This window comes from Pseudophryne corroboree, chromosome 6 (assembly GCF_028390025.1).
Source record: "Pseudophryne corroboree isolate aPseCor3 chromosome 6, aPseCor3.hap2, whole genome shotgun sequence".
In the NCBI taxonomy this organism is placed as follows: Eukaryota; Metazoa; Chordata; class Amphibia; order Anura; family Myobatrachidae; genus Pseudophryne; species Pseudophryne corroboree.
This window is the reverse complement of record NC_086449.1, coordinates 48,986,583-49,130,761: the sequence shown is the minus strand read 5'-3', so window position 1 is coordinate 49,130,761 and position 144,179 is coordinate 48,986,583. Positions and strand designations below refer to the sequence as shown.

At 45.0% G+C, this 144,179-nt stretch overlaps 3 protein-coding genes across 3 annotated transcripts; all 3 read right to left on the bottom strand.

The window, feature by feature from the left end:
• Positions 1–43,117: 43,117 nt before the first annotated feature.
• Positions 43,118–44,167, bottom strand: LOC134934233 (paraneoplastic antigen Ma1 homolog). Its single transcript, XM_063929717.1, has one exon. The coding sequence runs from the start codon at positions 44,165–44,167 to the stop codon at positions 43,118–43,120; it is 1,050 nt and encodes a 349-aa protein (XP_063785787.1).
• Positions 44,168–50,892: 6,725 nt separating this feature from the next.
• Positions 50,893–51,942, bottom strand: LOC134934232 (paraneoplastic antigen Ma1 homolog). Its single transcript, XM_063929716.1, has one exon. The coding sequence runs from the start codon at positions 51,940–51,942 to the stop codon at positions 50,893–50,895; it is 1,050 nt and encodes a 349-aa protein (XP_063785786.1).
• A 3,276-nt stretch (positions 51,943–55,218) lies between these two features.
• On the bottom strand, positions 55,219–100,948 carry LOC134936061 (zinc finger protein 182-like). Its single transcript, XM_063930970.1, has 2 exons — positions 100,772–100,948; positions 55,219–57,185 (listed from the first exon to the last, which is right to left on the bottom strand). The coding sequence occupies exon 2, from the start codon at positions 57,011–57,013 to the stop codon at positions 55,895–55,897; it is 1,119 nt and encodes a 372-aa protein (XP_063787040.1). The 5' UTR covers positions 57,014–57,185; positions 100,772–100,948; the 3' UTR covers positions 55,219–55,894.
• Between the last annotated feature and the right edge of the window lie 43,231 nt (positions 100,949–144,179).

The window sequence follows — 144,179 nt, the reverse complement described above, 5'->3', positions numbered from 1 at the left end:
ATACCTGTACCTCCAGCACCTCAGTGCCTCCAGCACCACAGTGCCTCAGCACTCAGCATCTCTGTGCCTCCGGCACCTCCGTGCCTCAATACCTGTGCCTCCAGCACCTCAGTGCCTCAGAACTCAGCATCACTGTGCCTCTGGCACCTCCGTGCCTCAATACCTGTGCCTCCAGCACCTCAGTGCCTCAGCACTCAGCATCTCCGTGCCTCAATACCTGTGTCTCCAGCACCTCAGTACCTCCAGCACCTCTGTGTCTCAGCATTCAGTATCTTTACAAGTCTTGTCTTTCAGGAAACCTTCAAGTATTCTTCCGTGCTTCCTGCCTGCCGTCTTAATCCTGCATGAGCAAGACCTACATCCGGCCATCTCTACTGCGACCCAGTGCGGTTCCTCTTCCCGGTCATCAGAAGAAGCCCCGAGACCACAACACTCCCATATCAGGTCAGTGATAGTATACTCAGGCCCCATGGACCTGCGGAATCGGAACGCGGACTCAAGTGCCATCCAGAACCTGGCTTCCCGAGTACAAAGTCAGGAAGCGGCACAAGGTCAGGTGATGCAGTACCTCCAACAGTTGTCCGGGCGTCTGGATCAGATTCAGGCGTCTCTAGCCTCTGTAATTCCGGCACCTATTCCAGTAGTTGCACCAGTTGCCGTTGCCAGCAATGTCCAACCATCGACCGGTACCACCCCGCACCTTCAGCTGCCTACTCCGTCCCGCTATAATGGGAATCCTAAAAATTGTCGTGGTTTCTTAAACCAATGCGAGGTAAATTTCGAGCTACTTGCACACAACTTTCCTACAGAACGGTCCAAGGTAGCATATATTATTTCTCTGCTGGAAGGGTCTGCCTTGGATTGGGTGTCTCCATTATGGGAAAGATCTGATCCCGTGGTTTCCAACTATACCAACTTCATCACGTCCTGTCGAAGAATCTTCGACGAACCCGGCAGGATGACCACTGCTTCTTCCGACTTGCTCCGTGTTCGTCAGGGCTCCCGTTCCGTGGGTCAGTACGTTGGTCATTTCCAGACCATTGCCTCTGAACGAGAGCCCTTCTGGAACGGTCTCTCCGACCGGCTGAAAGATGAGCTGGTTACAAGGGATCTGCCGGATCCATTAGAAGAGTTGATTTCCCTTTGCGTCAAGGTGGATCTTCGGATGCTGGAGCGTGGAAGAGAACGTAGCCGTTCAGATCGTTCCAGGTTCCGGAATCCTACTCCTAGACCGGTGGCTTTGCCTAGCTCGGACGAGTCCATGCAAATTAACCGATCCCGACCATCTCCAGAAGAACTACAGCGTCGTCGTGAGGGTAAACTTTGCCTTTACTGTGGAGCCGCAGATCACTTTCTTAAGTTTTGTAAATCCCGTCCAGGAAACGGGCAGGCCTAGTTTGTTCCGGAGGAGTCAAGCTGGGGGTTACGACAAAAGCTTCTCCAACTTCAGACTGTTTGCTTCCTGTAAATCTAGTCACTGATTCAGCCTCCAAGTCTTGTGAAGCCCTGTTGGATTCCGGGGCTGCGGGGAACTTCGTTTCTTCCTCCTGTGCCCAAAGCATGGGTTTAAAGTTACGGCCTATCGAGCGGCCAATTTCGTTGATGGCTATCAACGGGACTAGAATTTCCAAGGGTCTCATAATGTGGCGCACCAGGCCAGTTAAGCTGCAGGTCAGGGCTCTACATCAGGAAGGTCTGGAACTCTTGGTGATCTGGTCCTTGGAATGCCTTGGCTAAAAATTCATAATCCCCACATTGACTGGAAGTCTTCACAAATTCTCTCCTGGAGTTCCTTTTGTCACGCTAATTGTCTCACTCCTGTTTGTCCGCTCCGTGTCTCCTCAAAGACGGATGTAGAGCATATTTCGGAGGCCTATCAAGGGTACAAGGATGTATTTTCGGAACAAGCAGCTGATCTGTTACCACCTCATAGGCCTTGGGACTGCCCTATTGACCTTGTCCCAGGGAAGACGCCACCTCGTGGTCGCACATCTCCCCTGTCACTTCCCGAGACTCAAGCTATGTCGGAATATATTAAGTCCAATCTACTCAAGGAATTTATTCGCCCCTCTTCCTCCCCTGCTGGAGCGGGCTTCTTTTTTGTGAAGAAGAAGGACGGGGGGTTGAGACCATGCATCGACTACCGCGGCTTAAACGATATTACTATCAAGAATAAATACCCCTTGCCACTAATCACAGAGTTATTTGATAGGGTTCGTGGTGCCCGCGTTTTCTCCAAACTCGACTTGAGGGGAGCTTATAATCTTATATGCATCCGAGAAGGGGATGAATGGAAGACTGCCTTCAATACCCGAGATGGGCATTACGAATACTTGGTGATGCAGTTCGGTCTCAGTAATGCTCCTGCTGTTTTCCAGGGATTCGTCAACTAAATCTTTCGTGACATGTTATATCAGAGTGTTGTGGTATATTTGGACAACATACTGATCTTTTTCAAGAATCTTGTTGAACATAGGACTCAAGTCAAAGAAGTGCTCCACAGTTTACGAGAGAATCATCTCTATGCTAAGCTTTCCAAATGTACCTTTGAAGTAACATCAATTCCGTTCCTCGGTTATATCATCTCGGGGACGGAGCTTTGCATGGATCCGGAAAAGCTTTCTGCCATTCGTGACTGGACTCAGCCTCTTTCTTTGAAAGCAATACAAAGGTTCTGTCAGGGGCTGGTCTGATTGTGTTCCCGGTAATGACCTGGGTGAGCCAGTGGAGGGCGCAGGGAGGCAGAAGTTAGGTGGCATGAGACATAGGCAAGTCATATGCTGGAGCACTGCGGAAGTTTACACAGTAAGCACAGAGCATTGGCCAGACCTGAAGCAGAGGCGCGGAGTCTAACTCGCCAGGGGTTTTCGCCAGTGACCCCCGCCAGGGGATATGGTCTTCGCTGCGCCTGATGGGCAGGTCGCGGCCCTCTGCTCAGGTTCCTCTATGGAGGCAGTGACACACTCGGGATGCTTAATACCGGATTATACTGAAGTGCTTAACCATCGATGGTAAGTCCGATGGTGACATGAAAAAGTTAGTATATCGGAGATGGTGAACTCTGGAGTGCTTGGGTAGCTGAGGATATCCGGAGCCTGTGAGAGGAATCCTGGGCTGAGCACCGCAGACTGGTAACACACTGAGATGGAGATAGTGGAAGTCTCTGGCAGCAAGTAAGTAACCAGGAAAGGCAGGTACAGCAGGACACAGGTAAACGGATCTCTGGAGCAAGCTTGGAGCCTTGAGAGCGATGCTGGAGAACTTGCAGGAGAATTGACAAGTTGTTCAAGGCAATGAGGACTCTGGGAAGCCTGCTTATATCCCCCCAGAAGGATGCTGATTGGTTGCTGCTGGCAGCAGCAGCAGCATGCACAGAACCAGGAAGTAATTACCTGGATACCTGGATCATGTGACTCTGGATCATGCGACTCTGGATCATGTGACTCTGCCAGAGTCAGTGGAAATCATGCTAGTAACTACTGAAAGCACCAGTGGCTGATCTGCGGCACAGAACACACCAGCGTACCGGTAAGTGGCGTGTGCGAGCAGTGCGTGAACTGTGGTTCCTGACAGTACCCCTCCCTTTTAGGGTGGGCACCGAACACCCACGAGGCTTGGAAGGATTGTCCCTGTGAAAGGCTGAGATCAGACGAGGAGCGTGAACATCAGAGGCATTAACCCAGCTTCTCTCTTCTGGGCCATAGCCCTTCCAATCGATGAGATACTGGATATGCCCATATCTCTGGCGAAAATACACAATTTTATTGACCTCGAACTCAACTCCTTGACGGGTGTAGATTCTGGGGGACTCAGGGGAAGATTTTTGGAAGCGGTTAAGAATGAGAGGCCGCAGCAAAGAGATGTGGAAAGAATTAGGTATTCTCAGGTAGGCTGGTAGTTTTAACTTGTATGCCACAGGATTAATCATTTGTTCCACGGAGTATGGGCCTATGAATCGAGTTGCAAACTTCATGGAAGGAACCATTAAACGTAGATTCCGAGTGGAGAGGCAAACTATGTCTCCAGGTTTCAGCAGAGGAACAGCTCGCCGTTTGCGATCAGCAAAGATTTTATATCGCTTGGAAGCTTTCTTGAGCGAGACATGGACATTTTTCCAAACTAGAGAGAAGTGCTTGAGTGTAGAAGATGCAGCTGGCACTTCTAAAGCTGGTAACCCAGTTATCCTGTGAAGAGGAAATATATAGCCTGAGGAATGCTTCAAGGTCCTGGTTGACCCTCTCCGTTTGCCCATTGGACTGGGGGTGGTACGCTGTGGAGAAATTTAACTTCACTTGTAAGGCAGAACAAAGGGATTTCCAGAAGCGGGCTACGAATTGTACACCACGGTCAGAGACAATTTCTGTAGGAAGTCCATGAATCTTGAAAATATGCTGTATGAATATTTGGGCGAGCTTGGGAGCGAAGGTAGACCGGTGAGTGGTATAAAGTGTGCCATCTTTGAGAATCGAACCACCACTACCCAGATGGTTTTACACTCTTGGGACTTTGGGAGCTCTGAGATGAAGTCCATGGATCAGTGTGTCCATGGATGTGTAGGAATGGGCAATGGGAGTAGAGCACCTGCAGGAGCTTGGCGATGTACTTTATGTTGGGCACATGTGGAACAAGAGGCCACAAAATCTTGGACGTCTTTCCTAATTTTGGGCCACCAGTAAGAGCGACGAACAAGTTCAAGTGTCTTGAGAACCCCAGAATGACCAGAAAATGGTGAGGCATGAGCCCAGGATAATAACTTCGGCTGAAGTTCAGGCGACACATATATTTTCACTGGAGGTGGCACAGGAGACACGTGAGTGGTGGCAAATCCAGTGGGACTGATGATGGGACGCTGGTCATGAGGCCCGTATTCACGGGCAGATCTAGGGAGAGATGTGTGCTGAGCGAACCGCTCAGCACACAGCTCTCCACCCACTCAGCACAGCACGATGTGTGCTGAACGTGCGGGGGGAGGAGGGGGGGCCATTTCACCCAGCGGGTGAAGTGAGTGACCTGCTAGATTGGCCTGCATGCACGGCAGATGTTAGTCACATGGAACCACATTCTCACAGGAGAAGGGACCAGCGGCTAATGCCATACAAACCCAAAAAAGCTAAGTGCATCAGGGTGGGCGCCCTGTGGAACCCAATGTACCTCGCAGAAAGAGATTTAAACATGGTAAATGTCACACATCGCAGGCAGCGGCGGCCGCGCTTGTCCCTGCGTGGGACTTGGACTGCCCGGCGCCTCTCTCCCCCTGGCGGTCTTCGGGTCCCGGCGTCGGGTCGGTGCGTTCCTCCGGCAGCTTCCCGGAGCGAGGGCGCCGCCATCGTGAGTGTGGTCAGGGAGGCGGAGCAGGACTGACGTCACCTGCCTGCTCCGCCAATCAGGCAAGGGCGGGGAATTCAAAGCCAGACGCCGGGCAGAGATCCGGTGCCTGAGTATCATCGATTCTGCCTCAGAAGCTGTGATTTCCAGAGCTCCCACGTTCCTGCGGTCTCCGTGTCTGCATCTCCGTGCCTCCAAGCATCTCCGTGCCTCCAAGCATCTCCGTGCCTCCGAGCATTTCCGTGCCTCCATGGACCTCCGTGCTTCCAAGCACTCCCACGCCCCCACGCACCTCCGTGCCTCAATACCTGTACCTCCAGCACCTCAGTGCCTCCAGCACCACAGTGCCTCAGCACTCAGCATCACTGTGCCTCCGGCACCTCCTTCCCTCAATACCTGTACCTCCAGCACCTCAGTGCCTCCAGCACCACAGTGCCTCAGCACTCAGCATCACTGTGCCTCCGGCGACTCTATGTCTCAATACCTGTACCTCCAGCACCTCAGTGCCTCCAGCACCTCAGTGCCTCCAGCACCACAGTGCCTCAGCACTCAGCATCTCTGTGCCTCCGGCACCTCCGTGCCTCAATACCTGTGCCTCCAGCACCTCAGTGCCTCAGAACTCAGCATCACTGTGCCTCTGGCACCTCCGTGCCTCAATACCTGTGCCTCCAGCACCTCAGTGCCTCAGCACTCAGCATCTCCGTGCCTCAATACCTGTGTCTCCAGCACCTCAGTACCTCCAGCACCTCTGTGTCTCAGCATTCAGTATCTTTACAAGTCTTGTCTTTCAGGAAACCTTCAAGTATTCTTCCGTGCTTCCTGCCTGCCGTCTTAATCCTGCATGAGCAAGACCTACATCCGGCCATCTCTACTGCGACCCAGTGCGGTTCCTCTTCCCGGTCATCAGAAGAAGCCCCGAGACCACAACACTCCCATATCAGGTCAGTGATAGTATACTCAGGCCCCATGGACCTGCGGAATCGGAACGCGGACTCAAGTGCCATCCAGAACCTGGCTTCCCGAGTACAAAGTCAGGAAGCGGCACAAGGTCAGGTGATGCAGTACCTCCAACAGTTGTCCGGGCGTCTGGATCAGATTCAGGCGTCTCTAGCCTCTGTAATTCCGGCACCTATTCCAGTAGTTGCACCAGTTGCCGTTGCCAGCAATGTCCAACCATCGACCGGTACCACCCCGCACCTTCAGCTGCCTACTCCGTCCCGCTATAATGGGAATCCTAAAAATTGTCGTGGTTTCTTAAACCAATGCGAGGTACATTTCGAGCTACTTGCACACAACTTTCCTACAGACCGGTCCAAGGTAGCATATATTATTTCTCTGCTGGAAGGGTCTGCCTTGGATTGGGTGTCTCCATTATGGGAAAGATCTGATCCCGTGGTTTCCAACTATACCAACTTCATCACGTCCTGTCGAAGAATCTTCGACGAACCCGGCAGGATGACCACTGCTTCTTCCGACTTCCTCCGTGTTCGTCAGGGCTCCCGTTCCGTGGGTCAGTACGTGGTTCATTTCCAGACCATTGCCTCTGAACTACGCTGGAATAATGATGCCCTGAGAGCCCTTCTGGAACGGTCTCTCCGACCGGCTGAAAGATGAGCTGGTTACAAGGGATCTGCCGGATCCATTAGAAGAGTTGATTTCCCTTTGCGTCAAGGTGGATCTTCGGATGCTGGAGCGTGGAAGAGAACGTAGCCGTTCAGATCGTTCCAGGTTCCGGAATCCTACTCCTAGACCGGTGGCTTTGCCTAGCTCGGACGAGCCCATGCAAATTAACCGATCCCGACCATCTCCAGAAGAACTACAGCGTCGTCGTGAGGGTAAACTTTGCCTTTACTGTGGAGCCGCAGATCACTTTCTTAAGTTTTGTAAATCCCGTCCAGGAAACGGGCAGGCCTAGTTTGTTCCGGAGGAGTCAAGCTGGGGGTTACGACAAAAGCTTCTCCAACTTCAGACTGTTTGCTTCCTGTAACTCTAGTCACCGATTCAGCCTCCAAGTCTTGTGAAGCCCTGTTGGATTCCGGGGCTGCGGGGAACTTCGTTTCTTCCTCCTGTGCCCAAAGCATGGGTTTAAAGTTACGGCCTATCGAGCGGCCAATTTCGTTGATGGCTATCAACGGGACTAGAATTTCCAAGGGTCTCATAATGTGGCGCACCAGGCCAGTTAAGCTGCAGGTCAGGGCTCTACATCAGGAAGGTCTGGAACTCTTGGTGATCTGGTCCTTGGAATGCCTTGGCTAAAAATTCATAATCCCCACATTGACTGGAAGTCTTCACAAATTCTCTCCTGGAGTTCCTTTTGTCACGCTAATTGTCTCACTCCTGTTTGTCCGCTCCGTGTCTCCTCAAAGACGGATGTAGAGCATATTTCGGAGGCCTATCAAGGGTACAAGGATGTATTTTCGGAACAAGCAGCTGATCTGTTACCACCTCATAGGCCTTGGGACTGCCCTATTGACCTTGTCCCAGGGAAGACGCCACCTCGTGGTCGCACATCTCCCCTGTCACTTCCCGAGACTCAAGCTATGTCGGAATATATTAAGTCCAATCTGCTCAAGGAATTTATTCGCCCCTCTTCCTTCCCTGCTGGAGCGGGCTTCTTTTTTGTGAAGAAGAAGGACGGGGGGTTGAGACCATGCATCGACTACCGCGGCTTAAACGATATTACTATCAAGAATAAATACCCCATGCCACTAATCACAGAGTTATTTGATAGGGTTCGTGGTGCCCGCGTTTTCTCCAAACTCGACTTGAGGGGAGCTTATAATCTTATATGCATCCGAGAAGGGGATGAATGGAAGACTGCCTTCAATACCCGAGATGGGCATTACGAATACTTGGTGATGCAGTTCGGTCTCAGTAATGCTCCTGCTGTTTTCCAGGGATTCGTCAACTAAATCTTTCGTGACATGTTATATCAGAGTGTTGTGGTATATTTGGACAACATACTGATCTTTTTCAAGAATCTTGTTGAACATAGGACTCAAGTCAAAGAAGTGCTCCACAGTTACGAGAGAATCATCTCTATGCTAAGCTTTCCAAATGTACCTTTGAAGTAACATCAATTCCGTTCCTCGGTTATATCATCTCGGGGACGGAGCTTTGCATGGATCCGGAAAAGCTTTCTGCCATTCGTGACTGGACTCAGCCTCTTTCTTTGAAAGCAATACAAAGGTTCTGTCAGGGGCTGGTCTGATTGTGTTCCCGGTAATGACCTGGGTGAGCCAGTGGAGGGCGCAGGGAGGCAGAAGTTAGGTGGCATGAGACATAGGCAAGTCATATGCTGGAGCACTCCGGAAGTTTACACAGTAAGCACAGAGCATTGGCCAGACCTGAAGCAGAGGCGCGGAGTCTAACTCGCCAGGGGTTTTCGCCAGTGACCCCCGCCAGGGGATATGGTCTTCGCTGCGCCTGATGGGCAGGTCGCGGCCCTCTGCTCAGGTTCCTCTATGGAGGCTGTGACACACTCGGGATGCTTAATACCGGATTATACTGAAGTGCTTAACCATCGATGGTAAGTCCGATGGTGACATGAAAAAGTTAGTATATCGGAGATGGTGAACTCTGGAGTGCTTGGGTAGCTGAGGATATCCGGAGCCTGTGAGAGGAATCCTGGGCTGAGCACCGCAGACTGGTAACACACTGAGATGGAGATAGTGGAAGTCTCTGGCAGCAAGTAAGTAACCAGGAAAGGCAGGTACAGCAGGACACAGGTAAACGGATCTCTGGAGCAAGCTTGGAGCCTTGAGAGCGATGCTGGAGAACTTGCAGGAGAATTGACAAGTTGTTCAAGGCAATGAGGACTCTGGGAAGCCTGCTTATATCCCCCCAGAAGGATGCTGATTGGTTGCTGCTGGCAGCAGCAGCAGCATGCACAGAACCAGGAAGTAATTACCTGGATACCTGGATCATGTGACTCTGGATCATGCGACTCTGGATCATGTGACTCTGCCAGAGTCAGTGGAAATCATGCTAGTAACTACTGAAAGCACCAGTGGCTGATCTGCGGCACAGAACACACCAGCGTACCGGTAAGTGGCGTGTGCGAGCAGTGCGTGAACTGTGGTTCCTGACAGTACCCCTCCCTTTTAGGGTGGGCACCGAACACCCACGAGGCTTGGAAGGATTGTCCCTGTGAAAGGCTGAGATCAGACGAGGAGCGTGAACATCAGAGGCATTAACCCAGCTTCTCTCTTCTGGGCCATAGCCCTTCCAATCGATGAGATACTGGATATGCCCATATCTCTAGCGAAAATACACAATTTTATTGACCTCGAACTCAACTCCTTGACGGGTGTAGATTCTGGGGGACTCAAGGGAAGATTTTTGGAAGCAGTTAAGAATGAGAGGCCGCAGCAAAGAGATGTGGAAAGAATTAGGTATTCTCAGGTAGGCTGGTAGTTTTAACTTGTATGCCACAGGATTAATCATTTGTTCCACGGAGTATGGGCCTATGAATCAAGTGGCAAACTTCATGGAAGGAACCATTAAACGTAGATTCCGAGTGGAGAGGCAAACTATGTCTCCAGGTTTCAGCAGAGGAACAGCTCGCCGTTTGCGATCAGCAAAGATTTTATATCGCTTGGAAGCTTTCTTGAGCGAGACATGGACATTTTTCCAAACTAGAGAGAAGTGCTTGAGTGTAGAAGATGCAGCTGGCACTTCTAAAGCTGGTAACCCAGTTATCCTGTGAAGAGGAAATATATAGCCTGAGGAATGCTTCAAGGTCCTGGTTGACCCTCTCCGTTTGCCCATTGGACTGGGGGTGGTACGCTGTGGAGAAATTTAACTTCACTTGTAAGGCAGAACAAAGGGATTTCCAGAAGCGGGCTACGAATTGTACACCACGGTCAGAGACAATTTCTGTAGGAAGTCCATGAATCTTGAAAATATGCTGTATGAATATTTGGGCGAGCTTGGGAGCGAAGGTAGACCGGTGAGTGGTATAAAGTGTGCCATCTTTGAGAATCGAACCACCACTACCCAGATGGTATTACACTCTTGGGACTTTGGGAGCTCTGAGATGAAGTCCATGGATCAGTGTGTCCATGGATGTGTAGGAATGGGCAATGGGAGTAGAGCACCTGCAGGAGCTTGGCGATGTACTTTATGTTGGGCACATGTGGAACAAGAGGCCACAAAATCTTGGACGTCTTTCCTAATTTTGGGCCACCAGTAAGAGCGACGAACAAGTTCAAGTGTCTTGAGAACCCCAGAATGACCAGAAAATGGTGAGGCATGAGCCCAGGATAATAACTTCGGCTGAAGTTCAGGCGACACATATATTTTCACTGGAGGTGGCACAGGAGACACGTGAGTGGTGGCAAATCCAGTGGGACTGATGATGGGACGCTGGTCATGAGGCTGAACATCTTCCTCCAAGGACCGTGATAACGCATCCGCCTTTACATTCTGGGAGCCTGGACGATACAAGATCTTGAAATCAAAACGCAAGAAGAATAATGACCAGCGGGCTTGGCGAGGATTCAGGCATTGGGCCGCTTGGAGGTAGAGCAAGTTCTTGTGGTCTGTAAAAATGGTTACGGTGAATTTGGCACCCTCTAACAAGTACCTCTAACAAGTACCTCCACTCTTCCAATGCCAACTTGATCGCTAACAACTCTTGATCGCCAATGGAGTAGTTTTTCTCTGCAGGAAGGAATTTTCATGAGAAAAACCCGCATGGATGTTGCTTCCCATCTTCCGCGGTCTGGGACAGCACTGCGCCAATACCCACATTAGAGGCATCAACCTCAAGGGAAAAGGGCTTATCAGGGTCTGGTTGCTGGAGAATAGGTGCCGAGATGAAGGCTTGTTTTAGCAGATGGAATGAGGACAAGGCTTCTTCAGACCAGGCGGCGGGATTTGCTCCTTTTTTGGTCAGGGCTGTAATTGGAGAGATGAGCGTGGAGAATCCCCTGATAAATTTTCTGTAATAATTGGCAAAACCAATGAAGCGCTGGACAGCCTTTAGTGTAGTTGGTTGGTACCAACCGTTGATGGCCTCAAGTTTTTCGAGATCCATCTGTAATTTTGAGCCGGAGATAATATACCCCAAGAAAGGTATAGAGGGTACTTCAAAGGTACACTTGGAGAGTTTACCGTACAATTTATTTGCACGTAAACGGGACAGGACTTCTTTCACCTGACTGCGATGGGTTTAGAGATCTTGGGAAAATATCAGGATGTCGTCGAGATATACTACGAGGAACTTGTATAATACATCTCTGAATATATCATTCACAAACTCTTGAAAAACTGCAGGAGCGTTACTTAATCCGAAGGGCATTACAAGGTACTCATAATGCCCATCTCTGGTGTTGAAAGCTGTCTTCTATTCATCGCCCTCACGGATTCTGATTAAGTTATATGCTCCTCTGAGGTCCAGTTTGGTGAAGACCTTTGCTCCCTTGACACGATCAAACAGCTCAGTTATGAGAGGAAGAGGATAACTGTTCTTGACTGTTATGTTGTTTAAGCCTCTGTAATCAACGCAGGGACGCAGGCCTCCATCTTTCTTTTTCACAAAGAAGAAACCCGCTCCAGTGGGAGAGGAGGAAGGGCGGATGAAACCTTTTTGCAGATTTTCCTGAATGTAATCGGACATTGCTTTAGTCTCGGGTACAGAGAGTGGGTATGTGCGCCCCTTAGGAGGGGACTTTCCGGGAAGAAGGTCAATAGGGCAATCCCATTTATAATGAGGAGGTAACACATCAGCAGCCTGTTCACTGAATACATCACAAAATTCTTCATATGCTGTGGGTAGGCCAGGCAAGGGCTTAATCTTAGTAGACCGGATAGGAGTTACTTCACTGGTGCAATGCTTCTGGCAATAATCACTCCATTCCTCTATCTGAAGTGAGGCCCAATTGATGCGAGGATTGTGGAGTCGTACCCACGGCAACCCTAGCACAATGTCGTAAGAAGATTTAGGAATGATGAGAAACTTAATGCGTTCCTGATGAAGAATTCCCACTTGGATGGTAACAGAAGCTGTCTGATGTGTGATATTACTGCCAAGAATTTTATTACCATCGACTGCAGTCAGATAGAGGTGCGGAGACAATGACGAGACTGAAATATTACTTTTTTTGACAAGGTCTGAGGTAATGAAGTTCCCTGCTGCCCCAGAGTCCGCCAGGGCAGAGACGTGATAGGAACCTGCTGGAGTCACAAGGGTAACTGGAAGTACTAAGTCAGGAGAAGGAGGAGACTTTATTAAACGGCCTAACCTGACTCCCCCATTGCAGGTTAGGGCTTGGTGTTTTCCCGGACGATCAGGACAGAACCCGATAAAGTGACCGGAAGCGGCACAATACAAACACAATTTCTCTTTTTGCCTCCTAGATCGTTCTTCCGGTGAGAGCCTAGATCTACCTGCTTGCTTAGGTTCTTCTGTACTAGCAGTCACTGGACGATGCAGAGGCATGGAAGAAACTATGGAGAAAACTTTTTCCTGCCGCTCTAGACCTCTTTCTCTGAGACGTAGGTCTATTTTGACACACAGGGAGATCAAATCTTCTAACTGAACTGGAAGATCACGGGTAGCCAACTCGTCCTTAATGCGCTCCGAAACTCCTAGCCAGAAAGCAGAAGTTAGTGCTTCATTGTTCCACTTTAATTCGGAAGCCAAGGTCTGGAATTGGACTACAAATTGTCCCATGGGACGGGAGCCTTGTTTAATATGGAGCATCTCTGTAGAGGTGGACGCTGCTCAACCTGGCTCGTCGAACATGCGTCTGAATGCGGAAACAAATTTGACGTAATCAGTGAGTAAAGAGTCAGACCTTTGCCACAGCGGTGATACCCATCTTAAAGCTGAACCAGTTAGCAGGGAGACAATGTCAGCTATCTTGGTCCTAGCAGAAGGGAAATTCTGTGGTTGTAGTTCAAATTGGATATCACATTGAATGAGAAATCCTCTACAGAGCTTGGGGTTGCCAGCATATTTATTAGGAGCAGGAAGCTGTAAGTGAGAGACAGACACAGAAGAATGAGCAGCTGGTGGAGTGGACACTACAGGGGCAGATGACCTGAGTGACTGCTGGAGAACATCCAAGTGAGTGGACACTTCCTGTAGGTAGGTAGTGACTTGCTGCTGCGTGGCTTCCTGTGTCTCTATTCGTGAAATAACATCCTGAAGAGCCGCTGGGCCCACACTGTGGTCATGTGCTGAGTCCATCGTCCTTGAACAATCTGTCAGGGGCTGGTCTGATTGTGTTCCTGGTAATGACCTGGGTGAGCCAGTGGAGGGTGCAGGGAGGCAGAATTTAGGTGGCTTGAGACATAGGCAAGTCATATGCTGGAGCACTCCGGAAGTTTACACAGTAAGCACAGAGAATTGGCCAGACCTGAAGCAGAGGCGCGGAGTCTAACTCGCCAGTGACCCCCGCCAGGGGATATGGTCTTTGCTGCGCCTGACGGGCAGGTCGCGGCCCTCTGCTCAGGTTCCTCTGTGGAGGCTGTGAGACACTCGGGTATACAGGGATGCTTAATACCGGATTATACTGAAGTGCTTAACCATCGATGGTGAGTCCGATGGTGACATGAAAAAGTTACTATATCGGAGATGGTGAACTCTGGAGTGCTTGGGTAGCTGAGGATATCCGGAGCCTGTGAGAGGAATCCTGGGCTGAGCACCGCAGACTGGTAACACACTGAGATGGAGATAGTGGAAGTCTCTGGCAGCAAGTAAGTAACCAGGAAAGGCAGGTACAGCAGGACACAGGTAAACGGATCTCTGGAGCAAGCTTGGAGCCTTGAGAGCGATGCTGGAGAACTTGCAGGAGAATTGACAAGTTGTTCAAGGCAATGAGGACTCTGGGAAGCCTGCTTATATCCCCCCAGAAGGATGCTGATTGGTTGCTGCTGGCAGCAGCAGCAGCATGCACAGAACCAGGAAGTAATTACCTGGATACCTGGATCATGTGACTCTGGATCATGTGACTCTGGATCATATGACTCTGCCAGAGTCAGTGGAAATCATGCTAGTAACTACTGAAAGCACCAGTGGCTGATCTGTGGCACAGAACACACCAGCGTACCGGTAAGTGGCGTGTGCGAGCAGTGCGTGAACTTCTTCCATGTTGGCACCTTGGCGGACTCAGGCCCAAATAGCTGGCGCTGATACTTCATCAGCTCGCGCACCACCGCCACATTTTCTGCATAACTAAACATGACATTCCGCCCAGTCTTAGTAGTGGTGCATGGCTGCGGAGCACTCTGACTGTCACTATCGCTGTCACTTGATGCTGATGCAGCAACCTCACCCACCTCCTCCACCTGACCGACCTCCTCCCCCTCACTCACACCCTCCACCTCACCCACCTCTGAGTCACACATAATTGTGTGTCTAAACACTTAACACAGAAAAAAAACAAGCAACACACTCCTCCACTACCACTGCACAACTCACACACACACACACACACACACGGGACTATAAAGAAAAAAAAACTTGGACAAAAAATGAGACAAAACCACAAAAAACAAGACTACAAGAATGACAAGACTACTTTCTAACACAATACTACACTCAGAAATCGCAAACAACACTCCTCACCAAACCAAAAACTCACCTACCTCCACAGCACAACCTCCCTCCTCACCACTAACTAAACCCACGAGGTGTGGACGGTTTGGGGCGTATTTATTTGGTTGTGCACAGACACTCCTACATCTGAAACACAACCAATCACGAACGGGGATGAAAAACAAAACTAAAAGTGAAAATGCGGCCGGGGTTTAAAAAAAACCCTGCCGCGTTTAACTTAGTAAATAAACCTGAAAAAACAACAAAAACACGTACGCAAACGACAATGACGGCCGCAAATGTGCCAAAAAAAAAACGACTAGCATCGACTTCGGAAAACACGAAAACCATAAAGTCGACTGCTTCGTAACTTGGCGTATATAGTTTCAAAAAGTTGCATGAAAATGCACCCGACACTAAACGAGTTTAAACACTACACAAACTCAAACACGAATATTCGTAAATATTGACCTAGGAGTAACAGAATGCTCTGTTACTGGACTTCAGTTTAAATGTACAGTATGATTGCCATCACCTGTGCGAACAACCATACTGTACAGTAGTTACTGTATTTGATAAGATGGTGTTTCATCACAAGTGATAGCAATCATGCAGTACTGCACATTAATATACTGTAGCAGTCAAAGAACCAGAGCATGAAGACCGTCTTTGAGCGTCATTTTGGGAGGCACATTCAGAAGTTTTGCAGGCTGAAGGAGCGTCACAATCCCCTAGCCAAAATACACAGGGACATTACAGTAAGGATATTCATGTAAATATATAAATATTTGTAAACAGTAAATGAAAGAATTGCCGATCAAATACTGTATGAAGAAACTGTGTCAATGAGCTGGAACACGTGAGGCTAGCAGAAGTTTTCAACTGTAGTAACAGAGAGCAGATTATCAGGAGATTTCTCAAAGGTTGGCGACGATCCACACAGCAAGTCTGCTTACGGGGAAACAGCTTTGCAAAGTGGGTAGTTGAAAACTTCTGCTAGCCTCACGTGTTCCAGCTCATTTACACAGTGCCGTCACTAGGTGTGTGCGAAGGGGGCGTTGCACACAGCGCAGTTAGGCTGTGGGCGCACCATTCGCACACACTGATTGCTCCCCACCAGCTGCAGCGCTGCCTTCTGTAGTGTAATGTAGTATTAGCAGCGCTGCTAATATACATTACACTACAGTCACAGCAGGCAGCGGCGCGCTGTCTGTGAATGTAGCCTCTCTCCCCATTCCCCCTCTGCTTAGTCCGCCCTCCTCCTCCTGCTCTTCACTGCACTGTGTGCACACACTTCCGGGTTTGACGGCTGCTGCTGCCTTCACAGGAGTAAAGTAAGTTTCTTTCTCCTCCCTCCCCTCCTGCAGACTCCATAACATGTAGGGTACTGTACACCAGCATTTGTATATTAATGTTCTGGCCAGTAAATTAAACAATATTAAGATAGACTGGCCTTGTGGTTGCTCATCCGGGACTGTATCTCAGCAATTTTAAAAACAAATCACTGTGTAAAATACAGTATAAAGATTTGTAAAAATAAATAAAAAAAACCCCTCCAAAAACTGCACATACATTAATCTGTGTTTGTATGTGTGTGTATATGTGTGTATATATATATATATATATGTATGTGCATATATATGTATTTGTGTGTGTGTATGTTAGTGTGTGTATATATATATATATATATATATATATATATATATAAGTACTACTGTCTGTGACTATCGGACGCTGCCATGCTGTGTAATGTGACTAATGGACACTACCGTGCTGTGTAATGTGACTGCATGACTGATGCTGGCATGCTGTATAATGTGGCCGATGGACGCTACTGTGCTGTATAATGTGGCCGATGGACGCTACTGTGCTGTATAATGTGGACGATGGACGCTACCTGGCTACCGCGCTGTGTAATGTGCCCGACAGACGCTGCCATGCTGTGTAATGTGAATTATGGACGCTACCGCACTGTGTAATGTGATTGACCGAAACTATCGTACTGTGTAATGCGACTAATGGATGCCACCGCTCTGTGTAACGTGACTAATGGACGCTACTGTGTGGTGTAATGTGACTAATGGGTTCCACCGTGTGGTGTAATGTGACTAATGGATGCTACCTTGTGGTGTAATGTGACTAATGGGCGCCACTGTGCAGAGTGATGTGAGTAACAGACGCTACTGTGCGGTGTAGTGTGAGTAAAGGGTGCTACCGTATGTTATGCACACCAGTGCCTGCAGGAAAGTACTGGTGTCAGAACTGTTATGCACTCCAGTGCCTGCAGGAATGTACTGGTGTTTGAACTGTTATGCAAAACAAATGGATGGATTCACAGACAGACTGGGGAATATGACATAACGTACACAGAAGGTGATAGGGTAACAAAATACACACAAAGTGAACAGAGAAGCCCAGAGGCTAAGGAACTGGGTATCTCCCTTGTATTAGAACTGCTCAGATGGGAAAAGCAAGATGTTGTGTTTTAATACGTAGAGAACCCAAAATGCTGTTGCTAAGGGCAACAGCAAAACCCTAAAGGGTTACCAACGGGTGTGGCAGTAAACTCCTTGGTCAGAGATGGAATGATAGACACAAGGAGAGTCTCCACAATCCTAATTCTCACTTGCAGTGCACAGGTTCAGCTTACTGCCACTAAACTGACCCCTGACACCTAGCACAGTGAGAAAGGATTAGACAGGCAAGTCTTAAAATACAGCCGCAAACTTGCTAAGTTCACAGAGTAGTAACAGAACCCCAGCAAGCTAAACGACTGACTCCAGTCTTACTGCTAGGTCTGGATTGGCAGAGTGTAATACCAAATCCCCAGGCCTATTTGCAGTAAGCAACAAACAAATACAAAGCTACACAATACTGGCTAACTTTCATGAACTGACTAACCAACAAAGATTCAGCAGCATCTGCTTACCCTGAGAAGAGGCCTTATAAAGCAGGTGCTGTCCACGCCCCACTCAGACCTCACAGACTGTGAGCACAAAAACCAGCACCGGATCCCCTGCCGTGCACAGAGCCTATAACCACTGCACAGCAAAAGACCCGAACCGGAGTATAAGCTGCGCTCAGGTTACTCCGCTAGCACTTGTCTCCCGGTTGCCATGACGACGTGGCAGCACAGGGCAGGAGACCCTAACAGTACCCCCCCTCTGACGAGGGGTCAAAGAACCCCTACCACCGGGTTTATCGGGGAACTGCGAGAAGAAAGAGCGTATCAGTCTGGGGGCATGAAGATCACAACTGCGCACCCACGACCGCTCCTCCGGGCCATACCCCTTCCAGTGCACCAAAAATGACAGCCGACCCCGAACCACCTTGGAGTCAAGAATCCTTTCAACAACAAACTCCCTCTGGCCACATATCAGAAGAGGGGAAGGTCTTCCACTGGAAGAAGGATTACTAATCGCCCGTTTTAAAAGGGAACAATGAAATGTTTTATTGATACCCAAAGAACGGGGCAGATCTAACTGAAATGCCACCGGATTGATAACCCTGGTGATCTTATAAGGGCCGATGAACCGGGGGCCTAACTTATGAGATGGCTGTCTCAACTTCAAATTCTTGGTAGACAACCAGACGAAGTCTCCTAATTTGAAGCTGCAGGGTCTTTTCCGCTTATCAAAAACCCTTTTGGTCACTAATGACACAGACACAAGGGCTTTCTTCACTTTCCGCCAAATACCTCTAAGGACCGAAACCACAGAGGAACCACCAGGCGTGGAGTCCAGGGGGTCAAAAGAATTGGCCTTAGGATGATGCCTATACACACAAAGGAAGGGAGAGATCCCTGTAGCAGAGTGAGCCGCGTTGTTATAGGCAAACTCCGCCATGGACAGATGAGCAACCCAGTCAGTCTGACACTTGGAGACATAACACCTGAGGAACTGCTCCAAGGACTGGTTCACCCTTTCAGTCTGCCCATTAGACTGCGGATGGTAGCCTGACGACAAGCTGACAGAAATCTGGAGATCGGAACAAAATGCCCTCCAGAATTTGGCCACAAACTGGGATCCGCGGTCAGAGACCACATCAAGTGGCAACCCGTGGAGACGCACAACATGCAGCATAAATAATTCAGACAGGCGTCTGGCCGATGGCAGCCCAACCAGTGGAACGAAGTGCGCCATCTTCGAAAACCTGTCAACGACAACCCAGATGGCTGTCATCCCCGAGGATTTGGGCAAGTCCACCACAAAATCCATTGAAATGTGGGTCCATGGCTTAGATGGGATAGAGAGTGGATGTAATGGGCCAACAGGAACCCCTCTAGGAGTCTTATTTCGGGCACAGATGTCACATGCCCGAACCCACTGATCCACATCCTTAGCCACCGAGGGCCACCACACCGCCCTAGATAGCAACTCCCGAGTTCTGGCAATACCCGGGTGACCTGCCGACTTCTTGGCATGGAATTCCAGGAACACTCGCTGTCTTAACCTAGGAGGCACAAACAAAAGACCTACCGGAAGGTCTGGAGGAGCCTGCTCCTGTGCTCTAAGGACTAATGATAAGAGATCCTGGGTAATGCCCACTTTAATACATGATGGGGAAACAATGGGCAACGGCTCCTTGGTGGTCTCCTGGATTGGAGCAAAACTCTGCGAGAGCGCATCAGCCTTGATGTTTTTTGACCCAGGGCGATATGTTATCAAAAAATTAAAGCGAGCAAAAAACAAAGCCCATCGTGCCTGCCTGGCATTGAGACGCTTCGCTGACTCTAAATATGCCAGATTCTTATGGTCAGTGAGAATTGAGACCACAAACTTAGCCCCCTCAAGCCAGTGTCTCCACTCCTCGAGTGCATCCTTAATAGCCAACAATTCCCGGTTACCCACGTCATAATTCATCTCGGCAGGCGAAAATGTACGGGAAAAGTAAGCACGGGGATGAAGGTGATTATCAGACACTCCCATCTGAGAAAGCACTGCCCCAATACCCATCTCAGAGGCATCCACCTCCACCACAAAAGGACGCTCTGGATCTGGGTGTCGCAGCACCTTGGCCGAAACAAATGCCCTTTTGAGACGGGCAAAAGCCGCTTTAGCCTCACAAGACCAGTGAGCAACATCCGCCCATTTCTTAGTGAGTGCCACCAAGGGCGCCACTATAGACGAAAATCCAGCGATATATCGTCTATAAAAATTCGCAAAGCCCAGGAAACGCTGAAGCGCCTTCAAACTAGTGGGCTGCACCCAATCCAGGACTGCCTGTACCTTGGAACCCTCCATTTGGAAACCTTCTGGGGAGATAATATATCCTAAAAATGCGATTTGCTGAACTTCAAATTCGCACTTCTCCAGCTTCGCCCCAAGTCGATGGTCTCTGAGTTTCTGGAGGACTAAGCGTACATGCTTCCGATGTTCCTCCAGGGAATGGGAGAAGATTAGGATGTCATCTAAGTATACAACTAAGAATCTATCCAAATATTCCCTGAGCACATCATTCATGAAATCTTGGAAGACTGCCGGGGCATTACAGAGCCCAAAAGGCATCACCAAATATTCATAATGCCCTGAGTGGGTATTAAAGGCAGTCTTCCATTCATCCCCCTCTCTTATTCGGATTAGATTGTACGCACCGCGTAGGTCAATCTTAGAAAAAATGGTGGCAGTACGAAGCTGGTCAAACAAGACCGAAATGAGAGGCAGTGGGTATGAGTTTTTAATCGTGATACGGTTCAATTCCCTGAAGTCGATGCAGGGTCGCAACGAACCGTCCTTTTTACCCACGAAGAAGAACCCCGACCCAACTGGAGACTGTGAAGGTCTGATAAATCCCTTAGCCAAGTTCTCCTGAATGTACTCTGCCATAGCCTGAGTCTCAGGACGTGACAGGGAGTACAACCTGCTCTTGGGAAGCTTAGCATTTGGCAACAAATCAATGGCACAGTCATAGGGGCGATGGGGAGGTAGTACCTCTGCAACTTTTTTGGAGAACACGTCCGCAAAATCTGCATAACACCCTGGCAAACTTAGCTGCGAGAGCCTGACTGGAAGGCTCAAGCAACTCCTGAAACAATCAGTACCCCAACTAAGAATCTCCCCAGAGACCCAGTCAAATTGAGGATTGTGAGCCCTTAACCAGGGTAACCCCAACACCAATGGGGCAAAAGTACAGACATTCACATAAAAGGACAATTTTTCAGAGTGTGTGGCTCCAATAAACAAAGAAATCTGGCTAGTGCAAGAGGTAATTTTACCTTGGGATAATGGTTCCCCGTTTAACCCACAAATCTCAATTTCCGATGCCAAGGGTACTAAGGGAACAGAGTGTTTCAGGGCGAATTGGCGGTCCATAAAAACCCAGTCGGCCCCACTGTCCACAAAGGCCTCAGTCTTGACTTCAAGGTCACTGGAATGATAAAAGTCTTCTTGGGAAATTCTGACTTCTGGCCTGACAGGATATTTCCCATCACCCTCAGGCCCTGAAGTTTTCCGGCTTTTCTGGGCATGATACTACCACATGACCTTTATTCCCACAGTACAAACACAACCCCTGCTGTCTCCTCCGCGTCTTCTCACGCGAGGAGAGGCGGGTAGCCCCAATTTGCATAGGCTCCTCAGAAAATTCCTCAGAGTCTGAGGTTCCCTTGGGAAGGAAGGAAATCTCAGTCTCCCTTTCAAGCCTACGCTCTCTGAGCCATCTATCCACCCGGATGGATAACTGCATGAGCTGATCCAAGCTATCAGGCAAGGAATATTGTACCAGTTGGTCCTTTATCTGGTTAGAAAGACCTCTTTGGTACTGGTGTCTCAGGGCTGGGTCATTCCACTGGGTATCATGGGCCAACCTCCGAAACTCCGTACAGTAAACCTCAACTGGCCTTCGCCCTTGCTTAAGGATCGAAATCTGAGCCTCGGCTGAGGCCGTCTTGTCAGGGTCATCATACAACATGCCCAGTGCCGTAAAAAAAGCATCAACACTTTTAAGCGACGGACAGTCAGGCTGCAACCCATATGCCCAGACCTGTGGGTCTCCTTGTAGCAAGGAAGTCACTATGCCCACCCGCTGAATCTCCGACCCAGAAGACTGAGGCCTAAGCCGGAAGTATAGCTTGCAGCTCTCCTTGAAACAAAAGAACTGCGAGCGATCTCCAGAAAAACGATCCGGGAGATTTACTTTCGGCTCCTTAACCCCTGCAGGTGCTGCTGCTGCGCGAGCTCCGCCAGCAGCCTGGGAGGTGTGCATTTTAATGGACAAATCATTAAATTGTCGAGTCAGGACCTGCACCTGATCGACCACCTGTTGCAACGTATTTTGAGGGGTATGCTCCATATTCCCACAAAATTTCAACAGGAGTATTAGGCTGCTGAATATGTTATGCACACCAGTGCCTGCAGGAAAGTACTGGTGTCAGAACTGTTATGCACTCCAGTGCCTGCAGGAATGTACTGGTGTTTGAACTGTTATGCAAAACAAATGGATTCACAGACAGACTGGGGAATATGACATAACGTACACAGAAGGTGATAGGGTAACAAAATACACACAAAGTGAACAGAGAAGCCCAGAGGCTAAGGAACTGGGTATCTCCCTTGTATTAGAACTGCTCAGATGGGAAAAGCAAGATGTTGTGTTTTAATACGTAGAGAACCCGAAATGCTGTTGCTAAGGGCAACAGCAAAACCCTAAAGGGTTACCAACGGGTGTGGCAGTAAACTCCTTGGTCAGAGATGGAATGATAGACACAAGGAGAGTCTCCACAATCCTAATTCTCACTTGCAGTGCACAGGTTCAGCTTACTGCCACTAAACTGACCCCTGACACCTAGCACAGTGAGAAAGGATTAGACAGGCAAGTCTTAGAATACAGCCGCAAACTTGCTAAGTTCACAGAGTAGTAACAGAACCCCAGCAAGCTAAACAACTGACTCCAGTCTTACTGCTAGGTCTGGATTGGCAGAGTGTAGTACCAAATCCCCAGGCCTATTTGCAGTAAGCAACAAACAAATACAAAGCTACACAGTACTGGCTAACTTTCATGAACTGTCTAACCAACAAAGATTCAGCAGCATCTGCTTACCCTGAGAAGAGGCCTTATAAAGCAGGTGCTGTCCACGCCCCACTCAGACCTCACAGACTGTGAGCACAAAAACCAGCACCTGGATCCCCTGCCGTTCACAGAGCCTATAACCACTGCACAGCAAAAGACCCGAACCGGAGTATCAGCTGCGCTCAGGTTACTCCGCTAGCACTTGTCTCCCGATTGCCATGACGACGTGGCAGCACAGGGCAGGAGACCCTAACACCGTACGGTGTTATATAACTAATAGATGCTCCGTGAAGCCACACCCCTATTTTTTGATGCCCGTAACTTGCGGTGTGTGATTGATCGGGGGGTGGGGGGGCGCCGATGCTATTTCTTGCACACAGCGCTAAAATGTCTAGTTACGGCACTGCATTTACACAGTTTCTTCATACAGTATTTGATCGGTAATTCTTTAATTTACTGTTTACAATTATTTATATACTTACATAAATATCCTTACTGTAATGTACCTGTGTATTTTAGCTAGGGGATTGTGATGCTCCTTCAGCATTGCCCAAAAGCCTGCAAAACTTATGCCATCTCTCACTCCAAGGGCCTAATTCTGAGTTGATCGCAGCAGCAAGTTTGTTAGCAGTTAGGCAAAACCATGGAGGTCATTCCGAGTTGTTTGCTCGCAAGGCGATTTTAGCAGAGTTGCTCACGCTAAGCCGCTGCCTACTGGGAGTGAATCTTAGCTTCTTAAAATTGCGAACGACGTATTCGCAATATTGCGATTACAAACTTCTTAGCAATTTCAGAGTAGCTTCAGACTTACTCGGCATCTGCGGTCAGTTCAGTGCTTGTCATTCCTGGTTTGACGTCACAAACACACCCAGCGTTCGCCCAGACACTCCCCCGTTTCTCCAGCCACTCCTGCGTTTTTTCCCGAAACGGTAGCGTTTTTTCCCACACGCCCATAAAACGGCCTGTTTCCGCCCAGAAACACCCATTTCCTGTCAATCACACTACGATCGCCTGAGCGATGAAAAAGCCGTGAGTAAAAATCCTAACTTCATAGCAAATTTACTTGGCGCAGTCGCAGGTGGTGGGGGTTCACGGTCAGAAGCCATTTTTAATGTGCATAGAACTAACTTATCCCCATAGGCCAGTGTGTTTTTTAACTACCGTATTGAGATGCACATTTCTAGGCCTACAGTATTTAATATACAGTAAGCAGCATTGTTGTTAGGCAATAATTGAAGAATTTACATACAGTACTGACATGTACTGTATGTAATGCTTGTACATCATGTCAGTCGTCCCTTATGCTGTACACTACTGTAAGTCTCACAGGGCCCATGCACTTCCAAGGAGGGTTATTTACTGTATCTGTTTTATACAGGAAAGTAATTACAGTCCATAACACTGATGTGGTATTTTCAGTACTGTACAGTATACAGTACTAAAATCTGAACATCAGGTATTATATAGAAAACATGTACAGTATTAACTTTTATCATAAAACTCTTACAAATTTTCAGATGTGTAAAGTGTAGACTACAGTATTCACAAATGTTTTTTCTCCATACAGGAATTACAGTTATTATTATTATTATCCTTTATTTATATGGCGCCACAAGGGTTCCGCAGCGCCCAATTACAGAGTACATAAATAATCAAACAGGAAAACAGCAACTTACAGTTGATGACAGTATAGCACAAGTACAGGGTAAATAAACATAGCTTCATCAGCAGATGACACTGGAATAAGTATCAGGTGGCAGAAGACTGATGGATTTGGTGCAGTTGAAGATTATTAAAGTAAGAAAGGATAAGAACATGAGGGAAGAGGGCCCTGCTCATGAGAGCTTACATTCTAAAGAGGAGGGGTAGACAGACAGGGGTGACACAGATGGGGTACATAGAGAGAGTAGAACAGAGGGTTAGGATGAGATTTGCCTGGGTTTGGTGAAGTGGGTCTTGCGAGCCTGTTTGAAGTTTTGTAGAGAGGTGGAGAGTCTGAGGGGGAGAGGTAGGGAATTCCAGAGAAGTGGTGCAGCACGTGAAAAATCTTGGAGGTAGGAGTGGGAGGAAGTAATCCGTAGGCAGGAGTCGGCATGCATTAGCAGAGCGAAGAGGACGGGTGGGAGTGTAAAGGGAGATAAGGTCAGAGATGTAGATGGGAGAGGAGTGGGAGAGGGCTTTGTAAGTGAGTGTGAGAAGCTTGAAATGAATTCTGAAAGGGAAGGGGAGCCAGTGAAGGTCTAGTAAGAGAGGAGAGGTGGACGTAGTGCGTTTGGTGAGGAAGATGAGCTGGGCAGCAGCATTGAGGATAGATTGGAGTGGAGAGAGGTATTTGTCAGGAATGCCAGTCAGGAGCAGATTACAGTTGTCCAGTCTGGAGATGACCAGTGAGTGGATAAGAATCTTAGTAGCATCCTGGGTCAGAAAGGGTCTGATCCTGGAAATATTTTTTAGATGAAAATGGCAGGTTTGTGAGAGGTGCTGAATGTGTGGTTTGAAGGGGAGGGAGGAGTCAAGGATTACTCCAAGACAGCGCACTTGGGGGCTAGAGGAGGTAGTAGTGCCATCAATAGATAATAAGAATGTAGGAGGTGAGGTTATGCGGGAGGGAGGGAAGATGATCAGCTCCGTCTTAGACATGTTAAGTTTAAGAAAGCACTGGGACATCCAGGAAGAGGTAGCAGAGAGACAGTTGGAGATACGAGTGAGGAGAGCAGGGGAGAGGTCTGGAGAGGAAATATAGATTTGGGTGTCATCAGCATAGAGATGATATTGGAAACCAAAAGAACTAATGAGCTTACCTAGTGAGGACGTATAGAGAGAGAAGAGGACCAAGGACAGAACGTTGGGGTACCCCTACAGTTAGTGGAAGTGAGGGGGAGGTGGAGTCATGAGAGAATACAGAGAAAGAATGGTCAGAAAGGTAGGAGGACAGCCAAGAGAGGGCAGTGTCACGCAGACCAATGGAGTGAAGAATTTGCAGTAGGAGAGGATGGTCCACAGTATCAAAGGCAGCAGAAAGATCAAGTAGAATAAGTATAGAGTAGTGTCCCTTAGATTTTGCAGCATAGAGGTCATTGCATACTTTTGTAAGGGCAGTTTCAGTGGAGTGGAGAAGACGGAAGCCAGACTGGAATGTGTCAAGCAGTGAGTGTGAGGAAAGAAAGGAAGTAAGGCGGTTGTAGACAATACGCTCAAGGAGTTTGGAGGCAAAAGGGAGGAGAGAGGTGGGTCGGTAGTTGGAGAGAGTGTTTGGATCAAGTGTAGGTTTTTTAAGAATAGGAGAGATGAGTGCATGCTTGAAGGCAGAGGGGACAGTGCCTGATGAGAGGGATAGATTGAGAAGGTGGGAAAGATGGGAACAAGCAGAAGGAGAGAGGTAGCGGAGGAGGCGGGAGGGGATAGGGTCAAGTGGGAAGGTGGGGAGGGGACAGGAACGAATGAGGGCCATGACTTCCTCTCCAGATGCATGGGAGAAAGATGTCAGAGTAGGTGCGAGGGATGGGGAGGGTTGGTAAGGGATGGGAGAAAGCTGGTTACTGATGGTATGGTGTGATGTGATGTCCTGACGTATGGAGTCAATTTTGGATGTGAAGTAAGTGGCAAAGTCAAAAGCAGAGAGTGAGGAAGGGAGACGAGGTGGAGGTGGGCAGAGGAGTGAGTTGAGAGTGGCAAAGAGGCACCGGGGGTTGGAAGACTGGGAGGAGATGAGGTTCTTGAAGTATGACTGTTTAGCAAGAGAAAGGGCAGCACTGAAGGATGAGAGCATAAGTTTGAAATGGAAGAAGTCTGCCTTAGAGCGTGATTTCCTCCAGTGTCGCTCAGTCGTACGTGAGCATTTTTGCAGATATCTGGTGCATTTGGTGTGCCAGGGTTGAGGTGTTAATTTGCGAGGGTGGATAGTGGTTGGTGGAGCAACAGAGTTAAGAGCAGAAGTAAGGGATGCATTGTATGTGGAAGTGGCTTGTTCAGGGCATGAAAGAGAGAGAATAGGAAAGAGAAGTGAATCAAACAGGGAGGAAAGGAATGTGGTGTCAATATCTTCAATGTTACGCTTAGTGATGGTAGTCTTAGGAGGTAGAGATGGGGAAGTCGAGAGAGATAGGTTAAAGGAGAACAGGTGGTGGTCAGAGAGGAGAAATGGGGAGTTGGAAAAATCAGAAATATCACAGCGGTGAGTGAAGACCAGATCCAGTGAGCTCCCATTAACATGGGAGGGTGATGAGGTTCACTGGGAGAGACCAAGTGAAGAGGTGAGGTTTAAAGGCAGGGGATTGTGTGGGGATGTCAATAGGGATGTTGAAATCGCCTAGGATAATGGAGGGAATGTCAGAAGAGAGGAAGTGAGGAAGCCAGGAAGCAAAGTTGTCGATGAATTTGGAAGCAGTGCCAGGGGGGCGGTAAATGACAGCTACTCCAAGATGGACTGGTTGGAAGAGGCATATGGCATGGACCTCAAATGTAGAGAATGTAAGGGATGGTTCTGGTGGTATGAGTTGGTTGGAGTAACTAGAAGGTAAAAGGACCCCAACACCACCCCCATGGCGACCCCCAGGTCGGGGTGTGTGTGTGAATGTAAGGCCCCCAGCAGAGAAAGCAGCAGGAGAAGTAGTGTCAGAGGGTGTAATCCAAGTTTCAGTAATGGCTAGTAGGTGTAGGGAGTTGGAAATGAAAAGGTCATGAGTGGGGACCAGTTTGTTACAAACAGATCTGGTATTCCAGAGGGCACAGTGTAGGGGGTATGAGTTTGTGGGAGAGATGTGAATGAGATTTTCAGGGTTGCTGTAGCGATGAGGTGAGATTAAATTGGTGAGAGAGTAGTGATGGTACGGGTGCCTGAGCTAGGAGGGGAAACTGCAGGAGGTGGGCAGGGAGGGAGGTCAGTGTGATGTGGATTGGGGTGTGGGGAGGTGACAGGGAAGGGAGAGAGGGTGCAGGGCTGAGTTGTGGGGTAGCAGGACCATGGGGCAGAGGTAAATGAAAGTGGGGTAACAGGAAAGGAGGGGGAAGGTAACAGAGGGATGGAGGTGAGACAGAGGAGGAGATGTATCAGACTAGGGGGGAAGGATAAAGATACATGATTAGGTAGACACTGAGTGATGTGGGGAGTGTAGGAAAGCCTTGACATAGTGTTAAGTAGGTAAATAGGTTGAGGGAAAGTGGAAGTAAGAGAGGAGACTGTAAGGGAATCAGAGCAGAAGAATTGCAGAAATGCAGGTGAGAAAGCAGTGTAGGCTCAGTGGGTGTAAATTTAGTATGAAATGAGTCAAAAGCGTAGATAAAGTGGGTGCAGAAATGTATTTGAGTGTAAGAAATGAAAGGATTGTGAGAGGGTTAAGAAGCAATGGTAATTCTGTTAGATTTTTCAAGTGTTTGTAGATGAGAAGATGAACTCACAATTGTCCCAAAGAAGATCTTTGTGATCCTGATTATGGATGGAAACTTGATCTTACATATGTTCTTTTCTGCAAGTGGGTTGCATAGTGTTCACAGAGTGAAAGTTGGAGGGTGATAAATTTGCATATGCCGTTGATATTGATAAGTAGTTCATCTGTTGTTTGAGGTTTTCTTTCAGTTTTTCATCCAGTTTAAATACAGGCTAAGTCCAGGCTTTGATATTAAAATTATATATCTGCTCCCTTTGAGCCTCCTCCCTTCGAGTCCTACACCCTGGATCAATCAGCCAGGCTTAATCAGCCTGCTATACTCTAATATGAACTAACATTAACGTGTATGGTATAGGTTCACTGGTTAAAACCCCACCCATTGCCCAATACCCACATCCCAAATTCCCCAAATATCTAACAATTAAACAGGCTAAATTCTGCACAAAACAATAACTCCAGATTACCTAAGCAAACATACACTGCAGAGTATAGTATCCTAGCTCACTGTGCAGCTGCTGAGAGTTGTAGTAATTGTTTTGATTACCTAAGCAAACAGACACTGCAGAGTATAGTATCCTAGCTCACTGTGCAGCTGCTGAGTTGTAGTAATTGTTTTGATTACCTAAGCAAACAGACACTGCAGAGTATAGTATCCTAGCTCACTGTGCTGCTGCTGAGAGTTGTAGTAATTGTTTTGATTACCTAAGCAAACAGACACTGCAGAGTATAGTATCCTAGCTCACTGTGCAGCTGCTGAGAGTTGTAGTAATTGTTTTGATTACCTAAGCAAACAGACACTGCAGAGTATAGTATCCTAGCTCACTGTGCAGCTGCTGAGAGTTATAGTAATTGTTTTGATTACCTAAGCAAACAGACACTGCAGAGTATAGTATCCTAGCTCACTGTGCAGCTGCAGATTGACAACATGCCAGTAACTATCAACAAAACTATGAGCAAGATAATCGCCAACATGAAAAATGAAAATAAAACCATCAAAGAGATCCATGCATGGATCAAGGAAAGTGGCATTATAGTCACTTTAGAAACGGTGCTCTATCATGCTTTCGAAAAAGAACAACGCCCAGATTTGTATTTCCTACAAAATGCACATGGTACGTACTGTACAGTACTTTTAATGTTTAAATGACTTGCTGTATACAATAGACAATTTTATGGAAATAAAAAAATAACACTTCATCTAACTGTGATTGTGCTGTTCATTAATTCATATTTTTCATACTGTATTGTACTGTAGGAGAGTACAACAAATTGTGGAGGAACTAACTCGTGAGGATGATGAGCGTACTGCTTTGCAAATAAAACGAATTCTCCATTCCAAGTATGACCTGGACATATCGGCCACCAGCGTCAGAAGGATGCAACGGAAAATGGGATGGACCTTAGGCGCAACAAGGTAAAATACTGAAAGCAGTATAAACCATACAGTAGATGCACACTTATTCACTGTTAATAATCCCTTGATAAGTGATATAACAATGACATAAATCATTATACAGCGTGTGTACTTTATACTATATACAGTATGTGTGTGTGTTTATATATATATATATATATATATATATATATCTATCCCAAAAGAGATACCTATAGGCACTCAGAGACAGCAATGAAGCCGGCTTATTGTGATGATTACATACTGTATACTGTGTGTGTGTGTGTATATATATATATATATATATATATATATATATATATAGAGTACTGTGTATATACTGTAATGTATATACAGTTTAATGTATACAGTAGGTATATAATACAGTATACTGCACATACAGTCTACTGTATATACAGTAATCTCTCATTACTGTATCTGATTCCTTATTTTTGGCTCTTCACAGGATATCTCCCATGATAAGAGATGTGAATAAAGAAAAGAGAGTGGAACATGCACGGCGATGGATTGAGAGTGGTGAAACATTTCATGATGTCATTTTCACAGATGAATCGTCTGTTGCCCTTGAGCGGTTCTCCAGAATGTCATTCCAGAAACGTAACCATATCTCATTAAAACCACGCCCAAAGCATCCATTGAAAGTCCATGTATGGGGAGGCATATCACGATTAGGAGCTGGTCCTCTATTATTTTTCGAAGGTACTATACTTTATTCTGTGCCTGTGTTCTGTAAAAATACATGCTGTACTGTAGAGTACATGTAACTGCACAATAAAATGAGTTGCTTATTAATGAACAACATTTTTTTATTTCTGTAGGGATCATGGATAAAAATGTTTTCCAAGAAACAATAGTAGAGGGATGTATGGTGCCATTTGTGAATAAATATTACCCAACTCACCATAGGATATTCCAAGACAATGATCCTAAACACTCCGCCTCAGCCAAATTTATGGAAGAGAAAGGTATGAATTGGGAACGCACACCACCAGAGTGAGTATTCTTTCAACAGTGTACAAGTAAAATTTTGGATAGCAATGTATTTTTTGTTTAATAAACAGTACAATACCGTATGTTTAATTTTCTCTATTTAATGTCATTAATTGACTAACATTTTTTTCTATACTTTTTTTTTTTTTATAGATCACCAGACATGAATCCAATTGAATTGAATTAGTGTGGGCTCAGTTGAAGAGGTACATTAGGAGTATTGCAAAGCCAACAACAAAACAGCAGCTGTTGGATGGGATAAATAAATTTTGGCTAGAAGTACTCACACCTGAACATTGTAATAATTATATAAATCACCTGTATAAAGTATTACCTATTGTTATAGTCGAAAGAAATGGTCAAGCCACAAATATGTAGTTCTGTACTGTATTTTCTGTTTAAAATTTAAAATTGGTGCATTATTAAAAATGTTTATAAAATTGCCTTTGTCTGATTATTGCATAAGCTAATGTAGAATATTATACAGTAGTAATGTTATTGATGTGTATGAAGTTATTTTCAGTTTTATAAGTCCTGAATAAGAGTACTGTACATTTTGATCAGTGCAGTACATGGAATCGGATGTTGTAATAAATACTTTTTTTTACATTAATATTGATGCTTTTCCAATAAATATTCCATTATACAGTATGGTATGGTACAGTACATGGGGGTAACGATAGTATGATGTGACGTTATGTGGGAGAAATACTGTATCCACTAAATGTACAGTAAAATATTTTTTACTTATTACAAACACACAAATCCCAGATGGAAATCTGCTTTACACAGCAGACAGCTTATGGTGACAGAACTTACCTACTGTATCCCCACCCATAGTCGTGGTATATTTTAGATTGCCTAATGAGACACTTCTGCAGCATTGCCAAAGATTCATGTAAAACCTGTGTGCAAACAGTATCTCTATTGAATGCAAAGTACAGTAACAGTACAGTATACAGTATTACCAGAGCCGTACCTGACCAACATGATGCCCTAGGCTACATTTTGGCTGATGCTCCCTTGCACAGATGCTAGTTCTGCCTCTAACCCTGCACCCCTTTCCCAGCACCATTACCCATTTTGGCACTCCTACCCCTATATTTTAAATAGGAAAAATGTGCACATTTAGTGCCAGCCCAAAACAGTGCATGTTCTTGCTGGGAAGGGGCATGGGTAACACAATAATTCCCCCAGTTGAAATGACACAACACAGTACTGCAACTTTATTCACATTATATCATGCAATAGTGTCTCTTATTCTCGTTACATCATATGATAGTACCACATTACTCCTAACAGTATTGCCCCTTATTCACATTACACCCCACCACATTGATCTTTATTTACATTAGACCACAGGTTCTCAAACTCGGTCCTCAGGACCCCACACAGTGCATGTTTTGCAGGTCTCCTCACAGAATCACAAATGAAATAATTAGCTCCACCTACTGTATGGACCTTTTAAAATGTGTCAGTGAGTAATTAATACACCTGTGCACTTGCTGGTTTACCTGAAAAACATGCACTGTGTGGGGTCCTGAGGACCGAGTTTGAGAACCACTGCATTAGACCATGCAGTAGTGCCCTTTCTTTATGTTACGCCAGAAAATATTGTAGTACACCTTATACACATAATGCCGCACATTAGTAATGCATTTAATATTTACATTTTCATATTCATTTCATAGAGCCGCAGTCACACACAGAATATAGGCGTGTAGCATCTCATTTTATTCAGCAGAAGCTGATTATTCCCCGTTTGGCTAGTTTGCCAGCTCTGTATATTACAATAGAAAAAAATAATAGTGTCAGTGAAAAAAACACCTCATGACAGGTACTGTACACAAGCTCATGTCTAAATGTACAGTAAGCAGTGGTACCTTGCCATTGGCTTTATATTAAGCCTTAATGGCAAGGGGACTTGGCCGCAGACTTACTGTACTGTACCACATCCCTAACTTTAATAGACCACACTGTTGCTTAAACTCCTTGTTTTGGGTCTGTATACTGTACATTATACAGCATTTATTATTTGATCATTCTACAGGACCTCATTGCCTCTGTGTACTGTTATTTTAGCTAGGGGATTGTGATGCTCCTTCAGCATTGCCCCGTAGCCTGCAAAACTTATGTCATCTCTCACTCCATATCCGAGCGCTGCCTGCCACGTGGTGGGGGTTCAGGGGCGGCGGCCATTTTGCCAGTGTGCTATGAGATAGAGTCCGGTGTACCGTAATATGCATAGACCTCGCTTATCCCTATCGCCCCTGTGTATTTTAGCTAGGGGATTGTGATGCTCCTTCAGCATTGCCCCGTAGCCTGCAAAACTTATGCTATCTATCACTCCATATCCGAGCACTGCCTGCCATGTGGTGGGGGTTCAGGGTTGGTGGCCCAAGGGAAATTGGCATGGGAGAATGGACAGTTAATCAATTACACTGATTTCACAAAAAGTCAGAAAATGTATTTAATACAGAGTAAAACATTTTTCTTGGAATGGGCACCCACAGAGCAGTGTATGCTAATATGGGGGAGCAAATCAGTGCAATCAGTGTGCGTCTTTTACCCTTTCTGGGCGGCTCCTCACATGCCAGTTTTAGCAGTAACAGTTTCGAGAAAATTGTAATTTCAGCCTCTGCCTGGTTTGTTCACTTAATGCAATGCGATCGCAGGATCTGTTCTGCACATGTGCCGGTTCCACATCAGGAAACTGCACAGAGGATCGTGATTACACTCCTAACGGAATACCCACCTAAGCTGGCTAAGCTGTGCGGCAGGGGGATTGTTTTACTCCAAGTTATTCCTCATGAGGACAGGAGACAAGGAAAGACAGCAGCAGAGTGGGGAATACGAAGTATCGTTCCTTCTACAAAGCAATCATTGATTGGCAGTAAGTCCCTGTGTTTATATTTCACCCACAGCTGTAAAATGACATAAATAATCTATTTGCTGAGTAGCAATAATGATAAATGATTCTGTGAGGATTTAATATTGTTTGCGAGATAGTTATCATTACATGATCACCTAAGTATCTCTCCTGGGTCTATCTTCTAAAATGTAGAAGAGGAATGTACAAAAGTATTATTATTGATGAAATCATTTTATTCAATGAGTGTTATGGGGGGAGGCTCTCGATATTCCAGCTGTCAGGATCCCGGCGCTCTGTATACCGGCGGTCAGGATCTTGGCGCCGATATGCTGGGAGCTGGTCTCCCAAGCGCCGGTACATCGTAGTACACCCGTTATGGGGACAACTGCTAGTAACATGAATGGTTATTACAGATATGGGGCCGGATGTAATGGTTTGGAGACGGCCAGAGCTCCGAGACTCCGGCCCCACTCATACATTATTTCACAGCAGCAAATGTTTACAATGCAAAACCAGACTCAGAGCTCCGTCCGTCTCGCAGCCCATTACATCCGGCCCATTATTTGTACATGGTCCTTCAGTCTACGTACAGGACAGATCTGTCTGAGTTACATCACTGAGAACTATGGACCTGATTCAGAGATATATGCAGCCAGATCTGCGTCCATCTCCTCACATGCTGGGGGCCGCCCAACACAGGACAAGACTGCCCGGTATGTGTGATGGTCTGCCTCCTAATACGTTCGCAATTAGACTGCAGATGCATGAAACTAAGATTGACCCCCAGCAGCGCAGCCTGTCTGCGCTGTCAGGTGGTCAGCCACCATTTTTTAAATTGGAGTAGCTGCATGTGACATCATGCACCCGCCCCCCAATGCTGCGTCGCCACCGCGCAGTGGCCGCTGCTGTTAATCATCTTGCGGCCACATCCTTCCTGGATGCAGCCACGAGAAAGGTCACACATGTGCACTGCGGCCAGTGCATGTGCGCAGACCACCCAAATGCAGCCGCTGCGTACAGATGCACGGCTGTGTTCAGGTCTGAATGACCCCCTATGTCAAAGTTATTATCGTGTATATTATTACTGTCATACTAGTTTCATTTATTGTGAAGGAACTTTACTATTAGCCTGGTACACAATGTGCACAACTTGGGACTTGTTTAATTACATGATGTGAAAAACAAGCATGCGCTGTAACCCATAGCAACCAGATATCAGCTATTAGCTGTCTAGTGCCAGCAAACAAGTGTTCTAATTTGGTTGCTATGGGATACAGATGACCAGTGTTTTACTTGCACCATTTTAGTATATAGTAATATAAAAGGTATTAGAGAGAGAACACGGAGGTATAAGAGACCAGAGGAAAGACCTGTAGCGGGTATACTGTAGTTACTACACAGTTATTTTGAAAGCCAGAGATTTTCACTCCATGTGTGTGCTGGATTAAAGGGCAATAGAAATACCAGCAAAACAAGCCTGAATTTACATGTATTATTACTGCCCTTTATCATCCAGCGATCATAGACAGCGAGAATGGGTGGTAGTCATGTGACCGACGGTCGGTCAGCCGACCGTCACATGACCTCCTCCGTGAGCCCAACGGCTCACTATCCCGATGGTCGGCATGCCGACCAACAGGGACTATTTCCACTCGTGGGTGTCCACGACACCCATAGAGTGGGAATAGAACCAGTGGCGACCGCAGGTCGCCACCGAGCCCGCAGCGCGGCGAGCCCGCAAGGGGCTTGCTGCACTCACCCCTCCCCGCCGGGATCCCGGCGTCGGTATGCTGCCGGGATCCCGGCGTCGGTAAGGTGACCGGCGGTCAGGAGACCGCCGGTCACCCGTACTACACTCGTGAGAATCAGTGGCTTTGAAAAACTGATACTTAGTAAATATAACTGTTATCTGTTGAAAATCTCAAGCGACCAGGTTCTGGAATACAATGTGTTAGATATGGAGACTCACAGGACATAGTGTAACCCCTCCTATCTATCAGATAGTAAGTACTCGGGCTACTAGATTACCTCCTAAGGCGTGCCTCCAACCAAGCTATAATTATAATCGTGGCTTGCTTGGGAAAGGCAGTAATGGTATAATAAATATAATTCAATTGTTAAAATATTCTCAATATATAAATGTTTAATACCGTTTGTTCTTCTTGTATTTCAGCTCTTCCTTTGACGTTAGTCTACTGGTGTTATGCACACCAGTGCCTGCAGGAATGTACTGGTGTCTGAACTGTTATGCACACCAGTGCCTGCAGGAATGTACTGGTGTCTGAACGGATAGGGATGCAAAACAAATGAACTCACAGACAGACTGGGGAATATGACATTACGTACACAGAAGGTGATAGGGTAACAAAATAAACACAAAGTGAACAGAGAAGCCCAGAGGCTAAGAAACTGGGTGTCTCCCTAGTATTAGTAATGCTCAGATGGAAAAAGCAAGATGTTGTGTTTTAATATGTAGAGAACCCGAAATGCTGTTGCTAAGGGCAACAGCAAAACCCTAAAGGGTTACCAACGGGTGTGGCAGTAAACTCCTTGGTCAGAGATAGAATGATAGACACAAGGAGAGTCTCCACAATCCTAATCCTCACTTGCAGTGCACAGGTTCTGCTTACTGCCACTAAACTGACACCTGAACACCTTGCACAGTGAGAAAGGATTTAGGCAGGCAAGTCTGAGAATACAGCCGCAAACTTGATAAGTTCACAGAGTAGCAAAAGAACCCCAGCAAGTTAAACGACTGACTCCAGTCTTACTGCTAGGTCTGGATTGGCAGAGTGTAGTACCAAATCCCCAGGCCTATTTGCAGTAAGCAACAACAAATACAAAGCTACACAGTACTGGCTAACTTTCAGGAACTAACTAACCAACAAAGATTCAGCAGCATCTGCTTAACCTGAGAAGAGGGTTTATAAAGCAGGTGCTGTCCACGCCCCACTCAGACCTCACAGACTGTGAGCACAAAAACCAGCACCGGATCCCCTGCCGTGTACAGAGCCTGTAACCACTGCACAGCAAAAGACCCGAACCGGAGTATCAGCTGCGCTCAGGTTACTCCGCTAGCACTTGTCTGCCGGTTGCCATGACGACGTGGCAGCACAGGGCAGGAGACCCTAACAACTGGATCCACATATCACGTCCTGGTAAGTAGTTATACACAATAAAATAACACCTTCTCATAAATTGATAATTAAATGATTATATTATGAAAACACATTGCTCGAATAAAACACAAACTTTGGAACTATACAGTATTAGGTGCATGCGTTACAAAAAAAATATAATTATACCTTGGTACCAATAAAAAGGTTGAGCTCAGAGTTCCCAATTCCCGGGTAAGCTTTGAATATGACTATCATGGACTGCACACTAGACTTTGTTAAGCCAGTATATATATATAATAGATATCCTCAAAGTCGTATATGGTTCTCCTCTTGTCCTCAAAATTGTACAAGATCTGTCCCTCTTCAACCTTTATCCGGTAGTACCTTCTTTCCTTTCTATATTCATAAAGGTATGATATAGGCTTTGTATGGGGGTAATAACGTGTAGGAAATAGATTCTCGTTATAATATTGCTATCCTGGATAGACGGTGCTAGGTGCAATGCATTCCATACTTGTGAATGTTCATGGAGTACAGTTACAGTATTCGCCCTCCGTTTATTACTCAGTATGTGACTATCTGTGCATATTGGATACCAACGAGGATCTCGGAAATAGCTCGGGTACAGTTCGCTTAACTTTCCAGAGTCTCAGAATAAAGTGTTATTACCTTTGTCTCTCTTAAAGATAAATTCTTTTCTTTCTGTATCATCCACTGAAATGGATAGTAACTTTGCAGAAAATAAGGGACAATACTAACTTAATAGTCCAACGGGAGAATAAAATAATATCAATATATATAACAGATTCCTTGGATATCGCTGGGGTAGCGAAATATAACTATATTCAATACCTATATAGTCCCGTGTAGCTTAATTATATATTAGAGCTACTGTATAGTATTGCATTTCCTCCTCAACCGATACAGCTATTAACACATAGAGTCGCTATATAAGCAGCAAGATATGATGCCAATTTGGGTGGCAATATTATACAGCCAGTCCCCTGTGGTAAAACAGTGAAGTCCTTACTGTAATATTATAGGTAATACCGCCTATTAACAGCAGTTCATAGTTATTGGTCCCTAGAGTCTCTTTATAATTTAGTCACACACCGGTAACAATAATTTAAATACTAAAAAAAAGGCTGATATTCCTTCTTAAACTCTCAAAATACTCTTTTCCCCAAATTATACTTCTGTATCTATGGTCTGGTACCAGCTATATGCTCCACTTCTTTAGGCTGGTATATAGATGACAGTCAATTAGCTTTTTCACGATTGGTGACACGTTGTATCAATTTGATGCCAGCTGGGCTATCCCTTTGTGTAAATGCGTGTTCGGCTAGCAAGAAATACTACGCTTTGCTATCATGCAGCTGATATAAGGGAGTGCCCTGAATGTAGCCGAGACAATATTGCTGAGATGAGTGCTAATTATCCTTAGCGGTTATCCGGACTTAAATTCATAGAAGTGCCTAAGACACTAAAATATTCAGTAATTTACCGGCGTAGGTAGTAGTGATAATGAAAGGGCTGGCGTGTTAATAAAAGTCCCTCCTGTTGGGAGGCACCAATCCTCCCGTTATCTAATGATGCTACTGCACTAGGTGATTGGAGTGAGCGTCTCCTCTCCTCCCCTCCAGCGTCACTGTAGCCTATGTATATACTCAGCTGCTTCTGGCCGCCGGGTCTGACCGCTCCCCCGGTTCCTCTGACGGCGGGGATTCGCTGCCTCCAGACGCCAGTCTTCCCTCGTCCTCGAATATCCTCCCCCACTTCTCCGGCGTATCAGGTATGATTTGCGGCGGTTCTCGGCTGTCAAGTCAGCAGCCTCTCTCCAGTTCACCCAGCGCATCTCTCTATTATTCCGCTCCGTCCTTCACTCTCTCCTCCGTCAGCCCTCTCTCTCTCGTTCTTTTTTTTCAGTTGACAGTTTATGCCTCGAGGCTTCCCCTCTCTTGGGGTCCTCGCGGGCATTGTGCAGGGGTCTCTGGAACTTTCTAGTGTCATCTACACTGCACTTTATTTCTATAATTTATTACTTAATTTCACACACAGGGTTACATTCTCCCCCTGGGGATTCCGAAATGCACTGCATCGGTATCACCATCAACTATATTGTGATGATGATCCTCTCTATACTTGTTCTTTATTGATTCAGATCCCACATCCAAAATAAGGCCACGGTATTATCACACTAGGATGGATTATCAAGGGAACTTCTGTGGGTGAGCCTAATTGTTCATATGCAAGTATTCTAGGTGGTTTCCGTATCCTCTGTGGCCTTGGAGACTGATGTCCATCATCTAAGTTAACCATGTGGTTACTGTCTTCATCGATAGTACTGGACTCACTAGTACAACCGTTATTGTCCTTTACCGGGCGGTTATATTCCTCCCATTCTTCTTCCAGTCTATGACCCATATCCTCTATCCCCCATTCTTGAGTGGTTCCTTTCACTTCTAACGGCTCTGGTTCCAGTTTACTTTCTTGACTATTTTTTCGATAATCATCCTCCTTATAATACATCCCATTTCCAACATGTTCCGATTCCGATTCCTCTTCACCATCATCCAGATAGGGAGTTTCAGTCATAGTTAATGAAAGCGGGATACTAGATTTAGATTTCTTCCCATTATCCTCAAGGGGTTCTGACTCATTCCACCTAATATCTTGCGCAATAGGTAAAAGGTGCTGTCGATGATAAGTCACTACCGACCCTTCTCTGTTTTCCGGTATTAACTGATACACCGGAATATTCGGTAGTTGCTTCACTACTATGTAGGGTTCCTCTTTCCACCTATTCCTAAGTTTCTGCCTTCGGGGTGCCCCTAGCATTTTTATCAAAACTCTGTCTCCAGGCATTAAGCAATGCTCTATCACTTTCCTGTCATGCCGGGTTTTATTCCTCTCCCCTATTTTGTCAGCAGTTTCTCGAGCCAATTTGTATGCTTCCTGTAACTGCTGTCGGAGTTTCCTTATGTACTGAGAATGAGAACCCCAGGGAGAGGGGTTAATTAAAGTTGGTAGACACACATCGATGGGTAACCGAGCCTCTCGGCCAAACATGAGTAGATAAGGGGAATACCCCGTAGCTTCATTCCTGGTGCAATTATACACATGGACCAGATAGGTGATATGCTGTTTCCAGTTTGACTTCTGTTGTTTGTTCAAAGTTCCCAGCATGTTTAATAAAGTGCGATTGAACCGCTCAGGTTGGGGATCGCCTTGAGGATGGTATGGGGTGGTCCGTGATTTCTTAATGCCACAACAGAGACACAGTTCTTTGATAAGATGACTTTCAAAGTCTCTTCCCTGATCAGAGTGGATTCGAGCTGGTAACCCGTAATGAACGAAGAATTTCTCCCACAGAGTCCGAGCCACCGTTACTGCTCTTTGATTTGTTGTTACATAGGCATGTGCATAACGTGTAAAATGATCTGTGACTACCAATATTTGACTGTCCTGTCCATCGGGTCCTTCCAGTGATAAGAAATCAATACATACTAACTCAAATGGCCCTGCGCTCTTGATGTTAACTAGAGAGGCAGCAGGCCGGGGTATCGTTTTTCTCAACAAACAATTGCCACATGACTTGCAGAATAGCTCCACGTCTCTGTTCATGCCTGGCCAAAAGAATCTTTCTGAGACTAAACCTAGGGTTTTCTCTGGTCCTAAATGACCATGATTATCATGTAATGCCTTTAGTACCATTGTTTTATACTTAGAAGGCAATATTAACTGCCATCTGGTGGGGCCTTCAATCCTTTTAATAACTCGGTATAACAAACCCCTTTTTATCCGTAGTTTACTACTGTTGGAGTAGTACTTTAGTTTCGTAATAGAGGCTTGAACGGGAGACCGGGGAAGAGGGGTTCTCAACGTGTTTTACAATAGGGCCAATATGTATATCCTCCCGTTGCTCTGGAGATAATTCATCCCGTCATACCATCTCTAACCCATTCAATGCAGAAGGGTCCAACCAGCGAAAGGAGGCAGGTATGGCTTTTATAGAGGCCCCGGTAGTTATTATAGCGGCCACCGGTACCAGATGGTTTACTCTAATCTGATGACATAGTCCCCTTACCATAGCAGCCGGGACCTCAATCCATTCTTCAGTTACGGAAGAGACTTCATTATCGGCCCTCCTGGATAGTGCATCGGCGTCCTGATTGTTTATACCAGGGCGATATTAGTAGCCAACCACAGATGGCCCGTGGCATCCAGTTTAGCAGTGGATTGAATATAAGTCAAAGGATTATTATCTGTATGTACAGTAAAAGAAGCCCCATATAGATAGTCATGGAATTTCTCACTGACTACCCACTTAAGAGCCAGAAATTCTAGTTTATGTACTGGGTAATTTTTTTCACTTCCCGATAAACCTCGACTTACATATGCAATGGGTCTGAGTTGTTCTTCCCTCCATTGGTACAATACTCCTCCAAGACCGTCCAGGGAAGCGTCGATGTGAACCTCATAAGGTAGTTCGGGGTCTGCATACGCTAGTACAGGCGATTGAGATAGTCTCTCCTTTAAGTGAATAAATGCCTCTTCACACTCCACGTCCCATCTTTCTCCAAAAGCCTCTCGAGGACAAAAGTATTTCTTTGAATCTTTGGAGTGTTGTTTTGCTCTCTGACCCATCGGTGGATATCCTCGAGTCAAATTGTTTAATGGTCTCGCCAATTTGGAGTACTGCGGTACAAATTTTCTGTAATAGCCACAAAATCCCAAAAAGGACCGGAGTTCCTTAAGATTTCTGGGTCGTGGCCAATTTCTCACTGTGGCTACTTTGTCCGGATCAGTAGATATCCCATCCCTGCTAACAATATGGCCGAGGTACTTTACTGTAGATCGACACAATCGATATTTCTTGATAGAGAGCTTTAACCCGCGACCTTGAAGTCTGTCTAACACCTTTAAGAGTCTTTCATTGTGTTCTTCCAGTGTTTTTCCGAATACTATGATGTCGTCTAAATAGACCAAGACTTCTCTGTAGCACATATCGCATACTGTCTTCTCCATGGTCCTCTGGAAGGTGGCTGGTGCTCCAGTGATACCCTGCGGCATTTTCAGGAATTCGAAAAATCCTATTGGACAGATGAAAGCGGTCTTAGATCTATCCTCGATGTTCATAAGAATCTGGTAATAACCGCACCTCAAGTCCAAAACGGAAAACCATTGGCTGCCTTGCAGACAATCCAAAGCCTCTTCAATTTTCGGTACAGTATATTGATCAGGCACGGTACGTCTATTTAAGGTCCTGTAATCAATACACAGCCGGATCTCGCCACTTTTCTTTCGTGCAACCACAATGGGGGATGCATATTGGCTCTCCGAGTCCGCAATCACCTGATTCTCCAGCAGATTTCTTAGATGCGCCCGCACATCCTCGAAATCTGCAGGAGCCAATCTCCTAGACCTTTCCCTAAAAGGGGTATCATTGGTTAATTTAATACGATGCTCTACATCCTTTGCAGTGCCTAGGTCCCACTCACTTTGGGAGAATACCGATTCCCGCAGCTGTAATTGTTCCAATAGGATACTTTTGTTCCTGGGGTCTATGTCGCTACCTTGGAAACAGACCTCCAGCTTATTGACCCCTGACTCGGGGGTGGAGGTACTGGTCTCGGAACCACCTTCTCCTTGTCGACACTGTGCCATATGACTGTCTATCTTGAGTGGTAAGTCATTCAGGTTTTGTTTCTCACACCATTTAATGAGACTCTTATACATATTGGTATTCGTTCCAACAATCACTGGCAGTTCCCCATTATCTCCGGGGGAATCCGGACAAACCAATGCCACAAACGGTGCCATTTCATTGGGGGAAATCAGCCCAGGGTCAAATGTAATCTGAGTGATAATATATCCTAAATAGGGGTATTTTTGCTCACTTAACCCCCAGATGGTGAGGCCACTCAGAGGATGTATGGGCACACCTTTTAAATGGGTCTGATACCAGGATTCTAATACGATTGATATTTGTGATCCACTGTCCACTAAGACTGTACATGCGTGTCCGTTGATCATAGCCTTTATTCTTGGTGCATGGCCCATCAGGCTCTCAGGAATTTCATTGGACCACTGAGCACTCCCAATGGCGTGTACTGTAATTATTGGGGAGTCTGTGAGGGGTCCACAGAGTTCCCGTTGGAGTTTTCCGGTGGGGATGGTCTTCTCCTGTAATGGTTGCTATTACTATTTCCTCCTCGAAATTGTCCATAAATGGGGCATTCAAATGACTTATGACCCGACTGTCAACAATTATAACAAATTATTGGGAATCGACTTTCCCTCCGTGAACTTATTCCTCTCCCCGAGTCAGGATTCATCCCCTGACTATAATGAGAATTAGTCTGAAGGCTATTAGCTGTTCAATTTTTTTATTCTGCTCTTCTATTAACTTCACCAGTCGCTCATCTATAGAGGGTGGAGAAGGGGTAGGTAACACTACTTTGACCTTCTTGATGGTTCTCTCACGGTTTCTATTTGTACCTCTTCCAATTTCACTTCTCGCACCAGCTCGTTCAGGGTTGGAGGCTGGTTAGCATTCATAGTGCATCGGAGCCTTTGCGCCACCGGACTGTTGGTTAATGCCCCCTTTAGTACCTGGGTGAGTCTTCTTCTATCTACAGCCTCTTTCTCGATCCCTCCTTTATCTACAATTTTGTAAATTAATCTATTGACTCTATACACGTAACGTGTCAAGGTTTCTCCTGGCTCCTGGTATGTACTGTTGAGGCTAGCTAGTAAATCTCCTACGTCTTCCAAAGTACCAAATGAAAAATCTAGTGCCTCTACATAGTCCTTCAGGGTAGCTGTAGGGTTGCTTCTCCTAGTAGCTTGAATAACTCCCATAGCCGGCCCTCTGAGACTTTCATCCACTCGCTGACGTTTAACATGTTCGGGGCATTGCCATTCTTCAGAATGTTGTGTGGCTGCCTCTCTCCACAGCTCATATGTCTCTTCCCCAGCTGGCACAGGGATGATTCCCGAGAAGATTCTAAGTCGACTATATCCACCCTCGAAGTGCCACCTTTCCAAATAACTAACCATCTTGCCCACCATGGTATCCACCTGATTATCTATAACTTCCTCGTTATTCGTAGGCGTATCAGTGTCATGGCTGGTGGTAGGGAAACCGCCTCTGGACTGTGGTTCTCCAGTTCCCTGTTCCTCACTAGCGGGACAATCAACTTCTTCTGTATCTTTCCTTTCAGGACATAGTAGGTGGACTTTCCACCCCGGAACCCCCTCAACTACCACCATTCTAGGGAGTAACGTCTGGTCTAGCGGGTTCTGGTTAGTTATTAACACAGCCGTAATAATACCTTTTGAACCTTTCCATTTATCCACTATACTCGGCTCCCTGACTCCATAAAGAAATTTTACAGCGGTAATGATACTGTCTTCACCAGCGTTTGTTAAATTTCCACTTAACCCAAAGCTACATTCAACATCTATCTCTTTCTCCACACACCAACGAAAAATATCTCCCATGCTAATGCCCTCCATCCTACCTGCCTGGCAAACAGGAGACCCCGAGTCCAGATCTCAGCAGTGCCTCCAAATTTAACCCCTCCTATCTATCAGACAGTAAGTACTCGGGCTACTAGATTACCTCCTAAGGCGTGCCTCCACCCAAGCTATAATTATAATCGTAGCTTGCTTGGGAAAGCCAGTAATGGTATAATAAATATAATTCAATTGTTAAAATATTCTCAATATTGTAAATGTTTAATACCATTTGTTCTTGTATTTCAGCTCTTCCTTTGACGTTAGTCTACTGGATCCACATATCACATCCTGGTAAGTAGTTATACACCATAAAATAACACCTTCTCATAAATTGATAATTAAATGATTATATTATGAAAACACATTGCTCGAATAAAACACAAACTTTGGAACTATACAGTATTAGGTGCATGCATTAAAAAAAATATATAGTTATACCTTGGTACCAATAAAAAGTTGAGCTCAGAGTTCCCAATTCCCGGGTAAGCTTTGAATATGACTATCATGGACTGCACACTAGACTTTGTTAAGCCAGTATATATATAATAGATATCCTCAAAGTCGTATATGGTTCTCCTCCTGTCCTCAAAATTGTACAAGATCTGTCCATCTTCAACCTTTATCCGGTAGTACCTTCTTTCCTTTCTATATTCATAAAGGTATGATATAGGCTTTGTATGGGGGTAATAACGTGTAGGAAATAGATTCTCGTTATAATATTGCTATCCTGGATAGACGGTGCTAGGTGCAATGCATTCCATACTTGTGAATGTTCATGGAGTACAGTTACAGTATTCGCCCTCCGTTTATTACTCAGTATGTGACTATCTGTGCATATTGGATACCAACGAGGATCTCGGAAATAGCTCGGTTACAGTTCGCTTAACTTTCCAGAGTCTCAGAATAAAGTGTTATTACCTTTGTCTCTCTTAAAGATAAATTCTTTCCTTCCTGTATCATCCACCGAAATGGATAGTAACTTTGCAGAAAATAAGGGACAATACTAACTTAATAGTCCAACGGGAGAATAAAATAATATCAATATATATAACAGATTCCTTGGATATCGCTGGGGTAGCGAAATATAACTATATTCAATACCTATATACTCCCATGTAGCTTAATTATATATTAGAGCTACTGTATAGTATTGCATTTCCTCCTCAACCGATACAGCTATTAACACATAGAGTCGCTATATAAGCAGCAAGATATGATGCCAATTTGGGTGGCAATATTATACAGCCAGTCCCCTGTGGTAAAACAGTGAAGTCCTTACTGTAATATTATAGGTAATACCGCCTATTAACAGCAGTTCATAGTTATTGGTCCCTAGAGTCTCTTTATAATTTAGTCACACACCGGTAACAATAATTTAAATACTAAAAAAAAGGCTGATATTCCTTCTTAAACTCTCAAAATACTCTTTTCCCCAAATTATACTTCTGTATCTATGGTCTGGTACCAGCTATATGCTCCACTTCTTTAGGCTGGTATATAGATGACAGTCAATTAGCTTTTTCACGATTGGTGACACGTTGTATCAATTTGATGCCAGCTGGGCTATCCCTTTGTGTAAATGCGTGTTCGGCTAGCAAGAAATACTACGCTTTGCTATCATGCAGCTGATATAAGGGAGTGCCCTGAATGTAGCCGAGACAATATTGCTGAGATGAGTGCTAATTATCCTTAGCGGTTATCCGGACTTAAATTCATAGAAGTGCCTAAGACACTAAAATATTCAGTAATTTACCGGCGTAGGTAGTAGTGATAATGAAAGGGCTGGCGTGTTAATAAAAGTCCCTCCTGTTGGGAGGCACCAATCCTCCCGTTATCTAATGATGCTACTGCACTAGGTGATTGGAGTGAGCGTCTCCTCTCCTCCCCTCCAGCGTCACTGTAGCCTATGTATATACTCAGCTGCTTCTGGCCGCCGGGTCTGACCGCTCCCCCGGTTCCTCTGACGGCGGGGATTCGCTGCCTCCAGACGCCAGTCTTCCCTCGTCCTCGAATATCCTCCCCCACTTCTCCGGCGTATCAGGTATGATTTGCGGCGGTTCTCGGCTGTCAAGTCAGCAGCCTCTCTCCAGTTCACCCAGCGCATCTCTCTATTATTCCGCTCCGTCCTTCACTCTCTCCTCCGTCAGCCCTCTCTCTCTCGTTCTTTTTTTTCAGTTGACAGTTTATGCCTCGAGGCTTCCCCTCTCTTGGGGTCCTCGCGGGCATTGTGCAGGGGTCTCTGGAACTTTCTAGTGTCATCTACACTGCACTTTATTTCTATAATTTATTACTTAATTTCACACACAGGGTTACATTCTCCCCCTGGGGATTCCGAAATGCACTGCATCGGTATCACCATCAACTATATTGTGATGATGATCCTCTCTATACTTGTTCTTTATTGATTCAGATCCCACATCCAAAATAAGGCCACGGTATTATCACACTAGGATGGATTATCAAGGGAACTTCTGTGGGTGAGCCTAATTGTTCATATGCAAGTATTCTAGGTGGTTTCCGTATCCTCTGTGGCCTTGGAGACTGATGTCCATCATCTAAGTTAACCATGTGGTTACTGTCTTCATCGATAGTACTGGACTCACTAGTACAACCGTTATTGTCCTTTACCGGGCGGTTATATTCCTCCCATTCTTCTTCCAGTCTATGACCCATATCCTCTATCCCCCATTCTTGAGTGGTTCCTTTCACTTCTAACGGCTCTGGTTCCAGTTTACTTTCTTGACTATTTTTTCGATAATCATCCTCCTTATAATACATCCCATTTCCAACATGTTCCGATTCCGATTCCTCTTCACCATCATCCAGATAGGGAGTTTCAGTCATAGTTAATGAAAGCGGGATACTAGATTTAGATTTCTTCCCATTATCCTCAAGGGGTTCTGACTCATTCCACCTAATATCTTGCGCAATAGGTAAAAGGTGCTGTCGATGATAAGTCACTACCGACCCTTCTCTGTTTTCCGGTATTAACTGATACACCGGAATATTCGGTAGTTGCTTCACTACTATGTAGGGTTCCTCTTTCCACCTATTCCTAAGTTTCTGCCTTCGGGGTGCCCCTAGCATTTTTATCAAAACTCTGTCTCCAGGCATTAAGCAATGCTCTATCACTTTCCTGTCATGCCGGGTTTTATTCCTCTCCCCTATTTTGTCAGCAGTTTCTCGAGCCAATTTGTATGCTTCCTGTAACTGCTGTCGGAGTTTCCTTATGTACTGAGAATGAGAACCCCAGGGAGAGGGGTTAATTAAAGTTGGTAGACACACATCGATGGGTAACCGAGCCTCTCGGCCAAACATGAGTAGATAAGGGGAATACCCCGTAGCTTCATTCCTGGTGCAATTATACACATGGACCAGATAGGTGATATGCTGTTTCCAGTTTGACTTCTGTTGTTTGTTCAAAGTTCCCAGCATGTTTAATAAAGTGCGATTGAACCGCTCAGGTTGGGGATCGCCTTGAGGATGGTATGGGGTGGTCCGTGATTTCTTAATGCCACAACAGAGACACAGTTCTTTGATAAGATGACTTTCAAAGTCTCTTCCCTGATCAGAGTGGATTCGAGCTGGTAACCCGTAATGAACGAAGAATTTCTCCCACAGAGTCCGAGCCACCGTTACTGCTCTTTGATTTGTTGTTACATAGGCATGTGCATAACGTGTAAAATGATCTGTGACTACCAATATTTGACTGTCCTGTCCATCGGGTCCTTCCAGTGATAAGAAATCAATACATACTAACTCAAATGGCCCTGCGCTCTTGATGTTAACTAGAGAGGCAGCAGGCCGGGGTATCGTTTTTCTCAACAAACAATTGCCACATGACTTGCAGAATAGCTCCACGTCTCTGTTCATGCCTGGCCAAAAGAATCTTTCTGAGACTAAACCTAGGGTTTTCTCTGGTCCTAAATGACCATGATTATCATGTAATGCCTTTAGTACCATTGTTTTATACTTAGAAGGCAATATTAACTGCCATCTGGTGGGGCCTTCAATCCTTTTAATAACTCGGTATAACAAACCCCTTTTTATCCGTAGTTTATTAATCTGTTGGAGTAGTACTTTAGTTTCGTAATAGAGGCTTGAACGGGAGACCGGGGAAGAGGGGTTCTCAACGTGTTTTACAATAGGGCCAATATGTATATCCTCCCGTTGCTCTGGAGATAATTCATCCCGTCATACCATCTCTAACCCATTCAATGCAGAAGGGTCCAACCAGCGAAAGGAGGCAGGTATGGCTTTTATAGAGGCCCCGGTAGTTATTATAGCGGCCACCGGTACCAGATGGTTTACTCTAATCTGATGACATAGTCCCCTTACCATAGCAGCCGGGACCTCAATCCATTCTTCAGTTACGGAAGAGACTTCATTATCGGCCCTCCTGGATAGTGCATCGGCGTCCTGATTGTTTATACCAGGGCGATATTAGTAGCCAACCACAGATGGCCCGTGGCATCCAGTTTAGCAGTGGATTGAATATAAGTCAAAGGATTATTATCTGTATGTACAGTAAAAGAAGCCCCATATAGATAGTCATGGAATTTCTCACTGACTACCCACTTAAGAGCCAGAAATTCTAGTTTATGTACTGGGTAATTTTTTTCACTTCCCGATAAACCTCGACTTACATATGCAATGGGTCTGAGTTGTTCTTCCCTCCATTGGTACAATACTCCTCCAAGACCGTCCAGGGAAGCGTCGATGTGAACCTCATAAGGTAGTTCGGGGTCTGCATACGCTAGTACAGGCGATTGAGATAGTCTCTCCTTTAAGTGAATAAATGCCTCTTCACACTCCACGTCCCATCTTTCTCCAAAAGCCTCTCGAGGACAAAAGTATTTCTTTGAATCTTTGGAGTGTTGTTTTGCTCTCTGACCCATCGGTGGATATCCTCGAGTCAAATTGTTTAATGGTCTCGCCAATTTGGAGTACTGCGGTACAAATTTTCTGTAATAGCCACAAAATCCCAAAAAGGACCGGAGTTCCTTAAGATTTCTGGGTCGTGGCCAATTTCTCACTGTGGCTACTTTGTCCGGATCAGTAGATATCCCATCCCTGCTAACAATATGGCCGAGGTACTTTACTGTAGATCGACACAATCGATATTTCTTGATAGAGAGCTTTAACCCGCGACCTTGAAGTCTGTCTAACACCTTTAAGAGTCTTTCATTGTGTTCTTCCAGTGTTTTTCCGAATACTATGATGTCGTCTAAATAGACCAAGACTTCTCTGTAGCACATATCGCATACTGTCTTCTCCATGGTCCTCTGGAAGGTGGCTGGTGCTCCAGTGATACCCTGCGGCATTTTCAGGAATTCGAAAAATCCTATTGGACAGATGAAAGCGGTCTTAGATCTATCCTCGATGTTCATAAGAATCTGGTAATAACCGCACCTCAAGTCCAAAACGGAAAACCATTGGCTGCCTTGCAGACAATCCAAAGCCTCTTCAATTTTCGGTACAGTATATTGATCAGGCACGGTACGTCTATTTAAGGTCCTGTAATCAATACACAGCCGGATCTCGCCACTTTTCTTTCGTGCAACCACAATGGGGGATGCATATTGGCTCTCCGAGTCCGCAATCACCTGATTCTCCAGCAGATTTCTTAGATGCGCCCGCACATCCTCGAAATCTGCAGGAGCCAATCTCCTAGACCTTTCCCTAAAAGGGGTATCATTGGTTAATTTAATACGATGCTCTACATCCTTTGCAGTGCCTAGGTCCCACTCACTTTGGGAGAATACCGATTCCCGCAGCTGTAATTGTTCCAATAGGATACTTTTGTTCCTGGGGTCTATGTCGCTACCTTGGAAACAGACCTCCAGCTTATTGACCCCTGACTCGGGGGTGGAGGTACTGGTCTCGGAACCACCTTCTCCTTGTCGACACTGTGCCATATGACTGTCTATCTTGAGTGGTAAGTCATTCAGGTTTTGTTTCTCACACCATTTAATGAGACTCTTATACATATTGGTATTCGTTCCAACAATCACTGGCAGTTCCCCATTATCTCCGGGGGAATCCGGACAAACCAATGCCACAAACGGTGCCATTTCATTGGGGGAAATCAGCCCAGGGTCAAATGTAATCTGAGTGATAATATATCCTAAATAGGGGTATTTTTGCTCACTTAACCCCCAGATGGTGAGGCCACTCAGAGGATGTATGGGCACACCTTTTAAATGGGTCTGATACCAGGATTCTAATACGATTGATATTTGTGATCCACTGTCCACTAAGACTATACATGCGTGTCCGTTGATCATAGCCTTTATTCTTGGTGCATGGCCCATCAGGCTCTCAGGAATTTCATTGGACCACTGAGCACTCCCAATGGCGTGTACTGTAATTATTGGGGAGTCTGTGAGGGGTCCACAGAGTTCCCGTTGGAGTTTTCCGGTGGGGATGGTCTTCTCCTGTAATGGTTGCTATTACTATTTCCTCCTCGGAATTGTCCATAAATGGGGCATTCAAATGACTTATGACCCGACTGTCAACAATTATAACAAATTATTGGGAATCGACTTTCCCTCCGTGAACTTATTCCTCTCCCCGAGTCAGGATTCATCCCCTGACTATAATGAGAATTAGTCTGAAGGCTATTAGCTGTTCAATTTTTTTATTCTGCTCTTCTATTAACTTCACCAGTCGCTCATCTATAGAGGGTGGAGAAGGGGTAGGTAACACTACTTTGACCTTCTTGATGGTTCTCTCACGGTTTCTATTTGTACCTCTTCCAATTTCACTTCTCGCACCAGCTCGTTCAGGGTTGGAGGCTGGTTAGCATTCATAGTGCATCGGAGCCTTTGCGCCACCGGACTGTTGGTTAATGCCCCCTTTAGTACCTGGGTGAGTCTTCTTCTATCTACAGCCTCTTTCTCGATCCCTCCTTTATCTACAATTTTGTAAATTAATCTATTGACTCTATACACGTAACGTGTCAAGGTTTCTCCTGGCTCCTGGTATGTACTGTTGAGGCTAGCTAGTAAATCTCCTACGTCTTCCAAAGTACCAAATGAAAAATCTAGTGCCTCTACATAGTCCTTCAGGGTAGCTGTAGGGTTGCTTCTCCTAGTAGCTTGAATAACTCCCATAGCCGGCCCTCTGAGACTTTCATCCACTCGCTGACGTTTAACATGTTCGGGGCATTGCCATTCTTCAGAATGTTGTGTGGCTGCCTCTCTCCACAGCTCATATGTCTCTTCCCCAGCTGGCACAGGGATGATTCCCGAGAAGATTCTAAGTCGACTATATCCACCCTCGAAGTGCCACCTTTCCAAATAACTAACCATCTTGCCCACCATGGTATCCACCTGATTATCTATAACTTCCTCGTTATTCGTAGGCGTATCAGTGTCATGGCTGGTGGTAGGGAAACCGCCTCTGGACTGTGGTTCTCCAGTTCCCTGTTCCTCACTAGCGGGACAATCAACTTCTTCTGTATCTTTCCTTTCAGGACATAGTAGGTGGACTTTCCACCCCGGAACCCCCTCAACTACCACCATTCTAGGGAGTAACGTCTGGTCTAGCGGGTTCTGGTTAGTTATTAACACAGCCGTAATAATACCTTTTGAACCTTTCCATTTATCCACTATACTCGGCTCCCTGACTCCATAAAGAAATTTTACAGCGGTAATGATACTGTCTTCACCAGCGTTTGTTAAATTTCCACTTAACCCAAAGCTACATTCAACATCTATCTCTTTCTCCACACACCAACGAAAAATATCTCCCATGCTAATGCCCTCCATCCTACCTGCCTGGCAAACAGGAGACCCCGAGTCCAGATCTCAGCAGTGCCTCCAAATTTAACCCCTCCTATCTATCAGACAGTAAGTACTCGGGCTACTAGATTACCTCCTAAGGCGTGCCTCCACCCAAGCTATAATTATAATCGTAGCTTGCTTGGGAAAGCCAGTAATGGTATAATAAATATAATTCAATTGTTAAAATATTCTCAATATTGTAAATGTTTAATACCATTTGTTCTTGTATTTCAGCTCTTCCTTTGACGTTAGTCTACTGGATCCACATATCACATCCTGGTAAGTAGTTATACACCATAAAATAACACCTTCTCATAAATTGATAATTAAATGATTATATTATGAAAACACATTGCTCGAATAAAACACAAACTTTGGAACTATACAGTATTAGGTGCATGCATTAAAAAAAATATATAGTTATACCTTGGTACCAATAAAAAGTTGAGCTCAGAGTTCCCAATTCCCGGGTAAGCTTTGAATATGACTATCATGGACTGCACACTAGACTTTGTTAAGCCAGTATATATATAATAGATATCCTCAAAGTCGTATATGGTTCTCCTCCTGTCCTCAAAATTGTACAAGATCTGTCCATCTTCAACCTTTATCCGGTAGTACCTTCTTTCCTTTCTATATTCATAAAGGTATGATATAGGCTTTGTATGGGGGTAATAACGTGTAGGAAATAGATTCTCGTTATAATATTGCTATCCTGGATAGACGGTGCTAGGTGCAATGCATTCCATACTTGTGAATGTTCATGGAGTACAGTTACAGTATTCGCCCTCCGTTTATTACTCAGTATGTGACTATCTGTGCATATTGGATACCAACGAGGATCTCGGAAATAGCTCGGTTACAGTTCGCTTAACTTTCCAGAGTCTCAGAATAAAGTGTTATTACCTTTGTCTCTCTTAAAGATAAATTCTTTCCTTCCTGTATCATCCACCGAAATGGATAGTAACTTTGCAGAAAATAAGGGACAATACTAACTTAATAGTCCAACGGGAGAATAAAATAATATCAATATATATAACAGATTCCTTGGATATCGCTGGGGTAGCGAAATATAACTATATTCAATACCTATATACTCCCATGTAGCTTAATTATATATTAGAGCTACTGTATAGTATTGTATTTTCTCCTCAACCGATACAGCTATAAACACATAGAGTCGCTATATAAGCAGCAAGATATGATGCCAATTTGGGTGGCAATATTATACAGCCAGTCCCCTGTGGTAAAACAGTGAAGTCCTTACTGTAATATTATAGGTAATACCACCTATTAACAGCAGTTCATAGTTATTGGTCCCTAGAGTCTCTTTATAATTTGGTCACACACCGGTAACAATAATTTAAATACTAAAAAAAAAGGCTGATATTCCTTCTTAAACTCTCAAAATACTCTTTTCCCCAAATTATACTTCTGTATCTATGGTCTGGTACCAGCTATATGCTCCACTTCTTTAGGCTGGTATATAGATGACAGTCAATTAGCTTTTTCACGATTGGTGACACGTTGTATCAATTTGATGCCAGCTGGGCTATCCCTTTGTGTAAATGCGTGTTCGGCTAGCAAGAAATACTACGCTTTGCTATCATGCAGCTGATATAAGGGAGTGCCCTGAATGTAGCCGAGACAATATTGCTGAGATGAGTGCTAATTATCCTTAGCGGTTATCCGGACTTAAATTCATAGAAGTGGCTAGGACACTAAAATATTCAGTAATTTACCGGCATAGGTAGTAGTGATAATGAAAGGGCTGGCGTGTTAATAAAAGTCCCTCCTGTTCGGAGGCACCAATCCTCCAGTTATCTAATGATGCTACTGCACTAGGTGATTGGAGTGAGTGTCTCCTCTCCTCCCCTCCAGCGTCACTGTAGCCTATGTATATACTCAGCTGCTTCTGGCCGCCGGGTCTGACCGCTCCCCCGGTTCCTCTGACGGCGGGGATTCGCTGCCTCCAGACGCCAGATTTCCCTCGTCCTCGGATATCCTCCCCCACTTCTCCGGCGTATCAGGTATGATTTGCGGCGGTTCTCGGCTGTCAAGTCAGCAGCCTCTCTCCAGTTCACCCAGCGCGTCTCTCTATTATTCCGCTCAGTCCTTCACTCTCTCCTCCGTCAGCCCTCTCTCTCGTTCTTTTTTTTCAGTTGACAGTTTATGCCTCGAGGCTTCCCCTCTCTTGGGGTCCTCGCGGGCATTGCGCAGGGGTCTCTGGAACTTTCTAGTATCATCTACACTGCATTTTATTTCTATAATTCATTACTTAATTTCACACACAGGGTTACAATAGTAAAAAGGATAATAATTAATCAAAGTTACAATAATGAAAACATGCAAGTAACAAGTTCTAGTCAGTTACAATAATAACAAGAACAAATTAGAACACTCAGCTCTTATCCCAGATATTATAAGATCTGTCCCAGATGATGGTCATCGATTAAGTAGTTTAAATAATGTAGTTCAGTCATTCTCTAGGGTCCCGCCTAATAACTTTGTCGCAAGTTACAAGCTGGAGGGGGTTTGTAGAAGTCTAGGTCCGCTGCAGCCAGACCTAGCTTCCATCAGAACTACTTGCTATGTGTAAGTCTCTAGGCTTTATAACCCTGCAAGGATACGCTAACATTGTCTTACCAGATATTACATTCAGGGTCTGTGACGCTGGGTGCAGTAGTCATTCAGGATAACATAATATGTTATTCTAGACAACTGTACCCTTTCCCCTACTTATGTACACAATACCCCAAACATCTTACTAGACAGTTTCCATCTGAGATACTGATAACAGGAACATATATTTATTATAATCAGCCACCCTAAAAGCTGTATACACTTCCCACTCACTATGTCTTTCACACTATGTCAAAGGTGAAAGAAAACTTGTAACTTAACGTGAGACTATATTTCTAACTGCTGCCTATATGTCTGCAAAGCACTAATCCTAATAAAAAGTATGTACAGTATATAAAGCAATGAGGTCATACATATACAAAATGGAGTTAAACATGGACAAAATGGCATCTAAACAGTGGTTAAAAATAACACCCCATACAATAACCCATACGGTGAAACAGAACAGCATACATTGTTCCTATAGAAATACCCAGTACTCATAGCCCTGCTGGTCAGAGAAGGAATCCCAGTACTGAGAGGAGCTGCTGGAACTCTCTACTAGTCCCAGCACCTGCATGAGCAGAACAGCTGTATATTACAGAGCTCAGTAATGGCAGTCCCACGGTCATTGGCTATTGTTATACTGCAGCTCTAGTTCCTAACACAGAGACCTTCCCAAGGGGAAAAGTACCTCCAGGTCCACTTGTCTGACCTCTCCTGTCTTTATCTAGAGCACAGGTTCTCAAACTCGGTCCTCAGGACCCCACACGGTGCATGTTTTGCAGGTCTTCTCACAGAATCACAAGTGGCATAATTAGCTCCACCTGTGGACCTTTTAAAATGTGTCAGTGAGTAATGAGTACACCTGTGCACTTGCTGGGTTACCTGCAAAACATGCACTGTGTGGGGTCCTGAGGACCGAGTTTGAGAACCACTGATCTAGAGTCATTTATATAAAACACTTGTCACATTCAGAAAATGAATATTGGTTCCATTGAATTCATACAGTTGTGATAAGTTACATTACTTATGATACACAAGCTGCATTCAGGCCCTCAGAGTGACTCCGCATGTGATTACTGAGTGTTTTCTTTCTAGTAAAACACTTGCTACATTTAGAACATGTAAATGGTTTCTCTCCTGTGTGACTCCTCTGATGTATAACAAGATATGACTTCTGGGGAAAACACTTGCTGCATTCAGAACATTCAAATGGTTTCTCTCCTGTGTGAATCCTCTGATGTATAACAAGATATGACTTCCTGGCAAAACATTTGCTGCATTCAGAACATATAAATTATTTTTCTCCTGTGTGACTCCTCTGATGTCTAATAAGAAATGACTTATGGGAAAAACACTTGCTACATTCAGAACATTTAAATGGTTTCTCTCCTGTGTGAATCATCTGATGTATAACAAGATATGACTTCCTGGCAAAACATTTGCTGCATTCAGAACATATAATTGGGTTTTCTCCTGTGTGACTCCTCTGATGTATAACAAGCTCTGACTTCAGGGAAAAACACTTGCTGCATTCAGAACATTCAAATGGTTTCTCTCCTGTGTGAACTCTCTGATGTATAACAAGCGGTGCCTTCTGGGAAAAACACTTGCTGCATTCAGAACATTCAAATGGTTTCTCTCCTGTGTGACTCATCTGATGTCTGATAAGATGTGATTTACGTGTGAAGCTTCTGTCACACTCAGAGCACAGATGTGGTTTCTCTCCTGTGTGACTCCTCTGATGTTTGGTAAGATGTGATTTACAGGTAAAGCTTCTGTCACACTCAGAGCACAGATGTGGTTTCTCTCCTGTGTGACTCCTCTGATGTATAACAAGATGTGACTTCTGGGAGAAACACTTGCTGCATTCAGAACAAATAAATGGTTTCTCTTCTGTGTGACTCCTCTGATGTATAAGAAGAAGTGACTTCTGGGAAAAACACTTGCTGCATTCAGAACATTCAAATGGTTTCTCTCCTGTGTGACTCCTCTGATGTATGATAAGTTTTGATTTATGTGTAAAGCTTCTGTCACACTCAGAGCACAGATGTGGTTTCTCTCCTGTGTGACTCCTCTGATGTATGAGAAGATATGACTTCTGGGAAAAACACTTGCTACATTCAGAACATTCAAATGGTTTCTCTCCTGTGTGACTCCTCTGATGTATGATAAGTTTTGATTTATGTGTAAAGCTTCTGTCACACTCAGAGCACAGATGTGGTTTCTCTCCTGTGTGACTCCTCTGATGTATGAGAAGATATGATTTACTTGTAAAGCTTCTGTCACACACAGAGCACAGATGTGGTTTCTCTCCTGTGTGACTCCTCTGATGTATGAGAAGCTGTGATTTATATGTAAAGCTACTGTCACACTCAGAACACAGATGTGGTCGCTCTCCTGTGAGACTCATCATGTAATGGATAAAAACTTCTATCCATAAAATGAAAATCGTTTCTTTGAACCATTCAGAAGCTTAAGAAGAAATTATATCTTTAGTTTTCTAGATCAGGGAACAAGGAGCCTTTCCAGGCTCTTTCCACAGCCTTGTCTTCTATTCTTAGTGGGACTCCAGTTCCTTAAGTTACCTGTAAAAAAATAGATAAATAAAAACTTTTATTTAATACTCTGAAGATCACCATTGTAATCAGCTGTAGTGTTATATAGTATAAGGAACATGAGGTATCTTTATGAATGTTGCCTAATTGCTGGACTCCCATTTCCAGTCAGATGTGCAGTACAGAGACCACATTCCTCCTGCCACAGATACAACATATAACAAATAAAATTATAATAATATGATGTTATCAAATTGGAATGAAATGACAGTTAGGCAGTATCCAATTAGCTGCAGTATATTGATAACTTATAGCAAATACAATCATTTGGTATCGTGTTAGTGGCGATAAGTTATTAATAAGTCTCCATAGGGTTTATCGTGTATTTCTCTTCACCATCTTTGAGCTGGTGGTAAGTAATGAAAAATCCCTAGTAAAAATGTTGCCATTTGGTTCTGAATCCCTGGTACATCCCTCTGAATGACTAATGAGGCACTTAGAAGTTTTTAATTATTTTTATTAGGTTTCCTCTTTTTTTAAAGTTCCCTAAAATCACCCAAATATATACTTATACCCATTTTTATGTACCCCAAATTTAATGAGAGCACTCATTTTGCTGAAAAAATAGCTTTATATAATTTTCTGAATTTTTAAAAAAAAAATGCATATAACAGAAATTTGACCTAATTTAATGACAGTAAATACTTTTATTATGGCCACTAATAGACGTCTACAATGTTTTCCTAAGTTAGTTTGATTTTTTTGGGGTACAGGCAGAATTCCTCACTTTCTCCAATGCCAGCTAGAATTATCACGCGTTTCCTATTATTGCCATTTTGGAATAGTATAGGTGTGATAAATGGGAGCGCGCAGGCTGCGAGAACACGATTTAGGAGGTGGGTGTGTGACACTCCATCAGAGCTGCCACGGACATTTAACTTATTTCTGCGCCCTTTTTCCCCCTCTACAAAATACAGCCTGGCTAAATGCTTTGAGACTTCAGCAAGGAAAGGGTTAAGAACATTTTCTATGTTATAGCTGTCATGCGCTTGGACAGTTAACAGCCGTGTGCCGAGTCTGTTGGCAGTTGGGCGGTGGCCATCTTAGGAGGAGGGGCAGAGTGAAACAGGACCTAGGAGCAGAAGGTGCTGAGCTGATTTGGTGGTGTACATGGTGACCAAAGGAGACTCCTTACCTGATCTTCAATAAATCACAGCCAGAACTTTGTAGCGCAGTAAGGAGCAATACTGTCTTAGTTACACAGACAGCTTAAAGGATTCAGGGGCAGATTTATTAAGCTCGGTGAAGTGATAAATTGGAAGGTGATAAAGGATCAGCCAGTCAGCTCCTAACTGTAATTTTTCAAACCTGGCTGTGACATGGTAGTTGGGAGCTGATTGGCTGGTACTTTATCACCTTCCACTTTATCACTTCACCAAGCTTAATAAATCTGCCCCTCAGTACTCAATATCACAGGGGCCTGCAGCTGATGTACTGCTCCCAGTCAGACAGTGTAAATGTAACAAATGAGTACAGTAACCTTTTTGGAGTACAGGTCAGTAACCCTGTTTCACCACCTATTCATTGCAAGCCCTTCCAGAGATAGAGAGACTGCTCATAACAGGGACAGAGACACCTTAGCTGCCTATATTGCATTTAAGGATGAGTCAGGATTAAGTGGCACAGTTGTAAACCTACTTATTGCCTGACACAGCCATGTGGATACCGCAGAGAGCCTCCTTTAAGAAAATAGCACCTACAGTACAATCAATTAATATTACATCCAGACTAGCAAAATAGACTCACAGTTGCCTAAAAATAGTGTGCTGCATCATATTAGAAGTTGCAAAGCTGCCTGGTTGGACAGAACCAGCTACACTTCATTTATTGTAATCCATCCATTGCTACCTTCATCCAAGACTTGTATTAACTATTCTCAGGATATAACTTTCCTAGAAAGGTGCACTATACTCAATGTAGCTAGCTACAAAACTAAAGGTTTTTACGGGGCCCCAATTATAAGAGTATTTTCAGGTGATTGCTTAAAACTGTATATTAGTGTGTAAGGATTGTCAAATGTGGATATTGTTTCTTGTGCTTTATTGTTCTTTGCATGAAAATGGTATGTGACTAGCATAGACATTGAGGTTAATCTAAATTGCCATTATATGAGATAATCTCATATTTCTACAGCTGAGAAAAACTTATAGCAGTGTTTCAGTAGAATAAAAATTCATATAGAGAAATTGTGTAATCAATGCCTGTGTGCAATATATCCTGAACTATACTGTAAGTTGCTGATGAAACTTATGCCTGTTAGAAGCTACAGACACTAGGTCCAGGTGAGGAACACCAGAAAAGATAAAGTAACACATTAAACCAGAGGGTTAGACTTCCTAATACTTACCTGTAAATTGTTGACTTCAGTGATACCTACGTTAGGGTGTCACTGGTGTGATAACATTAGCTGTGATCTCAGATTGTGTTTTCAAGGCTAATTGGATACCCCCCTTGGTAAGAACTCTGATCCCTCCCCCCAGTGTCAGAGATGCACAGGAGTGAGCGGACAGTGGGGAAGGGAGGAGAGGTGTGGAGAAAGGGTTTCATACAAAATCTATGTAATGATATTCTGACCTCCTGTAAAAAGCATAGATAGGTGATATATGCTACAAATCTGGCCATACCTCCCGTCAGCTGATGCACCAGAATGCTGCCACTTTCTCTGCACAAGTCATGGAAATGGGGATAATGTGACACACTACAATCATTCTGAGCAGCGTGTGTAGAGGAAACAGCAGAATTCCAGGATCTGTAACCTGAGCAACCAGGTTTGGTGCTTGTATTCACGACAAAGAAAATCAGAATTTTCTTATGTACTTTCCAGAAAATCTGTTTCTCATTGTCAAACTGGGGGACATGGCTTACACTGGGCATAGAGTTGGGCACTTGGAGAAATCAATTACTTAAACCCAATTGATGCTCTCCCCTATATACCCCTCCTACATCAAGTAGGACACCAGTTGTTTCACTAACAAAGCCCTAATGGAGACATCACATTCAAACTAAAAAAACAGAAACCAGAAACAAGACAACAACATATATTATAAGGGAGGGAAGGCAGTTTACCCAGATGGACTATGAGAAACAGTTGTAACAGTCATTACACAAAAACCCTACATCCAATCAGAGGGGCAACTGCTTACACAAATATACTGATTTCTCTACCTCCATTCAGGGGGCAACTGCATACACTAGGATTTCCCGCAGCGAGCCTATAAAGGGTGTGAATGCTTTTGGAATTACTGTGAGCAACACTCAACACCCAAAACGGGCATCCCAAGACACAAAAGGTATTGAGAATCTGTAAAATGTCATAAACGTGTGCAGGGAAGACCAGCTGGCTGCCTTGCTAAGCAGTCTGATCAATATAGATTGCTAAGGGGTGTATCCCATGCAGGAGATGAAATGGGCTCGCAGAACTAGAAGAACTGGAATGCTGAGAAGCCAGCAGGATAAGTTCCTGATTGAAATGAAACATAGAAACTAAGGGGGGAATTCAAAGTTGAATGTAGATGTAGTAAATTTAGCAATTCTACGATCATGTACTCTGACATGCGGGGGAAATGCCCAGCACAGGGCAAGTCTGCCGTGCATGTCAGGGTCAACCCACCCCACACAGGTATAAAAGCATCGCACAGCGGTGATGCTTATGTACCTGACTAGTAGCTCCCTGCCAGCATAGCTCCTGTGCAGTGACAGGGAGCTACCCACCACACTTTGGGTCGCAGCAGCTGCGTGGGACATCATGCAGCCACCACGGCCCGCCCCCCCAAATGGTCCGGACACGCCTACATTGTCCAGACCACACCCCACCAACTCAAGGAAAATAAGTGGTTTACAGAGTGCGCAACAAGATCCAGAAGTCTGCCCAGCAAAGATATAAAGAAGTTTCACCTACTGCAAAACATTTTCACAGTTCTAGGGTATAATATTCTCCACTAAGGCGCCTTCCAAATGTAACAAGTCATATTACTAATGCTTGTTCTCTTCAATCTTATACTTGTATTTCACAACCTATAAACCGTGTGTTTGTGTTCACCATCAGGTAAAAATATCAAATACCCAGAGGCAGAACTCTGGGAGACAATGGAGACATCTGCCGCCGGGCTCCTGCTCTGAAGGGGGGCACCTCTCCTCCCATTGTGTGACACCATTGAATCAAGTTAATTGATATCTGTCACCGTCTTTTCAGTGGTTGACTTCCTCACTGGTCCCTGCACTTTACAAATCACACCCTCTTTATTATACTGAATATACACATTTTACAAGTGTCATACCCCGGATTAGAAACCACACCCTATTCCACTGGAAGCAGACACCTTACTGATGAAGCTGTTTTCTCCTGTATAGGAAATATGAGAATTTTAACTATATGAAGATACTTCTCTGAAAATTACACGTAACTTCATATAGTTAGAATTCTCATGTTTCCTCTATAGGAGCAAATAGCTCCATCAGTAAAGTGTCTGCTGTCAGTGTAACACACACACATACACACATCTTTGTCTTAATATAGGAAATAGGGGGGCACCAATATTTATCTTGCCTCTGGGCAACTGGGACGAACTTACGCCACTGCAAATACCACATATGTAAAGAGAGAAAAAAACACAATAGTGTAGAAATCCTTTTCATAGAATATCCAATATATTTAACACATCTCACTCACAAAGTTCCCAGAAATATCAGGCATATCAAGGTATCTTTATGTTCAAGATTTCCTCAAATAGACTCCACAAGAAATCCAAAATGGACCCAGCTTTCTTTCTGCTTTCAACCTGTAGGATATGTGTCAGAGTTGCCTCTAATACACACACAGCAGAAAGAGAGACCGATCGTGCAATATTCCCTTATACAAATAGGTTTTTTATTTTTACATAAATGCACTCACATGGTAAAGTAGAATAACAAGCATACCATATGTCTTTATCCTGCAATTCCCAAGAGGACACCACACTGGATTGCTGGGATGGTAGTTTACAGGAAGGTAAGTACGAGTCCCAGTTACCCACAGCTCACCCGTCCAGGCAGTGTACAAACGGTGTGCAGGAATCCATCAGGATACAGAGGACATGATCCCGCTTAACGCATCTCGGATTTAACCTCTTTCAAAAGCGGATAGTGCCCATGTAGCAATAGACCTGTCAGGTTCCTGGTGCTCAGAACAAGGGAGATGTTATGAAGCGAGTCCAGAGCACCAGGACGGAATGCTGGATTTGGTGAAATGGAACGGGAATAGCCCCTGGCACCCTAACTCCGTTGTTTTACCCGTGTTGTCAATTAACGCCTGCATGACTATGGTTTCTTGGGCCCATGGCAGTCGCGTTTGAAGGGCGGATTAGGTCTGCCCAACTCCGATGCCCCCTCAGGTCTTACAGAGAGACAAAGCGTGAACTGAGACAGGGTAATAACAAGGGGACCTCTAACTGAAACAACCAAAGCCAGGGGCTACTGACTAGCCTAAAACTAAATGTATGTGCGGCTTGCCGCCAAAGGAAAAGAACAAAGGAAATGCTGTTCACACGCCGACACAATACTTTTGTGTACCGGCGGTGACAGCATAAGCAGAACCCTCTGCAAAACACCAGTGACAGATATAACCAAGGAATACAGCGGCCTAGGCCAACGGACATGGCAGAGCCGCTACTCATGGAACCGGTACAAATACTGGTAAACGGACAGGAACCCCCAATGCTGCCGACACAGACTCTCAGAACTGGAGGACAGGCAGAATCCCAAACGACAGACCGGTGGACACCGAGAAGCTAGAAACTCGACCAGGCACAGGCAAAGCCACAGGACTTCTGGACAGGAACGCTTCACGGCAGGACACGGGATCAGACACAGGAGCTGACACAGGAATCGACACAGGAACTGACACAGGAAGCAGCTAGACTGACACTGCTAGACAGGAGCTCAGGAACTGGCAGGAACAAGCTCAGAACTCAAGCACTCTGGAAGACTGGAAACCTAGAAATATCACCAGCGTCTGTGAATTGCACGGAGCCAGCATATAACAGAGAGGCCTAATTAATTATGTTGTGCAGCTGCCCTGTTGCATGACTCCAAACTGACAAGATGCAATTAGCAGACAGGTGAGGTCAACCACATGGAAACAGGCTGCAATTAGACAGACTCACCACTGACAGCAAACAATAATCTTCTAAACCACAGCAAAGGAAAATCCTGGCCTGCAAGAGAACTATAAACATAAAATAGGAATGAACCACTACCTGTGGTTCATAACAGTATCCTCTCCTTAAGGGTGAGCTCCGAGCACCCCATGACACCCACGGGGAACATAAGCAGAAGTATAACATAAAATACCTAACCGAAATGCAAAACAGGAATGAGCCACAACCGTGGCTCATAACAAGACCTCCCTTATATACCCCCACAATTCGTAAAAAAGAAAGTCAGCTGTGGAACAGTTTGTTAGAACATTCAAATCGTCGCTTTTCCGTTAACGTCACTTCTGGTCACATGGTCCGCGTCTTCCCAGGAACTCTCATCCAGCTCTCACACACTGCACTTCCTGCTCAAATGCTAATCGTAACTTCCGGTCATGTGGGTCGCTATATCAATGAATTTCCACCAAGTCGCTGTGTGTTGTAATACTTCTTTGCGGGTCAAGTGCGTTCCATATGGTCAGTCTCCATGACTTATATACATTTATCGACCACTTTCTGGAAGTCATCATAATTTATATTGTATAGCAGCAATTGAATATCTTAAGAGGCATATAAGAAAGATAAAAGATATAAAAAATAAATAACAATAAAAATATATAAAAATATATTCACCCCCTCCCACGAATGCCTCTGCCTGTCAATCAGGCAGATGCGATAGCATCTCACTGGGCTCCCGGGGTGTGCACGCGCAGTACGGCCATTGTGCATGCACACTCCACAAAGTAATTCAGACTGCGATTGCTGCCGCTGTAGCGATACAGTCTTAATTACCCCCAAATTCTACTGGAGAGTCCAAATTTAAGTCTTAAAGGGTAATATAACATGGTTGCATAGGAAAAAAAATCCTGGATAAAGGTCTGAAACTCCAAAATGGAGGCCAGTTTCCAGTGTAAGGGGATAAAATGGGCTGTGAATTGACACATAATGGATGACTAAGCCCCTCATCAAAGCCATCCTGATCTGGGGCTTAGAGACTCCGCTGTAGTCACACCAGATAGTGTACGTCTTCCACACTGAGTGATAGATCCCAGCCTATGTAGGCTTTCAAGCTCTAAGCATAGTCTAAATGATTGAACAAAAAAGACCACTTAATGATCATGGCTTCAAGTGTCATCCTATCAAAGCAGTGTGACTCAAACCAGGGTAAGGAAATTTTCCTAGGAGGGTGTATTCATAGAGGAAGATGCACAGGTGGTTCTGTTAGCAAAGACCTAAGAACCACCTAAATATAAATCATAGAATTTAAATATTTGACTCCTTAAAATAGCTGTTTGTGGGGGAATGGCCTAGCATGCTAAGCAAACGGACATGGACTCCAGGAGCTCCTGCTAGACCCAGACATACTACGGGTTTTATTCATTATTGGGGGCTCCCTCTACCACCACTGTCTCCTGATATCACCCCCCAGCTTGTGTGATAGAAGGGGATGAAGCTATGGAGCCGGAGGACTCTTATTAGGGTCCTTGCGGTATGTGGCCTTCCCTTCACAGTGCAGCTGGGGACTGCATTTAGCCCTATGTCCCAGATTCGGTGCTTGGCAGAGCGGAACACCCTCACCACGGAGATCGGGAGCAGTGGCGTCCACACTTGCAACGGGAGCTGCGGCAGTGCCTGTGACATCTCTCCCCGAGTCCCGGCAGCAGAAGTTGGTGCCCTCCGCGCTGGGCGGTGGCCACTCTGGATGGCTGGCGAGTTCTCCCTCCCGCCTGTCTGACACTTGGGGCTCAGAGAGCCTGCAACAAGCACAGCACTTCTACTCCTCCTGGGACCTACCCACAGCTGTGGCAGTATACTGAGCGGCACCAGCGGGTCAGGCAGCTCCCTCCATCACCCGGCGAATGCGACCTCCATCCATCCAGTGCTGATACCGGGGGCTAGAGTTTAGAGGAGACCCGGCCGTGAGCTCCAGGAGCAGAGCGCGGCCACAGTGGAACCCGTGGAATAGTCTGCAGACACCTGCCTCACCCATTTTGTAGTGGTCTCTCGCCCCGGGTCCCCCTGACATCACAGGACTATGATACAACCCTCTCTCTACACCCAGGACTGTCAGGTGAATTCTGTAGCAGCCATTTTACATTTACACCAGCATCATACAGTTGTCCTATCCTGCATAGTGCCAGTGCATTTATAGGGCAGCCTGCCGTTTATGCCATCTTCACACTCCTGCCTGGGCCTCCTATACATCTGTCCTCTGTGCCATAGCTCACTCCGCAATGAACTTCCTCCTATATAGCTTTGAAGTTGGAATCCCCTGCCCTCGCTGCTGTTTCTTCACCTTACCCATTGGGTCCTCTCTGTTGAGAAGTGGATGCCATTCACTCCTTGAAGTCATCTCCGCTGTTGCTCTGACAGGATGTAATCACCTTTAAAAATGTGCCCTCACCGTGTCTCCCTGCAATAATTTTAGCCAACACATCTACACACGTGGCATAGAAGCTATCTGCCGTTCTGAGGCCCCCACTGAACTCACCTTTCTACTAGTGTTATTTTTTCTTTTGACGGTACTACATTATGCCTCCAAAAAAGCATAAAGCCTCCAAATCAATTTCTCCAGTCGCCTTTTTTAAGCCTTCTCCTTATCGTAACACGTCTCAGGGGACTGGAGTCCCTGCCACAGAATCGGGCCCTTTGCCTAAGCCTTCCTCACCCATGACAGCCTTATCCTTGTTAGGATCTCCTGCTCTGTGCTGCCACGTCGCCATGGCAACCGGGAGGCAAGTGTTAGCGAAGTAACCTGAGCGCAGCTGATACTCCGGTCCGGGTTTTTACTGTGCAGTGGTTACAGGCTCTGTGCACGGCAGGGAATCCGGCGCTGGTTTTGTGCTCACAGTCTGTGAGGTCTGAGTGGGGCGTTGACAGCACCTGCTATATAAACCATCCTCTCAGGCTAGGCAAATGCTGCTGAATCTTTGTTTGTTAGTCAGTTCCAGAGAGTTAGCTAGTACGGTGTGACCCTGAATTTACTTGTTGCTTACTGCAGATAGGCCTTGGGATTCGGTACTTCATTCTGCCAATCCGGACCTAGCAGTAAGACTGGAGTCAGTTGTTTAACCTGCTCGGGTTCTTTTGCTATTCTGTGAACTCAGCAGGTTTGCGGCTGTACTCTCAGACCTGCTTGCTTAATCCTGCCTCACTGTGCAGGGCGTCCAGGTGTCAGTTTAGTGGCAGTAAACTGAACCTGTGCCCTGCAAATGGGGGTTAGGATTGTGGATACTCTCCTTGTGTCTATATTTCTATCTCTGACCAAGGAGTTTATTCCTACACCCGTTGGTAACCCTTTGGGGTTTTTCCTGTTGCTCTTAGCAACATCATTTCGGGTGCTCCACATGTTAAATCACTACATCTCGCTTCATTGTCCGCTCTATTCCATCTGAGCATTCCTGACACTAGGGAGACACCCAGTTCCTGAGCTTTTGGGCTTCTCCGTTCACTTTGTGTTTATTAGTTATTCCATCACCTTCTGTGTATGTTATGTTATACTGTCTGTGAGTTTGTTTGCTTCGCATCCCTCTCTGTTCATACACCAGTATACTCCTGTTAGCACTGGTGTGCGTAACCATCCTCACCTCATAACCCCCCCTCCTCGCCAAGTCTGGAGGACAGAGAAGCCTTAACGGTGGGCAACATGAAGCTTTTGTTACACCAGTTTAAAGACAAAGTGGCATGTGAATTTTGTACTTTTTTGCAGTCTTGCCAAAGCTCTATTGAGGATTTAGGCGAGAGGACCGGACACCTGGAAACAAAGATGGGTAAGGTAGTGGGATCTCATAATACCCTTATCGACTCTCATGATACCCTTGAGGGAGAAGTGGCAGCTTTGCGGGATAAAGTGGCAGATTTAGAAGACCGCTCATGCAGAAACAACCTCAAGCTCAGAGGGTTCCTGAATCCATCTCTGATAGCAGCCTACATGACTATAATATCGAGATCTTTAAGAAGCTGCTACCTTCCGCTACCTCATCGGATCTGATATTGGACCATATTCATAGGGTTCCGAAGGCCCACAGTGCTCCCGAAGGGTCGTTGAGGGATGTCTTAATGAGAGTCCATTTTTTCCACATTAAAGAATCCTTGCTCAAGGCAGCTAGACCTTCTTCTGACATGGTGGAAGCTTTTGGCCCGCTTCAACTTTTTGGAGACCTATCACAGTACACCCTCATCAAGAGACACTCTTTTCAGCCCGTCACCATGGACTTTGGAAAGCTAGTATCGTATATAGTTGGGGCTTTCCCACGCATTTACTAATTTCTTGAGAGAGCTCTACTATTGTCGTGTCTTCTTTGGAGGTCGTTATGAGACTTCTTCACAAATGGAATTTACATGGAGATCACAAGACCGGCTCTCCTGAGCCCCGACTTCAGCAGGACTGGTCTACGGTTGGGAAGTAGGGCCTAGCCTCTGATGTATCTTCCTTGCCAAGAACGGCCCTCACTGGGCTAGTGCTGTTTTTCATAAAGTCTTGCTACAAGAGTTTGTTACGAACAATGACTTAACTAATTACCATCATTGAGTTATTATCTGGCTATAATCATTTATTCACTGTTTAATGTTGCTTTTCAGATGCTGGATTTACGTACTATGTTTCATTTTTGTCTCCCTATTGCAATCACTGAGCTATTTTGTTAGTCCTAGGACTCAGTGACCTTTTCAAAACAGCATGTCTATGCAGACTTGACTTTATCTGTTCTTTAAGCAATGTGACCAAGTGGTTACCATTTTCTTATTTTCTGGTTATTTGCTTGTGAAGAGGTTGGCCACTAAACTCTCTACTTTGTAGTGTGAGGTGCTGGATGTTTTGGCGCCTTACTATGACTCTGTATCTTTACGGAATCCACTCTTTCTAGATTTTTCTATTTTTATCTTTTCTCCCCTTGTATGTTTCCCTCTTTTGTCTGGTCTCCCCTGTGTACATTGCTCTGATATGTCAGCGTGTTCAGGATACGGTAGTTTCTTTAACTGCACCTCTTGGTTCAAGCGGTCAGCCCGCTTCCCAGTAATTCAGTTATGGTTAAATTGGTGTCACTGAATGTTAAGGGATTGAATTCCCCGCAGAAACGTAAATTGGCTCTATCCTGCTTCTATAAAATGAAGGCAAATATTGTCGCTAATCAAGAAACTCACTTTAGGAAAAAAGACCCCCTAGATTTCATGATAATTGCTTCCCTACCTGTTACATGGCTAACGGCCCCACAAAAAAGGCAGACGTTGCGATACTAATTTCCCTAAGCTGTTCTTTCAACCTAGAATCCCAAATAGTAGACCCCGAAGGTCGGTACCTCATATTATTAGGACAACTCAAAAACACTATGGTCACCTTGGTCTCTCGCTATGCACCAAATTCGGATCAACTTTAGTTTTGCACGAAATTATTCTCCTTAATACAGAACCATGGTAAAGGGGCCATTATAATATTGGGAGATTTCAACTTGGTTGTTGACCCCTATATGGGTAGATCTCACCCCACTAGAAATACTTTAACTAGGACTAGGATCACCTCAGAAAAGAACTCTGGATTTCGCCATTTACTTGGAGAGTATGATCTCTATGATGCGTGGAGGACTAAACATCCTACGGTTAGGGACTATTCTTTTTACTCACATGTCCACTCCTCATACTCTAGAATTGACCTCGTCTTGACTGGTAAGGAGTCGTTATCGACGATTAGGAAAATAACCATATTGCAGACGACCTGGTCCGACCACTCCCCACTATTCGTAGTATGGGACCCAGGAGCTTGTAAAGTATCTCCAGGTCCCTGGAGGCTAGGGAATTTCTTACTAAGTCATCCAGAAGCCTTTCTTGCCATACAACATTCTATACAGATATATCTAGATACTAACAAGCCGGAGGATACCTCGATCTTTAATAACTGGTCCTCCTTTAAAGCGGTAGTACGGGGGTCAGCCATTCAGGCAGCTTCACAGCTTAAACATTCTCAAAATGCTGAACGATTGTTGGCTGAAAGTGAAGCTGCCAAACTTGAAATGACGCAAAAGGCTAATCCACAAAATAGAAATGTTTTTAAGCTTTTGCTTGCCGCTAGGGAGAAGGTGAATGTTTTCTCTCTTCGGGACGTGCAACGCAATTTTGCATGACTGTACCAAAGATTTTATGTATTTGGAAATAAGGCGGGTTGACTTTTGGCCCAGAAATTACGAGGTAGGTGAGCTAAGGCCAGAATTCATTAAATTTGTTCCTCTACGGCAGTGTTTCCCAACCTCGGTCCTCAAGGCACACTAACAGTCCTGGTTTTTGTGAAGGCCAGGCTTGAACACAGGTGACTTTATTAGTACCTCAGTTATTTTGATTTAATAATCTGTGCTGAAGTCTGGATATCACTAAAACGTGCACTGTTGGTGTGTCTTGAGGACCGCGGTTGGGAATGCTTGCACTACAGGCTCCAGAGTATGTGACCCTTAGGATATAGCAAACACCTTTGCAGAGTATTACTCCCAACTTTACAATTTATAGTTGGATCCGGCTACTCCTCAGGCCATGGAGGCTTAAATCCAGTCCTTTTTGAATAAACTTTCCCTCCCGATGCTGGACTCCGTGGCCTGCCTGTCACTCAGCTCCCCTTGGACTATAACTGAACTAGATGCAGCTATTGGTGATCTCCTGCGAGATAAAGCACCTGGCCTGATGGATTTCCATCCAATTTCTATAAAACTTATAAAGCGGATTTGGCACCAGAGCTGTTGACCATCTTTAATGAGGCATCCGATGTTGGGACGTTCCCGAGGGAGATGCTTGAAGCACAAATAGTTGCTATCCATAAACCAGGTAAACCTCCCACATCTGTCCAAAATTACCATCCTATAGCTCTGTTAAACACAGACAAAGCTTTTTGCAAAGCTTATCGCTAATCGCCTCTGTCCCTTATTACCTTCCCACATAGCTGATCAGGTTGGTTTTGTCCCAGGCAGGCAGGCCCCAGACAATACTCTGAAAATTTACAACGTCATGGAGTATTGTAATGCTCATAAAACGCCCCTATTGATCCTTTCATTGGATGCCGAAAAGGCATTCGACAGACTCCATTGGGGTTATCGGAGATCTGTTCTACGTAAATTTGGAATCTTTGGGAGGTTTTTGGACTCTATTTTTGCCTTGTACTCCACTCCTTCTGCAAGGGTGTTTGTTAATGGGTGTCTGTCGGGTAGGTTTGATATAATGAATGGCACTAGACAGGATTGTCCCTAGTCACCCCTCATTTTCGCTCTAGCTATCGAGCCCCTGGCCGAGACCATTAGAACTGATGCGGCAGTTACAGGTCCCGAGATAGGAGGATTGAGTCACAAGATCAACCTTTTCGCAGATGACATCTTGCTCTGTTTGACCCTCCCTGACTCCTCCCTTCCCCGCCCTCCATACTGTACTGGATATATATTCCAGAATATCTTACTATAAATTAAATACTTCCACAATGGAAGCTCTACCGCTCCATACCCCGCCACATGCACTGGCGTTACTCAAGGACAGATACAGATATGCTTGGCAAGTGAGATCTTTTAAGTATTTGGGTATTCTTCTTTCACTAGACACGGATTTGTATGATTGCAATTATGCACCTTTGAAAAATTAATTAAAGAATGGTCCCTCCATGAAATCTCTTGGCTAGGGCATATTTCTGCAACTAAGATGGTATTGCTACCTAAACTCCTCTACTTGTTTCGGCCTATCCCCCAAAGCTTCCCCAAACCTCGCAGTGTCAGATCTAATAAAATCATGTCTTGCTTTATTTGGAAGGGGTCTAAACCCCGCATAGCTAGGCAGGTTTTGACTTTACCCAAGAATTTTGGTGGTGTAGCCTACCCTGGCTTGGAGGCATACCACTCCACCTGTCCTCTAGACCAGGCTAGGGACTGGTTTGCTATGCACCTCCCCCTAAACCTTGGGTACTTATTGAATTATTTTTTTTGAGATTGATTAACATAATAGATCTCTTCCTGCTGCCTATCCACGGCGTTCTAAAATGGCAAGGCCCTGGAGAAGCAGTTAGATGTACTTTAAAGCTCTGGCATTTAGTGGTAACGTCTGACCCCACTATTTCGCTGCCAGCAGCTGATCTTTCTGTTAGAACTATTGCCTGTACTATTCCCAATCTCACGCTGGACGCTTGGATAGATGCTGGAATTGTGAATTTGAAGGATCTCTGCTCTGAAGCAGGTTTAGTACCTTTCTCTCGCCTACAATCCCATTTTGATATACCGAAACAGGATTTCTTTAAGTACTTACAAATACGGCACTGGCTCCATTCTTGTATTAGTAAGTTTGGAAGTCCCTCTCCCCTCCCTGCTCCTTTATATTCTAGGTTGTCTTCCCCTGGACATAGGGGTGGGATGTCTAGATGGTATCAGTACATTGTCCTTCTGACTAAAACCAGTAAGATACCTTCGCAGATTAAATGGGAAAGAGACCTCTCTATAGTTCTCCGAGAGGAGGAGTGGGACACCATTTCCTTAATGTGTTTCAAAATTTCTACCAACATTCCGAAATGTTTTATAAATTATGCCACAGGGCGTTCTTCCCTCCACAGCAGCTTCATAGTACTTAGCCCTCGATATCCCAACTCTGCTGGAGAAATTGTGGACATGTGGGCACTATCTTACACATTTTGGGGGAAACTTGATCCTGGGGCCACTGTGGATAGAAGTGTTCTCTCTTTTGCGGGAAGTGCTGGGTGTGGAGGTGCCATTGGACCCAGTGTTTGCCTTATTTCACTATTCAACATATACCCTACTGAGCTGCGATAGGAATGTTGCTGGTCACATCTTACTATCCACTAAGGCAACAATAGGTCAATTGTGGAAATCGCAGTCAATACCCACCATCCAGACTATCATTAATAATACCCACAAGCATTTCTTATTCGAAACAGCAGGGGGGGGTGTACTATGAACACCATGAATATCAGGGTTCTAGCACCCGGGAACATAAAATTGCCCTTTATGCCAATGAGGTTTTAATTTCCATCTCTAATCCCCTGACATATCTCCTGAAATATATTTAATGAACTTCATCTATTTGGCTCCTACTCTAAATTCAAATCAACCCTGATAAAACCAATGTTTCACATTTATTTTTCTCTCTCTGTTTACAAAGAAATTTCTTGCCCTTAGTTTCCAATTTACCTGGCAGTCCTCCCAATTTCACTATTTAGGCATTTTTGTTATTAAACACGGTTCTGCTCTTTCTAAAGCTAATTACATCCCATTCCATCCTGGAATAAACCATTTATTTCCTGGACTTTTCACATAGTGGCCATTAAAATAAACCTTCTCCCCTTTCTGCTTTACTTATTTCAGATGAACCTTTGCCTCCCTGCAGTACCTGGATAGCTCTTTTATATGGGCTGGTAAGTGACTATGGCTTAGGATGTCTGTACTTCAGCATCCCACCCTTGGTGGGGCCTAGGAGCCCACTATCATCCTATTAGCCTCTCTCTGATGATTTGGCAGAGATGTACAGATGTAGCCATGCTCATCGTTGCTGCTGCTGCCCCATACATGAGTCCTAGTCACGCCATACAAATAGCGTAGGTTGGCAAAGTAAGGCATGATAAGGAACAAGAGGATCCACTGCATGCAATACACAGTTTCACCACTGGGTGGCCATTGTTCCACTAATGAAAACTACAGTACAGTGCTGAATAGCAGCAGATGGACATGGCACTACAGAATACTGAACACTGTAGCAAGCCCTGACAAGCGGGCCAGTGCACATTAAATGTAGTAGTTCTGTTTGAATACATAAGTACTGCAGGTTGGAGTATGAAATCACCAGAACAGCAGGCACCCAGTGACAACATGCCATACAACTGAAAGTTCCCCTGGTGTGCTGTATAAAATATGAACACAGAAAAATTATAATGAGCAACATCACTGTCACTGCAGGTGTCAATCACCTATCTCCAAGGCTCTCTTGGCATAGTGGTGTTGCTGGTGGTTTCCATGCCCGTGAGCTATGGTCCAATTCCCACAAAGGACACACTTGTATTGTATATCTGTGTAAAAATTAGCATCCACAGGTTTTTAAAAATTTTTAAAAAAAAGTTCTGTCATACTTTGTATGCAGAGTCAGACATGTGCACAGTCAAAATTAGGAAAAAACTGGAGGCGCTACTTTTTTTCACAAATATACAAGTGTGACTTTGCAAATTACAAGAGTCTTATATTTATGAGACTGAGTTTACTGTACTTCATCCCATGCCTCCCCATTGCTCTAATAGGCAGCCTCCTACACCCCCAATCCCACCCCGTGAGTCTTGTGAGTCATGGACTTGTTGCACATGCCTCCTCTCCTTCAGATGTGCGGGGGCTTCCGGTAGCTGTGAATGGGGGAGGTGCGGGTAATGCTTCTTCTCCTGGAAGTAGCTAAGCTTCTTACATTTGTTGGTGCTCCCTGCAGCAGGCAGTGAAGGCTCCTGTGCCCGGACCAGGCACAACTCCCCCCGTCGGCGAGTCTCTCTGCTGCCCAGAGCCAGATAAAGAGGGGTGCCTAGGGGGTACGTACTCCGGGACCCACAGTTTTAGGGGGCTCCCCGGCTGGAGCAGCTTTGTAGCTCTCCACGTCCTGCCATAAACTGCAGCAGCATTGTGCTACAGTCAGCAGACGCTGCTGTGTGCTGGCTGCTCTGTGGTGTTGCAGGGAGACTTCTTCTGCTTGTGCGGGTGTGTAGTGGGAAGCGATCACACTAATCACTCCACCCTCTGGATTTACCCATAGCTGAGGGGCCAAAATCTCATAAAAAAATACAGATCCCCGTAATTTGCATAACGGTGCGTGGCCACGCATCCCACGATTAGGCCATGCCCCCGAACCCACAGCTGCCACAGCAATGAGTTAGGGATCCCCTGTTTCAAGTGCCCTGGGCCCCCCAAAATCATAATCCGGCCCTGCTGCAGCCGAGTGAGGTCCAGGTAACACACAGCAGCCAAAGGGCAGAGCCTCCCATTGGATGTAACCTGTGTGGGAGGGCATTTCTTGCCCAATCAACTGTGGCCTGGGTGTGTTAGACCTGCTGCTAACCCAATGAGAGCTCCTAGCTATGCCCAGCATTAGGAAATGAGTCACAGATCTGGGCAAATATATAGGAGACACACACACACACACACACATATATATATATATATATATATATATATATAATTATTTTTTTTAAATGAAGTACAATAGAGCGCCTAATGGTGTTTAAATATTCTGAAACTATAAGATTTCAATGTAACCAATTCACCATGTGAAAAGTGCAAAGTACAAATTGAAAAAGGATCAACTTAGCTTCCTTGGGAAACAGCTTCAGTCTGATGACACTTTTAGAACATGTAAAACAGAAATAGAAACCAACATAGTGTGTACTGTTTAAATAGTAGACAATGCTCCACACTTTAGGGACCTTGCTGGTAGCATACGTACAAGATAAATAAATCCCCTTGATAAAGTTCTATGCTACAGGACGAAACACGTCGGGACTGGGACTTATGACTCGCCCATGACTTCTTTGAATGGACAGATAAGCCGTTGTAATTTATTTATCTTGTACGTATGCTACCAGCATTTGCTTCAGGACATTTTAACATATCAACAGGATTGGGCTGCTGCTCACCTTGTGATTCCAATTGTCATCGGCATTGTGGCCATGTCGGGATTTCGGCACTGGGAATCCGACTGTTGGCATCCTGACCACATCCCAGTATATATACTCACAGTATAGAGAGAGAGAGAAAGCCTCTATTTGTTTCCACCAAACTTGTGATGTATGCATATTTATTATATATTTGTGTATATGGATGGTCGGTGACCAAATGCCTGTCCCGTCTCCAGACATAATCCTGCGCTTTACACTGTTCTCAATAACCAGCATTACAGAACCACCACAGCCTTGGGAAACACTGAGGACTGGTTGCTGCTGGTATAGATAAATAAGAAGTATATGGAATGGATGCAGACACACAGGGGATTGGGTGGTGGACACATTGCTGCTGGTGATGGAGCTGTATAGTTACTGGAAGCCCACACACAGCTGAAGGAGAGGACGTATGTGCACAAGTCTCACCGGGAACACGTATCCCCAGGGTGCTGCATCTCAGAACAATGGATGATGAGCCCAGCAGGGTGGAGAGCAGAAGGAGCTTGGATAAGTGGCCACGTGAGAGGTGCAGGTGGCTCATGGTGGGTGCAGAGACGGAGACAAGATTGTCTCTGAAAAACAGAGCTAAATGAGCAGAGACAGCTAGATGCTGTACTCCGGTCCTTATTTAGTAGTAGTGGCTGTGTGTGGGGGCTCTCTATTACCCCTTTCACACCGCACATAAAACTCTGTATCGACCTGACATCTTGCCGGGTTGGTGTGCGGTGTGCAAGGGCCATGGTCGAATTCCCAGGTTACCTGAACCGGAAATTCAACCCAGGAATAAAGCAGTGTTTTCCTGGGTTGAATGCTTTATTCCTGGGTTGAATACAGGGTCAGTGGCAGCGTGAACGGGTTCCCGGGTTGATGCGACCCAGGACTTGTTCACTATAATGGGGAGAGTTGGTGCGGAGATGAGCTCATCTCTCGTGGCTACCTCCGCCACTATGGCAACCGACCTGGCAATTTGCAGGGTCAGTAACCCTGCTCTTAGGGTTCAATGCTGTATCCCACACGGGAAGGACCCATTTCCAATTCCCGGGCGGAATCCGGCATTGTCAGTATGAAAGGGGTATATGTGTGGGGGGGGCCCAGGATGACCGCCCCTGTCGCCCCACCCTTAATCCAGCCCTTTGGTCATGGGTGCACTGATGTGCAAGGAGAGCAAAGACTAGACCATCTGGTCCTGTGGCATAAATTGTTGAATAAGGTAATACTGGCTATGATAGAAAAGTGTAAGTACACACAGGGCATCACAGCTTGATGTGTATGGGGCTGTGGGGCTGCATAGCCGCACACCGGTCAGAGTGCCCATGCTGATCTCTGGCCACCATCGACCAGCAATGGAAGATGTCCTGGTCTGATGAATCACATTTTCTTTTAAATGATGTGGATGGCTGTGTGCATGTGCTTCATTACCCTGGGGAAGGGTTGGCACCAGAATGCACTATGGGAAGAAGAAGAAAAGCTGGCAGAGGCAGTGTGATGCTCTGGGCAATGTTCTGCGGACAAACCTTGTGTCCTGCCATTCATGCAGATGTTACTTTGACTCGTACCAACTACCTAGACATTGTTGCAGACCAAGTACACCCATTCATGGTAATGGTATTCTCTGATGGCAGTGGCATCTTCACGGAGGATAATGCACCCTGCCGCACTGCAAAAATGTTCAGGAATGGTTTGAGGAACGTGACAGAGGAGTTCAAGGTGTCAACTTGGCCTCAGATTTCCCCAGCTCTCAATCCAATTGAGGTCTGTGGAATGGGCATTTAAAAAAAGAAAAAAAAGTCTGACCCATGGAGGTCTGACCTCTATATACTGTGTATGTATAATGTGTACAGTGTTATTATACAGCAGGGACACTGCCCTAGGTTATACACATGATACGCAGAGCCGGTCACATGCACATGCGGGGTACGCGGCTGAGTAAGATGCCACACTGAGGTGAGCACCAGGTAGCGGGAACCCTTCTCCGATGCCAAAGACGGAACCCTTTCAGCTGCGGTGGAGCCCGGTGGGTGGTGGTGAGCCTGGGTAAGTAGCACTGCTGGGGGAAAATGTGTTTCTGGTGCTTGGGGCATATCTGTATCTGGCACTGGGGGCATACGAGTATTTGGCACTGGGGACATATGTGTATCTGGCACTGTGGGGGCATATGCGTATCTGGCACTGTGGGGGCATATGTATATATAGCACTGCTGGGGGCATATGTATATCCGTCACTGGCAACGCTCATGTATATCTTGCACTGTAGACTGGAGTAAAATTGTCTGGCCTGTCCCTTTTTTGTGAGACCACACGCCTTTTTGTAGCCCTTTGAGAATTTTACTCTTCAAAGGGCCCCAAAAATTGTGTTTGCTCACTAAAAAAAAATAATAGGGTTGGGCCGACTCTGATAATACATTATGGACTATACCAATAACATCTATCTTTATATATACACTGTATATGTATAATGTGAACAGTGTTATTATACAGCAAGGACTCTGCCCTAGGTTATACACCAGAAATGCTAGGGACGATATACCAATAACATCTCTCTCTCTATATACTGTATATGTATAATGTGAAGTGTTATTATACAGGAGGTATGATGTCCTAGGTCAGCGGTTGCAACCCATCGCTCGCGAGTGACAGGTAGCTGACAGCTGCAATCTGGGTAACTTGAACCCTGCTGGTTGCTGCCCCTACCTTACTACGAGGAGAAGTGTGCAAAACCCTCATCCCCACTGCCTCGGAGGAGACAGACGCTACAGGTCATACTTGACCTCTAGTGTCTGACAAGCAGCACAGCGCTATAGCTACCCAGAAGTGCCGGGAGCACTCAGCACTGGCATCAACATGAGAGGATGCAGCTTTCTACAAAGCTGCATCTTCCATGGCACCCAGAGCATTACACCCCTGGCAACAAGCATTACACCCCTGCAATGACCATTACACCCAGAGCATTCACCCCCCTGGCAATGAACACAACACCCAGAGCATGAAACCCCTGGCAACATCCTTTACACCAATGGCAACAAGCATGGAACCCAGAGCATGAAACTCCTGCCGACAAGCATGGAACCCAGAGCATGAAACCCCTGGCAATGAATATGGAGCCCCTGGAAATGAGCAGGAGACCCCAGACAATGAGCAATTTAAAAGTCATTTGTAGCCTTACTGTGAGGCATAATGTGTAATGGGGAGTACAGTGTGTGACATGATGTACCACGGGCATTGCAGTGTGGTGTAATGTGTAATGGGCATTACCGTGTGTAGTATAATGTATTACGGGCATTACAGTGTGTGGCGTAATGCGTCATGGGTATTGTGGTGAGTGGCATAATGTGTGAGGGGCATTGTGGTGTGTGGCATATTGTGTGAGGGGCATTGCGGTGTGTGGCATATTGTGTGAGGGGCATTGCGGTGTGTGGCATATTGTGTGAGGGGCATTACTATGAGGAGGAGAAATAATAAATAATATAAAAGGACTTTTTTTTTCTTGTGGTGGCCAATGTCTGGGGGTGCAGGTTGCAGAACTGGGGTATAAAGTAGTCTTTTCCTACAATGGCACGCCCCTTACAGTGAGGCCACAAAACCTTTTTAGAGTGCACGTGCCTATGGCATGCGCTAATTCTTTACTTTTCATATGGCAATGGGAGGTGTCATCAGAAATGTTTTTGGCAGGGGGTAATAAAATGTATAGCTACACCACTGCACACAAGTCGGATCTCAACACTGAGAGAATCCCAGCAACCATTCAAGAATAGCATTTATTTCAAAAACATTACTAGCTTTTCAGGAGGTTTTATTTTTCGTAAGTAGCTCGCACCCCAATTAAGGTTGGTGACCACTGCCCTAGGTTATACACATGATACACTAGGGACTATATACTAAAAATATCTATCTTTATATATATTGTATATGTATAATGCCAAAAATACACAAATATGTGGGCGCTCCAAAAAGATATATTTGCAACAGCTGCTGGTTTTGTAAATACAAATTTTATTTATATTATTCCCTGGTAATTACTATAAAACCTAGATCCTATATATATCACAGTATAAAAACAATCATCAAATTAATAAAACATTTAAAAAGACTATTGTCCAAGCGCTCAGAACTTGCTGACAATCCTGAAGATAAACTGATGGTTAATGTGGTTAATATGCATATGCCGGCTATTAGTGATCGTTAGTACTTATAACACTTTTGAGCTCAATAACGAATTAGTAGAAGTAGTTCATTGCTTTATATAGCCTGTTATACTTCACCAAGTCCGGACTGGTCATATATGGATCCAGTGATATGTAGCATATATTGCAAACACTTGCTGTCCACGTCTGTATTGTATCCGTGAATGGATCTCGCTCACTCTTACTGGCTAACGGACGGGTCACTCAGCGGCGGTTCCCCAAGAGCTGGGGGCTTCTGCTTAGTTGGTAGTGGCCTGCACCATCCTGTGCCACTTATTTGCCGGGGAGAGCGGTAGGGGCAGCAAGCCCTGAGCTGCAGGAGACGCTGTATTTGGCCGCGATCAGCGGCTTCCGGGTTCGGAGCTTCCGGCTTCAGGTTGCGTTCCACCTGCGTTCCAGTCAAAATTCAGTCACCTGACGCGTTTCTCCGCCTCTCAAAGGGGCGGTTTCATCAGAGGTATGACTGACAGTGTTTCTAGGGCTCTATTTATACCAGCTTCTATTTCCTCATTAGTTACCACTCATGAAAGTTTAACCCTTTCTTTGCATTTGCCATCAGATTATAATAAAAAAAGACCAGCAGTTGGATAATATTAGTCATATTTACATTGTACTCTAAGGATATACAATCCGCTAGGTACTATTCCTCTTATTTAAAGAATATATATAACATATATTAATAAATTAAATGAATACATAATCTTTATCACAAAATATAAATATATATAAATATGACTATAAGGCCACATTGAGGTGCTCGACAAGGATAATTCTTCATAAATAAATAAATAAATAAATAAATAGTTACTTATATGACCCTACGCTTTCTCAGATCTTACTTATTATAGCGACTTTAGTAGAATATAAATTTAAATAGGCACATAACATTTATAAATACAAATTATCTCCGTTTTCCTAGCGGTGTATTTAATCCACACTTAGCCATTTTATATTCATGTATTGTTGACTTTCGTACCAGAATAAACAGAAAAGTAAACAGATGCATGGACGAATGTCTAACCGATACATAGATTAATAAACGATACATTTCTCAGAAATTAAATAATTCTACTAGATAGACTGATCCGAAAAAACAACCATTATTTATTACATCTAAAATCTTAATCTAAGGTCCCCAGCAGACCTTATATATGCGGGGACTATGTTAAATATATTCCAAGATATAGAGGTGAGAGGAGAAATATATTTCTTAACAATCATTATCCCCTTTTACGACCTAATCGTAGCAAAGGGTAATAAAACTAATAGAGGAAGTAGAAAGGGAAGATATATAATAAGAGGATATATTAAGGGATATATTAAGGGAAGGACCATTATTGGAAGGTAGATAGAGAAAAAACAGGGGGCATATTTCTACTAGTATGCACATTAGATGTTATTGAGTTCTATGTTTTCGTTGAGGCCATGTGGTTCAAGTGTCCTCAGACGAAGATTCAAAAGGCCTCCCTTCTACAAAGTAAAGTGAACCGCCCCCCCCCCCTTTCTGTTAGTTTAGCTTGTTCCAAGGCTATTACACAAATGTTAGTTATAGCGCCTTGTTCACAAGAACTAGTGTGTCTAGATAGACTATGCAGTGGGCATTTCTTTAATATGTTTCTTCTATGTTCCAGAAACCGCACCTTCAGTTTCCTGATGGTGCGGCCCACGTACTGCATGCCACAGCCGCATTCCACTACATAAACTACATAAGTGGAATTGCAGTTCAAAAACTGTGATATTACAAACTCCTCACCTGTGGTTTTCGATCTGCACAGCTTGTTATTGGTATTTATGTTATTACATGTTAAACATCTAGATAGAGCACACCTAAAATATCCATGGGGTTTTTGCCTAAGCCAATCAGAGGAGTTCACCCCTGTGGTTATACCACCAGTGGTTCCTTCTCTACCAGATTCTCTTTGTCCTATATTCTTTCTAATTATCTCAGTGTTTCTATTTAGATTAAACATACTAGGTGCTAGTTTGAGTTGGAGGGATTCTGATTTTTTATACACTACCTTCACTTTAGTGCCAATATCTGGCTCCAGTAGGGGATCAATTCTAAGTAGAGGAGTATTTTTATGGATTATGTGTCTTATTTCTGCAGTGTGTGTGTTATATTGTGTAACAAACACACAATTATCTCTAGAAGTACCTGATTCTTCAGGTTGGCTCACACATTTTCTAGGTTCCCCATCTCCCAGCAAGGCAGTTCTATCTCTAAGTTCTACCTCCTTGAGGGCTTTCATCAGAACATGCTCAGGATAGCCTTGTTCTTGAAAGACCAGGTAGATCTTACGTGCCTGTTCCCTATAATCGGTGTCCTTGGAGCAATTTCTTTTGAGCCTAAGAAACTGGCTCTTTGGAATATTATTTCGCCAGGCTAAATGATGACTGCTGTTATATCTCAGAAAGTTGTTAGTGTCAACTGTTTTGAAAAATGTTTCAGTATGGATACAGTCATCTATGGACTGGAGCGCAATATCCAGGAAAGTGATAGAGTGAGGGTGAGTAGTGTACGTGAATTTGAGGCCATAATTGTTACTATTAAGGTGAGTGACAAACTTCTGAATTGATTCAATGTCCCCATCCCAAATGGAAAATAAATCATCTATATAACGTTCGTAGAGGACCAGGTTCGCCCCAAGGTCCGCCTCCCAGATGAGCTCTTGTTCGAGCGCACCCATATAGAGGTTTGCGTAACTCGGGGCGAACCTGGTCCCCTAGCGGTCCCGCGTGACTGTAAATAATACTTCTGCGCAAAAGTGAAATAGTTGCGCTCTAAAATTAACTTTATGGATGCCACCAAAAAGGTTCTAAGATGTTCAGAGACCATATTGTCCCTGTCTAAGATATTTGAGATTACTTGGAATACCCTTATCATGTGGGATGTTCGAGTATAAAGACTCTACATCACACGTTAAAAATTGATAAGAACTTTTCCATTTTATGTCCTTAAGCATGTTCAAGAACTTAGTTGTATCCTTAATATAGGATTTCAGTTGTATCACATAGCCCTGTAGGTGGACATCCACAAAGTGTGACAAATTAGATGTTATAGACCCAATACCCAAAATTATAGGACGACCAGGAGGTGAGGTAAGTGTTTTGTGAATCTTGGGCAAATGATAATAAACAGGAGTGATGGGATGGGGAGGAAAAAGAAAGTGATATGTATCCTTGGATATTGCGCCCCTGTCCAGTGCCTCATCCAACAACGTTCCAAGTTCACTTTGAAAACGCGCTGTGGGATTATTGGGTAATGTCGCATAAAAACACGTATTTGTTAATTGTCTATTTGCCTCTTTAATATAGTCCGATGTATCTTGCAGCACCACACCTCCCCCTTTATCTGCCTTCTTTATAGTTATATTTGTGTCTGACATCAGGACCTTAAGTGCCCTTCTCTTATCTTTAAGTGGATTTTTCTCAGCAGATGTACATAATCGTCTAAAGTCTTCCATAGTGGTATTATAAAAACCCACTATAGATGGACCTTTAAATTGTAGAGGATAAAAATCAGACTTTTTCTTGAAAAGTTTTTTATCTTTAGTTGTTTCATTTATTGAAAAGATCTTTATAGGTGCAATTGCCCCATGTGAATTCTCTGATAGAAGGTCCTCCAGGGTTTCGATCGCTGCTCTGTCTGGCTCATCCAATAACATTGGCAATACATTATCATTTTCTTTCTTAAATTTAAGTTTCTTATATGCGAAGTAGCGTTTTCTACTCAGATTCCTCGTGAATCTATTAAGATCCACGAACAAGCTGAAGAGATTAGGCCTCTTTGCAGGTGCATATTTCAAGCCTTTACTCAATAGAGTTTTCTCAGAATCGGTCAATTCCCTGGAAGACAAATTAAATATACCCTTTGTATTTAGTATTGTCTTTGATTTTTTCCCCTTCTGTCGTTTTCCTCCCCTACATCCTCTGTATCCCTTTCTCTCCCTCTTTTTGTGTCATTTATGTTGGATCTATTGAATAGATTTAGTTTTTGGGGGCTCGGCTCTAAAAAATGAGCCGGATCATTTTTTCGAGTGTTCTCCTAGTTCTGTGGAGGTCTTTTCGTTTTAGCTCCCCCTCTTGCCACAGAAGCCGGAGAATACTCGTCCCTTGTTAGGCATTCATACCTATTTTGCAAGACAACTCCCCGCGGGTCCCTACTAGGGCTTCCTCTATAAGATACATTTCTCGTCCTCATCATCTTCCATTTCCCTGTAGTGCTCCTCGATCTCTTCCTTTCATTTGTATATTTGGGACCCCTGCCAGAGGGCTCTCTAGCATGGTTCCTATTTATTGATCTGGAGTACTCGTGTTGCCTATTATATGTTCTGACGGTGTCGGTTTCATAATCCCCTCTATCACGTTCTAATTTCTTAGTTTTATTGGAGATTACCATTTGTTCGTAATCTTCAATCTTTTTGTTGTCTCTATGGTCCCTCTCTGAGAATTCTGCATCATTTTCAAAGGGCTTTAATAAATTCTTGTATACGTTCAATCTGTCTGTATAGTTTTGACCTTTGAACTCCTATACTGGACGAGATGCTCCATAAGCTTAAACGAGCAGTCGTCCAACGGGCCAAAAATTCTGCATCATCTTTAAATGATGCCGATTTGAACAATCGAAGCCCTCTCGGGATACATTTATTATCAATGTATCTTTGTAAAGTTGATTGGTCCCACCAGTGACGTGTTTCGGACATGCATAATGTTTCCAATTTATTAAATAATTTATGCATATCATTATTTGTACTAGGGTCTATATACCAATAACATCTATCTCTATATATACTGTATATGTATAATGTGCAGTGTTATTATACAGCAGGGACTCTGTCCTAGGTTATACACATGATACACTAGGGACTATATACCAATAACATCTCTCTCTATATATACTGTATATGTATAATGTGCAGTGTTATTATACAGCAGGGACTCTGTCCTAGGTTATACACATGATACACTAGGGACTATATACCAATAACATCTATCTCTATATATACTGTATATGTATACTATGCAGTGTTATTATACAGCAGGGACTCTGCCCTAGGTTATACACATGATACACTAGGGACTATATACTAATAATATCTATCTATATATACTGTATATGTATAATGTGCAGTGTTATTATACAGCAGGGACTATGTCCTAGGTCAGGCTTTTTCAACCAGTGTGCCGTGGCACACTAGTGTGCCGCGACCAGTTGCAAGGTGTGCCACGGAGCCAGAGCAGCTTCCTGCACCTTTAGAGTGAACTGTTGGCCCGGGCTCTTCTTAGAAGATCAGTTGTGCTCCGGCCGTGACCTATGCCTTGAAAACACGGCGGTGTGATATCATAGGTCACGGCCACCGCATCTCACCGCCCAGCCAGCCCACCCGCCTGCATACACATCTTACCGGTAGGGGCTAATATTTATTTATTTCTCCTGTGGGGAACAACAGGATTTCAATAGGATTTATGTGGGGAGAATAAGAATTTATGGATTTATGGGGTGAACAATGTAAATAATTCATGTGGGGAGCAATAGGATTTATGTGGGGAGAAATGTGATTGATTTATGTGTGAGCAACATGATTTATGTGGGGAGCAATGTGAATGTTTTTTCTGTGTAGGCCAATGCATGTGTGGATTTTTTTTGACTGTGAGGGCCAATGTGTGTGTTTTGTTTTTTTTCTGTGGGGAAGTGATGGTGTACCTTGTCAATTTATAATTATTGTTCAGTGTGCCGCGAGTAAAAAAAGATTGAAAATCACTGTCCTAGGTTATATACATGATACACTAGGGACTATATACCAATAACATCTATCTCTATATATATACTGTATATGTATAATGTGCAGTGTTATTATACAGCAGGGACTCTGTCCTAGGTTATACACATGATACACTAGGGACTATATACCAATAACATCTCTATCTATATATACTGTATATGTATAATGTGCAGTGTTATTATACAGCAGGGACTCTGTCCTAGGTTATATACACGATACGCTGGGGACTATATACCAATAACATCTCTCTCTATATATACTGTATATGTATAATGTGCAGTGTTATTATACAGCAGGGACTCTGTCCTAGGTTATATACATGATACACTAGGGACTATATACCAATAACATCTATCTCTATATATACTGTATATGTATAATGTGCAGTGTTATTATACAGCAGGGACTATGTCCTACGTTATACACATGATACACTGGGGACTATATACCAATAACATCTATCTCTATATATACTGTATATGTATAATGTGCAGTGTTATTATACAGCAGGGACTCTGCCCTAGGTTATACACATGATACACTGGGGGCTATTTACTAATAACATCTATCGCTATTAATACTGTATATGTATATTGTGCAGTGTTATTATACAGCAGGGACTATGTCCTAGGTTATACACATGATACACTAGGGACTATATACCAATAACATCTATCTCTATATATACTGTATATGTATAATGTGCAGTGTTATTATACAGCAGGGATACTGTCCTAGGTTATACACATGATACGCTAGGGACTATATACCAATAACATATATCTCTAGATATACTGTATATGTATAATGTGCAGTGTTATTATACAGCAGGGACTCTGTCCTAGGTTATACACATGATACACTAGGGACTATTTACCAATAACATCTATCGCTATTAATACTGTATATGTATATTGTGCAGTGTTATTATACAGCAGGGACTATGTCCTAGGTTATGCACATGATACACTAGGGACTATATACCAATAACATCTCGCTCTATATATACTGTATATGTATAATGTGCAGTGTTATTATACAGCAGGGACGCTGTCCTAGGTTATACACATGATACACTGGGGGCTATATACCAATAACATCTCTCTCTATATATACTCTATATGTATAATGTGCAGTGTTATTATACAGCAGGGACTATGTCCTAGGTTATACACATGATACACTAGGGACTATATACCAATAACATCTATCTCTATATATACTGTATATGTATAATGTGCAGTGTTATTATACAGCAGGGACGCTGTCCTAGGTTATACACATGATACGCTAGGGACTATATACCAATAACATCTCTCTCTATATATACTGTATATGAATAATGTGCAGTGTTATTATACAGCAGGGATGCTGCCCTAGGTTATACACATGATACACTAGGGACTATATACCAATAACATCTATCTCTATATATACTGTATATGTATATTGCGCAGTATTATTATACAGCAGGGACTCTGTCCTAGGTTATACACATGATACTATATACCAATAACATCTATCTCTATTAGAGATGAGCGGGTTCGGTTCGTTGAGATCTGAACGCCCCCCAAACTTCACCTATTTTACACGGGTCCGAGGCAGCCTCGGATCTTCCCACCTTGCTCGGTTAACCCGAATGTCATCATCCCGCTGTCGGATTCTCGCGAGATTTGTATTCTATATAAAGAGACGCGCATAACCGCCATTTTCACTCGTGCATTGGAGATTGAACGGAGAGGACGTGGCTGCGTTCTCTCACTGAAAAGCTCTGTATCTGTGCTCAGTGTGCTGCAAATATCTGTGCACAGTGTGCTGCAAATATCTACATTCTCTGCCTCAAAACGCTCCATATCTGTGCTCAGTGTGCTGCATTGTGGGGACTGGGGACCACCAGTATATAATTATAGTTGTACAGTACAGTAGGCCATTGCTGTATCTTGCAGCTCTTTGTCAAGTATACTATCCATATCTGTGCTGCACTATTGTGAGCAGTATATAGTAGGATAGTGCAGCATTTTGGTGACCAGCAGTATACATATACAGTAGTACAGTACAGTAGACCATTGCTGTATCTTGCAGCTGTGTCAAGTATACTATCCATATCTGTGCTGCATTGTTGTGAGCAGTATATAGTAGGATAGTGCAGCATTTTGGTGACCAGCAGTATACATATACAGTAGTACAGTACAGTAGACCATTGCTGTATCTTGCAGCTGTGTCAAGTATACTATCCATATCTGTGCTGCATTGTTGTGAGCAGTATATAGTAGGATAGTGCAGCATTTTGGTGACCAGCAGTATACATATAGTATAGTACAGTACAGTACAGTACAGTACAGTAGGCCATTGCTGTATCTTGAAGCTCTGTGTCACTTATAGTATCCTGATCAGTGCTCAATATCAGCTGCATTGTTGTGACCAGTATGTATACTGTACTGTGCGACGTGTGTTATATACCTGGTGATTTTATACATCCTGTATACTGTACTGAGCGATGTGTGAGATACACCTGGGGATTATACACCCTGTATACTGTACTGTGTGATGTGCGAGATACACCAGGGTATTATACACCCTATATACTGTACTGTGCGATGTGTGTGATACACCTGGTGATTATACGGGATTGGTACGTAATCCTGCTGGACGGGATCCCGGCGGTCAAAATACCGATGCCGGAATCCCGACCACACAATCCCGATCGGGGTGGCGAGCGGAACGCAGCCCCTTGCGGGCAGCGTGGCGTACAGTAATGCATCGCTAGACCCTGTGTGAAACTACATTGTTCGTTGTACTCGTACGTTGCGCATGCGCAGAAGTGCCGTTTTCCAGCCTCATCACAGCGCTGTGAATAAATGCAGCTAGCAATCAACTCAGAATGACCCCCAATGGCTCAATCATCAGCTGCACCCCCTTTGCAAGGGATGCATCCCCTCCCTGCATATCCCCATCACTGTCCCCTGTATCAGAGTCAGTATCAGTGTCAACTTGCATTATTTGGGCAAGTGTACGTTTTTTTAGGGTAGCTCACTGCACATCCCTGGTATGTAGGTGGGGTGTATGAGGGAGTGGGAGCTGAATGCTGCAATACCCTCTACAGATTTTCTCAAAAAACTGCATTTCCTTCTCATTATGTGACATCCTGGATAAAATCTGGGATATCATTCCCCTTACAGAATCCACCCATGGGGGTTCGAATTCAGAAGGTTGGGAAAGCATATTGCAGTTCTAAGTACATGGAATAGACTCCTCAGGAGAAGATAACTGTGCAGCACAGGACACAGAGCCCTTAGGGTGTGTACACACGGTGAGATTATTTCTTAAGCTTTTGACTATATAGTCAAAATCGTAAGAAAAGTTAGTGCAGATCGCAAGGTAAAAGTCACCTTGCAATCCCGATGCGCGGTCCCGCCAGGTCGGCATCGCAAGAAAAGATAGACTGTGCAGGCAAGTCAATCCTTGCTAGATCGGTGTCCTATCTAGTTCATCTCACATGTCAATGACATCTCACATAAGCCAAAATCTCACATAAGCCAAAATCGTAAGCACACATAGTCCATATCGCAAGAAAAGTTAGTCAAAATCTGTCCTATCTGGCCTCCGGGGAGTTCAAGGGAAATCGCAAGTAAAAATCGGGCATAGCAAGGATCTCACCGTGTGTACACACCCTTAGACATGGTGATAAATACACATATACACACACAGGAAAATGTCAGACACAGTTCCCCCATAGTACCTTCATAGAGTCACAGAGTATAAGGAGCCAGCCACACAGCGCCCCAGTAGGCAGTTATTATGACAAACAGCCGGCGCTGACTGAGTAACTTTAATAGGAGAAACAGTTCATATAATCACACTACCCCCCCCTTTTCTATAACACCCTGGTACCACAGAGGACAGCTGGCATTATGTGGAGGGCAGCGCTCCCTGTCAGCGTTTTGATGCTGTGATCTGTAGGGAGAAAATGGTGCTGGTGAGTGCGGGGTCCGCTCTGAAGAGAAATCCCACCCCATGTAATGGCGCATCTTTCCGCACTTAGTTGATTATACTGGCCTGAGGTAATTAGCTGCTAACCGTGGGATTAGCCCCTGTTAGCGTTAGTTGACCAGTGTAGGGTGATTGCGCTGGCCCAGGACGCCCCTCACAGCGCCGTACACAGTATGCCACTGAGCCTTCCGGAGCGCAGCCTGTCAGAGCTGCGCTCCCACCCTGGTGCCGCCATACCCACCGGCGACCCACTTCCCAGGCCACCGGCGTTGTACTCACCACTCTTCTTTCTTCTGGCTTTTATAAGGGGTGGCGGCCGTGCTGCGGGAGTGGTCGCCTCGTGGGTTTGTGATCAGCATCCTCAGGAGGTCAGTGTCCTGTCAGCGGAGATAGAGAACCATTAACTTCAAGAGTTGGTTCCTACTGAGTGCTGTGGGACAGATTGCGACTGACCAAGTAAGAGGGGAGTACCCAGGATTGCCATAGCTAGAAGGAGCGGTGGCTGGATCCCGGGAGGTATCTGTTTACTACCTCACAAATGCTATAGGGTAACCATCACTGGGGACCCCACACATTACGGTACGCATATTTGCCCCACCTTCAGTTGGTGGAATTGTGTATTATTCTATTTTATGCTGTTTTACCAATAATAAAAACTGTACTTCACTATATTCCCCCTTCTTTGTTTCTTTGAGGGAATGAAGAGGAGTTTTTCTTTGATCCAAAAGGAAGGATCTGGATATTTGGATATCTAATGGTTCCCATATAAAAATAACATGTAACTATCTATCCCGTAGTACCCCGGGGTGCGCACATCTGCATGGTGTGAACTTTTCAAACTTTGCCAGGGGTGCTCGGACCCCTAGATACACCCCTGCCAGTACATATCAGTTTAGGTGTGTTGTTCATCTTATTATCACTCCCAGAAACATATACTGGTCAGATAGGGTGTGTGTGTGTGTGTGTGTGTGTGTGTGTGTGTGTGTGTGTGTGTGTGTGTGTGTGTGTGTGTGTGTGTGTGTGTGTGTGTGTGTGTGTGTGTGTGTGTGTGTGTGTGTGTGTGTGTGTGTGTGTGTGTGTGTTTATCTTCTAGGGTATAAGTTGTGTTTTCACATCCAGTTATGTTTCAGTGTTGAAACGGTTACTGTTGCCATACTGCTTGGTTTAGAGTGCACGCCAATATACTTCAGAACACATAGATATTATTACATCCACAAGGGGAAAGCAACATGTGTCAGTTCAGATATTATGTTTCCATTTGTATTTGTTCCCCTTCTAGTGTAGCAGATGTCAGGCAAGATTATGCCAGCCTCACTATTGCAATGTTCTAGCTTTTCCAAGGCTGCGGAGATTTAGTACTAGTGTTCACTCTAGGATTTTTTTAGGGCAGGGTGCTGACCTTGGGGAGGGCACATTTTTGATTCGGGGAGGGCACATTTTTGATTCGGGGAGGGCACATTTTTGATTCGGGAGGGCACATTTTTGATTCGGGAGGGCACATTTTAATTTAGAAGGGCAAAATGGTGTACATACTGTAATATGTATGCAGGTGTCTTAAACTTGCAGCACATTGTAGCTTATAAACCATCCTGGGACACCTTCGCTTCAATCTGACAGCACATTTTAAGTTTAAATGTGCCGTCAGATTGAAGTGAAGGTGTCCCAGAATGGTTTATATATCATTAATGTGCTGCCAGTTTATTTCTGAAGTGTCTCAATAGGGTTTATATAGTTTATTAAACTATATAAATCCTATTGAGACACTTCAGAGTTAAACTGGCAGCACATGCTTCTATATAAACCCTATTGAGACACTTCAGAAAAAAAACTGCCAGCACGTGTTGCTATATAAACCCTATTGATACACTTCAGAGTGAAATTGGCAGCACGTGTTGCTATATAAACCTGATTGAGACACTTCAGAAATAAACTAGCGCACATCGTATTTTAAATGTGCTGTCAGATTGAAGCGAAGGTGCCCCAGGTTGGTTTATATAACATTCATGTGCTGCCAGTTTATTTCTGAAGTGTCACAATAGGGTTTATATAGTTCATTAAACTATAAGATTAGTTGAATGCTGCCAGATTAAAACTAAAGGGGCACCAGGCGACCCATATACAGTAGGATAAATAGCTTAGTGTGGCAGCACTAGTCTTAGATGATGTTTGTGTGTCAATTCAACTTACTGGGGGCTGATGCTGCAGGAGTGATCGCGCTGGTCCCCCGTCACACACCGCGGAGCTGGAAGAAAATGCCCGCCACACTGATCCTACCCGGTATCCTCTTTTATTGGGTCATGTGCACAGAGGAGGGCTGGGTTTGCCTCGGCAGGAGAGGCAAACCCAGCCCTCCTCATCTCACCAGCAGCCTACAGTATTGCCGAGACCCGAGTGCTGTGAGCGCATTAGCGCGACAAGCCTGAGGCAGCGGCAGGGAGGCGTGGCAGCACGGCGGGAGCAGTGGCAGCGTAGCGGGAGGAGTGACGGCGCTGACAGCGATGCGAGAGGAGTGGCAGTGCGGAGAGAGGAGTTTCAGTGCGGCCCGGCGCGGCAGTCCTTTAGTAATCAGCAGGGCGGCAGGGCGGGCACAAACGGGCAGGGCGCATTCTGACACTCGGAAAAGGGGCAGGGCGCAGCGCCCCGCGAAAGAAGGCTAGAGTGAACACTAAGTACAGTGCCAGATACACATATGACCCCACAGTGCCAGATACACATATGACCCCACAGTGCCAGATATGACCCCACAGTGCCAGATTACAGATATGCCCCCACAGTGCCAGATACAGATATGACCCCACAGTGCCAGATACAGATATGACCCCACAGTGCCAGATACAGATATGACCCCACAGTGCCAGATACAGATATGACCCCACAGTGCCAGATACAGATATGACCCCACAGTGCCAGATACAGATATGTCCCCACAGTGCCAGATACAGATATGACCCCACAGTGCCAGATACAGATATGACCCCACAGTGTCAGATACAGATATGACCCCACAGTGCCAGATACAGATATGTCCCCACAGTGCCAGATACAGATATGACCCCACAGTGCCAGATATGACCCCACAGTGCCAGATTACAGATATGCCCCCACATGCCCACAGTGCCAGATATGCCCCCACAGTGCCAGATATGCCCCCACAGTGCAAGATAACAGATATGCCCCCACGTGCCCACAGTGCCAGATATGCCCCTACAGTGCCAGATATGCCCCCACAGTGCCAGATATGACCCCACAGTGCCAGATACAGATATGCCCGCACGTGCCCACGGTGCCAGATATGCCCCCCAAGTGCCAGATATGCCCCCCAAGTGCCAGATTACAGATATGCCCCCACAGTGCCAGATTAGATATGTCCCCACAGTGCCATGTGCCCACAGTACCAGATATGCCCCCAGTGCCAGATTACAGATATGTCCCCACAGTGCCATGTGCCCACAGTGCCAGATACAGATATGACCCCACAGTTCCATGTGCCCACAGTGCTAGATATGCCCCCACAGTGCCAGATACAGACCCCACAGTCCCATGTGCCCACAGTGCTAGATATGCCCCCACAGTGCCAGATACAGACCCCACAGTGCCATGTGCCCACAGTGCTAGATATGCCCCCTCAGTAAGAAAAAAAGGCATTTGTTTCCCCCAGCACCCTGAATGATAACCGTAACCAGATATAAATTCCACATAATAATAGAATTCAGAGATTTTCGTTACACATATTTGCGCAAATGTGTGAATAAGCCCCAAAGCCGCATCAAGGCGTCTCTGTATATTTGGGGTCCCTATATCTAGGTGCAGGGTGTGGCACCCCAAAACACAAGCATAAGCCAGAAAGCACAGCGTAGCATACCAGTAAAAAAACGATAGTGTTAATAAATTAGTATTTAGGAAGCCGAAGCTATAGATAAAGTGATACAAAAATGAAATGCCATTAAAATAGAAAAATAGTGTTAAGAAATTAATAAGTTAAAAGTGTTAATAGAATGTAAAGGTATGCCACACTAAGGCCAAGATGAACAACACACCTAAACTGATAAGTACTGGATAAGGTGAATATGTTCAACATAAAGTGGTAATTGGTTACCCTGTCTTCAAACGATCTATTACTACAGATATGTGTAACGAAGATCTCTGAATTCTGTTATCACGTGGAATTTATATCTGGTTACGGTTATCATTCAGGGTGCTTGGGGAAACAAATGCCTTTTTTTCTTGCTTAGAAATACCCCTCCCTTTCGAGCACCTGAATGATATCACTAAGCTAATTGAGCATCTACCAATATATATGTTTGTTATGACCCCACAGTGCCAGATACAGACATGACCCCACAGTGCCAGATATGCCCCCACAGTGCCATGTGCCCGCAGAGCCAGATATGCCCCCACAGTGCCACATACGACCCACATTGCCAGATATGCCCCCACTGAGCCATGTGCCCACAATGCCAGATATGCCCCCATAGTAGAGCTCATCATTGCTGTGTGGTGAGCGCAGAGCGCGCTTCTCCTGCCTGCCGCCCTGCTTTTCAGTCTGATCTCCGGCGGTGACGGCAGCGTGTATGGCTCAAATTAGGCACCGGTCCGCGAGCTCTCATTGGCTAACGAACCGGCGCCTGATTTGAGCCATACACTCCGCCGTCACTGCCGGACAGAGCCGGCCATAGGCATAAGCAAACTAGGCAATTGCCTAGGGCATTTGATATGCCTAGGGGCATCAGCAGCTTCTGCTGATTAAAATGATATGCAGCATGCCTATATTTTGTGTGTAGCACTTCATATGCAGATACAGCCACAGTCTCACACAGTATATAGACATGCTACATACCATTTTAATCAGCAGAAGCTGCTTGTGCCTACTAGCTACATAGCAATGCAAATAAGCTGTATTTTCATTAAAAAAAGGTGCCAGATGTTGTCATTGAGGCAAGATTTATGAGGACACATCTGTATCCAATCAGAGGCAGAGGTTACAGTGTTATCGGCCATGTGAGTGCTGTGTGCATGGGAGTGAGTTGGTTGTGCAGTAGTGTTCGGAATATGTGTAAGGAGCATTAAGTGTGTCATGTAAAAATGCATTAATAATGTGCAACATATGTGTAAGGGGCACTATGCGTGTCATTATGTGTATAAGGGCATTAATAATGTGTGGAATATGTGTAACAGGGTACTACTGTGTGTGTGTCATGTGTATAGGGGCACTAATAATGTGCAGCAAATGTGTAGGGGGCACTATGTGTGTCATTATGTGTATAAGGGCATTAATAATGTGCAGCATATGTGTAAGGGACATTATGTGTAAAAGGGCATAAATAAAGGTTATCATAATGTGTAAGGCGCATTATGTTTATAAGGACATTAATAATGTCTCATATGTGTAAGGGGCATTACTCTGTGGCATTATGTGTATAAGGTGCTCTACTATGTGGCATTGCGTAGAACACTACTGTGTCGTCTAATCTGAATAAAGAGCAATAGAGTGTGGTGTAATTTAAATAAGGAGCAATTCAGTGTGATGTAATGTGAATAAGGGGCTCTACTGTGAGAAGTAACGTTTATAAGTTAAAGTGATACTACTGTGGGATGTAATATGAATTATGGACACTATCGCATCATCAAATGTGAATAAAGTTGCAGTACTGTGTGGCGTAATTGGAACTGGGGTTACTATTGTGCGGCCATGCCCCTTGCCAGCAAAAACACACCCCTTTCTGGGCTGAGCACCAAATGTGCAAACTGTTCAAGGTCAGAGGTGGAACCAGCGGTGGTGCTAGGGAGCACCAGCCAAAATCTTGCCTAGGGCATCATGTTGGTTAGGGCTGGCTCTGGCATTACTAATGTGGGGCATATGTGTAAAGTGCATTACTGTGTGGAATTATGTGTATTATGGGCATTACTGTGGAGCATTATGCAGGGTTGAACTGGCCCACAGGGGCACAGGGTAGCCTCCCAGTGGGACCCACTGCTTGAGCGTTACTGAGTCAGATGCAGAACTAGCGGCGGCGCTAGGGGACTCCAGCCAAAATTTGGCATAGGGCATCAAATTGGCTAGGGCAGGCTCTGCTGCCGGAGACATGACAGAGGGGCAGGGCGGCAGGCAGGAGAGGCGCGGCTTCGGGTGGCTGGGCGTAGTATCGCGATCTACTAGTCGCATGTCCGCGATCGACCAGTTGATTGTGATCGACTGTTTGGCCACCCCTGCCCTAGAAGAGTAACACTCACACACACACCTATCTGACCAGTATATGTTTCTGGGAGTGATAATAAGATGAACAACACACCTAAACGGATATGTACTGGATAAGGTGAATATGTTCAACATAAAGTGGCAATTGGTTACCCTGTCTTCAAACGATCTATTACTACAGATATTTGAAGTCCTGGGAAGGACAATAAATTTAATATGTCTGAGATCGTTAGGACTTTAAGGGGTTCTCTCAACAGATAAAATGATATCGGTGTGATTCATGAGATATAGATAACGAGTGATCATATATGACCATATAGGACATTAATATACTCACTACATATGAGCAAATAGGACACACTTTATTTACTTTGATCTCTAAGATATATTTATAAGAAGTTAATCCAGTAACATCCAATGCGCAGAACATTTACTTTTAATCACAATTTCTTTCTTATTTACACTTATTCTATCTTCCTTTAAATATTCGCTGGTTTTATTATATATTGCAATAAAAGTTATATTTTATCTTATATCCATAACTGTGCACCACCATAGGGCAATCTTTTTATCCTTTTTTCTACTGTATATTTGCATTGCCTGTGGTAGCACCCCCCAAAAAATATTTATTGCTGAACATGATTGTTATTAGATATTAAAAACGGGGGTCACCCATGTGATATAGACACACCTGTGCGGCCAGTTTCCATATAGCAAAAAAGAGTAAGCCTAAGCAAACAAGCCTCTGACAGGGGACTAGCTTGTAATAGGGGCAGGTTCTCTCATGTCTACTCCAGTGTCGAACGCAGGATTTTTCTTGGGGTTTGGGGTTCCATGTGATTACATATATACAGTACATCATGCATACACACACCTATATAGCATACAGACACACACACCTCCCACTCACCAAGCAGAAGAAGGATCAGCTGCAGTCAGGACAAGGCCCCATTCTATTAGGCTCCACCCCCAAAAATGCAGGTCTTCCTTGAATCGGATAATGGGACCGCTGTGGCAATGCTAGCAGCTCTGAGTAGATGCCGGAACCTGGAGGAGCTCGCGCAGACTCCTCCAAACTGCAGGCTTCTGATAGGTGTGACATGACAAGCTATTCTGTAAGCATGGTGAGTGACATGCTGCTGGGGGCAGGGGTGTATGCAGCTTTAGGTCCCACAGTCCAACTACCGGCTCCCCGTTCAGGCCCCGCCCCCATTCATTCCGAGTTCGCTCATGCGCAGTCCATTTTCTGAGGGGGAGGGAAGGTTGCAGTGGGAATCTGGGAGCTGCCATTCAATATGTGGGGCAGCGGGGGACTCAAGCAAAACACGAGAGCAGAGCCGGATTAAGACCATGGGGGGCCCGGGGAATTTAAGAGAGTGGGGCCCCTAATAGAGAAGGCAGAATATATATATATATATATATATATATATATTTGCCTCCCCAAGCAGCACACGGCGGACCTCCTGCCCTGCACTTCCGTCCCCACTGCAGCAGCGGCCAGCCTGCCGCTCAGTCATTGGCTGGCCAAGTAATTAGTACACCCACCCCAACCCCCCCCAACCCTCTCAGCTCCACTGGTCTTATCCCCCACTGTGAGAAGGTGATTGGGATATATAATACGCACAATACTCCTATATCATTGGACACATAATTGTTCCATTGACTAAAAATATACAATATTTTTAATAGCAATAAATTCCCTTTCTTTATACAGCTACTGTATATCCATTACATATGTTCCATTAACACTCCGCACAGTATTCAGTCACAGTTTCAGAGACTGAAGCAATCCTTTACCAGCTGGAGAGTGAACAAGAGTGGAGAAGTGGCCAGTAGAGAAGTTCTCTTCCGCGCGCCCCCACCATCACCTGTCAGCGGTCTTCATGTTAAAGTTATGTAATCTTGAAGGGAACAAGTACCTCCTGCCCTGCACTCCCGTCCCCTCTGCAGCAGCGGGCGCACAGACAGGACAGCTGACCTGAGCGACGGCTCAGCTGTCCAATAAAGTATGAATGAAGCAGCCTGCCGCTCAGTCATTGGCTGGGCACGCAGGCTGTTTCATTCATACATTATTGGACAGCTGAGTCGTCGCTCAGCTCAACTGTCCTGTCCTGTCTGTTTGCATCTGCTGCAGTGAGGAAGGGAGCCGGGGAGCACAGCACCGCAGATTGGATCGGAAGAGAGATCCGATCTGCGGTGTGGCAGTGGGCACTTTTGGAAAGGTGGGCCCGGGGTACGTATCCCCCAGCCCCCCCCTCCCCCCCCTTATTCCGGCTCTGCACGGGAGGGTAGGCAAGTCTGCTGTATATGTATAATGTGCAGTGTTATTATACAGCAGGGATACTGTCCTAGGCTATACACATGATACACTAGGGACTATATACCAATAACATCTATCTCTATATATACTGTATATGTATAATGTGCAGTGTTATTATACAGCAGGGATACTGTCCTAGGTTATACACATGATACACTAGGGACTATATACCAATAACATCTCTCTCTATATATACTGTATATGTATAATGTGCGGTGTTATTATACAGCAGGGACTTTGCCCTAGGTTATATACATGATATGCTATGGACTATATACCAATAACATCTATCTCTATATATACTGTATATGTATAATGTGCAGTGTTATTATACAGCAGGGATGCTCTCCTAGGTTATACACATGATATGCTATGGACTATATACCAATAACATCTATCTCTATATATACTGTATATGTATAATGTGCAGTGTTATTATACAGCAGAGATACTGTCCTAGGTTATACACATGATGCACTAGGGACTATATACCAATAACATCTCTCTCTATATATACTGTATATGTATAATGTGCAGTGTTATTATACAGCAGGGATACTGTCCTAGGCTATACACATGATACACTAGGGACTATATACCAATAACATCTATCTCTATATATACTGTATATGTATAATGTGCAGTGTTATTATACAGCAGGGATACTGTCCTAGGTTATACACATGATACACTAGGGACTATATACCAATAACATCTCTCTCTATATATACTGTATATGTATAATGTGCGGTGTTATTATACAGCAGGGACTTTGCCCTAGGTTATATACATGATATGCTATGGACTATATACCAATAACATCTATCTCTATATATACTGTATATGTATAATGTGCAGTGTTATTATACAGCAGGGATGCTCTCCTAGGTTATACACATGATATGCTATGGACTATATACCAATAACATCTATCTCTATATATACTGTATATGTATAATGTGCAGTGTTATTATACAGCAGAGATACTGTCCTAGGTTATACACATGATGCACTAGGGACTATATACCAATAACATCTCTCTCTATATATACTGTATATGTATAATGTGCAGTGTTATTATACAGCAGGGACTCTGCCCTAGGTTATACACATGATACGCAGGGGACTATATACCAATAACATCTATCTATCTATATATACTGTATATGTATAATGTGCAGCGTTATTATACAGGAGGGACTCTGTCCTAGGTTACACAAATGATACGTTAGGGACTATATACCAATAACATCTCTCTCTATATATATACTGTATATGTATAATGTGCAGTGTTATTATACAGCAGGGACTCTGCCCTAGGTTATACACATGATACACTAGGGACTATATACCAATAACATCTATCTATATATATATATATATATATATATATATATATATATATATATACACACTGTATATGTATAATGTGCAGCATACATACCGACATTTTCTTTCTCCTCTCAGGGAAAAGCCCGGAGAGGAGACGCTGCAATGACTTCGGGGGGCGGGGCCGGATGGTGACATCACTAAGCCCCGCCCCCACATCGGCAAATGCCGCGGTTCGACGTGATTTGCGTCATTTTAACCCCTTCTCCACCCGACGGACCCGCGAATCGGGAGGTTCTCTCTCCATCCTGCTCGCATCACCAGGGTGTGCGAGCAGGATGCGGGAGACCTGCCCACTCTTCCGGGGGTGCGGGGGGCTACCCCAAAAAATGGGATCCTCCCGCAGCTTCCGGGATAGTTGGTAAGTATGATGTACAGTGTTATTATACAGCAGGGACTCTGTCCTAGGTTATACACATGATACACTAGGGACTATATACCAATAACATCTCTCTCTATATATACTGTATATGTATAATGTGCAGTGTTATTATACAGCAGGGATACTGTACTAGGTTATACACATGATACACTAGGGACTATATACCAATAACATCTCTCTCTATATATACTGTATATGTATAATGTGCAGTGTTATTATACAGCAGGGATACTGTACTAGGTTATACACATCATAGGATACAGATATAGCTTTCTCTCCCTATATACACCTATACTACAGATGTAGCCACGCTCATCTATACCGTGATGCATTCACACATGCGCACGCATTGCTGCATAGTGTGACCGCGCCGCTGTGATACTGATTGCAGCGGGTGTTAGCTCCATAGGGTAACATGGTGTGTACATGCGTACGCAGTGGGCACACTTGTCACAACATCACTGCCACGATACACAATGATGATCATGGCTACATCTGTATATATAATATACACAATATATATGCTAGTATATGATGCTACATGTATAAATATAATGAGCGCTGTGTATTACACAGCAGGGTCATCCCCATCCCCCATCCGCCGCTCGCCCACCTTCCATCCAAGGACCTTATTCAGTAAGGATTGCAAAATTATCAAATCACAATCCGGCTTATTCTGGAACGGCTGCGCATGAGCAGTGTTTGCATTGCGCACGTGCGAGTAATAATAGCGACAGTAAATGCGTATACACCGTGATCGCATGCAGACGCTATTTGACTGACAGGAAGCCGGCATTTCTGGGTGGAAACCTGCCATTTTCTGGGTGTGTGTGATAAAACGCAGGCGTTCCAGGAGTTTTTAAGGAGGGCCTCTGACATCAGCGATGACCACTTCCAGCCTCTTGTGTCACAAGAATTGTAGCCGACCTTACCTGGCGCAGATAGGAAAAATCTTCCATGTTCCGGTAATTGCGCATGGTTCTGCGATCAGCTGCATATTGCGATGCAGTCACAGTTTCTGCAATGGGCGTTTTTTCTCAATTTCTGGGCGGCAACTATTTGATCGCAGAAAATGCTTTTTATCAGTAATTGCAATCCTTACTGCATAAGGGGCCTAATTGAGACCTGATTGCAACAGCAAAATATTTCTGTAATGGGCAAAACCATGTGCAGTGCAGGTGGGGCATTTGTAACATGTGCAGAGAGAGTTAGATTTGGGTGGGTTGTGTTCAAACTGAAATCTAAATTGCAGTGTAAAAATAAAGCAGCCAGTATTTACCCTGCACAGAAACAGTATAACCCATCCAAATCTAACTCTCTCTGCACATGTTACATCTGCCCCACATGCAGTGCACATGGTTTTGCCCATCAGAGATAGATTTTGCTTTTGAGATCAGGTCTGAATTAGGGCCTAGGTCCCACGTGTGGGGAGCTGGTCACACATACCACATATGGTGCCCACAGACGTCTCTCATACACCAGGCACATCGCTCACCTCACTGCCGGTCACCGTCACCTCCTCTCCCGCCTCCTCCACTGAAATGTGTTGTGTCCAATGTTGCCAACTCTAAATAAAAAACAAGCAGCCGATGTGTGAAAAACAAGCCCAGCACCAGCGTCCTCACTCCTGCTCCTCTCTCCACACACACAGGAAACTTCTCCTCCCCCCTCCTTCCCCTAATCCATGTCCTCCACTCTGAGCTCACACAGAGCCTCTCTCTCACTTCCTGATTGTATTAACTCCTTCAGCTCCTGAAGTGGTGACAGCCCCATAGTACAGCAGGATAATGCAAGGGTCTGGATCATAGGATCCACAGTGTCTAGGTCGACAATGTTTGGGTTGACAGTCACTATGTCTGACAAGGTTACTAATTCTAATAATGTGCCTCCACCCAAGCTATTGCTCTAATAAAAGGCTGCCTGACTTCTGTCTGTACTTTGTATGTGGGTTTTGTTATATATATATATATATATATATATATTACCCATATACCCGTTCTTCTTTCCAGCTCTTCCAATCCAGCAACAACAGTTGGTAAGTATTATATTTGTAATATTATTTTACACACATTATTCATATACTAATAAGGGGTTCACTACGGCTGGCCGGCGGTCGGGCTCCCTGCGCCCAGCATACCGGCGCCGGGAGCCCGACCGCCGGCTGACCGACAGTGTGGCGAGCGCAAATGAGCCCCTTGCGGGCTCGCTGCGCTCGCCGCGCTACGGGCACGGTGGCGCGCTACGCGCGCCACACTATTTTATTCTCCCTCTATGGGGGTCGTGGACCCCCACGAGGGAAAATAAGTGTCGGTATGCCGGCGGTCGGGCTCCCGGCGCCGGTATACTGAGCGCCGGGAGCCCGACCGCCGGCATATAGAATGCCACCCACTAATAAGTAATAACTAGGTTTATGCATACACCCATGTCCTAACTACCCCACTCTCCTATACAAAACAATTGCATGCAATACACAATACAATATTTGGTGATAACCGCGCTGAATAAGTGACCCGGGGACTCTGAAAAAACCTGAGTTGCGCAAGTTGTGGCCCATAAAGATGATAAACAACAATGTTCTGTTATATTCCAAATATATGAGAGTGTGAAAGTTCCTTTACTGAGTCTGAGGCCACTTTAGAAAATCCTACTTAGATGTGTAACTATGTAATTCTTTATCCTGGTTACCAGTGTAGCCCAAAATAAATGACATTTCTCTGTTCTGAATGTAAAGTTACATGACTCTGTATCCAGTAAGCTGAATGTAGAGAACTGATCTATGTCATGAAGTATAAAGACCCAGTATATCTCATCCGCTGGCTTAGTACAAAGAACTCTAGATCTCATAACACCCAGATGGGTAACGTGACAGTTTTTCTTCATACGGACTCATTTCTGTCTTGATTATTTTCTACATTAAATTATAGCATCAGTGTCTCTTTCTCTCTGAACAGATCTACTTGCAGTCTCTGAATAGCTTGTGTAGCTAGTGATTTATACTCTAATATTCTTAGTCTTATTCGACTGCATAGACAATTTCATCTCCCTTGTGTATATATACGTATACAAATATAATCTCCATTTCTGTGACAAAGCATCTAATAAAATGATATACAAGTCCTTCCATTTCTCTATTAGATGCGTATGCAAGGACAGTGTGAAGTCTCAGATATAGTGTGAAGTCTCAGAATGCTGGCTTAGTTATGACCATTTCACAAAGTATCTGGATATCGTATTACACAGTCACTAACTTTCCCCTTTACTGGATAGAGTCTCTGCAAAAATTGCAAAAATGTGCAAAAATTGTTCAATGCTCGTTGCAGACAGGCATTTTTCCTGGCCCACTAAAGGAAGCAATTGTCAGACCGCTTCTTAAAAAACCTAATTTAGATCCCGACTGCATGACCAACTACAGACCAGTATCAAACCTTCCTTTCCTAGGAAAGGTTATTGAGAAAGTGGTTGCAAATCTACTGGAAACCCGCCTGACAACACATGATATTTATGATCCATTTCAATCAGGATTCAGGAGAAGACATAGCACTGAAACAGACCTGGTGTGTGTGTTAAATGATCTTCTGATGGCAAGAGACAGAGGTGACTGTTCAATATTAATCCTTCTGGATCTCTCGGCAGCATTTGATACCGTGGACCATGGGCTTCTGATTGAGCGACTGATACATTTCTGTGGTCTGGGTGGCACAGTCCTAAGCTGGTTCAAATCATTTCTCACAGGCAGGTCACAGAGAGTATCGTCTGGGTTATACTCATCACCACCAGTGCCATTGCCATGTGGTGTCCCACAAGGTTCTATACTATCCCCCATGCTTTTTGCAGTATACATGCTCTCATTGGGCAAAATAATCAGGCACCGTGGCCTGGTCTACCACTGCTATGCAGATGATACACAACTGTACTTGTCCTTTGCTCCGGGCACTGATAACCCAATAACAACTCTAAATGGCTGTCTAGCTGAGCTACAGGAGTGGATGAGTGCCAGTTGGCTGCGACTGAACCCAGATAAAACAGAGGTCCTTATGATACGACCGCAACATCAAAGGACAAGACTGCAGCATAGCCAACCAACTGGAATTACACTTAGGGATTCAGAATTACAGACCACTGATCGGGTGCGGAATCTTGGCGTTGTTCTGGATGGTTGCTTGACACTTAAACATCAGATATCAGCCACAATCAAATCCTGAGGAACAAGTCAAGCCTACAATGCAAGTGGTACCCTATTTTTATATTCCTGCCGGAGTGTGGATGGGGAAAAGTAGAGCCAGTGAGTAGGGATCTACATGTCGTACACTTCCCGCATGAAAAACAACCAGGTTTACAACTCATACTCTGGAGAAAATTAAGTTTAGTTTCTGGTACCATTGTAGGCCTCATCAGCATTTGTCTAAGATTGGATCCCCGTTTATAAGCCATCATTGGAGGATCCATATGTGTAAAGGGTAACCCTTGATCAGATTTTAGAATCGGCCAATGTTTGTGCAATGTTTTGCGCGTAAAATGCGCATTATTATCGAACTTCGTGGTAAAGACCATACGGTTATCATTAGCAGCAACCCTTGATGAGGTACCGCTAAATATATTCCTAGCTTTAAGGAGACTGTTATTGATCACTTTAGTTGAATTCCCTCTTTCACTAAACCGTTGCTTCATTTCTTCCAACTGTTTCTCCCTAATTATTCCATCATTGTTGATATGCATTACCCACAAAAACTGCGAGATGGGTAAATTATCCTTTAGCGAAGGGGGATGGAAGCTGCTGGTCAATAAAGTAGTGTTTCTATCAGTGGGCTTTCTGTATACAGATGTAACAAATACTCCATCTACAATGGATACCTGAACATCTAGAAAGTGAACCGAATGGTGGGAGCTTTCACAAGTGAATTTAACAGGCTATTAAGCATGTTAATATTGTTGACCATCTCTACAAAAGATTCCTGCGAGTCCTCCCAGATTAGGAAGACATCGTCAATGAATCGTTTGTAGAAAGAAATTTTGGAACCGTATATGGGTAAGATATGTGTCTCCTCAAACTTGGACATATACAGATTTGCGTACGAGGGCGCCAAGTTAGAACCAATGGCTGTACCCAATAACTGGAGAAAGTACGAATCCTTATGCTTGAAATGGTTATGACTCAACACGAGATTGGTCAGTTCCAAAACAAATTCAGTAGGTACATTACCCTCTGGATTTCTAGTAAGTACCTCCTTGATTGCTTCCAATCCATCACTGTGTGGTATAATTGTGTACAGTGATTGTACATCCATAGTGGCTAAAAGACACTTGCCCCTGGGGACCCCATTTAGTCCAAGTTGATTAAGAAAATCACTTGTGTCGCGTATATAACTGCGACATTTACTCACATATGGCTGAAATATAGAATCAACCCACCTAGCGATAGGTTGTAACAGTGAGCCCTCGGCTGCAATTATAGGTCGCCCGGGTGGTTTGGTCGTTGTTTTGTGTATTTTTGGAAGAGTATAGATGATAGGACATTTAGGCTCATCTATACTTAAGAATTCAAAAAGGTCCTGATCAATACAATTACTCTCCAATCCCCTCTTAAAACTCAGATCAATGGTCTTTTTTATCACAGGTATAGGGTTAGTCATGACCCTACGGTATACATTAGTGTCGGCCAATTGGCGACATATTTCGAAATCGTAATCTGTCCAGTCCTGGACTACCACGGCTCCACCCTTGTCAGCGGGTCTTATTACAATAGAGGTATCATCTCTCAAATTTTTGAGCGCCTTTCTTTCACCAGGAGTAAGATTATCGATGAGGCGCGTTGGCTTAAAATGCTGCACATCATTATGGACCAGTCTGAGGAATGTCTTCATGCTGGGGCTGTGAGATAGTTTACACACATATATAGTTTTTTATGGGATCAGAAAATACACAAATAAGTTATTTCTTCAGTTTACTCACCACATTTTGCTGGAATAATCAGCTACACAAAGTTACAAAGTTGTTTTTTTGTAGGAACAGATGTTGTGGCATTTGTATGGTAAACAGATGCACAATCCAAACATACAAAAACAAAAGAAAAAAGGCTGTTATTGTTGTTTAATAACACAATTACACAAAAAAATAAACATAAAATAAGAATGGAACAGTAATACCATTGTATAAAACATTATTACACAATAAACATGATAAGGAGAACATTAAAGATACATTCTGTACTCAGACACTATAAAATACTCACAAAACACTAGCAACACACTCAGAACTTTACCAAGCCAGCTAAATGCCATCAGTCCAGAAAGTAAAACACATACAGACAGATTGGGGGGGGACAACATAACATAAACATACCTGATATAATCCCACACAATTTGAGCCCTTGCGGCATGACCCCGCTAGTTAGCACTCCCGCACATAAGGCCCGTCCAACTCCTGGCTCCTCATCCGGCAATTTCTCCATGTGGGGAAGCTCTACGCGACTCCTTACAGTGATGTTATGGAGAATAGCGCACAGGACCACAATTTTACTCACCATCTCCGGCAAATGCATGAGGTCACCACCAGTGCGATGGAGCACATGAAAATGCTCTTTAAGAACCCCAATCGTGCTCTCCACCAGCTGTCTAGTGGCAGTAAGCACGGAGTTAAATGCCGACTGTGGTCCTGGCCTGGGATTGCTGTAAGGAGTCATGAGCCAGGGGTGCAAGGATATCCACAATCTCCTGTTTTTGAATATGAGAAGAGAAAAAGGAGATAAGCACAATTAAAACCGAAAAAAAATGCATGATCAAAAACACCTACAACAACACTCACCCAATAGCCGCATGTCTTGGCCTTCCATCATTCTTAATCTTTGCCATATCCCTGATTGTCGAATGACATGTGCATCATGGGAGTTCCCGGGGAGCTTAGCATTCAGGGACAGGATCTGGAGGGATGGGCCACAAACAACAATCACATTCAGAGAGTGGAACAGTTTCCTGTTCCTATAGATTTCTTCAATATGTCTTGGTGCAACTATGGCAACATGTGTCCCATCTACAACCCCAATAACGTGTGGGAAGCGACTACCCCCTTCGTGAAATTGTCGCTTCACCACAGCCAGGGCACCAGCATCCAAAGGCATTGATATAAATTACTTTACTCATCTGATAAATGCTTGGCTGACACGCCGCAGGACCTTACTGAACTGGCCCTGCGACATGCCAACCAGGTCACCAACTACATGCTGGTATGGTCCTGTGGCCAAAAAATATAACACAGCAAGGAATTGTGTCAATGCTGGTATTGCTGTAAGATACCTAATGGATCGTTCTAGATCACTCTCTATTATGGAGAGAGTGTCTAGGAGTAGATGAGGTGGCAGCCTGTATCTGCGCAATACTACATCATCAGGCATCCCAAAAAGGGTGACACAGGATCTGAAAATTGGTGGCATTGCACGCCTCCGTTGCCTTGAAGGATGAGGAGCCGGTTGGGGTGGGAGGGCTTCTGCCGGTTGGGGTGGAAGTGCTTCCACCTGTTGGGGTGGGATTGCTTCCGCACCAACATATACAGACATCACCAACTTCAAATGAAGGTAGGAAACATTAAAACACACCATCCATTAACAACACACATTGGTTAATAAACAATTATGTGTATGGCAGGTCAAACCCTTACTGCAGGAGCGTACTCAATATCTTCATGATGAAAATCCGGAACAAACAAAAAAAAAACATTAAACCACATTTACCTACGTACCTACAACATTGCTTTCCATCAATCCCCAAAAAATTAAAGAAAGACAACCAACAAACCCAGAATATTTATAAAAAAAAACAAACAAATGGAAACGACATGTAACTTACAAACAAAACCAAAATTCCCGCAAAGGAATAACACAACAAACTGCATACTTTGGCACACCAACTTTTGACATTAAGAAAACAAAGAAAAAAAAACAACGCTAATAGGAGCAAACACACTGTCACCCCTAGAACACCATCCCACCCACGGACAAACCACTTACCTGCTCTGAAAAGGAAAAAAAACTTCAAAAAGGAAATAACAATGGCTACTTTGCCTCAGAAATCCAAAATAAAAACCAAAAACAAAAATTTGCAACCTACAAGAGAGAGGAGAGGACACTGAGAATAGCAGCAAACACACTGTCACCCCTAGAACGGTAACACTGCAAATGACATATTACACAACTATTAGATACTACATGTATACACAGAGAATAATGTAAAAAAAAAAAAAAACAGTACCACCTCCTAGATACCTTTTGCTGCTATATACTAACTTACAAAAATTCTTAAAGTTGCTTATAACACGCCGTCCGCAAAGCAACAAATTAAAATTTGCAAGCCAGAAAACGCACATTAGTATGCAATATACTGTTAAATAACTTACTCGTAAATATTCTTCCCAACACGTCCGCCTTGTCTGTATTGTCTCATATCATACACCCGCGCACACAGGCTGCATGCAAGGCCTTTAAATAGCCAGTACTGCAATTATTGGAAAAATTTGCATGATTGGCGCACCTGTGCGAATTACCGCACTGGAAAACACCCGCAGCTATAAATCGCCAGACAGCTGTGCCAACACACATGCCATACACAAAGTGGAAAGCTGCTCAATCAGATTGTAATGTCACTCAGGTGCTAAAAGGGGAGGGGTAATTCTGTTTAGGAAAAAAAACGGTGTTCCCTAATGCACACCGAGTGAATAATATTACTATATAATAATAGTCAGATAATACGGAGATCTTAGTTGCGTATATCTGCAGATATAGGGTTAAGCCCCAGGCCGATCGACAAGGCTTCTCCGTCACTGGGGGTCCCTAATACTAGGTATGGGCCTGGGGTGCAGGACCCACAATGTCGGCACAGGTCGGCCACCCCAGGTAAGCACACAGGTGAAAATTGATAGAGGTTAATAAGAAGCACAGAAGTGCTATGTAAGTGGTGTGATTAAAATAATATATACAAAGTGATAGGAAAAATAATAAGTGTTAATAAAGTGTTAGGGTGTGCCGACCTGCAGCAGCCCACCCATACCGACACAGGGGCCACTGCACCCCACACCCACCCCATAAATAATTACATATATATATCTGGGTTAAATTCCCAGTGTAAGGCCACATGGTAATGGCACCTACAGCATCTGAGAGCCAGCTTACCTGGGGATAACCCTGGCTTCCCCTTTGGCACTACTAGAGTCAGCAATCCCTCCTAATGTTGACCCATTTGTGCCTCTCTATATACAATACACAAGGTGGAAAGCTGCTCAATCAGATTGTAATGTCACTCAGGTGCTAAAAGGGGAGGGGGTAATTCTGTGTAGGAAAAAAAAACTGTGTTCCCTAATGCACACCGAAGTGAATAATATTACTATATAATAATAGTCAGATAATACGGAGATCTTAGTTGCGTATATCTGCAGATATAGGGTTAAGCCCCCAGGCCGATCGACAAGGCTTCTCCGTCACTGGGGGTCCCTAATACTAGGTATGGGCCTGGGGTGCAGGACCCCACAATGTCGGCACAGGTCGGCCACCCCAGGTCAGCACACAGGTGAAAATTGATAGGGGTTAATAAGAAGCACAGAAGTGCTATGTAAGTGGTGTGATTAAAATAATATATACAAAGTGATAGGAAAAATAATAAGTGTTAATAAAGTGTTAGGGTGTGCCGACCTGCAGCAGCCCACCCATACCGACACACGGGCCACTGCACCCCACACCCACCCCATAAATAATTACATATATATATCTGGGTTAAATTCCCAGTGTAAGGCCACATGGTAATGGCACCTACAGCATCTGAGAGCCAGCTTACCTGGGGATACCCCTGGCTTCCCCTTTGGCACTACTAGAGTCAGCAATCCCTCCTAATGCTGACCCATTTCTGCCTCTCTATATACAATACACAAGGTGGAAAGCTGCTCAATCAGATTGTAATGTCACTCAGGTGCTAAAAGGGGAGGGGTAATTCTGTGTAGGAAAAAAAACTGTGTTCCCTAATGCACACCGAGTGAATAATATTACTATATAATAATAGTCAGATAATACGGAGATCTTAGTTGCGTATATCTGCAGATATGCAGATCTGTATATATTATTTTAATCACGCCACTTACATAGCACTTCTGTGCTTCTTATTAACCCCTATCAATTTTCACCTGTGTGCTGACCTGGGGTGGCCGACCTGTGCCGACATTGTGGGGTCCTGCACCCCAGGCCCATACCTAGTATTAGGGACCCCCAGTGACAGAGAAGCCTTGTCGATCGGCCTGGGGGAATTACCCCTCCCCTTTTAGCACCTGAGTGACATTACAATCTGATTGAGCAGCTTTCCACCTTGTGTATTGTATATAGAGAGGCACAAATGGGTCAGCATTAGGAGGGATTGCTGACTCTAGTAGTGCCAATGGGGAAGCCAGGGGTATCCCAGGTAAGCTGGCTCTCAGATGCTGTAGGTGCCATTACCATGTGGCCTTACACTGGGAATTTAACCCAGATATATATATGTAATTATTTATGGGGTGGGTGTGGGGTGCAGTGGCCCCTGTGTCGGTATGGGTGGGCTGCTGCAGGTCGGCACACCCTAACACTTTATTAACACTTATTATTTTTCCTATCACTTTGTATATATTATTTTAATCACACCACTTACATAGCACTTCTGTGCTTCTTATTAACCTCTATCAATTTTCACCTGTGTGCTGACCTGGGGTGGCCGACCTGTGCCGACATTGTGGGGTCCTGCTCCCCAGGCCCATACCTAGTATTAGGGACCCCCAGTGACGGAGAAGCCTTGTCGATCGGACCTGGGGGCTTAACCCTATATCTGCAGATATACGCAACTAAGATCTCCGTATTATCTGACTATTATTATATAGTAATATTATTCACTCGGTGTGCATTAGGGAACACAGTTTTTTTTCCAAAACAGAATTACCCCTCCCCTTTTAGCACCTGAGTGACATTACAATCTGATTGAGCAGCTTTCCACCTTGTGTATTGTATATAGAGAGGCACAAATGGGTCAGCATTAGGAGGGATTGCTGACTCTAGTAGTGCCAAAGGGGAAGCCAGGGGTATCCCCAGGTAAGCTGGCTCTCAGATGCTGTAGGTGCCATTACCATGTGGCCTTACACTGGGAATTTAACCCAGATATATATATGTAATTATTTATGGGGTGGGTGTGGGGTGCAGTGGCCCCTGTGTCGGTATGGGTGGGCTGCTGCAGGTCGGCACACCCTAACACTTTATTAACACTTTTATTTTTCCTATCACTTTGTATATATTATTTAATCACACCACTTACATATATTGAAGTGTGGAATCTTATATAATAGACAGTTCTGTATAATCACAGTGATGAGATGTGCTGTACACTGTTGTGGGAATGTACATGTAGTTTGAAAGACAAGTAATGATTACTTGTGATGAAAAGGTTAATGAAAACATTCCCCTTTCTTGTGAAACTGGAAAACTCCTTGAGGATTTGTCCATATATCAGTCTTTAGGGATGCTATGTAGATTTTGCTGGATAGCAGCGATGAAAGGGTTAATGAAGACCTTTTGCCTTGTAAATTGGAGTCTTTTGGAGTCTTGCACCATTCTGTATACAGGTTGCCAGGATTACTATGAATCAAACAAAAATACATACAATGAATATCACAGATATTTATACAGTGATTTAACATAGCTTGCTATGCATTCTGTCCTATCTGCTGCATGTTATCAGGTACAGAATTTACAAATGTGTCTTTAAAGATTGAAGACCAAACAAACAAACAATTGTTTCTGGCCTGTGCCAATCTTTCCTGTCACATTGTGTGTCAATGACAGCACAATTGTTGCTGCAGATATGATGCTGGTTTAATTTGGAAACTGTGGCTGTTTGAACATCAAAGCAAACAATGGCTACATTGGATCTAACAAGTAAAGGAATGATACTACCGTATTCACTTGTGACCATACTCCCTTGTGACGTAGCCTGGGCCCAGACTGTCTTCAACCATAGCGTTTGCTGCTTGGCATGGCTCCTTAGTCTGGAAGAATCTTGGAGCTTCTGAAAAAACCTACTTTTGTGGGGAGAGAAACTTGTTAGACTTTGCCAAATATGTATTGCAGGTCCCAGGGCTTTCTGTCTTTCCACACCTGTAATAAATGGTTATGGCACCAGGGCATAAAAACATTTTCATCCTGGTGATCCTTTTTGTCATTGTTAATTGGTGTGTGGTTTGCAGAATGACACTCTGCATGTGGTCTCTCTGAGAGCATGCAAACATTTGCACCATCACTAGATGTCTCTGAGTGTTGTGTGGGGGTTACAAAAGTTTGGGAACCTTGTTTGTAAACATGCATTCCTGAATTAATTTCATGGATTTCCCCTTTAAACATGTTTCCAGGTAAATACATTTCAAGGTTTGCAACTCTGGTTGCCATGGGAGTTTTCACCATGGGGAACTTCTCCACCCCTGTGTGCACTGTACTGCTGCTATCAGTGTTTAAATCTGCTGACAATTCACCTTTGCCTAAGGGCATAACAAATTCTTCATTTACATTGGGAACTCTGAGAGTGTATTCAGCAGAATACTCATAATCTGAGTTACAATAATCTTCCCCTTAGTAGAAACAGTATAGGGGACATCTCCTATTGCTGCTACCTCCCTTTACATTAATGTGCTGTCTGATGATAGACACATCCGGCACATTGCTACTTTCTTCCTTTACCACAGAGGCTGTTCTGCTGGTGGTCTGTGTGACCATAGCAGACTCTGTGTGCTGCACATGGACAATGCTGTCCTGAGTCTCACCTACATCTACAATGTTCTCCCTTGTACTTTCTTTTATCTCCTCCTGAGAGGTCATGACAGTTTGCTTACAATCTGCCAGGCTTTTTGCTTCTGCCCAAACTTTTTCTGTTATTTTTCTGTTTAAGGGACTTAAATAATGAATGCATTTTTGCATTAATGGTCAGGCACGCCTTACGAAGACGTGAACCTGATCCTTCTTTACATTTCTGTTTGGCTTCTAAATCCGCAGTTCTGCGCATTTTTCCTAATGCTGCTGCAACTTTTTGCATATTTAACATTACAATGCTAAATTTATATATTCTTTGTTTTTAGTACTGAAGGTATCCTCTCCTTAAGATTGACCGGTGTCTTAAGGTTAAACTCTAATACCTGGTACAGTTTATACATTTATTTGGAAATACTAATTTCCACTGTGCACATTTTCTATTCTAGGCCTTTAAATTCTTTATTCTCATTTGTAACCTATTCCACTGTGATCTTGTACTTTGCCAGCAGGCTTATAGCCATTGGTGCTGCTTCCTAATAGATATTATGTTAGTTTAAAATAGATACCAAATTATTCCATGGTCCCATCTGGGTGCCAATTATTGAAGTGTGGAATCTTATATAATATATATTTATTATATCATATATTGATTTATGCTTTATGTATCTTACATCTGCAAATATATTATAATAGGCTTACAAATTTGGTTGGCTCATAGCTAAAGGGGCAGAGATTAGCACTAGTCCAATCACACAGCAATGTACATTATATGAACATTCCTATACATATGCATGTGATTGGCTCATTTGGGTTTAGGAATTATATATCTACTTGTCCAAGAGATATGTCAAGGTAAAGTGTAATTATACTTTACAGAGATATATAATCCTGGCTCATTGACTATGTGGGTATGAATATAGCTACTGAAAACAATTACTGTCCAAGCAATACATCTGTGCACATTGTAAATATACTTTATGCAGGGATGTATCCTTCTGGCTCATTTGATATATCAATGCTCTATACCTTAGGGGTATAAATATATTGTCCAACTTTGCAGAGCCTTATATAATATATGCAGATTTGTATGATTTAGAGATTCCAAAAAAATGAGTTTGAACCATGGAATAATAGCTCTATTTCAATAACACTTTATTCTAGGTATACAAAATACAAGATATGAAAAACACAATGATAATAAATCCTATAATTATTATTAACTGCAGTACATATTAAACAAACACAAACAATATTACAAACTTAAACAATTAACACACATACTGTACACTTGCAAGAATTATTGAGGGTTAAATGCATAGCTACCTTCTTCTGATGTCTTAGGATTCTTTCCTTGTCTCTTTCCCTCTGCACTAACTAAAGACTGCTCCAAACCCTGTCTTATATCCCAACTTTAACAATCCCAATTTACATATTCAAAGGTGTTGTAAAACATATCAGATAATTTGTTCAACAGTGACGAGCAGGGGTGAATTCTGGAGTCATAGCGTCTGATATTTGTTTGTCTATCAAGGTTTTCCTTTGGTTATTTTGGAGTGTAAATACTGCTAGTGTTCATCAACATTTGAGACTTCGTTAATTCAATTGATCCTAGGAGTCATTGTCTCAAAGCAGAAGGCCGAATAACATACATTGCTCAGGATATGCAGATTCCTGATTGTAGTCTTAGGCACTTCCTTGCGCATGCCATTACCTGTGTGCCTTTGAAGTGACCTAAACCAAGTGGCTTGCTGATTTTATCTATCAGAATCAAATTATTCATTTGCTACAGACATATATCTGTATGCAGACATTGCATTACATTATTCCCTACTATGCCTATACACACAAAAGCATACACATATATACCATCTAACTAGATCGATACTTCCTATGCATGTTCACTATGGTTACATCGCCTATTTATAATGAATTATATTTTGATTCAGACAACATCCATTGCCCTAATATTATATTGAGTGCGGACAATTACCTATATGTCAACACATAGCACTTCTGTGCTTCTTATTAACCCCTATCAATTTTCACCTGTGTGCTGACCTGGGGTGGCCGACCTGTGCCGACATTGTGGGGTCCTGCACCCCAGGCCCATACCTAGTATTAGGGACCCCCAGTGACGGAGAAGCCTTGTCGATCGGCCTGGGGGCTTAACCCTATATCTGCAGATATACGCAACTAAGATCTCCGTATTATCTGACTATTATTATATAGTAATATTATTCACTCGGTGTGCATTAGGGAACACAGTTTTTTTCCTACACAGAATTACCCCTCCCCTTTTAGCACCTGAGTGACATTACAATCTGATTGAGCAGCTTTCCACCTTGTGTATTGTATATAGAGAGGCACAAATGGGTCAGCATTAGGAGGGATTGCTGACTCTAGTAGTGCCAAAGGGGAAGCCAGGGGTATCCCCAGGTAAGCTGGCTCTCAGATGCTGTAGGTGCCATTACCATGTGGCCTTACACTGGGAATTTAACCCATATATATATATGTAATTATTTATGGGGTGGGTGTGGGGTGCAGTGGCCCCTGTGTCGGTATGGGTGGGCTGCTGCAGGTCGGCACACCCTAACACTTTATTAACACTTATTATTTTTCCTATCACTTTGTATATATTATTTTAATCACACCACTTACATAGCACTTCTGTGCTTCTTATTAACCCCTATCAATTTTCACCTGTGTGCTGACCTGGGGTGGCCGACCTGTGCCGACATTGTGGGGTCCTGCACCCCAGGCCCATACCTAGTATTAGGGACCCCCAGTGACGGAGAAGCCTTGTCGATCGGCCTGGGGCTTAACCCTATATCTGCAGATATACGCAACTAAGATCTCCGTATTATCTGACTATTATTATATAGTAATATTATTCACTCGGTGTGCATTAGGGAACACAGTTTTTTTTCCTACACAGAATTACCCCTCCCCTTTTAGCACCTGAGTGACATTACAATCTGATTGAGCAGCTTTCCACCTTGTGTATTGTATATAGAGAGGCACAAATGGGTCAGCATTAGGAGGGATTGCTGACTCTAGTAGTGCCAAAGGGGAAGCCAGGGGTATCCCCAGGTAAGCTGGCTCTCAGATGCTGTAGGTGCCATTACCATGTGGCCTTACACTGGGAACTGGGAATTTAACCCAGATATATATATGTAATTATTTATGGGGTGGGTGTGGGGTGCAGTGGCCCCTGTGTCGGTATGGGTGGGCTGCTGCAGGTCGGCACTCCCTAACACTTTATTAACACTTATTATTTTTCCTATCACTTTGTATATATTATTTTAATCACACCACTTACATAGCACTTCTGTGCTTCTTATTAACCCCTATCAATTTTCACCTGTGTGCTGACCTGGGGTGGCCGACCTGTGCCGACATTGTGGGGTCCTGCACCCCAGGCCCATACCTAGTATTAGGGACCCCCAGTGACGGAGAAGCCTTGTCGATCGGCCTGGGGGCTTAACCCTATATCTGCAGATATACGCAACTAAGATCTCCGTATTATCTGACTATTATTATATAGTAATATTATTCACTCGGTGTGCATTAGGGAACACAGTTTTTTTTCCTACACAGAATTACCCCTCCCCTTTTAGCACCTGAGTGACATTACAATCTGATTGAGCAGCTTTCCACCTTGTGTATTGTATATAGAGAGGCACAAATGGGTCAGCATTAGGAGGGATTGCTGACTCTAGTAGTGCCAAAGGGGAAGCCAGGGGTATCCCCAGGTAAGCTGGCTCTCAGATGCTGTAGGTGCCATTACCATGTGGCCTTACACTGGGAATTTAACCCAGATATATATATGTCATTATTTATGGGGTGGGTGTGGGGTGCAGTGGCCCCTGTGTCGGTATGGGTGGGCTGCTGCAGGTCGGCACACCCTAACACTTTATTAACACTTATTATTTTTCCTATCACTTTGTATATATTATTTTAATCACACCACTTACATAGCACTTCTGTGCTTCTTATTAACCCCTATCAATTTTCACCTGTGTGCTGACCTGGGGTGGCCGACCTGTGCCGACATTGTGGGGTCCTGCACCCCAGGCCCATACCTAGTATTAGGGACCCCCAGTGACGGAGAAGCCTTGTCGATCGGCCTGGGGGCTTAACCCTATATCTGCAGATATACGCAACTAAGATCTCCGTATTATCTGACTATTATTATATAGTAATATTATTCACTCGGTGTGCATTAGGGAACACAGTTTTTATTCCTACACAGAATTACCCCTCCCCTTTTAGCACCTGAGTGACATTACAATCTGATTGAGCAGGTTTCCACCTTGTGTATTGTATATAGAGAGGCACAAATGGGTCAGCATTAGGAGGGATTGCTGACTCTAGTAGTGCCAAAGGGGAAGCCAGGGGTATCCCCAGGTAAGCTGGCTCTCAGATGCTGTAGGTGCCATTACCATGTGGCCTTACACTGGGAATTTAACCCAGATATATATATGTAATTATTTATGGGGTGGGTGTGGGGTGCAGTGGCCCCTGTGTCGGTATGGGTGGGCTGCTGCAGGTCGGCACACCCTAACACTTTATTAACACTTATTATTTTTCCTATCACTTTGTATATATTATTTTAATCACACCACTTACATAGCACTTCTGTGCTTCTTATTAACCCCTATCAATTTTCACCTGTGTGCTGACCTGGGGTGGCCGACCTGTGCCGACATTGTGGGGTCCTGCACCCCAGGCCCATACCTAGTATTAGGGACCCCCAGTGACGGAGAAGCCTTGTCGATCGGCCTGGGGGCTTAACCCTATATCTGCAGATATACGCAACTAAGATCTCCGTATTATCTGACTATTATTATATAGTAATATTATTCACTCGGTGTGCATTAGGGAACACAGGTTTTTTTCCTACACAGAATTAACCCTCCCCTTTTAGCACCTGAGTGACATTACAATCTGATTGAGCAGCTTTCCACCTTGTGTATTGTATATAGAGAGGCACAAATGGGTCAGCATTAGGAGGGATTGCTGACTCTAGTAGTGCCAAAGGGGAAGCCAGGGGTATCCCCAGGTAAGCTGGCTCTCAGATGCTGTAGGTGCCATTACCATGTGGCCTTACACTGGGAATTTAACCCAGATATATATATGTAATTATTTATGGGGTGGGTGTGGGGTGCAGTGGCCCCTGTGTCGGTATGGGTGGGCTGCTGCAGGTCGGCACACCCTAACACTTTATTAACACTTATTATTTTTCCTATCACTTTGTATATATTATTTTAATCACACCACTTACATAGCACTTCTGTGCTTCTTATTAACCCCTATCAATTTTCACCTGTGTGCTGACCTGGGGTGGCAGACCTGAGCCGACATTGTGGGGTCCTGCACCCCAGGCCCATACCTAGTATTAGGGACCCCCAGTGACGGAGAAGCCTTGTCGATCGGCCTGGGGGCTTAACCCTATATCTGCAGATATACGCAACTAAGATCTCCGTATTATCTGACTATTATTATATAGTAATATTATTCACTCGGTGTGCATTAGGGAACACAGTTTTTTTTCCTACACAGAATTACCCCTCCCCTTTTAGCACCTGAGTGACATTACAATCTGATTGAGCAGCTTTCCACCTTGTGTATTGTATATAGAGAGGCAGAAATGGGTCAGCATTAGGAGGGATTGCTGACTCTAGTAGTGCCAAAGGGGAAGCCAGGGGTATCCCCAGGTAAGCTGGCTCTCAGATGCTGTAGGTGCCATTACCATGTGGCCTTACACTGGGAATTTAACCCAGATATATATATGTAATTATTTATGGGGTGGGTGTGGGGTGCAGTGGCCCCTGTGTCGGTATGGGTGGGCTGCTGCAGGTCGGCACACCCTAACAATTTATTAACACTTATTATTTTTCCTATCACTTTGTATATATTATTTTAATCACACCACTTACATAGCACTTCTGTGCTTCTTATTAACCCCTATCAATTTTCACCTGTGTGCTGACCTGGGGTGGCCGACCTGTGCCGACATTGTGGGGTCCTGCACCCCAGGCCCATACCTAGTATTAGGGACCCCCAGTGACGGAGAAGCCTTGTCGATCGGCCTGGGAGCTTAACCCTATATCTGCAGATATACGCAACTAAGATCTCCGTATTATCTGACTATTATTATATAGTAATATTATTCACTCGGTGTGCATTAGGGAACACAGTTTTTTTTCCTACACAGAATTATCCCTCCCCTTTTAGCACCTGAGTGACATTACAATCTGATTGAGCAGCTTTCCACCTTGTGTATTGTATATAGAGAGGCACAAATGGGTCAGCATTAGGAGGGATTGCTGACTTTAGTAGTACCAAAGGGGAAGCCAGGGGTATCCCCAGGTAAGCTGGCTCTCAGATGCTGTAGGTGCCATTACCATGTGGCCTTACACTGGGAATTTAACCCAGATATATATATGTAATTATTTATGGGGTGGGTGTGGGGTGCAGTGGCCCCTGTGTCGGTATGGGTGGGCTGCTGCAGGTCGGCACACCCTAACACTTTATTAACACTTATTATTTTTCCTATCACTTTGTATATATTATTTTAATCACACCACTTACATAGCACTTCTGTGCTTCTTATTAACCCCTATCAATTTTCACCTGTGTGCTGACCTGGGGTGGCCGACCTGTGCCGACATTGTGGGGTCCTGCACCCCAGGCCCATACCTAGTATTAGGGACCCCCAGTGACGGAGAAGCCTTGTCCATCGGCCTGGGGGCTTAACCCTATATCTGCAGATATACGCAACTAAGATCTCCGTATTATCTGACTATTATTATATAGTAATATTATTCACTCGGTGTGCATTAGGGAACACAGTTTTTTTTCCTACACAGAATTACCCCTCCCCTTTTAGCACCTGAGTGACATTACAATCTGATTGAGCAGCTTTCCACCTTGTGTATTGTATATAGAGATGCAGCATTAGGAGGGATTGCTGACTCTAGTAGTGCCAAAGGGGAAGCCAGGGGTATCCCCAGGTAAGCTGGCTCTCAGATGCTGTAGGTGCCATTACCATGTGGCCTTACACTGGGAATTTAACCCAGATATATATATGTAATTATTTATGGGGTGGGTGTGGGGTGCAGTGGCCCCTGTGTCGGTATGGGTGGGCTGCTGCAGGTCGGCACACCCTAACACTTTATTAACACTTATTATTTTTCCTATCACTTTGTATATATTATTTTAATCACACCACTTACATAGCACTTCTGTGCTTCTTATTAACCCCTATCAATTTTCACCTGTGTGCTGACCTGGGGTGGCCGACCTGTGCCGACATTGTGGGGTCCTGCACCCCAGGCCCATACCTAGTATTAGGGACCCCCAGTGACGGAGAAGCCTTGTCCATCGGCCTGGGGGCTTAACCCTATATCTGCAGATATACGCAACTAAGATCTCCGTATTATCTGACTATTATTATACTAGGTGCTTCATCGCGCCCTACGGGCGCTCTTCACACCGTCGCAAGGGGCTACGCCCCCTTAACCCTTGCATGCCTTTCTGGGGTTCAATATTTGTATTGTATAGAGTATTACCTGCATTCCTTTGTTAGTGGTTAAATATAGCACAATGAAAGGGCGTGTAATGGTGAAGGAGGCGCAGACCCTTGTGACGGCATGAACAGCACCTGCAGGGCACAATATACAGAATGTAGCAGGTGTGGGGGGGGGGGCTGTGGATGGGGGAGGGTGTCTGTAGATGCTGCGGGTAGAGGGGGGGTGGAAGCGGGGGGGCCCGGATGGGGAAGGGTCGGGAGATGCTGCGGGTGGGGGAGGGGCAGAGGAGTGGGGGCTGCAGATGGGGGATGGGGTCCGGAGGCACTGCCGGTGGGGGAAGGGCAGGGGTGCCAAGGGTGGGAGAGGGGCAGGTGCGGGGATGTTGCGGATGGGTGAAGGGTTCCGGAGGTGCTGTGGGATGGGAAGGGGCGGGGGTGGGGTAGGGGGTCCGGAGGTGCCGTGAGTAAGGGAGGGGCAGGTACAGGTGGTGCGGCGGATGGGGAAGGGGGTCCGGAGGTGCTGCAGGTGGTGGAGGGGCATGTGGGGCAGGGGTGGATGAGGGGGGCACCGTGGATGGAGGAGGGTGTCTGCAGATGCTGCGGGTGGAGGGGGGGCAGGTGTGGGGGGAGACATATATGGGGGTGGATGGTGGAGGGGGTCTGGAGGTGCTGTGGGTGGTGGAGGGGCGGAGGAGTGGAAGCCGCGGGTGGTGTAGGGGGTCTGGAGGCACAGCGTGTGGGGGAGGGGTGGGGTGCCGCATGTGGTAGAGGAAGGTGCGGAGGTGTGGTGCATTGGGGAGGGGTCTGGAGGCGCTACGGGTACTGTACCTGCCAAAAAGGTAGTTGGAGGGTATGCAGTAACAGGGCCAGGACAGGGGTGACAGGGTCAGGACAGGGGTGACGGGGCCAGGACAGGGGTGACAGGGTCAGAATATGGGTGACAGGGTCAGAACAGGTGTGACAGGGCCAGGACAGGGGTGATGGGGCCAGAACAGGGGCAACGGGGCCAGGATAGAAATTACAGGGACAGGATAGGGGTGACATGGCCATGGTAGGGGCGGCAGGACCAGGACAGGGGTGACCGGGCCAGTATAGGGTTGACAGGGCAAGCACAGTGGTGACAGGGCCAGGATAGGGGTGACAGGGCCAGGATAAGGGTGACAGGGCCAGGATAACGGTGACAGGGACATGACCGAACACAGGGCACGGGAGAGATTGGTATTAGGGACAGAACAGTGGTGACAGACAGATGTGTCTTACCGGAGTCACTGCTGCTGGCTGCTGCTGTTCCACTCCAACCTGTTGGGATCTGCTGCTGGTGGAGACTTGGCATTGCTGACTCTCTCAGGCTGGAGTCCTGCTTCCTCTGCCCGTCCGCATCCCTCCCCCCCCCTCCTCAGTCACACACCGCAGACCTTGAGCAGCGGCCGGGCACTGTGGTAAGGGGAGACTGGGAGTGACTGGTTAGCCCCCAGGAGACGCTGTGGCTGGAGGGAGGAGGGGGTCGGAGCCTGCAAGCAGTGCGGACTTCTGCAGCGCTGCCCGCCAGCTAAAGTGTGTGAAGGAGCTGGGCGCACCTCACTGCGGGCGGCAGCACTGCAGCTAGCGGTGGGGTTGCCGGGTCTGGAGATAACAGAGGCAGTACGGAACCTGCACAGCGGCAGGTGCCCCACAAAACTGCAGCTAAGAAGCGTGGAGTGTGCCAGAAAGTGACGCTCCTCGGCGCCAGAGAGACCCTGCTGAGTATGCTGATGTGGGGGTCAAGCACACAGTGAGCTGGTGCCCGTCTGTCTGTACGGCATACCCCCTCACACACCCCCATATCTCCCAACCGTCCCGATTTTCGCGGGACAGTCCCATTTTTTAGGGTCTGTCCCGCTGTCCCACCCGTGGGCCACAGTGTCCCGCGGTGGTGGTGGTGTTGGGGGGGGCAGTTGGGAAGCTCCTGTACTCTCTGTTTTGCTTAGAGCAGCGGTGAATTTAGTGGAGACAGAGGGAGAGGGGGCATCAGGGGGTACGGATTAAGGGGGGGTTCCAGCAGCAGAGCCGGATTAAAGGGGGCAGGGGGTACGTACCATGGGCCCCACAGTTTTATGGGGCCCCCCGGCTGGAGTAGCTCTGTCCCAGCTCAGAAGCTCCCCCGTCCTGCCAGTAACAGCGGCAGCATTGTGTTACAGTCAGCACACGCTGCTGCGTGTTGGCAGGTCTGTGGTGTTGCAGGGAGGTAGCAGTCTCCCTGCTTTCTTCTGCCTGTGCGGGTGTGTAGGGGGAAGCGACCACCCCCTCTGGATTTACCTCTAGCTGAGGGGCCAAAATTCCATTTAAAAAAAAAACGACTGGAATTTGCATAAGGGGGCGTGGCTTCATGGGCGCGATTAAGCCACGCCCCCAATCCCACAGCAGGCACAGCAATGAGATAGGGCCCCTTGTCTTAAGCGCCCTGGGCCCCCCAGACTCATAATCTGCCCCTGGGGGCATGCCAGCAGCTCACAGAGCGCTGAGCATGCCCCCTCACTGACGAAAACGGGTGCCCTCCCGTGAAGCCACGCCCCTTTAGTTGACCACGCCCCCTTTTCGCTGTGTGTGTGTGTGTGTGTGTGTGTGTGTGTGTGTGTGTGTCTCTCCTTCTGTCTGAAGAAAGCTGGGAGGTATGCACCCCTGCCTGTGACATGGCCATACTATCTGCTTCTGCTGCTGGCTCCTATAGATTTGCCCAGTTCTGTGACTCATTTGAATAACTCCACCCACCACTGTAACTCCGCCCAGCGTTACAGCACAGAGTCACAGATTAAGGCAAATATATAGGAGATAGTAATATTATTCACTCGGTGTGCATTAGGGAACACAGTTTTTTTTCCTACACAGAATTACCCCTCCCCTTTTAGCACCTGAGTGACATTACAATCTGATTGAGCAGCTTTCCACCTTGTGTATTGTATATAGAGAGGCACAAATGGGTCAGCATTAGGAGGGATTACTGACTCTAGTAGTGCCAAAGGGGAAGCCAGGGGTATCCCCAGGTAAGCTGGCTCTCAGATGCTGTAGGTGCCATTACCATGTGGCCTTACACTGGGAATTTAACCCAGATATATATATGTCATTATTTATGGGGTGGGTGTGGGGTGCAGTGGCCCCTGTGTCGGTATGGGTGGGCTGCTGCAGGTCGGCACACCCTAACACTTTATTAACACTTATTATTTTTTTTATCACTTTGTATAAATTATTTTAATCACACCACTTACATAGCACTTCTGTGCTTCTTATTAACCCCTATCAATTTTCACCTGTGTGCTGACCTGGGGTGGCCGACCTGTGCCGACATTGTGGGGTCCTGCACCCCAGGCCCATACCTAGTATTAGGGACCCCCAGTGACGGAGAAGCCTTGTCGATCGGCCTGGGGGCTTAACCCTATATCTGCAGATATACGCAACTAAGATCTCCGTATTATCTGACTATTATTATATAGTAATATTATTCACTCGGTGTGCATTAGGGAACACAGTTTTTTTTTCCTACACAGAATTACCCCTCCCCTTTTAGCACCTGAGTGACATTACAATCTGATTGAGCAGCTTTCCACCTTGTGTATTGTATATAGAGAGGCACAAATGGGTCAGCATTAGGAGGGATTGCTGACTCTAGTAGTGCCAAAGGGGAAGCCAGGGGTATCCCCAGGTAAGCTGGCTCTCAGATGCTGTAGGTGCCATTACCATGTGGCCTTACACTGGGAATTTAACCCAGATATATATATGTCATTATTTATGGGGTGGGTGTGGGGTGCAGTGGCCCCTGTGTCGGTATAGGTGGGCTGCTGCAGGTCGGCACACCCTAACACTTTATTAACACTTATTATTTTTCCTATCACTTTGTATAAATTATTTTAATCACACCACTTACATAGCACTTCTGTGCTTCTTATTAACCCCTATCAATTTTCACCTGTGTGCTGACCTGGGGTGGCCGACCTGTGCCGACATTGTGGGGTCCTGCACCCCAGGCCCATACCTAGTATTAGGGACCCCCAGTGACGGAGAAGCCTTGTCGATCGGCCTGGGGGCTTAACCCTATATCTGCAGATATACGCAACTAAGATCTCCGTATTATCTGACTATTATTATATAGTAATATTATTCACTCGGTGTGCATTAGGGAACACAGTTTTTTTTCCTACACAGAATTACCCCTCCCCTTTTAGCACCTGAGTGACATTACAATCTGATTGAGCAGCTTTCCACCTTGTGTATTGTATATAGAGAGGCACAAATGGGTCAGCATTAGGAGGGATTGCTGACTCTAGTAGTGCCAAAGGGGAAGCCAGGGGTATCCCCAGGTAATCTGGCTCTCAGATGCTGTAGGTGCCATTACCATGTGGCCTTACACTGGGAATTTAACCCAGATATATATATGTAATTATTTATGGGGTGGGTGTGGGGTGCAGTGGCCCCTGTGTCGGTATGGGTGGGCTGCTGCAGGTCGGCACACCCTAACACTTTATTAACACTTATTATTTTTCCTATCACTTTGTATATATTATTTTAATCACACCACTTACATAGCACTTCTGTGCTTCTTATTAACCCCTATCAATTTTCACCTGTGTGCTGACCTGGGGTGGCCGACCTGTGCCGACATTGTGGGGTCCTGCACCCCAGGCCCATACCTAGTATTAGGGACCCCCAGTGACGGAGAAGCCTTGTCGATCGGCCTGGGGGCTTAACCCTATATCTGCAGATATACGCAACTAAGATCTCCGTATTATCTGACTATTATTATATAGTAATATTATTCACTCGGTGTGCATTAGGGAACACAGTTTTTTTTTCCTACACAGAATTACCCCTCCCCTTTTAGCACCTGAGTGACATTACAATCTGATTGAGCAGCTTTCCACCTTGTGTATTGTATATAGAGAGGCACAAATGGGTCAGCATTAGGAGGGATTGCTGACTCTAGTAGTGCCAAAGGGGAAGCCAGGGGTATCCCCAGGTAAGCTGGCTCTCAGATGCTGTAGGTGCCATTACCATGTGGCCTTACACTAGGAATTTAACCCAGATATATATATATATGTAATTATTTATGGGGTGGGTGTGGGGTGCAGTGGCCCCTGTGTCGGTATGGGTGGGCTGCTGCAGGTCGGCACACCCTAACACTTTATTAACACTTATTATTTTTCCTATCACTTTGTATAAATTATTTTAATCACACCACTTACATAGCACTTCTGTGCTTCTTATTAACCCCTATCAATTTTCACCTGTGTGCTGACCTGGGGTGGCCGACCTGTGCCGACATTGTGGGGTCCTGCACCCCAGGCCCATACCTAGTATTAGGGACCCCCAGTGACGGAGAAGCCTTGTCGATCGGCCTGGGGGCTTAACCCTATATCTGCAGATATACGCAACTAAGATCTCCGTATTATCTGACTATTATTATATAGTAATATTATTCACTCGGTGTGCATTAGGGAACACAGTTTTTTTTCCTACACAGAATTACCCCTCCCCTTTTAGCACCTGAGTGACATTACAATCTGATTGAGCAGCTTTCCACCTTGTGTATTGTATATAGAGAGGCACAAATGGGTCAGCATTAGGAGGGATTGCTGACTCTAGTAGTGCCAAAGGGGAAGCCAGGGGTATCCCCAGGTAAGCTGGCTCTCAGATGCTGTAGGTGCCATTACCATGTGGCCTTACACTGGGAATTTAACCCAGATATATATATGTCATTATTTATGGGGTGGGTGTGGGGTGCAGTGGCCCCTGTGTCGGTATGGGTGGGCTGCTGCAGGTCGGCACACCCTAACACTTTATTAACACTTATTATTTTTCCTATCACTTTGTATAAATTATTTTAATCACACCACTTACATAGCACTTCTGTGCTTCTTATTAACCCCTATCAATTTTCACCTGTGTGCTGACCTGGGGTGGCCGACCTGTGCCGACATTGTGGGGTCCTGCACCCCAGGCCCATACCTAGTATTAGGGACCCCCAGTGACGGAGAAGCCTTGTCGATCGGCCTGGGGGCTTAACCCTATATCTGCAGATATACGCAACTAAGATCTCCGTATTATCTGACTATTATTATATAGTAATATTATTCACTCGGTGTGCATTAGGGAACACAGTTTTTTTTCCAAAACAGAATTACCCCTCCCCTTTTAGCACCTGAGTGACATTACAATCTGATTGAGCAGCTTTCCACCTTGTGTATTGTATATAGAGAGGCACAAATGGGTCAGCATTAGGAGGGATTGCTGACTCTAGTAGTGCCAAAGGGGAAGCCAGGGGTATCCCCAGGTAAGCTGGCTCTCAGATGCTGTAGGTGCCATTACCATGTGGCCTTACACTGGGAATTTAACCCAGATATATATATGTAATTATTTATGGGGTGGGTGTGGGGTGCAGTGGCCCCTGTGTCGGTATGGGTGGGCTGCTGCAGGTCGGCACACCCTAACACTTTATTAACACTTATTATTTTTCCTATCACTTTGTATATAATATTTTAATCACACCACTTACATAGCACTTCTGTGCTTCTTATTAACCCCTATCAATTTTCACCTGTGTGCTGACCTGGGGTGGCCGACCTGTGCCGACATTGTGGGGTCCTGCACCCCAGGCCCATACCTAGTATTAGGGACCCCCAGTGACGGAGAAGCCTTGTCGATCGGCCTGGGGGCTTAACCCTATATCTGCAGATATACGCAACTAAGATCTCCGTATTATCTGACTATTATTATATAGTAATATTATTCACTCGGTGTGCATTAGGGAACACAGTTTTTTTTTCCTACACAGAATTACCCCTCCCCTTTTAGCACCTGAGTGACATTACAATCTGATTGAGCAGCTTTCCACCTTGTGTATTGTATATAGAGAGGCACAAATGGGTCAGCATTAGGAGGGATTGCTGACTCTAGTAGTGCCAAAGGGGAAGCCAGGGGTATCCCCAGGTAAGCTGGCTCTCAGATGCTGTAGGTGCCATTACCATGTGGCCTTACACTAGGAATTTAACCCAGATATATATATATGTAATTATTTATGGGGTGGGTGTGGGGTGCAGTGGCCCCTGTGTCGGTATGGGTGGGCTGCTGCAGGTCGGCACACCCTAACACTTTATTAACACTTATTTTTTTTATCACTTTGTATAAATTATTTTAATCACACCACTTACATAGCACTTCTGTGCTTCTTATTAACCCCTATCAATTTTCACCTGTGTGCTGACCTGGGGTGGCCGACCTGTGCCGACATTGTGGGGTCCTGCACCCCAGGCCCATACCTAGTATTAGGGACCCCCAGTGACGGAGAAGCCTTGTCGATCGGCCTGGGGGCTTAACCCTATATCTGCAGATATACGCAACTAAGATCTCCGTATTATCTGACTATTATTATATAGTAATATTATTCACTCGGTGTGCATTAGGGAACACAGTTTTTTTTTCCTACACAGAATTACCCCTCCCCTTTTAGCACCTGAGTGACATTACAATCTGATTGAGCAGCTTTCCACCTTGTGTATTGTATATAGAGAGGCACAAATGGGTCAGCATTAGGAGGGATTACTGACTCTAGTAGTGCCAAAGGGGAAGCCAGGGGTATCCCCAGGTAAGCTGGCTCTCAGATGCTGTAGGTGCCATTACCATGTGGCCTTACACTGGGAATTTAACCCAGATATATATATGTCATTATTTATGGGGTGGGTGTGGGGTGCAGTGGCCCCTGTGTCGGTATGGGTGGGCTGCTGCAGGTCGGCACACCCTAACACTTTATTAACACTTATTATTTTTTTTATCACTTTGTATAAATTATTTTAATCACACCACTTACATAGCACTTCTGTGCTTCTTATTAACCCCTATCAATTTTCACCTGTGTGCTGACCTGGGGTGGCCGACCTGTGCCGACATTGTGGGGTCCTGCACCCCAGGCCCATACCTAGTATTAGGGACCCCCAGTGACGGAGAAGCCTTGTCGATCGGCCTGGGGGCTTAACCCTATATCTGCAGATATACGCAACTAAGATCTCCGTATTATCTGACTATTATTATATAGTAATATTATTCACTCGGTGTGCATTAGGGAACACAGTTTTTTTTTCCTACACAGAATTACCCCTCCCCTTTTAGCACCTGAGTGACATTACAATCTGATTGAGCAGCTTTCCACCTTGTGTATTGTATATAGAGAGGCAGCATTAGGAGGGATTACTGACTCTAGTAGTGCCAAAGGGGAAGCCAGGGGTATCCCCAGGTAAGCTGGCTCTCAGATGCTGTAGGTGCCATTACCATGTGGCCTTACACTGGGAATTTAACCCAGATATATATATGTAATTATTTATGGGGTGGGTGTGGGGTGCAGTGGCCCCTGTGTCGGTATGGGTGGGCTGCTGCAGGTCGGCACACCCTAACACTTTATTAACACTTATTATTTTTCCTATCACTTTGTATATATTATTTTAATCACACCACTTACATAGCACTTCTGTGCTTCTTATTAACCCCTATCAATTTTCACCTGTGTGCTGACCTGGGGTGGCCGACCTGTGCCGACATTGTGGGGTCCTGCACCCCAGGCCCATACCTAGTATTAGGGACCCCCAGTGACGGAGAAGCCTTGTCCATCGGCCTGGGGGCTTAACCCTATATCTGCAGATATACGCAACTAAGATCTCCGTATTATCTGACTATTATTATATAGTAATATTATTCACTCGGTGTGCATTAGGGAACACAGTTTTTTTTCCTACACAGAATTACCCCTCCCCTTTTAGCACCTGAGTGACATTACAATCTGATTGAGCAGCTTTCCACCTTGTGTATTGTATATAGAGAGGCACAAATGGGTCAGCATTAGGAGGGATTACTGACTCTAGTAGTGCCAAAGGGGAAGCCAGGGGTATCCCCAGGTAAGCTGGCTCTCAGATGCTGTAGGTGCCATTACCATGTGGCCTTACACTGGGAATTTAACCCAGATATATATATGTAATTATTTATGGGGTGGGTGTGGGGTGCAGTGGCCCCTGTGTCGGTATGGGTGGGCTGCTGCAGGTCGGCACACCCTAACACTTTATTAACACTTATTATTTTTCCTATCACTTTGTATATATTATTTTAATCACACCACTTACATAGCACTTCTGTGCTTCTTATTAACCCCTATCAATTTTCACCTGTGTGCTGACCTGGGGTGGCCGACCTGTGCCGACATTGTGGGGTCCTGCACCCCAGGCCCATACCTAGTATTAGGGACCCCCAGTGACGGAGAAGCCTTGTCGATCGGCCTGGGGGCTTAACCCTATATCTGCAGATATACGCAACTAAGATCTCCGTATTATCTGACTATTATTATATAGTAATATTATTCACTCGGTGTGCATTAGGGAACACAGTTTTTTTTTCCTACACAGAATTACCCCTCCCCTTTTAGCACCTGAGTGACATTACAATCTGATTGAGCAGCTTTCCACCTTGTGTATTGTATATAGAGAGGCACAAATGGGTCAGCATTAGGAGGGATTGCTGACTCTAGTAGTGCCAAAGGGGAAGCCAGGGGTATCCCCAGGTAAGCTGGCTCTCAGATGCTGTAGGTGCCATTACCATGTGGCCTTACACTAGGAATTTAACCCAGATATATATATATATGTAATTATTTATGGGGTGGGTGTGGGGTGCAGTGGCCCCTGTGTCGGTATGGGTGGGCTGCTGCAGGTCGGCACACCCTAACACTTTATTAACACTTATTATTTTTCCTATCACTTTGTATAAATTATTTTAATCACACCACTTACATAGCACTTCTGTGCTTCTTATTAACCCCTATCAATTTTCACCTGTGTGCTGACCTGGGGTGGCCGACCTGTGCCGACATTGTGGGGTCCTGCACCCCAGGCCCATACCTAGTATTAGGGACCCCCAGTGACGGAGAAGCCTTGTCGATCGGCCTGGGGGCTTAACCCTATATCTGCAGATATACGCAACTAAGATCTCCGTATTATCTGACTATTATTATTATATAGTAATATTATTCACTCGGTGTGCATTAGGGAACACAGTTTTTTTTCCTACACAGAATTACCCCTCCCCTTTTAGCACCTGAGTGACATTACAATCTGATTGAGCAGCTTTCCACCTTGTGTATTGTATATAGAGAGGCACAAATGGGTCAGCATTAGGAGGGATTGCTGACTCTAGTAGTGCCAAAGGGGAAGCCAGGGGTATCCCCAGGTAAGCTGGCTCTCAGATGCTGTAGGTGCCATTACCATGTGGCCTTACACTGGGAATTTAACCCAGATATATATATGTCATTATTTATGGGGTGGGTGTGGGGTGCAGTGGCCCCTGTGTCGGTATGGGTGGGCTGCTGCAGGTCGGCACACCCTAACACTTTATTAACACTTATTATTTTTCCTATCACTTTGTATAAATTATTTTAATCACACCACTTACATAGCACTTCTGTGCTTCTTATTAACCCCTATCAATTTTCACCTGTGTGCTGACCTGGGGTGGCCGACCTGTGCCGACATTGTGGGGTCCTGCACCCCAGGCCCATACCTAGTATTAGGGACCCCCAGTGACGGAGAAGCCTTGTCGATCGGCCTGGGGGCTTAACCCTATATCTGCAGATATACGCAACTAAGATCTCCGTATTATCTGACTATTATTATATAGTAATATTATTCACTCGGTGTGCATTAGGGAACACAGTTTTTTTTCCTACACAGAATTACCCCTCCCCTTTTAGCACCTGAGTGACATTACAATCTGATTGAGCAGCTTTCCACCTTGTGTATTGTATATAGAGAGGCACAAATGGGTCAGCATTAGGAGGGATTGCTGACTCTAGTAGTGCCAAAGGGGAAGCCAGGGGTATCCCCAGGTAAGCTGGCTCTCAGATGCTGTAGGTGCCATTACCATGTGGCCTTACACTGGGAATTTAACCCAGATATATATATGTAATTATTTATGGGGTGGGTGTGGGGTGCAGTGGCCCCTGTGTCGGTATGGGTGGGCTGCTGCAGGTCGGCACACCCTAACACTTTATTAACACTTATTATTTTTCCTATCACTTTGTATATAATATTTTAATCACACCACTTACATAGCACTTCTGTGCTTCTTATTAACCCCTATCAATTTTCACCTGTGTGCTGACCTGGGGTGGCCGACCTGTGCCGACATTGTGGGGTCCTGCACCCCAGGCCCATACCTAGTATTAGGGACCCCCAGTGACGGAGAAGCCTTGTCGATCGGCCTGGGGGCTTAACCCTATATCTGCAGATATACGCAACTAAGATCTCCGTATTATCTGACTATTATTATATAGTAATATTATTCACTCGGTGTGCATTAGGGAACACAGTTTTTTTTTCCTACACAGAATTACCCCTCCCCTTTTAGCACCTGAGTGACATTACAATCTGATTGAGCAGCTTTCCACCTTGTGTATTGTATATAGAGAGGCACAAATGGGTCAGCATTAGGAGGGATTGCTGACTCTAGTAGTGCCAAAGGGGAAGCCAGGGGTATCCCCAGGTAAGCTGGCTCTCAGATGCTGTAGGTGCCATTACCATGTGGCCTTACACTAGGAATTTAACCCAGATATATATATATGTAATTATTTATGGGGTGGGTGTGGGGTGCAGTGGCCCCTGTGTCGGTATGGGTGGGCTGCTGCAGGTCGGCACACCCTAACACTTTATTAACACTTATTATTTTTTTTATCACTTTGTATAAATTATTTTAATCACACCACTTACATAGCACTTCTGTGCTTCTTATTAACCCCTATCAATTTTCACCTGTGTGCTGACCTGGGGTGGCCGACCTGTGCCGACATTGTGGGGTCCTGCACCCCAGGCCCATACCTAGTATTAGGGACCCCCAGTGACGGAGAAGCCTTGTCCATCGGCCTGGGGGCTTAACCCTATATCTGCAGATATACGCAACTAAGATCTCCGTATTATCTGACTATTATTATATAGTAATATTATTCACTCGGTGTGCATTAGGGAACACAGTTTTTTTTCCTACACAGAATTACCCCTCCCCTTTTAGCACCTGAGTGACATTACAATCTGATTGAGCAGCTTTCCACCTTGTGTATTGTATATAGAGAGGCACAAATGGGTCAGCATTAGGAGGGATTACTGACTCTAGTAGTGCCAAAGGGGAAGCCAGGGGTATCCCCAGGTAAGCTGGCTCTCAGATGCTGTAGGTGCCATTACCATGTGGCCTTACACTGGGAATTTAACCCAGATATATATATGTCATTATTTATGGGGTGGGTGTGGGGTGCAGTGGCCCCTGTGTCGGTATGGGTGGGCTGCTGCAGGTCGGCACACCCTAACACTTTATTAACACTTATTATTTTTTTTATCACTTTGTATAAATTATTTTAATCACACCACTTACATAGCACTTCTGTGCTTCTTATTAACCCCTATCAATTTTCACCTGTGTGCTGACCTGGGGTGGCCGACCTGTGCCGACATTGTGGGGTCCTGCACCCCAGGCCCATACCTAGTATTAGGGACCCCCAGTGACGGAGAAGCCTTGTCGATCGGCCTGGGGGCTTAACCCTATATCTGCAGATATACGCAACTAAGATCTCCGTATTATCTGACTATTATTATATAGTAATATTATTCACTCGGTGTGCATTAGGGAACACAGTTTTTTTTTCCTACACAGAATTACCCCTCCCCTTTTAGCACCTGAGTGACATTACAATCTGATTGAGCAGCTTTCCACCTTGTGTATTGTATATAGAGAGGCAGCATTAGGAGGGATTACTGACTCTAGTTGTGCCAAAGGGGAAGCCAGGGGTATCCCCAGGTAAGCTGGCTCTCAGATGCTGTAGGTGCCATTACCATGTGGCCTTACACTGGGAATTTAACCCAGATATATATATGTAATTATTTATGGGGTGGGTGTGGGGTGCAGTGGCCCCTGTGTCGGTATGGGTGGGCTGCTGCAGGTCGGCACACCCTAACACTTTATTAACACTTATTATTTTTCCTATCACTTTGTATATATTATTTTAATCACACCACTTACATAGCACTTCTGTGCTTCTTATTAACCCCTATCAATTTTCACCTGTGTGCTGACCTGGGGTGGCCGACCTGTGCCGACATTGTGGGGTCCTGCACCCCAGGCCCATACCTAGTATTAGGGACCCCCAGTGACGGAGAAGCCTTGTCCATCGGCCTGGGGGCTTAACCCTATATCTGCAGATATACGCAACTAAGATCTCCGTATTATCTGACTATTATTATATAGTAATATTATTCACTCGGTGTGCATTAGGGAACACAGTTTTTTTTCCTACACAGAATTACCCCTCCCCTTTTAGCACCTGAGTGACATTACAATCTGATTGAGCAGCTTTCCACCTTGTGTATTGTATATAGAGAGGCACAAATGGGTCAGCATTAGGAGGGATTACTGACTCTAGTAGTGCCAAAGGGGAAGCCAGGGGTATCCCCAGGTAAGCTGGCTCTCAGATGCTGTAGGTGCCATTACCATGTGGCCTTACACTGGGAATTTAACCCAGATATATATATGTAATTATTTATGGGGTGGGTGTGGGGTGCAGTGGCCCCTGTGTCGGTATGGGTGGGCTGCTGCAGGTCGGCACACCCTAACACTTTATTAACACTTACTATTTTTTTTATCACTTTGTATAAATTATTTTAATCACACCACTTACATAGCACTTCTGTGCTTCTTATTAACCCCTATCAATTTTCACCTGTGTGCTGACCTGGGGTGGCCGACCTGTGCCGACATTGTGGGGTCCTGCACCCCAGGCCCATACCTAGTATTAGGGACCCCCTGTGACGGAGAAGCCTTGTCGATCGGCCTGGGGGCTTAACCCTATATCTGCAGATATACGCAACTAAGATCTCCGTATTATCTGACTATTATTATATAGTAATATTATTCACTCGGTGTGCATTAGGGAACACAGTTTTTTTTTCCTACACATAATTACCCCTCCCCTTTTAGCACCTGAGTGACATTACAATCTGATTGAGCAGCTTTCCACCTTGTGTATTGTATATAGAGAGGCACAAATGGGTCAGCATTAGGAGGGATTGCTGACTCTAGTAGTGCCAAAGGGGAAGCCAGGGGTATCCCCAGGTAAGCTGGCTCTCAGATGCTGTAGGTGCCATTACCATGTGGCCTTACACTGGGAATTTAACCCAGATATATATATGTCATTATTTATGGGGTGGGTGTGGGGTGCAGTGGCCCCTGTGTCGGTATAGGTGGGCTGCTGCAGGTCGGCACACCCTAACACTTTATTAACACTTATTATTTTTCCTATCACTTTGTATAAATTATTTTAATCACACCACTTACATAGCACTTCTGTGCTTCTTATTAACCCCTATCAATTTTCACCTGTGTGCTGACCTGGGGTGGCCGACCTGTGCCGACATTGTGGGGTCCTGCACCCCAGGCCCATACCTAGTATTAGGGACCCCCAGTGACGGAGAAGCCTTGTCGATCGGCCTGGGGGCTTAACCCTATATCTGCAGATATACGCAACTAAGATCTCCGTATTATCTGACTATTATTATATAGTAATATTATTCACTCGGTGTGCATTAGGGAACACAGTTTTTTTTCCTACACAGAATTACCCCTCCCCTTTTAGCACCTGAGTGACATTACAATCTGAGCAGCTTTCCACCTTGTGTATTGTATATAGAGAGGCACAAATGGGTCAGCATTAGGAGGGATTGCTGACTCTAGTAGTGCCAAAGGGGAAGCCAGGGGTATCCCCAGGTAATCTGGCTCTCAGATGCTGTAGGTGCCATTACCATGTGGCCTTACACTGGGAATTTAACCCAGATATATATATGTAATTATTTATGGGGTGGGTGTGGGGTGCAGTGGCCCCTGTGTCGGTATGGGTGGGCTGCTGCAGGTCGGCACACCCTAACACTTTATTAACACTTATTATTTTTCCTATCACTTTGTATATATTATTTTAATCACACCACTTACATAGCACTTCTGTGCTTCTTATTAACCCCTATCAATTTTCACCTGTGTGCTGACCTGGGGTGGCCGACCTGTGCCGACATTGTGGGGTCCTGCACCCCAGGCCCATACCTAGTATTAGGGACCCCCAGTGACGGAGAAGCCTTGTCGATCGGCCTGGGGGCTTAACCCTATATCTGCAGATATACGCAACTAAGATCTCCGTATTATCTGACTATTATTATATAGTAATATTATTCACTCGGTGTGCATTAGGGAACACAGTTTTTTTTTCCTACACAGAATTACCCCTCCCCTTTTAGCACCTGAGTGACATTACAATCTGATTGAGCAGCTTTCCACCTTGTGTATTGTATATAGAGAGGCACAAATGGGTCAGCATTAGGAGGGATTGCTGACTCTAGTAGTGCCAAAGGGGAAGCCAGGGGTATCCCCAGGTAAGCTGGCTCTCAGATGCTGTAGGTGCCATTACCATGTGGCCTTACACTAGGAATTTAACCCAGATATATATATATATGTAATTATTTATGGGGTGGGTGTGGGGTGCAGTGGCCCCTGTGTCGGTATGGGTGGGCTGCTGCAGGTCGGCACACCCTAACACTTTATTAACACTTATTATTTTTCCTATCACTTTGTATAAATTATTTTAATCACACCACTTACATAGCACTTCTGTGCTTCTTATTAACCCCTATCAATTTTCACCTGTGTGCTGACCTGGGGTGGCCGACCTGTGCCGACATTGTGGGGTCCTGCACCCCAGGCCCATACCTAGTATTAGGGACCCCCAGTGACGGAGAAGCCTTGTCGATCGGCCTGGGGGCTTAACCCTATATCTGCAGATATACGCAACTAAGATCTCCGTATTATCTGACTATTATTATATAGTAATATTATTCACTCGGTGTGCATTAGGGAACACAGTTTTTTTTCCTACACAGAATTACCCCTCCCCTTTTAGCACCTGAGTGACATTACAATCTGATTGAGCAGCTTTCCACCTTGTGTATTGTATATAGAGAGGCACAAATGGGTCAGCATTAGGAGGGATTGCTGACTCTAGTAGTGCCAAAGGGGAAGCCAGGGGTATCCCCAGGTAAGCTGGCTCTCATATGCTGTAGGTGCCATTACCATGTGGCCTTACACTGGGAATTTAACCCAGATATATATATGTCATTATTTATGGGGTGGGTGTGGGGTGCAGTGGCCCCTGTGTCGGTATGGGTGGGCTGCTGCAGGTCGGCACACCCTAACACTTTATTAACACTTATTATTTTTCCTATCACTTTGTATAAATTATTTTAATCACACCACTTACATAGCACTTCTGTGCTTCTTATTAACCCCTATCAATTTTCACCTGTGTGCTGACCTGGGGTGGCCGACCTGTGCCGACATTGTGGGGTCCTGCACCCCAGGCCCATACCTAGTATTAGGGACCCACAGTGACGGAGAAGCCTTGTCGATCGGCCTGGGGGCTTAACCCTATATCTGCAGATATACGCAACTAAGATCTCCGTATTATCTGACTATTATTATATAGTAATATTATTCACTCGGTGTGCATTAGGGAACACAGTTTTTTTTCCTACACAGAATTACCTCTCCCCTTTTAGCACCTGAGTGACATTACAATCTGATTGAGCAGCTTTCCACCTTGTGTATTGTATATAGAGAGGCACAAATGGGTCAGCATTAGGAGGGATTGCTGACTCTAGTAGTGCCAAAGGGGAAGCCAGGGGTATCCCCAGGTAAGCTGGCTCTCAGATGCTGTAGGTGCCATTACCATGTGGCCTTACACTGGGAATTTAACCCAGATATATATATGTAATTATTTATGGGGTGGGTGTGGGGTGCAGTGGCCCCTGTGTCGGTATGGGTGGGCTGCTGCAGGTCGGCACACCCTAACACTTTATTAACACTTATTATTTTTCCTATCACTTTGTATATAATATTTTAATCACACCACTTACATAGCACTTCTGTGCTTCTTATTAACCCCTATCAATTTTCACCTGTGTGCTGACCTGGGGTGGCCGACCTGTGCCGACATTGTGGGGTCCTGCACCCCAGGCCCATACCTAGTATTAGGGACCCCCAGTGACGGAGAAGCCTTGTCGATCGGCCTGGGGGCTTAACCCTATATCTGCAGATATACGCAACTAAGATCTCCGTATTATCTGACTATTATTATATAGTAATATTATTCACTCGGTGTGCATTAGGGAACACAGTTTTTTTTTCCTACACAGAATTACCCCTCCCCTTTTAGCACCTGAGTGACATTACAATCTGATTGAGCAGCTTTCCACCTTGTGTATTGTATATAGAGAGGCACAAATGGGTCAGCATTAGGAGGGATTGCTGACTCTAGTAGTGCCAAAGGGGAAGCCAGGGGTATCCCCAGGTAAGCTGGCTCTCAGATGCTGTAGGTGCCATTACCATGTGGCCTTACACTAGGAATTTAACCCAGATATATATATATGTAATTATTTATGGGGTGGGTGTGGGGTGCAGTGGCCCCTGTGTCGGTATGGGTGGGCTGCTGCAGGTCGGCACACCCTAACACTTTATTAACACTTATTATTTTTCCTATCACTTTGTATATATTATTTTAATCACACCACTTACATAGCACTTCTGTGCTTCTTATTAACCCCTATCAATTTTCACCTGTGTGCTGACCTGGGGTGGCCGACCTGTGGTGACATTGTGGGGTCCTGCACCCCAGGCCCATACCTAGTATTAGGGACCCCCAGTGACGGAGAAGCCTTGTCGATCGGCCTGGGGGCTTAACCCTATATCTGCAGATATACGCAACTAAGATCTCCGTATTATCTGACTATTATTATATAGTAATATTATTCACTCTGTGTGCATTAGGGAACACAGTTTTTTTTCCTACACAGAATTACCCCTCCCCTTTTAGCACCTGAGTGACATTACAATCTGATTGAGCAGCTTTCCACATTGTGTATTGTATATAGAGAGGCACAAATGGGTCAGCATTAGGAGGGATTGCTGACTCTAGTAGTGCCAAAGGGGAAGCCAGGGGTATCCCCAGGTAAGCTGGCTCTCAGATGCTGTAGGTGCCATTACCATGTGGCCTTACACTGGGAATTTAACCCAGATATATATATGTAATTATTTATGGGGTGGGTGTGGGGTGCAGTGGCCCCTGTGTCGGTATGGGTGGGCTGCTGCAGGTCGGCACACCCTAACACTTTATTAACACTTATTATTTTTCCTATCACTTTGTATATATTATTTTAATCACACCACTTACATAGCACTTCTGTGCTTCTTATTAACCCCTATCAATTTTCACCTGTGTGCTGACCTGGGGTGGCCGACCTGTGGTGACATTGTGGGGTCCTGCACCCCAGGCCCATACCTAGTATTAGGGACCCCCAGTGACGGAGAAGCCTTGTCGATCGGCCTGGGGGCTTAACCCTATATCTGCAGATATACGCAACTAAGATCTCCGTATTATCTGACTATTATTATATAGTAATATTATTCACTCTGTGTGCATTAGGGAACACAGTTTTTTTTCCTACACAGAATTACCCCTCCCCTTTTAGCACCTGAGTGACATTACAATCTGATTGAGCAGCTTTCCACCTTGTGTATTGTATATAGAGAGGCACAAATGGGTCAGCATTAGGAGGGATTGCTGACTCTAGTAGTGCCAAAGGGGAAGCCAGGGGTATCCCCAGGTAAGCTGGCTCTCAGATGCTGTAGGTGCCATTACCATGTGGCCTTACACTGGGAATTTAACCCAGATATATATATGTAATTATTTATGGGGTGGGTGTGGGGTGCAGTGGCCCCTGTGTCGGTATGGGTGGGCTGCTGCAGGTCGGCACACCCTAACAATTTATTAACACTTATTATTTTTCCTATCACTTTGTATATATTATTTTAATCACACCACTTACATAGCACTTCTGTGCTTCTTATTAACCCCTATCAATTTTCACCTGTGTGCTGACCTGGGGTGGCCGACCTGCGCCGACATTGTGGGGTCCTGCACCCCAGGCCCATACCTAGTATTAGGGACCCCCAGTGACGGAGAAGCCTTGTCGATCGGCCTGGGAGCTTAACCCTATATCTGCAGATATACGCAACTAAGATCTCCGTATTATCTGACTATTATTATATAGTAATATTATTCACTCGGTGTGCATTAGGGAACACAGTTTTTTTTCCTACACAGAATTACCCCTCCCCTTTTAGCACCTGAGTGACATTACAATCTGATTGAGCAGCTTTCCACCTTGTGTATTGTATATAGAGAGGCACAAATGGGTCAGCATTAGGAGGGATTGCTGACTCTAGTAGTGCCAAAGGGGAAGCCAGGGGTATCCCCAGGTAAGCTGGCTCTCAGATGCTGTAGGTGCCATTACCATGTGGCCTTACACTGGGAATTTAACCCAGATATATATATGTAATTATTTATGGGGTGGGTGTGGGGTGCAGTGGCCCCTGTGTCGGTATGGGTGGGCTGCTGCAGGTCGGCACACCCTAACACTTTATTAACACTTATTATTTTTCCTATTACTTTGTATATATTATTTTAATCACACCACTTACATAGCACTTCTGTGCTTCTTATTAACCCCTATCAATTTTCACCTGTGTGCTGACCTGGGGTGGCCGACCTGTGCCGACATTGTGGGGTCCTGCACCCCAGGCCCATACCTAGTATTAGGGACCCACAGTGACGGAGAAGCCTTGTCGATCGGCCTGGGGGCTTAACCCTATATCTGCAGATATACGCAACTAAGATCTCCGTATTATCTGACTATTATTATATAGTAATATTATTCACTCGGTGTGCATTAGGGAACACAGTTTTTTTTCCTACACAGAATTACCCCTCCCCTTTTAGCACCTGAGTGACATTACAATCTGATTGAGCAGCTTTCCACCTTGTGCATTGTATATAGAGAGGCACAAATGGGTCAGCATTAGGAGGGATTGCTGACTCTAGTAGTGCCAAAGGGGAAGCCAGGGGTATCCCCAGGTAAGCTGGCTCTCAGATGCTGTAGGTGCCATTACCATGTGGATTTACACTGGGAATTTAACCCAGATATATATATGTAATTATTTATGGGGTGGGTGTGGGGTGCAGTGGCCCCTGTGTCGGTATGGGTGGGCTGCTGCAGGTCGGCACACCCTAACACTTTATTAACACTTATTATTTTTCCTATCACTTTGTATATATTATTTTAATCACACCACTTATATAGCACTTCTGTGCTTCTTATTAACCCCTATCAATTTTCACCTGTGTGCTGACCTGGGGTGGCCGACATTGTGGGGTCCTGCACCCCAGGCCCATACCTAGTATTAGGGACCCCCAGTGACGGAGAAGCCTTGTCGATCGGCCTGGGGGCTTAGCCCTATATCTGCAGATATACGCAACTAAGATCTCCGTATTATCTGACTATTATTATATAGTAATATTATTCACTCGGTGTGCATTAGGGAACACAGTTTTTTTTCCTACACAGAATTACCCCTCCCCTTTTAGCACCTGAGTGACATTACAATCTGATTGAGCAGCTTTCCACCTTGTGTATTGTATATAGAGAGGCACAAATGGGTCAGCATTAGGAGGGATTGCTGACTCTAGTAGTGCCAAAGGGGAAGCCAGGGGTATCCCCAGGTAAGCTGGCTCTCAGATGCTGTAGGTGCCATTACCATGTGGCCTTACACTGGGAATTTAACCCAGATATATATATGTAATTATTTATGGGGTGGGTGTGGGGTGCAGTGGCCCCTGTGTCGGTATGGGTGGGCTGCTGCAGGTCGGCACACCCTAACACTTTATTAACACTTATTATTTTTCCTATTACTTTGTATATATTATTTTAATCACACCACTTACATAGCACTTCTGTGCTTCTTATTAACCCCTATCAATTTTCACCTGTGTGCTGACCTGGGGTGGCCGACCTGTGCCGACATTGTGGGGTCCTGCACCCCAGGCCCATACCTAGTATTAGGGACCCACAGTGACGGAGAAGCCTTGTCGATCGGCCTGGGGGCTTAACCCTATATCTGCAGATATACGCAACTAAGATCTCCGTATTATCTGACTATTATTATATAGTAATATTATTCACTCGGTGTGCATTAGGGAACACAGTTTTTTTTCCTACACAGAATTACCCCTCCCCTTTTAGCACCTGAGTGACATTACAATCTGATTGAGCAGCTTTCCACCTTGTGTATTGTATATAGAGAGGCACAAATGGGTCAGCATTAGGAGGGATTGCTGACTCTAGTAGTGCCAAAGGGGAAGCCAGGGGTATCCCCAGGTAAGCTGGCTCTCAGATGCTGTAGGTGCCATTACCATGTGGATTTACACTGGGAATTTAACCCAGATATATATATGTAATTATTTATGGGGTGGGTGTGGGGTGCAGTGGCCCCTGTGTCGGTATGGGTGGGCTGCTGCAGGTCGGCACACCCTAACACTTTATTAACACTTATTATTTTTCCTATCACTTTGTATATATTATTTTAATCACACCACTTATATAGCACTTCTGTGCTTCTTATTAACCCCTATCAATTTTCACCTGTGTGCTGACCTGGGGTGGCCGACATTGTGGGGTCCTGCACCCCAGGCCCATACCTAGTATTAGGGACCCCCAGTGACGGAGAAGCCTTGTCGATCGGCCTGGGGGCTTAGCCCTATATCTGCAGATATACGCAACTAAGATCTCCGTATTATCTGACTATTATTATATAGTAATATTATTCACTCGGTGTGCATTAGGGAACACAGTTTTTTTTTCCTACACAGAATTACCCCTCCCCTTTTAGCACCTGAGTGACATTACAATCTGATTGAGCAGCTTTCCACCTTGTGTATTGTATATAGAGAGGCACAAATGGGTCAGCATTAGGAGGGATTGCTGACTCTAGTAGTGCCAAAGGGGAAGCCAGGGGTATCCCCAGGTAAGCTGGCTCTCAGATGCTGTAGGTGCCATTACCATGTGGCCTTACACTGGGAATTTAACCCAGATATATATATGTAATTATTTATGGGGTGGGTGTGGGGTGCAGTGGCCCCTGTGTCGGTATGGGTGGGCTGCTGCAGGTCGGCACACCCTAACAATTTATTAAAACTTATTATTTTTCCTATCACTTTGTATATATTATTTTAATCACACCACTTACATAGCACTTCTGTGCTTCTTATTAACCCCTATCAATTTTCACCTGTGTGCTGACCTGGGGTGGCCGACCTGTGCCGACATTGTGGGGTCCTGCACCCCAGGCCCATACCTAGTATTAGGGACCCACAGTGACGGAGAAGCCTTGTCGATCGGCCTGGGAGCTTAACCCTATATCTGCAGATATACGCAACTAAGATCTCCGTATTATCTGACTATTATTATATAGTTATATTATTCACTCGGTGTGCATTAGGGAACACAGGTTTTTTTTCCTACACAGAATTACCCCTCCCCTTTTAGCACCTGAGTGACATTACAATCTGATTGAGCAGCTTTCCACCTTGTGTATTGTATATAGAGAGGCACAAATGGGTCAGCATTAGGAGGGATTGCTGACTCTAGTAGTGCCAAAGGGGAAGCCAGGGGTATCCCCAGGTAAGCTGGCTCTCAGATGCTGTAGGTGCCATTACCATGTGGCCTTACACTGGGAATTTAACCCAGATATATATATGTAATTATTTATGGGGTGGGTGTGGGGTGCAGTGGCCCCTGTGTCGGTATGGGTGGGCTGCTGCAGGTCGGCACACCCTAACACTTTATTAACACTTATTATTTTTCCTATCACTTTGTATATATAATTTTAATCACACCACTTACAAAGCACTTCTGTGCTTCTTATTAACCCCTATCAATTTTCACCTGTGTGCTGACCTTGGGTGGCCGACCTGTGCCGACATTGTGGGGTCCTGCACCCCAGGCCCATACCTAGTATTAGGGACCCCCAGTGACGGAGAAGCCTTGTCGATCGGCCTGGGGGCTTAGCCCTATATCTGCAGATATACGCAACTAAGATCTCCGTATTATCTGACTATTATTATATAGTAATATTATTCACTCGGTGTGCATTAGGGAACACAGTTTTTTTTTCCTACACAGAATTACCCCTCCCCTTTTAGCACCTGAGTGACATTACAATCTGATTGAGCAGCTTTCCACCTTGTGTATTGTATATAGAGAGGCACAAATGGGTCAGCATTAGGAGGGATTGCTGACTCTAGTAGTGCCAAAGGGGAAGCCAGGGGTATCCCCAGGTAAGCTGGCTCTCAGATGCTGTAGGTGCCATTACCATGTGGCCTTACACTGGGAATTTAACCCAGATATATATATGTAATTATTTATGGGGTGGGTGTGGGGTGCAGTGGCCCCTGTGTCCGTATGGGTGGGCTGCTGCAGGTCGGCACACCCTAACACTTTATTAACACTTATTATTTTTCCTATCACTTTGTATATATTATTTTAATCACACCACTTACATAGCACTTCTGTGCTTCTTATTAACCCCTATCAATTTTCACCTGTGTGCTGACCTGGGGTGGCCGACCTGTGCCGACATTGTGGGGTCCTGCACCCCAGGCCCATACCTAGTATTAGGGACCCACAGTGACGGAGAAGCCTTGTCAATCGGCCTGGGGGCTTAACCCTATATCTGCAGATATACGCAACTAAGATCTCCGTATTATCTGACTATTATTATATAGTAATATTATTCACTCGGTGTGCATTAGGGAACACAGTTTTTTTTCCTATACAGAATTACCCCTCCCCTTTTAGCACCTGAGTGACATTACAATCTGATTGAGCAGCTTTCCACCTTGTGTATTGTATATAGAGAGGCACAAATGGGTCAGCATTAGGAGGGATTGCTGACTCTAGTAGTGCCAAAGGGGAAGCCAGGGGTATCCCCAGGTAAGCTGGCTCTCAGATGCTGTAGGTGCCATTACCATGTGGCCTTACACTGGGAATTTAACCCAGATATATATATGTAATTATTTATGGGGTGGGTGTGGGGTGCAGTGGCCCCTGTGTCGGTATGGGTGGGCTGCTGCAGGTCGGCACACCCTAACACTTTATTAACACTTATTATTTTTCCTATCACTTTGTATATATTATTTTAATCACACCACTTACATAGTACTTCTGTGCTTCTTATTAACCCCTATCAATTTTCACCTGTGTGCTGACCTGGGGTGGCCGACCTGTGCCGACATTGTGGGGTCCTGCACCCCAGGCCCATACCTAGTATTAGGGACCCACAGTGACAGAGAAGCCTTGTCGATCGGCCTGGGGGCTTAACCCTATATCTGCAGATATACGCAACTAAGATCTCCGTATTATCTGACTATTATTATATAGTAATATTATTCACTCGGTGTGCATTAGGGAACACAGTTTTTTTTTCCTACACAGAATTACCCCTCCCCTTTTAGCACCTGAGTGACATTACAATCTGATTGAGCAGCTTTCCACCTTGTGTATTGTATATAGAGAGGCACAAATGGGTCAGCATTAGGAGGGATTG

Bases quoted from the DNA above. Each gene is read 5' to 3' on its own strand.
- LOC134934233 (XM_063929717.1), bottom strand. From the start codon at position 44,167: ATGGGAGATATTTTTCGTTGGTGTGTGGAGAAAGAGATAGATGTTGAA.
- LOC134936061 (XM_063930970.1), bottom strand. From the start codon at position 57,013: ATGATGAGTCTCACAGGAGAGCGACCACATCTGTGTTCTGAGTGTGAC.
- LOC134934232 (XM_063929716.1), bottom strand. From the start codon at position 51,942: ATGGGAGATATTTTTCGTTGGTGTGTGGAGAAAGAGATAGATGTTGAA.